General features: G+C 32.3%; 3 protein-coding genes and 1 long non-coding RNA gene across 4 annotated transcripts; 2 read left to right on the top strand and 2 right to left on the bottom strand.

Annotated features, from left to right (window-relative positions):
- Positions 1 to 4,702: 4,702 nt before the first annotated feature.
- LOC134232827 (uncharacterized) lies at positions 4,703 to 5,479 on the top strand. The gene is made up of 2 exons (XR_009984859.1): positions 4,703 to 4,978; positions 5,354 to 5,479. It is a non-coding gene; the product is annotated as an uncharacterized LOC134232827 (long non-coding RNA).
- A 40,074-nt stretch (positions 5,480 to 45,553) lies between these two features.
- Positions 45,554 to 62,273, top strand: LOC134232816 (uncharacterized). The gene is made up of 4 exons (XM_062714795.1): positions 45,554 to 45,613; positions 53,241 to 53,319; positions 53,435 to 53,569; positions 61,636 to 62,273. The coding sequence occupies exons 1-4, from the start codon at positions 45,554 to 45,556 to the stop codon at positions 62,256 to 62,258; spliced, it is 897 nt and encodes a 298-aa protein (XP_062570779.1). The 3' UTR covers positions 62,259 to 62,273.
- Positions 62,274 to 66,920: 4,647 nt separating this feature from the next.
- Positions 66,921 to 84,156, bottom strand: LOC134232826 (uncharacterized). The gene is made up of 7 exons (XM_062714803.1): positions 84,034 to 84,156; positions 83,017 to 83,088; positions 82,268 to 82,499; positions 81,584 to 81,688; positions 79,687 to 79,783; positions 70,895 to 71,004; positions 66,921 to 67,645 (listed from the first exon to the last, which is right to left on the bottom strand). Exons 2-7 carry the CDS (start codon positions 83,083 to 83,085, stop codon positions 67,608 to 67,610), a joined length of 651 nt encoding a protein of 216 aa, XP_062570787.1. The 5' UTR covers positions 83,086 to 83,088; positions 84,034 to 84,156; the 3' UTR covers positions 66,921 to 67,607.
- An 18,843-nt stretch (positions 84,157 to 102,999) lies between these two features.
- Positions 103,000 to 107,812, bottom strand: LOC134232815 (uncharacterized). The gene is made up of 8 exons (XM_062714794.1): positions 107,774 to 107,812; positions 106,356 to 106,433; positions 105,632 to 105,863; positions 105,426 to 105,542; positions 104,705 to 104,849; positions 104,551 to 104,624; positions 104,373 to 104,417; positions 103,000 to 103,049 (listed from the first exon to the last, which is right to left on the bottom strand). Exons 1-8 carry the CDS (start codon positions 107,774 to 107,776, stop codon positions 103,000 to 103,002), a joined length of 744 nt encoding a protein of 247 aa, XP_062570778.1. The 5' UTR covers positions 107,777 to 107,812.
- Positions 107,813 to 108,243: the final 431 nt, after the last annotated feature.

Below are 108,243 nucleotides of genomic sequence, written 5' to 3'. Positions count from 1 at the left end.
TATGGGATATTTTTGTGCAAATTTTAATAGGGTTTGAAGATAATATGTCTCTTATTTTACTTTATGCTTTACATTAGGGGTGTTTGGAAAGAAATCTGGTACTGACAGTGTCAATAGTAAGAACGTGTATCTATAGGCTTATGTCGCCTCTGTATTATGGTCTGTAGAGCGAGACATCTACCCCATCCCTTATCATCAGAATCATTTCATAATTGTGCACCATAAAATCGACAAGATCTCTCTCTCTTCTCCATTTAAATTCGTAGTGTATAATCTGATTGCAAAAAAATCATATGTGCTAATGTTTACATTCCACATCCTCCGCCTATTTGCGGATACCTTAGATTCGAAAGTGGTCCCGTTCAAATTTCCGGAATTTAAGGCTTTTACATGTTCTTTTCAATTACATTTTCTGTAATTATAGAAATATGTATGACAAAAAATTCTAGAAATAAATATCACAAGCATGTGCTTGCACATTAATCATAGATTAATTTATTGATATATTGTAATGTTAAGCTTAAAATGGGTAGACAAAAAGGTTCCAACTCTCATAGCTTAAGTGCAGTCATTCTTTGTGTCATTGTTACGATTGCTTGATCTTTTATAAACCTTTTGTGTGAGAGTTTTACTGATTTTACTAGATATTTAGTTGATACGCTGATGATTTATTGTTCATCTTTAAGTTGTTAAACGTCAAATTTCGGTCAAGTCACACTTTTTGTAACAAGAGGCCCACGGGCCTTATAGGTCACCTGAGCATTATGCAACAACTTTCCAGTTACAGTGTATTGAATTTGATTCAATAACATGTTTTAAGCCAGATGCTATATGGCATTCACAATTTTGAAAGAGTACCATTGATCATCATAACAATAAACTTAGTAGTCGCTTAGCTTGGTTACTGAATACCCATATGCAGAGTAGGGGAACAAAAATGCACTCCAACTAATCAGTAATATTCATCAATAATCAGTAGTGCCCCTAAAACTCTGACATAAACCCCTGACCCTAGGTTGCACAAATTTTTAAAAGGCACCCTTAAAATTGCTTACCAAAAAGTAAATAAATGTTTTATAAATACAAAGTACCAGATTTCAAACAATTAATTCATTTCCAGTAAATAAATAGAGCCCCCCCCCCCCACCCCTGACCCAGGGGCCTTGAAATTCACAATTCTGCAAGATTAGGGTCCTTGCTCATCATAACTATATAGGTAGTTCATCTGCTTCATACCCAGAGACAGAGAAGAAAATTTTCAAAGATTTAATGTATTTTCACTATATAATCAATAGAGCCCCACCCGAACACCTGAACCTCTGACCCTGGGGCCATAAAATTCACAATTTTTGTAGAGGCACTCTTGCTCATCATAACTATGCACTTAGTTTATTTAATACCTAGGAGCAGAGAAGAAGATTTTAAAAGAATTCAATGCATTTTCACTATATAATCAATAGAGTCCCCCCCCCCCCAACACCAGAACCATTGATGCTTGGGCCATAAAATTCACAATTTTTGTAGAGGCACTCTTGCGCATCATAACTATGCACTTAGTTAGTTTATTTAATACCTAGGAGCAGAGAAGAAGATTTTCAAAGAATTCATGTAATTTCACTATATAATCAATAGAGCCCCCTCCCACTAGAACCCTTGACCCTGGGGCCATAAAATTCACAATTTTGGTAGAGACTCTCTTGCTCATCATAAATATGCACTTAGTTAGTTTATTTTATACCTAGGAGCAGAGAAGAAGATTTTCAAAGAATTCATGTAATTTTACTATATAATCAATAGAGCCCCCCCCCCAACACCAGAACACTTGACCCTGGGGTCATAAAATTCACAATTTTGGTAGAGGCACTCTTACTCATCAAAACTATTTACTTACGTGGTTTATATAATACCCAGGGGCAGAGAAGAAGATTTTTAAAGAAATAATGTATTTTTACTATATAATCAATAGAGCCCCCCCCCCCCCCCCAACACCAGAACACTTGACCCTGGGGTCATAAAATTCACAATTTTGGTAGAGGCACTTTTGCTTATCATAACTATGTACTTAGTTTGTTTATTTAATACCCAGAAGCAGAGAAGAAGATTTTCAAAGAAATAATGCATTTTCACTATATACTCATTTAGCCCCGCCCTAGCACTAGAACCCCTGACCCCAGGGCCATGAATTTCACAATTTTAGTAGAGGACTCAATGCTGATTACAATCATGCAAATAGTTTGACTGCTTGATGTCCAGGAGTAAAGAAGAAGATTTTTAAAGATTGCATTAATTTTAGTGGTTTTGGCCCCACCCCTCAGGCCCCAGGGGGGCAGGGATCATGAAATTCACAAGTTTTGTTTCCCTTCACCCATAGATGCTTTGTGCCAAATTTGGTTGAAATTGGTTCAGTGGTTGCAGAGAAGAAGTCGAAAATGTTCAAATGTTAACACACGACACACGACGGACGACGGACGATGGACGACGACGGACGAAAACGGATAGCAATAGGTCACCTGAGTTTACTCAGGTGACCTAAAAATCCCAGGATCACTCTATTTCAAACGCGTATATTATAAAAATAGACTTGGGAAAAATGCATTTAGTTACTGGTTTTCTAGTGGCATAAGAAATATAAGGAAATTAAAACTTTCATGAACGTTGATAAAAGGTATGACCGCCTTTTTGGGAACTCTGTTTTAAGTGTTTACCCCCCCCCCCCCCCCCCCCCCCCCCCCCCCCCAAGACAAATTAAAAGCGTTAATGGACCTTGTCGGCTGCTGTACTGTTCTTGACATTGCTACTGAATTTAGTGGGTAGTATTTTGAAATATGAGTAAAAAATGAAGATATTAAGTTAATTGATACAATTTAAGAGGAATATCAGGCTTTTCTTGAGAAAAAAAAATGGAGAAAAAGGCAGAATTTTGTAAAATTACGTATTCAAATTGGACACTAGGGTTAGATGCTTCTAAAACATGACGTGAAATATCTAACTTGACGTTACGTCGAAGTCTCCCCCGGGTTTCCCAACTACCCTTTTTCAGAGAACTTGTGTGACCTTATTGGTAATTGGAAGGTGGTGAAATTTTCGAATATTGTTGAATTATGACTCTTTATTATGAATATGCCTGTTGATTGAATTCGTCAAATCACGATAAAATTTTAGAAAGAAATTCACCGAACTTTGGATCAACCCTCGTATATTATGGACTAACAATCAGTGTGAAAAAAGTCAGCCAGCACCTGACTCAATGATAATTTGTATTTGCTGACAAGGTCACTGTCTCGACCACAGAACGTACGAAATTACGACTTTAATCGAGACTCTTGATATTTTTTTTCATCAACTTGTTCGTCAAAAATTACCATTGCTTTAGATTAATTTTTATACTTAAAGCATGTTCTTGCGTATCGAATCAACTGAGATATATTCACTCCGTATGCAGATGATGAAGGTAAATTGCTGCATAAGTAAGGGAAGTTGACGATAGAAAAGTTAAAGTCATCACGTTTATCACAGACTCCGGTTGTAAGATTACCATTAAAGTCTTTTTAAAGTAATATTTCCAAATATGCAACAGATTGTCACATTAAAATCCCCATATCATACGAGGGTTGTCCGTAAAGTTCGTGGACAGCCTAAGAATTAAATAAATGTTGCGTCATTTATATTTATTATTAGCATATTTCTAATTCTTTACTAAATGTGAACTGAGAAATGTAAAATCGGATTCAATTTCAAATGTTTAATTACAATTATGACTTCATAATCATCAGACTTGGTATTAAGACCCGGAGCACCGCAAAATTTCGATAAAAAAATATTTATCACGTTATAAATTTCATTTCCATTTCATAAAATTCTGCAGAAATCTGGATGACTTTTACATTATGAGGTTGACAGAAGTTATCACTTCAAACTTGCAAAATTTGAAAATTCAAAGTTGTAAAATGGCTGAACATTCAAAGTTAGAACAAATTAAGACGGATCGGAATCGTTAAAAAAGGGACGTTTTCGGAAAAGGTGGAGCAGTAAGCAGTGACAAAAATTTTGCGTAGACATCGGATAAAACAACTACAAAGACCAATGCATTTTATAAACAATCGGGGAAACATCGTAAAAAGGCCATACATAATTATATAAGTGGCATATAATATTTTCGGATGAAAAGAACAGTTTACAGGATGATATGCGTGAAGAAAAACCATCATTCCGAGATTCCAGCGCTGTAAAAAATGAACTTCGTAACGTGACTTTACTGTAGTTCAGTAAATAAAATAGTTTTTTACGAGGACAGAGGTCGAATGCTTGCAGGATATGAGACAGGGATTGTTAAATATTATTTTACGTATGTAACTTGAACATTTTGTGCACATATTTATGACTGATTAAAGCAACATAAGAAATTTATTGAGTTAAACGATGACTATATTAAGAAAAGTTACATGTACTCGTATTGTGCTTTTGACATCGGGTGACGTCACGAATTTTCATGTAAGTGCTCCGGGTATGAGTGTGTGTCAATTTTAATTTGATAAAAATATAACTATTTGTGCTCTGTTTTTGTTGAAAACTTGCATGTTAATAAAATGAAACATGAATTTAATGAAAATAATAGTTTCATATATTTTATCAATGTTTGTAAGTAATTATCACGAACTTTCCGGACAACCCTCGTAATCCGGTTACAGTATTTACATTTTATGTAAATATCCCGTGTGGAACCCCTTTATTTTTAGACATGTTTTCACTGTAAATTTCCTGTAGGGAACCTCAATTCACTGGACCTTTGAACCCGCCAGTCCGTGCAAGTTAGTTTGGACACGGCAGTCCAGAGAGGAGGACGTCTTTACCCCTCTCACGTATAACCTTGTTCTGAATATCCAGCATTTATATTTTGTATATACTGAGTAAAACTTGCAGGGCTTGCTCTGGCATTCCATTCTTCTTAAAAAGAAGGCTATGGTCCAGCTTTTCTGAGGTAAGGTCGTTTACATTTTGATTTTAGTTATTTACAGTGTAAAGTATCATTCATTTGTCCTTAAACATCCAGTAACCGTATTTCTCATCATTTTAGCATGTTTAAAAGTTTCGTTTAATTTGTTTTTTATATATTTAGTAACACGTATTTGACTATTTAAGAGTACGGTCTACAATTGCTGTCATAATAGTTTGTCCGTATTGTAGCAATTCGTAATATTGCATCTGTGTAGAAGTTGTACGTATAATTTTAACTTCTCAAGAGTGTATGTTATTGATTCTTATCTAAGACGTGTTCATTATGATCGTATAATGAGTGTAAAGTATATTTGTGTAAAGCCCCTAGAGCTTGTAAGTAAAAGTATAAGTTGGACAGGTTCCAGCCATACGTCAAAGTTGGTGTACGACAGTGAGGTTGCCCAGTGTGCCCTTGGAGTGTTGTATATAGGACGCCACCCTTGGAACCTATAGTCCATCCTCCAGCCCTTGAGGGGAAAAGTAAGAGGTGCAACTGGTCACCAGGACAACAGCAGCAATAACTCACAATGACTTTGTACATTTGTATCATGAATTATTAAATATGTAACTAGTATGGCAGAAACAATAGTTTGAGTTATATTTAAAATTTGTGAAAAGGTGAATCCGATCGACTATCTGTGACACAGATTTGTCAGACTCTGTAGTATCTTTTATCTCAAGCTCACCAGGATAAATCGTATCGACATAAGAAGAAAAATTACAATCTGAGTATTTTTTGAATTACAATAGTTTAGGTAGTGGACCAACATGTAAATGTGTGTAGAAACTTTGGGTCTGGTCATTATTTAACGTCAAGGTCAATTTCGTTGCGCCTCAATCGGAATAGAATATATTTTTTAGTTCTGTCCTTTTTTAATAAATTATATGATTATGTATTCTTTTGATGGCAAATATGGTTTGCTATTCATCATTGAAAGAATCCATATAATGTTATTTTATATAGTCAGGAGTTGAATGAAATTTATATTTTCCGGCTCAGATATACAACTAACTCCGACCGTTGCAACTATTGTTTTCAACGTTATTTGAGGTATTGATTGTGTGCTCATAATATCGCTGTATGTGGACTGACCCTCTGGTTAATCTAGCAAATATGTAGTATTATAAATCGTCTGCGTTTATGTATATTATATAGGGACTCGTTCGATGGTGACTATGGATTGTTATTCTCCATAAAAAAATATTATATTGACCAAGGCGAAGCCGTGATCAGCTGTATGGACTTTATATTCCAGACCTTTATTGACCTCCTCTGACATGAAATTAAAATGTAAAAGAAAACTTAAAAGCAAAGTTATTTTAAACATTTTATTTAAAAGTGCCCATTTAAAAAGTTTATTCTAATTGAGATAAACTGGGGACCGAAACTAATACATGTTTCCGCTGAAGCAGAATAACAACAACAGCAACATAAATTCTTACGATTATTTTACAATAGAAAAGACATCTATTTATCAGATATTGTTAGTCTTGGAAATGAGTATGTAAGAAATTACACGTTTAAAATAGCTTTTTAAAAGGTAATTTTTCATAATGAAAATAAATGTAAATGGTACATGCACATGTACGTATATGCTGTTTTGATAACGTCGGTAACTCATGGGCGGGGCGATTCTCATCGGTTCTCTCCATCATCACAAAATTTCTTATTCCAATGACAACATTATTAGAAAAACGACGTCACTGTCTTTTGAAAATACTGCATTTACTGAATTTAAGTATTGTTATAACTAATAAAAGTATCAGATATGAGGTACAGTGTATAAAGAAGGAAGGATTCTTCTCATGTTTCTTGTAAATGTCAACGAAGTTATCACAGATTCAACAATATCACCTGCCTAAGGGTTTTATATTTTTCTGTTGATTCGATATGCATATTCTACGTATGAACAAATACTAAAACGAGGTAAATTATTGACAAACAAGTTGATGAAACAAGAGTACCAGCGGTCTCGTTAAAGGTCATCATTCAATAAGTCATATGGTGGATAAAATTACGTTGTCAGTAAATACACTTTATCATTAAGTCAATAATTACTGATGATTTTCATACTTATTGTTAGTCCATTTTGTATACAATGAATTGTCCACCGATTTTTCGATTATTTCCCGACCATGACAACGAGCACAAGTGGGGCGTGGCCGGATGATGGAACCTGATCCCATCTCTAACCCTTCGAATGTCCTTGTTTGCTCTACTCCTTATTTGTATTTTGGACCTAAATTATGTTCTTTATTTCCTTATATTTCATAAAAGTATACCAATATAATAATATGATGTGACTGTAGATCCTAGAAAAAAATCTCGATTCCTTTTCTTCACATACTCTTTAAAAAGCTGCAGTAGTGTCTTTAGAACTTAATGATTTGTTTACACTATTGTTAATTTTATATTTATGGAAGGGAAAAGACATTATAACAATAAAAATTCAATTTCTGATATTTCTTACTGTGAAAAATTGAGCTTTCATAAATATCATGATTATTCGATAAAAAAAAGAATTCCCTAGTGAAAATGTACTCAGTACAGTGTAATGCAGTTGATATTAGTTATGATCGGGCTATTGTCTGTACATGCAATTCTATCAATTTGAAATATTATCATTATCAAAGTTGTCCATTGATTTTTCTTTTTCCAAACTATATCAAACATGTGTTATCACAATTATAAACAACATTTTTATTGAGGAACTATATATCTAGAAATAGGAAGTTGTTATAAACAAGGTCAAAGCAATCGTAAATATTTACACAAGAGGAAATCAATCATTGTTCATTTTTTATATTTACTAAAGCATAAAATTTTTCTCATATTTTTTGTTTTACTACATCTTCTCAGGTGTCTTATCTGTGCAAGGTGCAACGGGTCATGCCTTTTTGAAATTAATTTTTCCCTTTTTAAATGAGTAAAAAATTATGTTTATCCTCTTGTTTTCTTTAATAGAAAAGACAGTCGGCAGATATGCTGTGCAGGATTTTTTTCTTTAATAGAGACACTGATCAGTGGGTTGGCGAGTCTTACTATTTTTTAGCTCACCTGAGCCGAAGACTCACGTGAGCTATTCTGATCACAGTTTGTCCGTCGTCCGTCTTTCTGTCTGTCCGTCTGCCGTCCGTCCGTCTGTAAACTTTTCACATTTTTAACTTTTTCTCAAAAACAAATGGGCCAATTTTAACCAAACTTAGTACAAAGCATCCTTGGGTGAAGGGGAGTTTAAATTGTTAAAATGAAGGGCCAAATCCTCTTACAAGGGGAGATAATCAAAAAAAGACAAAAATAGGGTGGGGTCACTAAAAAATCTTTTTCTCAAGAACCACTGGGCCAGGAAAACTGAAACTTATGTGGAACCATCCTTGGGTAGTGTAGTTTTAAAATTGTTAAAGTCATGACCCCCGGGGGTAGGGCGGGGTAACAATAGGGAATCCAATTTTTACATAGAAATATATAGAACAAATCTTTAAAAATCTTCTTCTCAAGAACCACTGTGCCAGGAAAGCTGAAACTTTAGTGGAAGCATCCTTTAGTAGTGTAAATATTAAATTGTCAAAATCGTGACCCCCAGGGGTAGGGCGGGGCCACAATAGGGAATCCAAGTTTAACATAGAAATATATAGAACAAATCTTTAAAAATCTTCTTCTAAAGAACCACTGGGCCAGGAAAGCTGAAACTTATGTGGAAGCATCCTTGGGTAGTGTCAATATTAAATTGTTAAAATCATGACCCCCGGGGGTAGGGCGGGGCAACAATAGGGAATCCAAGTTTTACATAGAAATATATAGAACAAATCTTTAAAAATCTTCTTCTCAAAAACCAATTGGCCAGAAAAGCTGAAACTTATGTGGAAGCATCCTTGGGTAGTGTAGATTCTAAAGTTTTTAAATAAAAAAGGGAAGGGGATTGTTGGGCATGATTGGTATAGCAAGAGGGGGAATCTGGTAAAGATCTGCATCACCTAAGTTACTCAGGTGAGCGATGTGGCCCATGGGCCTCTTGTTTTTAATATCACAATGTTTAATTTTCAAAGAAGACTGACCATATTTATGCTGAATTAAAAAAACTAGAGGTACTGTGAGCGATGAGCTCACTAAATGATACCCCCGCCTCCATATAGTTATAATTGCAAAGTCCATGTTTTCCTGTGGCCGGGAAACCAAAAATATGTGTCGAATCAAAAATAAAATAGAAGGTGCACAATGGCAATATATAATAAAGATTCTGTGAAAGTTTTCTTGAAATTTCATTCAGTGGTATGAGAGGAGTTGCGGATAACAGATGGGCACCTTGAAGCGTAACAGACGGACGGAATTAACGATTACTATATACCCTCCCCTCTTTCAAGCGGGGGTATAAATTTACTTGGGTATTTATTTCAACGTTTACTAAATAGAATGTCAAGTTGGTTATTTTGGAGTAGACTGTTTGAGGAAATATTCTTTTCCGACATATGGAATGAGTGTCAAATAGACTGTCAATGTACAGAAAAACTTTGTGACTTCTCAAGATTGATTGATTGTATACTGTTTAACGTCCCTCTCGAAGTCTCCAGAATATTTCACTGATATGGAGACTGCAAATTATGGAGACTGGGCCGTTGCTCGGCACTTACGGCCTTTGATCAGGGAGGGATCTTTATCGTGCCACACCTGCTGTGACACGGGGCCTTGGTTTATACGGTTTCATCCGAAGGACCGCCCCATTTAGTCGCCTTTTACGACAAGCATTTAAGGGGGTACTGAGGACCTATTATAATCCGGATATCCACGGGGCGACTTCTCAAGAGGATGTCTACAATCTTTGGGTGTCTACAATCTTTGGTTAAATTAATATTTATCTTTTTACATGGGAGAAAAGAAAAACTAAGGGGCTTATGATAATAAATATTCTTCTTTTAATCTTGCTTGAAAATAATTTAGCAAGTCCTTAGAATATATATTCACTTAAGGACTGATTACACAAACAATTTTTTTTTGTCTGATGCAAAGGTTTTGAGTCACACCTGGTTAAAAGGGTGTTAAATTGTCCCGAAATAATTTAAGAAACATGAAAGCAAACAATTTCAATTGTATGAAAATGATAAGAAATCGATGCTTGTGGCAGTCTTATATAATCTCATACAGTTTTAATCATCCTGAAAATGGTGCACTTACGTGCTTAACGCCAATGGGTATCGACCAAAAGGCATCTGTGTGATGATGCAGTGCAAAATCCTCGGTTCTGAATACCATTGAACACCTGAACATTTGAGATTTTTATAAGGAATGTCAAAGCCCCCCCCCCCACCACACACACAATATCAAGGTTTGGGTGGGTCAATCTCCTATTAAGAAATACATGGTATTCAACAGTAAAGAAAATCCTGCAGTAATTAGGGCGAATAGATTATTTTCTATAAATTTTCATCTTGAGGGTGCAGCATTTCCTTGACACTTTCCTTAAAATTATCACAAGATACTTACATGAAATTAATGCTACATCGACCTGAAATATGCATCATTAACCAAGAATTAAAGAAATTATTTATGATATGCGTTTGTTCTTTAGAACCTAAAAAATGTTAGATGAACACTTAGAAGTTTGGTTCAGTATTTAACAAACAGACTTACATAATATAAAGAAAAAAAAACATGGAAAGTCATAGTTTGTTTTTAAAAGATCTTTGACTCAAAAGGCATTTTCATTGCCTGACGTCACGGCGTCAGGCTGTATAAGGATTGATAATTGCTTGATCCGAAACTTATAGATCATACCCAGAGAGCTAGATTTTGTGCAATCTGATTTACGTTGGAAATATTTCACCTGCATTTTAAAAGGAATATTTTTCACGGAAACAATGATTTTACTGATGCAAAATAATGCAGTATTTACTTCAAGTTTGTTTACTCTGTTTGCATGAAACAGATTAATCCATGTGATTTACCGTTTCAACGTGTCCGTGTATCTTTTTTTCTGCATTTCTTTACTACTGGATCAGTCTATTTGCATTGTACAAAAGGGTTGAATCGCTTTTTTCGCGCCAAATGTCACGAGTAAGCGATCTTCGCGCCTTTTCTTGGATTGTTCTATTGTATGAATGGGGTGCTAACTTCCATGGAATAATTGTAATTGCAACTTCCATCATTTTTTGATTCAGAAATTCTGTCTACAAATTTTATCTTATTACTTAAAACAACATTTGAGAATCGTATGTATCAGAATATGGACATGCAAAACATAAGAAATGATTTCTTTAATTTTTTTCCCCTCTGTTGGTTTATTCCATATTTTAATGGACTAGTCCAATCACCACAAACGATCGACGCAGTTCAACCAGATTCCAGACGATTTGACGAAAGAAATTACCTGTCCGAAATCTCTGATTTTTTTTCCACAAAGGCCTAAATGTTGGTTTTACCTACTAGTACAGTATTTCGTTCTCAAAAAATTATAGTACCTACCTTTCAAAAAAAAGATAAATGAATACAAACTACTACTGTTTACTTCATTGGAGAAAATGCTTTCCTAGAACATATGAATGTAGTTATATCAATTCTTTAAAATGTTCACAATGAATTATTTGATAACAGATTTCAGAATAAGTGTAGCTTTAATATAGATCCAGGGGTACTTGCAGAAAAGTCAATCGCATCATCTCGGGTCTTTCGTCAGAGGTCGAAAAACAAACTCGAATGTATCGACATCATCGGATGTTAATTAAGTTACAGTTACTGAACATTTATTTTGGGTATCACGAGATATTCTGATGGGTGGTGACGAGTTCGCGCTAGCGAACGAGTTCACACCCATCAGAATATCACGTGATACCCAAAATAATTGTTCAATAAGGAACTTGTATCATGTCAATCTTTGGTCACTTGACCTTTTGTCTACGCTCCGCCCAGATTGTCAAACTTGCTTTCGCGCCACCATCATTTGCGCGCAGTCTTGCAGAGCGTCAAGATGGAGGTTGACGAGTGTCCCGCATCAGAATATTTATTTAATGAATTTCCAGACCCATTTGACATTTTTCAGTCGGATATAAATGACGTGACACTGTCCCAGGTCTGTGAACAGTTAGAAAAAGAAAATGACGTATTTGAAAGTTTTCCGAAGTTGTCTATGTCTCAGACAATGCATGAATATATATATGGACTAACCAAGCCGAACAACATATCCAACGACATGGATATTATGTCCACAGGTGCTTGTTTCATACAGTAAGCTTGGATTTCTACTATATAATAACACAAGGTATCCATCTTTCTCGAAACAAAAAATGTAGGTCACCAATTCAACCTCCTGTTATATTTATTATCCGCAGTTGGAGACAGAAACCCCACATGTAATGGCTAGCGGAATCCCCCTTCTTGGACCTCATGTATATTTCCTTACCTCACCCCCTCGCGAACTTTGACGCTGGCCATAAAATTACACGCTTCGTCAACCGAAAGAAAAAGTACATCATAAGGGAAGAAAAAATTATATAGAGAGCAGAGAATTCATTTCATAAGCATATTCACTTCCGCAATTAGTGAATCGCCAATACATGTTGAACTCTTGATTCTTGACAAACGGAATATTGTCTACCATCAGGGACCTATATACTAAAGGGATAGGCAAATCCTTCATCGCCATGTTTATTACCCAAAACATCACGCACAACACTACAAGTTTTTCAAACTCCGTTTATTCCCAGTAAATAGGGTATTGTCTGATTAATATCCTTTATTCCTTTTATATAGAGGAATTGATTTTTGAAAAATTTGTAAGCATGATAATAAAATAATTAAAATATAAAGAAAACAATCACCGAAATCGGCGATTTCTCGGAAATATGGCCGATCGGGGCATGTGCTAATTTTGTATAAAACAAAATTATTACGAAGATAAGGAGTATAATACGTTCAAAAAACAAATCTTGAATGATTTTTTGACAGATAATTTAAGGATTTTATCTCAAATATGCAATAGCTTTAGAGATATGATTAATCAAAATTGGCCTACGAAATCCTGCGACTTGCGAGATATCGCGAGACTTGCGGTAGTTTCCTATCCCGTTAATATATAGGTCCCTGCTACCATGCAGGTGAACACTTTCTCCATAGCACAGTCAGAAATATATGAATAAGTATATTTATATATTAAGCACATTTTACAAGAACCGTTGAAAAAACTGTGCAGATAAAAGGCTTCCTAGAGAATATCACACTGTACTTTACTTCACTTCTCTGAATTCGAAGTACAAATGCATGAACTCATTACTGAAAATAATGTCACATCAGTGTAAACACAAGCTGCTATGACTGGGAGTGTGTCATAAACGTTACAACTTATTTGAAACTGCGTATAAAGAAAGCCAATGTAAAATCTTTTTTTATCTTATATATCATAATATTATAGATAATTTTGCAATGTTATTGTGGTTTAAAGGTCAGCATAGTCAAAGAACATACGACATTATACATTTCACATTCACTCTTTTTCAAACCCATTGAAAAAGTAGAATTTATATTTATCGTATATATAATAGCTTGGCGCTGGTGATCGATGGACCTGTGTAATATAAGGCCCAATTACAAACCTTTTAAAAGTTATGTTCAATGTGTAAGTTTCCTAATGGGTCAAATTCCAAGGTAAAAAATATCTATATTTATTGAAAGGTCCTATCACAGTTAATACATTTGTGAAATATAAAAGCCCTGCACTAATTCTATATACATGTAAGTATACTGAAAAATATTAAACTTTAATTTTGGTCATAACTTACCACCGGTATATAATGCCTCTATTGAAGTGGCATAATAATCAGGTGTAAAGACGAATAATGACCCCAGCGAAAAATGACCCCCGGTCATTATTCGACGGCGAAAAATGACCCCAGGTCATTATTCGACGTCGAAAAATGACCTTTTTGCCCGTAAAAATAGTGTCACCACCCTTAAAAAATTTGCAGAACCCACGTGAGGAAAAATGACCCCCGTAAAAAAATGACACCTTATGAATTAGAGCTGAAAAAAGCATATTGGCCAAAATGCTCACCTGAGCTAATTAGGAATAAATTTATGAAATGTTGATCTCATAACATTATACAATTATAGCTATATTTTAAGGTCAATGCGATTATTCCGAATCTAAAGGAGTAAAAGATTTAACTAGCCTAAAGGGTTAGATAAATATTGTTTTTCGATGGTGGAAATCATCGTCTTGACAGAAAAAATCAGCAGAATTATATATTATTATATCCTCCGCTTGAGAAAAACGGGATAGTACATAGAGATCGGGATGTCTGTCTGTTACGCTTTGGGGTATCCATCTCTTATCCGCAACTCCTCTTATATATAAAAATATATGTTTGTGAAACAGCTATGCCATTGTATGGCAACATAGCGACGTCTAAACTGTTCTTAAATGCAATTTAAATATATTGGTAACCAAAGTAGGGTCTTCTTACAAGAAATACAGTTGCAAAATAGGAAAGACCTACACAGCGCCACTTGTTCAAAAGTTATGACTAAAGATAAGTTTTTGAAAGCTAGGTCAAACTCAAAGATCAAAGGGTCAAAGTTAATGGTTTCTCAAGAAAGGTATAATGTCACAAGGACTACATATGTGAAGTATAAAAACCCTACCCCTTACCGTTCAAAAGTTATGACCAATGTTAACAAAGTTTTTTATTAGTTCGGAAATCCCCAAGGTCAAGGTCAAAAAAGGTAAAAATTTTTTGGTTTCCAATGAAAGGTCATGCCAAAAAAATACATATGTGAAGTATGAGAGTACTACAGTAGTATATACCGTTTAAAAGTTCTGTCCAAAGTAAAAAATTGACATTTTTGTATAAAATGGGACAAACTCCAAGGTAAAGGTCAAAAGGTAAAATTTGGTGGTACCCAAAGTAGGTCTTGTCACAAGGAATACACATATAGAATATGAAAGTCATATCTCCAATAAATGAAACGTTATGGTTAAGGTTAAAGTTTTTGCGGACAATAGACCGCCAGATAGATAGACAGACAGACATACAGACGGACATGATAAAATTATATACCCCCCAAATCTTCGATTACGTGTATGGGAACATAAAAAGAAATAATCTTCAATTCACTTTTCATATTATGATACAGTATAAAGAAGACGTTTCAAAAATGAAAATATTTGTTCTGATTTTCATATTAAATTCTCTGAAAACTATACTCAGAACTGAATAAAAGGGTGGAGTAAAACAAGAATAAAAAATGTAATGAAAACTGTATGCTATATCAAAAGGTTATATCTACATGTATATTTTTTGGATTGGAATGTGTAATTTACACTAGTCCATAGTTTTACAGAGTATATATTTAGGAGGAAGTCGATTATCAACACAAGCAACAACAAAAGCAAGATGTTTTTGTGAAACACAGATGCCCCCGTATGGCAACATTGTAAAGATTTAACTTCTCCTAAATGCAAATTTAATTAGTTGGTAACAAAAGTAGGGTATTCTCACTGGAAAACTATTGTGAAATTTGAAAATAAGCCATTGTTAGAGTTTTATCATTAAGTACACGATGACAAGGTTAAGCTCAAAAGGTTAGTGTAATTGGTATCAAATGAAAGCTCTTGCAACATTTAATACATATGGAAAGTATGGAAGGCCTAGCCCTTACCGTTCAGACGTTATGGCCAAGGTTTTTTTTTTTAAAGTAGGTCAAACTCCAAGATCAAGGTCATAGGGTCAAAGTTCTTGTTATCAAATGAAAGGTCTTGTCACAAGAGTTAAATATGTAAAGTATGAAAGTAATAGCCCTAACTATTTGAAAGTTATGGTCAATGTTTGCATTTTTTTAAGCAGGCCAGTCTCAAAGGTCAAGGTCAAAGGGTCAAAATTCTTGATATCCAATAAAAAGTCTTCTCACAAGGATTACACATATGAAATATGAATGCCCTATTCCTTACCGTTCAAAAGTTATGGCCAAGGTTAAAGTTTTTCACAAGTAAGGAAATCTACATGTACAAGGTCAAGGTCAAAGGGTCAAGGTTGTTGGTATCCAATGAAAGGTCTTTCAACAAAGATTACATATGTGAAGTATAAATGTCCTGGTATCCACTGTTCAAAAAATATGGCCTAAGTAAAAGTTTAACATTTTCATGTAAAAGTGGACCAAATTCCAAGGACAAAAGGTCAAATTTGGTGATACCAAAAGAAAGGTCTTGTCACAAGAAATACACATGTGAAATATGAAAGCCTTATCCCATACCGTTCAAAAGTTATGGCCAAGGTTTATGTTTTATCACAAGTAAGGAAATCCACAAGGTCAAGGTCAAAGGGTCAAGGTTGTTGGTATCCAATGAAAGGTCTTTCAATAAAAAATACATATGGGAAGTATAAATGTCGTGGTATCCACTGTTCAAACAATATGGCAAAAGTAAAAGTTTAACATTTTCATGTAAAAGTGGGTCCAACTCCAAGGTCAAGGTCAAAGGGTCAAATTTGGTGGTACCCAAAGAAAGGTCTTGTCACAAGAAATACACATGTGAAATATGGAATTCATAGCTCCACTAAATCAAAAGTTATGGGCAAGGTTAAAGTTTTTGCGGACAAACAGACAGAGAGACAGACAGACAGACGGACACGGCAAAAACTATATACCCCCGAAACTTCGTTTACGGGGGCTTAAAAATAACCTACCTTTATTTTTCTATAAGGAGGGACTTAAAATAAGTTTAAAATAATCTACTATTCTATTAATTTTCAACTGTTACTTTGCCACAATACGTTCAAGTATACCCCGGCTTACACACATTTAAAGTATATGCTTTTAACATGTCGAAGAATGATACGGAAAAAACGAACAGTATTCAATCTCAACGTCCATTAAACAAATATACAAAATAAGAACAGAGCAAACACGGACCTCCGAAACATCAGAGGTGGGATCAGGTGCCATGGAGGAGTGAGCATCCCCTGCCGACCGGTCACACCCGCCGTGTATTCGTCGTCATAATCAGGAAATAACGGAAAAAAACCGTGGTCAATTCAGTGTATAAATAATGGACTAGCAAGTGGTATGAAAAACGTCAGTCAGCATCTCATTCAATGATAAATTGTATTTGCTGACATGGTCATTGTATCGACCATAGAATTTACGAAATGATGACTTTAAACGAGACTGTTGATATTCTTGTTTCATCAACTTGCTTGTCAATAATTTACCTTGTTTAAGAAATTGTTCATTGAGCATGCTCTTGCATATCGAATCAACTGAGATATAAATACTCAATATGCAGGTGATGAAGGTATATTGCTGCATAAGTAAGGGAAGTTGACGATAGAAAAGTTAAAGTCATCCCGTTTAATATATAGCTTGGTTGTTAGATTACCATTAGTGTCTTTTTCAAGTAAAATATACAAGTATGAAGCAGAAGATCCGGACTCTGTGGTATGTCGAAGTAAATTATGATATAATAGTACTTGTGTTCAATATTTTATTTAGAGCCTCTTTCAGTAGTATTGAAAAGTAAAGATTTTTATTTATATTTTTGCATTTCTTTTTTTTTTTTTTGATTCAACGTTATTCTTTTAAGGGGGGCTTTAAAAATTTCCTCCTTTTTCATTGTCAAATGGGATTTGCCAAACTTATACAAGCTAAAAGTTGAAATGAAGGAAAAATGGTTTTCATTCAATAACTGTAAAGCAATCAGGATTTTGTTATACAATACTGAAACAAAAATGTTAATATTTTAATTTTTAGGTTGAATATTACATAATTAGGGGCCACAAGGGGCCAGAATGGTAAATCTTAGACGCTTTGACATATCTCGAAAGTGAGAAATATTTTGATAAGTATTATTGAATAAAAATTGTTCGAAATAATGTGTAAATTTCACACTTTAATCTGTAAATTTTTCCACTTTGATCTGTAAATATTACACTTTAAAGTGTAAATTTTACACTTGAATCTGTAAATTTTACACTTTAATCTGTAAAATTTACACTTTTATGTGTCAATTTTGCACTTTAATATGTAAATTTTACACTTTAAAGTGTAAATTTTTCACATTAATCTGTAAATTTTACACTTTAATCTGTTAATTTTACACATAAAAGTATAAATTTTACACTTTAATCTGTAAAATTTACACTTTATTTTGAACAACCTGAATTGCAATAGGTTATGATTGTACAGTCGATTTGTGATGTTTTACCTCTGGCACTTGAGAAAAAGTATTAAACTGAAATGTTTACAATTACATGTATTTGTAAATTTTTATTTTACATGAATTCGTACTTGCTTATTAGTATATGAAAAACAAGGATGAACTATTTCCTCATGGGTCTTGTAATTTTCTCCAGCATAAGAAATCAGGGATCTGCTTTTGTTTCAGTATATATACATGTGTTTCTTTAATTTTATTATAGTGTAAGGAAAAGTAATAATATATATCTCGAATATTTTTTTATTTGCAGTTCAGATTGATATTACGCTTCCTGCATGACTAACGGTCTGTTGGCTTTAAAATGCGTTACTGGGAATGTGTGAAGTTGCTAAATTGACTATGTGAATAAACAAATAAAGTGTGAAATTTACACATTAAAGTGTAAAATTTACAGATAAATGTGTGAAATTTACACTTTAAAGTATAAAATGTACACTTTAAAGTAAAAAAATTACAGATTAAAGTGTAAAATTTACAGATTAATGAGTAAAATTTACACTTTAAAGTGTGAATTTACACATTAAATTGTAAAATTTACACATTAAAGCGTAAATTTTACAGATTAAGTGTAGAAATTAAAAAAAGTGAAGTGTCAAAGTGGCACTAATACGCTTCCGTACTGCATGTATAGGATGGAACATATGAAAAAATATACAGTATCGAGGCGTACTGTCATCCATTTCTATTTTTACTCACTCGTCCGAATGAAAATTTATTAATTCGAACAAATTACTTATTTGTATCCATCGATATTAATTCGCCTGCTACAAATTTCTACTTTTTCCCAACAATTTTTTTTCCCGAAACAACGTATCAATGGAGTCAGTAAAGAAAAAAATATATTTTCATAAATTTGCGTTTGATCCATTTACATATACCTTCTTTGATTTTCTAGGTTTGCTCCTTTATCAGAGAAATGATTAATTGATTGATTGCAAATTGCTTAAAACTGAATTGTCAATGCTCAGTAACCAGTTGTTGTCCTTTTCTTTACTTGGGTAATTCGAAAACTCGACTCTAATGAACCTCGGAAAACTGTAATAAGATTGCAAGGAATTTAAATCGTCTGTAAATTCTGAAAAACAATTTGTATACCTCTGGTGCATCAAATGGCACAACCGGATTTGTTGAAAGACTCGCCGTCATCAATTTGCACGTATTTTGGGCTTTTTGGCGTATTCCTTATATGCATGACGTCATACATTTTACTGTTGAGTAATTCTGAACACTGATTTTGGTGTATATTAACTAACATTCTCATCTGACTAATTTTCATAATTATCGATCATGCGGTCAAAACGATTTCGATTATTATGCTACCCTGCGTTTCTTTTTCCTTTCAGCATAATTTAAAGACATGTACATGTACAAGTATGTGCCCAAATCACAGGTGAAACTTAAACTTGCTTGGACTCTTTGTGTTGTTTTTAGCATCATGTGTTTGTCTTTATAAACTGGATATTAAAACCATATATGGCGTATCTGAGTCAAAAAATAAAAATACAAGAATAATTGTAGATTTACAGTGTACTAGATATTTGTAACTTACCTCCGAATTAAAATTTACACCCGATTTTGAACTTAAATATCACCACAAGTCTATAGTTTAATTGACTTTAAACTGTGTCTTATATTTTTATCCGAGTCGGAAAGAAATCGGTTACTGTTTTAAATCTATGATATCTATGAAACGCGATTGATTTAAAGTTATTTACAGGAAAGTGCTATCTTTATATACAGTAACAAAACAAATAAAGATCTTTTAAATATATGTCTTTAAATGAACAAATAGTGGGGGGATCCCCTCTTTCAGAGGTGATGGGTGGCAACATATTTATCCCCACCTTTGCGAATCTATGTCATTTATTCAATCATATCATATGATGTATTTTTGTATATGCCTATTATATAATATTCAATAGTATGAGATATGTACTTTTTGTGAATAAATGACCTTTTCACACAATATGGGTATTGTGTCTAATTTTCGCAAATCAAGCTCGGACTCTGGCTGGATATAATTCATTAATACTTGGTTGGCATAAAATTAATTTTATGGGAAAATAAAATAGTTTATGACAACAAGTTTAGATATAAGTATTTTATTTTGTATTTGTCATATTGTTATTCAACTCAAGCATCTAGAGTTTACGCGTAATCTATTACCGGAATGAAACATGACTCAGTGCGAGTAAATCTTCGCTGTTAGCCGCAGTTAACTCGGCATCATTTTGCATACCTCGGAATGCGCGCTTTTAATTGGTCTTTGAATATGTGTCGCCCCGGGATTTTCCAGGGGTCTGAATCGTTTGCGGCATTCCTTGATTGGGCTGCGCACTGCAAGGACGATTTAAATCCCGCCCACTTACCTCCCACATTTTCTGTCAGAATCTCTAGATGCTTTTGTTTTTAGGTGGCAACATATTTATCCCCACCTTTGCGAATCTATGTCATTTATTCAATCATATCATATGATGTATTTTTGTATATGCCTATTATATAATATTCAATAGTATGAGATATGTACTTTTTGTGAATAAATGACCTTTTCACACAATATGAGTATTGTGTCTAATTTTCGCAAATCAAGCTCGGACTCTGGCTGGATATAATTCATTAATACTTGGTTGGCATAAAGATCTTTTAAATATATGTCTTTAAATGAACAAATATACAAAGAATATCATGGTTTTTTTAAGTATTCAAAAAGTCTTGTATTTTTGAGCTATTAGGAATTGAGACTTGCAAGAATAAGAAACCACTAAAATTTAAATTTATTTTTTGGATTTTCCAAGTGAAAATGGGGGACTCGGGAGATCATTCTGCTTTTGTTTATTACCAGGTATTTTCTTAATCATGTTAAGGAGTAGTCGTAAAGATTTGAAGCATTATTCAAACACCGAAAAGAAATTTCCTCCCTGAAACGAAAATGCAGATTTTGTAAAGGGGACAAATTACATTTTTTAATTTACTTTGGGGACAAATTATACTTTTAAATTTACTTTATACAAAAAAATAATAATAAAGGGATATGTCCATAGGACATGAATGATCCGTCGAGGTTATACATGTATAGTAATGCAACATGAAAATTTGTATTAGTGTTTAGAATTTTATCCGAAAATCTTGAATAGTGATGCAGTTGAATTGCTTACATCAGTATGTAATTAACAGCATATAATTAAAGTTTGACAATGATTTAAGAAAAAAGAAGTCAAGGTAAAAGGCCAAGGTCAAAAAATGTTAATGCGGTTGTAAAGCTCTCATTAGTTTGTATCGGTATATGAAGTTGAAAACATATTATGAATGGTTTCTTTAACACTGATTTAAACACAATTTAATAAAAGTGAGGACAAGGTCAAAAATGTTGATGCAGTTAAATTGCGTACATATGTATATATCAGTATATGAAGTTTGATAAAAATATCTTGGATGTTTTTTTTGAAACTGAGCTTTGAACTGAGCTAAACGTAAAGTGTGACAAATGGTAGGACGAAAGAAAATGTCAAACACTTTATGCCCCGTCCATATTCATGGCAGGGCATAAATTAAAAACAAACAAGGGGTTGTAGCCTGAATTCTCGGCATGTTTTTACACAATGTTGTCAAATTAATTTTTGTTAAGTCATTTTTATTCTAAGTAAACACTAACTGTAGTTCGGTCTGGCATGAATGATATAAGAAAAACTATGGGGAAAATAAAATAGATTTTTCATTGCATTTCTCCTGTAAATGCTTTCAGTAATAGTTTGTTGATGGAGAAACTTTTAATTTAAAGGGAATTAATCATAGCTGTACTTAATTGGTTTTTCTGTTTTAATAAAACTTCGTTGTTGTTTTCATCATCTTAAACACTTCTGCATTTTCATCCTAAAATTGAAATTACCATTAAACCATGCTTGACACTGAATATCCTTCAGTAAAGGGATATGTTTCAATTAAGCTCCTTTCAAAAGGGAGATAATTTGGGTAAGCCAAAAATAGGGTGGGGCCATTTACATTTGTATACATCATCTAAAAAATGTAAAAAGTTCTTTACAAAAAGGCCACTGGATTAAGGATGAAACTGCAGCAGGGAATCAAAGTATGTAGGCAAAAAATTAAAACAGAAGAGCCATGTCATATTTTGTAAGAAATTCTCAGGTACTGCAGATTTCATTGTGGACTAATCGTGGTTCCTGGAGCTTAATGGAGATTAAATGTATATGAGAATACATGTATAAATTTTCAGATATTCTTAAAAAAAATCAATACCAAATGAAACCAGGTCATGATCATAATGAATTTACAAAGAATCCCAAGTTATTTGGATTTCAGTTGTTAACCTCAGATTGTCAGTCTCTAGGAATAGATGGGACTAAAATGATGGACTAAATTTTATATACTGCGGGGTAGGAAATCTTAGGAAATATCAAGGAAATTTTGATCATTATTGATGTTGAAGCATCAATATTCAATACTGACTAAGGGTTGATCATGATACATAACTTTGCACATGTTTAAAAAAAACATGTATTTCAACAACAGGCTTTAGCACTTAAAATTAGTGTTAATTGTAACGGGGACCGTTACAGATGTTCCCCAAACGCTCCCCAAATCCTTTTTTGTGCCTTATTCCTGTAAGACTTTTTTTATTTGCTTAGTATCGAAGAATTTCATTTAAGAATAAAAAAGTTATAATGATATCAATTATAAATGTCATTTAACGTTTTGCATGCGCGCGCACGTCATACATATACAAGATTATCATGGCATGTTGGCTACACGATGAACATATGTTCATATACTTAAAATCAAGGAAAAAAATTATACAAATATAAATCCTACCATGTTTTAAGTATAATCTTTTTGCGCATGTGGTTGCATGTCCTTGCATCTAGTTTTGATAGCAGCATAATGTTGGAATTCATAATACCTATTCATATTCTAAATTTTCGGCCAGTCAGATTGCAGCGCAGGTGCATGCACATGCTTTCATGATACTTTTTATATGTCATGCTGTAGATCTTCATAGTGTATGACTATGTTGAAAATTCCCAAGGATTTTGTCGAAAAACAAGAAAGATATTGAACTTTAGTTTAAGCCAATCAGAGCGAAGCGCACGTGCATGCGCGTGAGATCTTGTTATTTTGATCATGTCATCATGTGTATACATGTAATACTATTATATATTTATATAATGAGTTTCAAAGCATACAATCAAAAAATAGAAATGGCCATATCTATTACATGTACAGTCCCTGAAACGTTCTACTTTCCCACCTGAACGGTGAACGAACGGTGAGCGAACGCTGAACGAACGGTGAACGAACGCTGAACGAACGCTGAGCGAACGGTGAGTGAACGATGTGCGAACAGTGAACGCAACTTGGTGAACGAAGTGTGAACGGTGAACGGTGAGTGAACGCAGAACGCAAACGGAGCGCGAACGCGAGCGCAAAGTGAACGGTGAACGAACGGTTAACGCAAGATGAACGATTTATCCGGAATGCCTTTGGTCTTTTCCTTGCATTGAAATCATTCTTTTATTCTATAATTTAAATGTCATTAATGAATATAAATAAACAATAGATATACAAAAGAGAAATAAATAAATAGATAAATAAATAATAAAAATAAAATTCTCCACATACGTATGTTTAAATCGATATCTTAATAACATAATCTTAATTGCCGTCACACATGTTTTGTAACCGCGTGTAGTTGAAAAATAAATTAATTTTCTATAGTAAATAATGATTATTCTTTTAACTAATGAAAAAAATGTGGACTTTCGAAGATGAAACTACTACTGAGACAAACAATAAATAAATTAATTAATCAATTAATCAATAAATAAATAAATTAAAATATTTTTTCTGCACATACCTATGTTTAAATCGATATTTTAATAACATGATTTTAATCGCTGTCAAACGTGTATTTGTTACCGCGTGTGGTTAAAAAATAAATGAATCTACTTGTATAGTAAATAATTATGCTCATTCTTTTCACTAATAAAATAATGTGGACTTCTGAAGATAAAACCGCTACTTATAGAATGAATTAATTACATTTTGCGGGGTTAAAACAACCGTACATATACATGTATTTCCGTGCCAAAGCGATTCTGAGTAAAATAACGGATTTTTTTTTAATTCACAATTATCTGTTGACATTGACTGTTGTCGTACTGCATAAAAATTCTCAATTTATTTTAATTCTACTGCAAAATACATGCATTCTATATTTATGTGCCTTTTTAGCTCACCTGAGCCGAAGGCTCAAGTGAGCTTTTCTGATCACATTTTGTCCGTCGTCCGTCCGTCCGTCTGTCTGTCCGTCTATCTGTCTGTCTGTCTGTCCGTCTGTAAACTTTTCACATTTTCGACTTCTTCTCAAGAACCACTGAGCCAATTTTGACGAAACTTGGTACAAAGCATCCTTGGGTGAAGGGAAATTTAAATTGTTAAAATGAAGGGACATATCCCCTCGCAAGGGGAGATACTGTAAACGTATTACATTTGGCTGTGTATTCTTTTTAGCGCCTTTCGCGGAAAGCAACCTCCGCTAAATCAAGTACATCGCTAAATGCTTTGTGTATAAACGTTTCTGTAACGCACATTAAAAAAGCGCTAAATCAAATCTACGCCAACTTGTCGAAAATTCAATTTCCGCCAAATATCGTACACGCCAAATATAATACATTTACAGTAATCAAGGAAAGACAAAAATAGGGTGGGGTCATTAAAAAATCTTCTTCTCAAGAACCACTGTGCCAGAAAAGCTGAAACTAATGTGGAAGCATCCTGGTATAGTGTAAATTCTAAATTGTTCTCATCATGACCCCTGGGGGAAGGGCGGGGCCACAATAGGGTATCAAAGTTTTATATAGAGATATATTGGAAAAATCTTTGAAAATCTTCTTCTCAAGAACCACTGTGCCAGAAAAGCTGAAACTTATGTGGAAGCATCCTGGTATAGTGTAGATTCTAAATTGTTCACATCATGACCCCTGGGGGAAGGGCGGGGCCACAATGGGGAATCAAAGTTTTATATAGAAATATATTGGAAAAATCTTTGAAAATCTTCTTCTCAAGAACCCCTGTGCCAGAAAAGCTGACACTTATGTGGAAGCATCCTGGTATAGTGTAGATTCTAAATTGTTCACATCATGACCCCCGGGGAAGGGCGGGGCCACAATGGGGTATCAAAGTTTTATATAGAAATATATAGGAAAAATCTTTGAAAATCTTCTTCTCAATAACCACTGTGCCAGAAAAGCTGAAACTTTTATGGAAGCATCCTGGTATAGTGTAGATTTTAAATTTTTCAAGTCATGACCCCCGTGGGAAGGGCGGGGCCACTATGGGGAATCAAAGTTTTACATAGAAATATATAGGAAAAATCTTTGAAAATTTTCTTCTCAAGAACCACTGGGCCAGAAAAGCTTAAACTTATGTGGAAGCATCCTGGTATAGTGTAGATTCTAAATTGTTCAAATAATGACCCCCGGGGGAAGGGCGGGGCCACAATGGGGAATTGAGTTTTATATAGAAAAAAATCTTTGAAAATCTTCTTCTCAAGAACCCCTGAAGCTTATGTGGAAGCATTGTGGGGTAGTGTAAATTCTAAATTGTAGGAATCATGACCCCCGGGGGAAGGGCGGGGCCATTATAGGGAATCAAAGTTTTACATAGAAATATATAGGAAAAATCTTTGAAAATTTTCTTCTCGGGAACCACTTGGCAAAAAAAGCTGAAAAATATGTGCCCATGGAAGGATCATGGTGTAGTATAGATTTCAAAATGTCTAAATTATGATCAGTGGGGTAGGGTGGGGATGCATTATGTATAACAAAGGGGAAATCTGGTAAAGAACAGAATGGTAAAAGCTTCTCAGGTGAGCGATGTGGCCCATGGGCCTCTTGTTTTATTCTTTTATGACGATTATTTTAGAGAACTTCTTCATGTATCTGTAAACAAGTAAACAATTCCCGGCCGTGATTATACTCGGTCAAGATGTTGGAAATTATTTGTAATACATGCGTAGATTAATCTTTTAAAACTAAATAAGCAATGTGTTGTCATAATTTTTATTGAACAGAGAAATGTACGAGAGAGAGAGAGAGAGAGAGAGAGAGATAACCCCCTTGATTCTCAGATATATATTACATCAAATAAAAATTCTTATTATTTTTCCTAAATATTCCAAGCAACAAAGGTAATCTTTTTTTTAGATTAACAAACCAATTTGAAAGTAATCATTGGTATGGAACGCCGTAACTGCCTTATGTGGAGAACTTTCATTATATGATGGTATTTTGTCATAATATGATGGTATTTTATCTTTATATGATGGTATTTTATCTTTATATGATGGTATTTTATCTTTATATGATGGTATTTTATCTTTATATGATGGTATTTTGTCATTATATAATGGTATTTTATCATTATATGATGGCATTTTGTCATTATATGATGGTATTTTATCTTTATATGATGGTATTTTATCATTATATGATGGTATTTTGTCATTATATGATGGTATTTTATCTTTATATGATGGTATTTTATCATTATATGATGGTATTTTATCATTATATGATGGTATTTTGTCATTATATGCTACTACTTTTCTTCTTTATACTACTTTTCTTCTTTATACTACTTTTCATAATATGATGACCGTCAAGCGAAAACCACCCTTAAGTCAAAATTTTGACATTTTGAGTTGTTTAGTGATCCTGAAAGACAATTTTCTCCTTTTTCAAATGATATATATATAACATGTTTTTGTTCATAGACTAAATATTAGTGAAATTTTTCAAATAAAAAATACAAATTCTCCCTCATGACGGTAGCTGTGATTAATCGGATAACGTCGATTACTTTGTTCTCACATTTCCATGTTTGTGTTATAAAACATGCACAAGAAAAATCTCCTTGGACAACAAATGACATTAAATAAGTGATTTTTATTGAATAATTTTGTAATTGTTCCTTTTCATAAGGTATATTTTAGGATTTTAGAAGAAAATCAGGTTTTTATTACCCCCACCCCCTAAAATAGAAACACGAGATCACAAAATGTTTTGTTTCTTTTTACAACCATTGGTGTCAGTTTATTTTTCTTTTTAGGGGAGGAGGTCTATTGTGCATTCAATGCACTTTATCTGTTAATATGGTCTATGCTTGTAAAATCTGGACGGAAAACTCGGATTCACTTTTAATCCCCCGCCCCCCAATACACATTTCAGATCAGATAGATGGTTTGAATGCTTTTTTGTTTCAGAAGTTTTTTTCGTCTTTGTGATTGAACAATTTGAACAATTTCATGATCATGATATGTCGAGTCGACATATGAATGAAAGTTACTGTTGCTAATTGATAATACGTAGATGTATGTTGTCGATATCTAAATTTAAAAGACCACAGAAAAACTTTCCTGTTTTCCTGAAAATATGTCTGCTAATAAGGGGCATTCTGATAACAAACGGCCCTATCATTTTCCTGAAGAGATTGATTGTATACCGTTTCATAATCCTTTTGAGAATTTTTTTTACTCATATGGAGACGCCAATGCTTTCCAGTGGAGAAAAATTTTGTCCTATACTCGGCACTCAGGGCCATTGAGCAGGTAGGGATCTTTTTTTGTGCCAGCGCCTACTGCGGCTTGGGAACTCAAGGGCCGGTCTCCATGTCCTGCGGTGGGATTCGAACCCGCGACGAGAGTGAGAGAGCATATTATTTCACACATGAATTAAATCAAGGCGTTCGTCAAAAATACTTTCTGTTCTTGTTTTCTTTTCAAATGAATTTATTCTTTTTTGGAGCAGTTTGAGGAACAGATTCGATTGCATCTTTCTATTAATCTCGAAAAAATGGCCTATGTAAGAGCTTTATCAAGGTAATTGTCCTCTCTGACCCTACATAAAATGCATATAATACACATTGCTGCAATATAATTTATATCCAGTGAAACTTTAAATTTGGCACCGAACTTCCAGTAATTGGAAGGACCCCCCCCCCTTTCTTATGTTCCAAAAATGTGCATTTGTCGCTCCTCGTGGTGGAAAGCAAGTTCACAAATCTATTAACTTCTCTCCGTCTCTACATATTTTACTTATTATTACCAGCACCCACCAACTTTTATCAATGTACAGGACTTGCATAGGAAGTAAAATTTTTAACTGCCGGATAGCAAGTCTTCATGATGATTATATTAAATATCTCTTTTAGGAAAAGAGTGATTTGAAAATAATTGACAATGTATTTTACCTGCTTGATTGTAGCCAAGAATTTTACTAAAATTAAGACAATTACATGCATAACCTTATAATTACCTACATGTGTATTTGTTAAAGCTTCGTTATTTGCAGGGTGGCTAAGTCCATATATTTTTTTATGAAAAAATGACCAGGATGAAAATTTCCTCGCAGGATAAAATTTTTAAAACGTTAAATTTAGAGGCAGGAGTAATGCTCCCTTCTCTTTTAAGCATGCGTTTCGTGCACCTGGCGTGGCATTCGATCATTTTTATATACATGTACATGTATATAGATACATGTATGAAATATGAAGCATTGTCACATGTACACTTTAAAATAATAACCCTGATTTCGCCTATAGAATCTAAGGGAAGAACACGTTCGCGATCGGGAACAATGACCAAAATATACGATCCTCGCACATTAATTCTCGACAGATGCAGATCTCTAATTGACATGAGACAATTCGTGCAAAAATCATTGAAACAATTCCTTTTGAGAGATAGAGAGAAAGAGAGAGAAAGAAGGAGAGAGTTTTATATGTACATGTACTCAGTATACCATACATGGTCAAATATGTACTCAAAAAACAATGAATATTGGTCAAAGCGTCCCCTGATTTTAGTCAAAGCGCCCGGTGATTTTGGTCAAAGGGTCGGTCAAAGCACCCCCTAACATATTTTTATAGAAAAAATCCCGCCCCCAAATATTGGTCAAAGCGTCCCCTGATTTTAGTCAGAGTGCCCCCTGATTTTGGTCAAAGCGCCCCCTAACATATTTTTATAGAAAAAAGTATCTGGGGGCAGTATTTTTTCTATAGAATTATGTTTGAGGGCGATTTGACCAAAATCATGGGGCGTTTTGGCTAATATCAGGGGACGCGTTGACTAGAATTAGGGAACGCTTTGACCAGGACGTTTTTATTACGGGGCACATTGACTAACATCAGGGGACGCTTTGACTAATATTTGGGGGCAGTATTTTTTCAATAAAATTATTTTTATTAGGGGGCGCTTTGACTGGCTCCCCTAGACGCTTACACTGCGAATCGCGGAACAGCGAATTAGTGCAATCGCAACTTCTCTGGCCTTTCCGGCTAGCGGAAAAACGACCTCGAATGTATATGGTAGACTCCATGACAACCCTCCTTTTTTACGATCTTTGAAATAAATGCATGGAGACATTTTATCTGCGGTATATGGAGTTTAACTTTATTCAATGTAATGATATTACTTAGAATATACTATAGAAGGGGCTTCTAAATTAGTCTATCCTATATTTGAATAAACAGGAATATGTATAAAATTTCAACATCCGGTGATGTTAATACATTCGAGTTTGTTTTTCCAACCTCTAACGGAAAGACCCGCGATGATGCGATTGCGAATTAGTGCTATAGAGACAAGCGTCTGGATGATCGAGACTACAAATAATGACGAAAAAGTAGTAGCATATAATGAAAAGTAGTATAAAGAAGAAAAGTAGTATAAAGAAGAAAAGTAGTATAAAGAAGAAAAGTAATAGCATATAATGACAAAATACCATAATATAATGATAAAATACCATCATATAATGATAAAATACCATCATATAAAGATAAAATACCATCATATAATGACAAAATACCTTCATATAAAGATAAAATACCATCATATAATGACAAAATACCATCATATAAAGACAAAATACCATCATATAATGACAAAATACCATCATATAAAGACAAAATACCATCATATAATGACAAAATACCATCATATAAAGATAAAATACCATCATATAATGACAAAATACCATCATATAAATATAAAATACCATCATATAATTACAAAATACCATCATATAATGATAAAATACCGTCATATAAAGATAAAATACAATCATATAATGACAAAATACCATCATATAAAGATAAAATACCATAATATAAAGATAAAATACCATAATATAATGATAAAATACCATCATATAATGACAAAATACCATCATATAATGATAAAATACCATCATATAAAGATAAAATACCATCATATAATGACAAAATACCATCATATAATGAAAGTTCTCCACATAAGGCAGTTACGGCGTTCCATACATTGGCTTTTAGTTTCCATCATCAAGTTCACACAGTTCACAGGAAGTCCGTGCTACATTTGTAGTAGCGTGCTTGTGCTGTCAATCAAAATAATTCGACACAGTGGAGATGTGGAAATCGCGTTTCAACAAATATGCCGAAGGCAAAGAGTCACTAAGTATTCCAAGAAATTTTAATATTTTTTCCTATCATTTCTAGATTTAATTTTTGCATTCCTGCAGAAAAAAATAATTCGAATATATACTTGGAAGGATTAAGTTTTAAATTGAATGTGAAACACATTCCCTGCCAATTTAAAATACTACTGTCGGCACAAGTTTATACTAAAATTCTATTGTTTAATGACTGTTTGATGTTGGTTTTAAGACTGGTTTTCTTGTGTTACAATAAAAATTAAATATGAATTGAAATTTACTGTAAAAATTAAATAAGAATTTTATTTCGGGAGAAAGGGCAGCGGGGGGGGGGGTCTTAATTATACTGAATGGCAAAAAACATATTTTTAAACATATGTGTAGGTACGGTGAAGGAAGGAATTTTCCTTCTCTAAAAATAGACTATTTCAAACAGTTTCTAAAAATTAAACCACACCATTAATTTAATTATCTCTAAAGATATTTAGTTACATGTCGTTTAAATACGTGATACTCGAGAACTAGTTTTTTATTTATTTTTTTTTTATTTATTCTTGTTCTGTAAAAGACTTATTTCTCATTATACATTCATAAATAACTTAACCTCTTTAAAATTACATCACATTGATGCTGTGCGTGAAACATTTGTACATTGCCCTTTTTAAAGTTATTTTTTAGCATCGTTCTACATACATGTGGGTACTTAATGTTTTAATTATTTTCCAGAGAATATTCATGAAATAAGTAACAACTGAATTATAATAATAGAAATATTAATATATATATAATTTTTGCAATGAAATAATTATTCTTCTAACACGATATCTAAGTTATATCTAAGTTATTTAATTAAAAAACATGTAAATCCTCACCATCAAAAAGATAAGTCCTTTCACTTCGGAGTTCCGAATGACAATGAAGACTGAACGGTAAGTGAACGGTGAACGCAAAGTAAACGGAACGAAGAGCGAACGGTGAACGTTTTGTGAACGGTGAACGCGAGCGCACGGTGAACGGTGAACGCAATACTGTGAACGAAGAGCGAACGGTGAACGCACGCTGAACGCACGCTGAACGAACGGTGAACGAACGGTGAGCGAACAGAAAAATGGGAAAGTAGAACGTTTCAGGGACTGTATATTGGTCATTTTACATGTTGCACGTGCGCGCTTTTGCAAGCAAGTGCGTGCAAAATGACCTTGAATCCGCAAATCTAAAAAACATGTCTACTAACCCTAAAAAGGTTTTTCCTACTTCGGATGAACAGTTTACAAGATCACTCGCGGAGAAAAAAGTACCCAGGAAGAAGAAGAAAAAACTAGTGCTTAATGTAACGGGGACCGTTACAGATGTTTCTTAATCCCTCCCCAGCTCCCTTTTGTTGCCATATCCCCTGTAAGCTTCATCAAATCAGACAAACTCTATTTGAGACTTTAACGACGTTTACCCAGAAGTGTACCAAGTTCATTCAAATCTTAGCATTGCATGCCTGCGCATGTGAATGCATGTGCGTAATGACCATATCATCTTGTCTACACAATCTTTATACTTTTATTTACTAAATATGAAAGTATTTAATCTAAAAGTATTAAAAAATATGGTTATTCAAGTGTATTTTTTTTATTTTACTCATTTCATGTGCTTGCACGCGCATGCATGAGCACGATACAATATCTTCTTGTAGATGTCCTTTATATTTATCTACATGTATATTCTTAATTCCAGCCCGTTTGTTTGAAAACCAAGGGAATTATAGCTTTTTAAAGTTTAAGCCAATCAGATTGGAGCGCACGTACACGCACTTACGTATGCATCTGCATGGTGACCAGACTCTCTTGTAGAAGTCCATGCACGTGTTTTTATGATAATTGCTATATATCATGTTGTAGGATATCCTAATGCATGACTTTGTCAAAAAACGAGAATGATATTGATACTTTTTTTCAGCCAATCAGAGCGAAGCGCACGTGCATGCGCGTGAAATCTTGCTTTTTGACCATGTCATAATGCCTATGCTACTAATATATGCTTATATTATAGGTTTCATCAAAAATGTAAAAAGTTAAGCCGATATCAATTAAATCATGCAAGCACATGCGTGCAAAATGAATTTCTTTCAGCGAATCTACGTTACAATGCCTGCTGACCCTAAAAAGGTTTTACCTAAGTCGGATGTGTAGTTTACAAGATCACTCCGGGACAAAAAAGTAACCCAAGAAGAAGAAGAAGAAGAAGAAGAAGAAGAAGAAGAACTAGATACGATCTCGTTGCGAGCAACGAGTGGGTATTCCGTCCGATTCTTGTTGAGATGAGATAAGATTTTGATTGAGATTTTCATTCTAAAATAATGATTTTCCATAATCTGTTAAAAGACATTGAACATTAAAGACCTAAAACATTGACTTTTGGATCAGCCCTTTTTTCTCCATAGCATCTTAAAGTTCTCAGGATTTTGATCACTTTTTGCTCAACAACTATTCAGAGATTAATTTTCGTTTTCAAGTTATTTGCAAAAGAAATTTTTAGGGGCTTAGCCTTCGACTCCTTCATGGGGACGTTTAGCGAAAAATGGAAAGTTGAATATTGTTCAGAACATTATTTCGAACAATTTTTATTCAATAATACTTATCAAAATATTTCTCACTTTCGAGATATACTAAAGCGTCTAAGATTTACCATTCTGGCCCCTTGTGGCCCCTAATTATGTAATATTCAACCTAAAAATTAAAATATAAACATTTTTGCTTCAGTATTGTATAACAAAAACCTGATTGCTTAACAGTTATTGAATGAAAAATTTTGGCCCCTTTTTGTCCTTAATGTGATGAGTCAGCACTTTTTTGTGTCCTATTAAAGATCTTAGCATTCCACACAAGTGTTGTTCAGTATGTCTTAACAAAATAATTATACTTTAAAAGATATGGCACAAAATTTCTCGAAAATTCACTCATGATTTGTGTCCTAGATTTCGACCCCTACCGAGCTTCCATATTAGACCTGTCTGAAAAATTTTAAAGCCAATGTGCAATTCAGCAATGTGTCGTCTATAATCGCTGAAAATTTCAGCTCTCTTGCTAATGTCGTTTTCTATCTTACTCACGGACAAGGAGACCCTCTAAAAATCAATGAAATGGCGATAACTTCCGACCGGAAGTGATTTTTTTTTTCAAAATTGAGCCGGGAGTACAAACTTCGGAAAGAAGCACATGATCTCTGAAAATTGGAGCAAAATCGATCCAGCCATCTCCGAGAAATCTTCTGCACAAAAATTGTAAAGAAAAACTAGAGCAAAGCTCGTTGCAAAACAAAGAGAAGGTCTTCCGTCCTGTATTGACCGGAAGCAATGTCAGCAAAAAGAAACCATTTAGCTTAGTCGACTCCAGTCACTTTTTAATTTCAATTTTGCACCAAAACCGTAAATAATAAGCTATTTTTGGCTACTTCCGGTTTGACTGGAAGTGATGTCGATGGACAGAAAATTAAGTCTTGTGCTTCTTGTGATATATGTTACCCAAAATCTTGTCTAGAACAGCAAAAATATGCATTTTCTGACTACTTCCGGTTTGACCGGAGGTGAAGTCGCCGGACACATTTTGACGACTTCATTAGATTAAGCTTGACATTTTGAACAACATTACTTCTAGGATGTATTACAAATTTTCAATACTTTTTGAGACATCTGGAAAAAACTTTAGATCCTCTAGATCCCTTTATTTGGGTGTCAGCCCTTTGTATAAGATATCATTCAAAAGATCTTGTAATTCTGCACAAATTATGTTCTATATGTTTTAACAAAATATTTTTAGTTTAGAAGATAAAAAGCAAAATATGTGTAAATTTTCGCTCTTTTAGGCGTTCTAATTTTTGACCCCTATATTGCACCATTTTGAATAGAGAAATAGAAAAACAAAAACCACTATGCACAACTTCAATCCTTCTATTATCTAAAATCAGTAGAATTTTTGCTCCAGCTTTAGCCATCTCTGAACTTTTGTCTGGAAACGACAGCCTATAAATTTTCGTTTAAAGGGAAATAACTCAAAATCGGAAGTAATTTTTTGAAATTTTAGATAAAATTCTAATAGAGTTAAGTAACATCTATCAACTCTGAAATTTTGAGCAAAATACATCGAGAAATGAGTGAAATATGAGGCCTCAAAGTTGGTGTATAGGAATAGGAAAAAAAAAGAATAATAAGAATAATCTTAATCATCAGAATCAGTAGAAGGTCTTCTGTTGGAAACGGAAGACCTTAAAAAAGAATAATTAAAGTGAAGTAGAAACAATAGAATAATAGAAGGGTCTTCCGTTTGAGATGGAAGACCCTATTACTAGTATCAAGATGCGTTCTTCTTGCTATAGCAACAAGTGGTCTTCCGACCGACTTTTCGTTAAAGTTCTATGCTGCGCCATCCCATGAAATAGATTTCAGAATGTATTTTTTGGTTTTCTGTAAATCACATTTTATTCAAGAGAAATTTATTTTCGCGCAATTACGCAAGACTGCATGCTCGCTAAAATATTCTCGCGTTTTATATAATTCCTTAAGATTATATTGAACAATGACCACTATCCGTGAAAATTTTGTCACGCTTATAAATAGTCAATGACCATCTCGCGAAAATGAGGTGTCGCGAAAATTAAGTGATCTACAGTACATATATGCACTATTCACAACAGTCTCTCAAGATACATCATGATAATAACAGGTATTCCTCAAAATATCTCAAAAATAGCTTTTAAATATCGGCAAAATATTCAATACATGTTATTAATGAGATAAAAGTTCTAAAGAACTTTTGGACAATTTGAAATCACAAGACTTTCCAAAAATCAACAGCATAAAAACTTACGACTTTTCAACTTTATACACAACAATTCCGCACGACAAATTAAAATCCAGGCTTTTTGATATCATTGACAGCTGCTTCTTCAACAAAAATGGAACTCGTAAGTTTACTTACCTCGTCATTGGTCATTTGAAAAATTATTTTGTTAAAACAGTTTCTGATTGTACACATAAGTACTCTGAAGTTGACATCAAGAAGATGCTTGAGTTTCTGATTGACAATATCTATGTGGTTTTTGGAGACCAGGTATTCCAACAATCTATTGGAATTCCCATGGGTACAAATTGCGCTCCGTTATTAGCAGACTTATTTTTATATTCATATGAAGCAGAATTTATGCAAAATCTTTTGCGTGAAAAGAAAAAAACACTTGCTGTGGCCTTCAACTCGACATTTAGATATATCGACGACGTATTGTCAATTAATAATGATAATTTCAATTCCTACGTCGACACGATATATCCTGGTGAGCTTGAGATAAAAGATACCACAGAGTCCAACACATCTGCTTCATACTTGGATATTTTACTTGAAAAAGACACAAATGGTAATCTAACAACCAAGCTATATGATAAACGTAATGACTTTAACTTTTCTTTCGTCAATATCCCTTACTTATGCAGCAATATACCTTCATCACCTGCATACGGAGTATTTATATCTCAGTTGATTCGATACGCAAGAGCATGCTCTACGTATGAACAATTTCTTAAACGAGGTAAATTATTGACAAGCAAGTTGATGAAACAAGAATATCAACAGTCTCGTTTAAAGTCATCATTTCGTAAATTCTATGGTCGATACAATGACCTTGTCAGCAAATACAGTTTATCATTGAATGAAATGCTGACTGACGTTTTTCATACCAATTGTTAGTCCATTATTTATACACTGAATTGACTACGGATTTTTTCCGTTATTTCCTGATTATGACAATGAGCACACGGCGGGTGTGACCGGTCAGCAGGGGATGCTCACTCCTCCATGGCACCTGATCCCACCTCTGATGTTTCGGAGGTCCGTGTTTGCTCTGCTCTTGTTTTGTATATTTGTTTAATGGACGTTGAGATTGAATACTGTTCGTTATTTCCATATCCTTATTTTAACCACCGAACATGTATCTCTGCTGGTGGACAATTTGTCCCCGAGGATACTTGTCTTTCGGTACTTATTCATACATGAGTACAAATAATAACGAAATGATACTGGCAGGCGCGTCGCCCAGTATAAAAAGGCGTCACTCTTTTGAGTCTATAAGGGACACAGATTCAAGGAGTTCATTTGGTGTCCCTCGGATTATCCTCAGGGATATTAAACATATGTCATATGTGCAGTCTTCAGATTCCCAGTTTTGGTATAAAACCAATACATCATATACCAAATTGAAAGAGTGTAAAGTTTCTATTACAAATATATTGGATGATTCCTTTTGCGATCCAATGTCTTCGGTTTCAAAATGTTCTGTACGAAACTGTAAAACCTGTGACATTTTGATAACTGACACTTCTTTCACCAGTAATCTTACTGGACAGAGCTTCTATACCAAAACTTGGGAAAATCTGAACTGCAAATCTTCTAATGTTGTCTATGGAATAGAATGTAATCTGTGTGGACTTATTTATGTCGGTGAAACCAAGGGATCGCTTAACAAAAGAATATCAGGTCATCGATTTCAAATAAATCATGGTGGTCAGCAGCTTTTATATAAACATTTTAATTCACCTGATCATTCTATTTTATCAATGAAAGTTAGAATTCTGGAAAAGATTTATCACCACACAAATAGTCCATCTTTGAGTACACCTTTCCGTAGACAACGTGAAGAAGTTTGGATTAGGAAACTAGGGACAGCCTTTCCCTATGGATGTAATGACAATGTCGATAGTGTAGGAAATCTAACAAGCCCACAGTGTAATAATGTAAATGTGATGGGACTTTTTAACTATACTCAGAGACGTAAGCGTAGTCATGGACATCGTTCGTACAATAAACCTGCAATACACGACGTCTCTTTTGATTCATTACTACCTTATGTAAATCAACAGTTAGGTCTACATCATATTCGAACCAAACTTTACTCTGTCCCTTTGAAACTTTTAAATAGTCTTCTTGAAAAGACCAAGGAACATCCAAATTTAGATTCCTCGACACCTGAATATAGGCTCGGTTCTGTGATTATGGATATTGCACATCATAGGCTTTTTAAACCCGCACGTTTCACGGAAGAAAATGCAGCTAAAACAATCCGTCTTTTCCTTAAACTTCAATATGCCAATAAAGGAATTGACGCGGTAAATATTAGTAATATTCTTAATCACAAAAGGGTCCAGTCTTATATTCCACCATATTTCAAGTTAAAGACTACGCCTTGTATTTCCTACAAATATACATCGACCATTGCTTCCAAACTTTTCAATTACAAAAATACTTTACATGGCCTGGATATCGACTATCTGAAAAATAATCCCCTTTCGTGTTCATGTTCTTCTTCGCCCTATAACTATAGTCCTGCTGGACACGTTATTACAGGTGACGTAAATATAGTTCGTAATGAGGACCTTAGATCACTTATTTTAAAAGGTCCTAAATATAGGGAACCTCGATCCTTCAACTGGCGTCAGAATTTCATAAATATTATGGATTCTGTTGAAAATTACGCCAGACGATGGGCTAGATATGAAAAAGAAGACATTGACACCTTGTCAGAATGGATTAAATGTATCAGATCCATGTTAAAGTCACGTATTAAAAGATTGAGGGGCAAAATGAAAACCATCTATCCTTCTGTGTTCAATAAACCAGAAGTGAAAAAAGAATTAGATAGATTACACGATCAGTACGTACTGGTTCCTGCCGACAAAGCAGGTAACAACATTGTCTTCGTTTGTAAGGCTCATTATATTAATTGCATTTTAGAAGAACTTGGATTTAATTCTACGAGTGGTAATCCTACTTATACATATACTACTCTTTCTAAGGAAGAAATCCTTCAAAATCACCTGTCAGTTTTGAATACTTTTAATATTCCACAGAGCCAAAATGAATTTGAACTACCTTATATATATTGGATTCCGAAACTTCATAAGAATCCTTACAAACAAAGATACATTGCAGGTTCCAGTAAATGTTCAACCAAGCCTCTTTCGTTACTTCTCACTAAAATATTGACAGTAGTGAAGGAAAAACTTCAAGAGTACTGTACAACTATATATTCAAGAAGTGGTGTAAATCAGATGTGGATACTTAAAAATTCTAAAGAACTTTTGGACAATTTGAAATCACAAGACTTTCCAAAAATCAACAGCATAAAAACTTACGACTTTTCAACTTTATACACAACAATTCCGCACGACAAATTAAAATCCAGGCTTTTTGATATCATTGACAGCTGCTTCTTCAACAAAAATGGAACTCGTAAGTTTACTTACCTCGTCATTGGTCATTTGAAAAATTATTTTGTTAAAACAGATTCTGATTGTACACATAAGTACTCTGAAGTTGACATCAAGAAGATGCTTGAGTTTCTGATTGACAATATCTATGTGGTTTTTGGAGACTAAGTATTCCAACAATCTATTGGAATTCCCATGGGTACAAATTGCGCTCCGTTATTAGCAGACTTATTTTTATATTCATATGAAGCAGAATTTATGCAAAATCTTTTGCGTGAAAAGAAAAAAACACTTGCTGTGGCCTTCAACTCGACATTTAGATATATCGACGACGTATTGTCAATTAACAATGGTAATTTCAATTCCTACGTCGACACAATATATCCGAAAGAGCTTGAGATAAAAGATACCACAGAGTCTGACACATCTGTTTCATACATGGATATTTTACTTGAAAAAGACACAAATGGTAATCTAACAACCAAGCTATATGATAAACGTAATGACTTTAACTTTTCTATCGTCAACTTCCCTTACTTATGCAGCAATATACCTTCATCACCTGCATACGGAGTATTTATATCTCAGTTGATTCGATACGCAAGAGCATGCTCTACGTATGAACAATTTCTTAAACGAGGTAAATTATTGACAAGCAAGTTGATGAAACAAGAATATCAACAGTCTCGTTTAAAGTCATCATTTCGTAAATTCTATGGTCGATACAATGACCTTGTCAGCAAATACAATTTATCATTGAATGAAATGCTGACTGACGTTTTTCATACCAATTGTTAGTCCATTATTTATACACTGAATTGACTACGGATTTTTTCCGTTATTTCCTGATTATGACAATGAGCACACGGCGGGTGTGACCGGTCAGCAGGGGATGCTCACTCCTCCATGGCACCTGATCCCACCTCTGATGTTTCGGAGGTCCGTGTTTGCTCTGCTCTTGTTTTGTATATTTGTTTAATGGACGTTGAGATTGAATACTGTTCGTTATTTCCATATCCTTATTGCAACTGGAAAAAAAAACACATAAAAAAAGAAAAAAATTTGAAACGCCCCCAGCGGGATTTGAACACCCGACAGTGGGAAAAAGTTTGTTAGGGTCATATGTTATCAATATATGCACGCATCAAGATACTAAACACATATTTAGAATTAATTCTCATAAAACACCCTATAAACCCTGTAAATCCTAACGAAAAGTATTGAAAAACAAAAAAAATTAAGAAATTGGACTTTTTCAATTCACCGGAGGTGCCGACGACGAAAAAAAAGGTCGTTCCCCATAATGAAGTTCGATGGTCTATCACTTCAGTGAGTTTCTTTTTCATGATTTTAGCCGTTCTCGAGAAAATGCTGGACAAAATGCCTTTTAAAAAAATACAAAAATCTCCAAAAATCGCAAATCAAAGTAAATTTTGAAAAAATGAAAAACATGAGATATTCTCATGATGCATCATCCCTGTGAAAATCTTTGAAATCCGTCTTCGCACAGCTGAGATATCGCCCTAACTGTGACAAAAAGAAAAATGATAATTTAAAAAAAAACCCAGACGAATAACAGTAAAGTCTTCCGAAGGAATTCGGAATACCTTAATAAGAAACAGAGTAAAAACAATATGTTCCCCAACTTCGTTTGAGGAACATAATTATTAATTTGGACCTCAATTAAGTGACCTTGCCACTTGGGTCAAGGTCAATAGTAGAACATGACTTTCTTTCCTTGATTTGTCAAACAGTATACACTATGTATCAATGTATGAAATATTTGGATCAACGTTTAGAATATCAAGATCCATGGAGATATAGTTAAGAGATTATTAGACATAAAATGTATAATGAAGAATAATTTGACATTTAGGTCAAAGGTCAAGGTGAGGAGAAGGTCAACGTAGTGCACGACTCATTACCTGTTACAGCTGAACCCATGTGGAATAAGAAGATATTGTTCCTTACAGGGCAAATTACTTCTTATAATCTGAATAGTTAACAGGAAATCGTCAAGAAATACCCAAATTTGCTTAAATTTTAATCTCCATGGCAACAATGTTTTTGAAAGTCTATCCAATTTTTTTTTTATTATTATTAACCTATCACTAATTTATTTTCTTGAATTGTCTAACAGTATGCATACACCTGTGATATACTATTTTAAAATGAACCAAGGATAATTATACAACTTCAAGGACAATGCAGTTTAAAACTACGAAGCAGAAGATAAATTTATAATTTGACCTTGAAGTCAAAGTTCGAGATGAAAAAGAGATCATGGTACAATATGACTCATTTTTATTCCAGATGCACCAATGTGTTATATCGGACATTGTTTCTTATAGGATAAATATACTAATACTACAATGTATAATTAGTATAATACTACTACTACTAATTGTTCATAAGAATTCATCTTAAAATGCTTACATTTAAATATCTTTGAATCTCCATGGCAACATTGTTTTTGATGGTCTACCCAATTATTTTATTTAATTCCTTAATTAACCATACACTAATAAAGTCTTACTAAATAGTTTATGAGTAGTTACGCAGCATTTTTTAAAAAAAGCCTTTTTTTTAAAATGGTGCAAATTCAACTATTTTTGGTTCTAATAATATCTCTTTTTCCAATCACCAAATCAACGTATAGAAAACTGTAAACATACTAAGTTGGTCACTTAAGAACTAAGAATTATAGTCCTCTATAAGAAATAAGTAATTGCAAACAATCTTTCGGCAACATCATGTGCATATAAACTTTTTTATGGCAATATTTGCTTGTTTTGAAAGTAAAAAATGTTTAACTTGAAATGACCCGTTATTTTCGTTGAATTAAATATTTATATTGTAAAAGAGCTACATTCAGCGCTCCTCGTAAAAGTACAATACTGATACTTTTGTAGATGGTCAAGCTACCGATGTACCACCCGGTAGATCAACCATCGTATGAAAGTATGGCGAGTACACATTAAACCAGATTAATCCTGTAGTCTACTTTGTGTGAGTAAAATTTCATTGTACAAGGGAGAATGTCACATAAGATATCCTTTATTTTGGTTATATGACGTTTCTTTTGGTTATTGGAATTTGTTTATCTTTGTGTTTCATTGAAAACTAATCGCTCGTATTCATCACCATTACTTCTTTTCATCAATGATTAATGTCTTTAAGTTTAAGGCTAGGTATAGGTGTTTCTACGCAAATGAAGTAATAAAAATGTAAATGAAGAGTATTCATTATGCAGAGAAAACTTTAATTTGATGTTCTTATACATATAATGATAATACTTAATTCCCAAGGCATGTTCTACTGCACATAATGACGTCAAATTATGACGCAATTATCATTTAATACCCACAGTAATAAAATACATCAACAAACAGGTTTTGAGTAAGAATATAATCGTTTTAATTTTAAGTAAATAATGTATGATTCTAGGAAGAATAAAGGTGTTGCACAAACTCTGTGCACAATCTCGTTAAACTATTTAAGCTTTAGGAAACTTACTCTGTACAGTGAAGTTTTACTCCGTTTCAATTCAAAACTATACAAATGGTAACTAAGCAATTCATCTATCGACATTTGTGCAAAAATATCACAAATCCTTGGAATATTCAGCATTTATATACTTCTGTTAAAATGTTTCTTATATAAATTTCAGAAGATAAAATAACTATTTTTTAAAGCTCTTGCATAGCACAGCTATACCCCGTGGTACATGTATAATTTGTGCTATCGACCCTCGGAAAGTTTTCATGCAATGATTGCCGCCAATTTTGATTTCCGGCCATAAATTAAATCTATTGAATGATGATGTCATAATGACTTCATAATGAATTCAGATTATTCTTGCAGTATTTTCTTACTCCAAAAAATTTAAACCTCAAAAATTATATTACACATCACTGACATCAGTATAATAAATCGCTTATCCACTGGTTGTGAGTGGATAGCTCTTTATCAAACCCTTGACAGGGACTATTCGCCTCGGGCAAGCCCTCGGGAAATAGTTCCCTGTCGCGGGATTGGTAAAAGAGCTGTCATCTTGTTTAGTAGTTTAGTAGTAGTGCTAGTTGTTTTTATTTCTCCTTTTCCTTTGTTTTTATGACTTTTTAACTTTTTTTCCTTGTCCTGAGGAAGGGACAGGGCGTCCTGAAAATTTGACAATTTTTATTGTTCGTGACGTTCGTCATTTTAGTATATATATATATATATATATATATATATATATATATATATATAAAAAGCCCTTGTGGAGAACCCTGTATATATATATATATATATATATATATATATATATATATATATATATATATATATATATATATATATATATATATATATATATATATATAAAGTAAAAAGTGAATTTCTCTGTGCTTTCTATATTAATATTCCTTCACTTGGGGCAGTTATATTAGTTTAAGAGTTGTTGTAATTTGTGCTTTATAAATAAAATTCATTTCATCACAACATGTATTGGTAACAATCCTCTAAAAAATTAATGTCCAAATAACTGTATCTCACTTCCATTCTCAATGACCGTGTAGTGTAGGGCCGCGTTGTGAGAATTCCATCGGCATCGAAAGCAAGTTTTTTAACTTGCCTAGATAGCCGAGCGGTCTAACGCGCTGTTCCTGTACTGCTAGGAGACAGATTCCGTAGGTCGAGAGTTCAACCCCGGGCTGGGGCGGAAGTGAGTATCCTTGTAAAAAGTGAATTTCTCTGTGCTTTCTATATTAATATTCCTTCACTTGGGGCAGTTATATTAGTTTAAGAGTTGTTGTAATTTGTGCTTTATAAATAAAATTCATTTCATCACAACATGTATTGGTAACAATCCTCTAAAAAACTAATGTCCAAATAACTGTATCTCACTTCCATTCTCAATGACCGTGTAGTGTAGGGCCGCGTTGTGAGAATTCCATCGGCATCGAAAGCAAGTTTTTTTAACTTGCCTAGATAGCCGAGCGGTCTAACGCGCTGTTCCTGTACTGCTAGGAGACAGATTCCGTAGGTCGAGAGTTCAACCCCGGGCTGGGGCGGAAGTGAGTATCCTTGTAAAAAGTGAATTTCTCTGTGCTTTCTATATTAATATTCCTTCACTTGGGGCAGTTATATTAGTTTAAGAGTTGTTGTAATTTGTGCTTTATAAATAAAATTCATTTCATCACAACATGTATTGGTAACAATCCTCTAAAAAACTAATGTCCAAATAACTGTATCTCACTTCCATTCTCAATGACCGTGTAGTGTAGGGCCGCGTTGTGAGAATTCCATCGGCATCGAAAGCAAGTTTTTTAACTTGCCTAGATAGCCGAGCGGTCTAACGCGCTGTTCCTGTACTGCTAGGAGACAGATTCCGTAGGTCGAGAGTTCAACCCCGGGCTGGGGCGGAAGTGAGTATCCTTGTAAAAAGTGAATTTCTCTGTGCTTTCTATCTATATATATATATATATATATATATACAGGGTTCTCCACAAGGGCTTTTACCATGGAGGTGCGCCATGGTTAAATTTGTGTGCGCTATGGTTAAATTTGCTGCGCCATGGTTAAAATCCGCGCCCGCCATGGTTAAATTTTAGAGTTTAAAACTTGCATTTTCAGAGATGACACCTGCAATATACTATCTGAGTAGTAAATTGTGTTTATACAACGTGGTGTGAAGCCCCCCAAGCGCACGGGGACAGGTAATAGTGCAAATTACCCACGGTCGATCAGCTGCGAATGTGCTGTGAAGCTTGAGAATTCATGAATTGAAGGCCGACCGGGCCAGCTGTTTTAACAGTATGAGCAGTTATCTACTATACAAACTACTGTTTACGGGGCTCTGTATTTTTGTATTACACGTTATTTTGTTGATTTCTAACTGTGTTCAGTTCACTACATAATAATTAAAAGATTCACAAGAATTCAAAGTCATAGTAACGATGTCTCGTAGTAGACACGCATCCGAGCCAGGGTAGTCGAAACTAAAAAGTTTTTTTTAACATCGGCAATCTTGATGATATTAGCCCAAAAATACTCTGTAAAAAATTATATTCCTCTGTATTTAATCAATTTCCCATGCTATATTTTTGAGCCTTAACTTTATAATCGTTTTCGATAAAATGTGCACAGGACCTAAGACTGGGTAAGTGTCAATTGCCGTCTTAGTTTAAGAGTTACATCAAGTTGTTATGAAACGTGGGGTGGCGCTATTTTTAGCACTGGGGCACGTGGAGAAGTAAACAAAACTTGGTGAAAAACGCATTATCTAGAAAAATAGAATATAAGAAAAAAGGAAACTTATCCAATTGTTCCTTTGTGTGTTTACTTAAAAAAATTGCCCTGGTTAATGTATCAACATTTTTTTTTAATTCCTTCGGAAAATTACTACAGTTTGGGGCAAATGCTGGTACATTTGTGAGGTAAAATACAGCTAGGATAAATCCTTTTCAATTTAAATTCATTTTTTTTTAATTTTAAACAGAGTAAGTTATTCCATTGTTTTGTGTTAATAATTGCAGTTGTTAAGTTTGAAAATTGTAAAACCAATCATTGATTAATGAAGATTAGGAAGTCTAACGCGCATTCGTTTCAAGTCACATTTTGTCTTCACGCAGCTTCCTCCATGGTTAAATTTTCAAATGTGGAGAACCCTGTATATATATATATATATATATATATATATATATATATATATATATATATATATATATATATATATATATATATATATATATATATATATATATATATATATATATATATATATATATATATATATATATATAGATTTATCACATATTTCCCCCTTTATCCCGTTGATATAGCTCATGTATATATATATATATATATATATATATATATATATATATATATATATATATATATATATATATATATATATATATATATATATATATATATATATATATATATATATATATATATATATATATATATATATATATATATATATATATATATATATGTGTATATATATATATATATATATATATACATGAGCTATATATATATATATATATATATATATATATATATATATATTATACAATTATTGCTGGTTTTTGAGGTCAATACAATGATTTAGCCATCTGAGGAGTACAATATTCACCGAGCCCGAAGGGCGAGGTGAATACTGTACTTCGAAGATGGCTAAATCATTGTATTGACCGAAAAAACCAGCAATAATTGTTTTATTGTAGGATTTTCTGATAAAATGATACAGCTCATTACTTGTTTGCATTTTATTAAGTCCTAGCCAAATACAAGAGAGTAGCAGAATTAAAATGTTAATAAACCTTACCAGTCGTATCAATTTGAAAATTTTTTTAAAAAATCAATTTTAGTAGTCATGAAAGAAATATGTAATGTTAGTCTTTTTATAGGATAGATTTTGAAAGAAAGGAGTATTATCAGGGAAAACTGACTGCCAGAAAGTAAAAAAAAAAATGTTAATCAGTAAAAGTGTTGGAAAGGGGGGGGGGGGGGGTCCCTGCATCCCCTCTTACCACCCTCACCTAAAATATATATTCGCTTATGTTTTGTTCACATGAAAATAAAAACCATAGTCATTTAAATGTCTTTCTAAAACAATTTGTATCAATTTGGAATTCCCCAATCTATTTTTAGATCAATGTAGAGGAAATAAATCCTTGTATTGACCTGGAACGTCACGTGCAGGTCAATACAACGTAATATTTTTCTAACATAGTTGGATCTCAGCCAATCAGAGTGATGGAAATTATTCAGTCATATAATATATATACATATGATTGCACCCATGTGAAAAGGGTCCTTATGGCAATTTTTATGCATTTTGAGTTTTTCACGGATTCTGATAGAGTAAGGTTACAAGTTGTCAAATATGAATTTTTATGGTCCTACGTCTACTCTAAGTAGGTTTTTTCTTCATTTTTATCAAATATACTTTAACAGGTTAATAATGACGTCATGTTTTTCAACAACGTCAAACGTTTTCAGAGTGAACGTTAAATGATTTTCTTCTCCAAGTTTACTACGGTGATTAATAGTTGTATAATATTTAATATTTTTCCATGCACATTATTTTTATCTCGTTGTCTCTTTTAATTATAAATAATTATTTAATAGTTATATATATAATGGATTCATCAGTGGTGTATAGTATTATGAGTGAGTGTTTGTTTTACATTTCACTTTTCTATGACACCAAGGGGAAACCTGAACAGCGGGCAACATCCATTCATTTTTTTTAAACAATTATTTTCTCAAACAAAATATTTACTGGTAATTCATGCAAGAGTCATTGGATAAGCCTGTAGAATTCATTTGAAATTATTTTAATTTAAACATTGCTCTCGATAGGTCAAGATTTCAGCATAAACGATATATCTTTAGTTACCATATATGTGAAAATTATTTTTTTTTTATTTAATTACAACATTACGCTACCTAAATGCTACTGCGAAGTGAAAATTTATTTGATTGTTCTTTCTTTCTAAATTTTAAATAAAGACAGAAAAATTGTGAAGTGTGGTACATGTAACATGTAATTACGATACACAATAGACAGCAAATAAAAAGGAAATTCGGTTGATTCACTGCATCTATAAGGTTGTCTGTCTGCATTGGGTCAATCATGACACTGTTTTTTTTTTTTTTTAAATATAAAGGATACACGAAATATTTTTTCAGTCTAGCAGTAAATATATTTTATTGTTATACCCTTATAAATATCCTTCTATATATTTCTTACTAATAAAAAGTCCAACAAAAGAAATGTTTATTACGTCGGTCTAACAATTTCGCTATTGACCGGTCTTACATAAGAATTGTTAGACCGCAACGTCACCTGTCTGTTACGTCACAACTAATAATCATCGTTCAATATCGGTGACGCGAAAATAGCCGAAGTTAAGAGCTATTAAGAGTTGTTGCTAACAGCAAGGTAAGGTAGAAGGGAAGAGTATGTTTTGTGATAAATAATTTTTGTGATATAATAGACTTATAATTGATTTTGTTCTTTCTCAGCTTGATGTTTATATTTACTGAAGAAGCCATAATTTTCCATATAAATTAATTGATAGTTTAGCGTGTATTGATAAAATTGATCAATCTTAAGTGAGCAGTGAAGGGTATAACAAAACAGTTATAGACTAGGATTCGGGCAACATATGATTTGTTGGACCTGAAGATGAAAATGTTGCCCTTGGCCTGCGGCCTCGGGCAACATTTTCACCTTCAGGTCCAACAAATCATATGTTGCCCTCATACCCAGTCAATAACTGTATAATATTAACCAATCAAAAGGTGGAAAGTTTACAAACAAATGAATGAGTTATAATCCGCAATCATTTACACAATAGATAAACCCAGGATTAATATTTGTAGGATTATGTGTATGTTGGTGAAGGGGGGGGGGTTAAAAAATCTAAATAGCAGAAACTTACAATTCTTGTGAACACGAGTTAAAATAGATAATTTTTTTCTTACTTCAAAAGTTTTAGGTGCACCCAGTACCATTAACCTTACAACTTGCAGACTTGAAATAATGCCGCCTATTATTCTTCATTTTATATTTGTACCTTTAATTCTGGGCATTGCCATTTTCAAACTCGCACAGCGATCATAAACACTATGAGCCTGGAACTAAATTGCAATGAATTCAGTATTGTTGATCATGTATATAATGATACTCTAAAATTAAAAAAATCTTGTTTTATTTTATGAAATGGGTAGTTTTAGAAGCACATCCATAGAATTAAATTAAAGATGCCATTTACGGTTTATATGTATAGCTTTTGTTGGGGTAGGGGTTGGTTAAAGATTAATAACATGTAATTGTTTATGCCTAAATATACAGTCAGTTAAATATGACTGTTTTGTATAATATATTTCCTGACAATTGTCTGTGAACTGGCTGAGCTTTGAAATGTCAGATTTTTGTAGGGATGTAAACATCTTAAAAATCATCATATTATTTATGACCTTATCAAAAAAAAAAAATCCTCTTCATTCTAATGTTGTTTTCTAATTTTATTCTATAAAGTGAGTTTTGAAGAGTATGAATTCCATTCTGGTCCCGTGCCCAGGGACGTAGCAACGGGGGAGGGAGGGGGGCAGGGGGGCCTGGCCCTTCACTTTTCCCCAAACCTAACTTATACTACAGGAATTGATAATTGAAAGTCTGGTTGCCCCCCCACTATTAGTGATGTACGGAAAACGTAGTATAAAAATTGGTACTAAAAAAAAGTTGGCCTCTACCCCCCCCCCCTCCCTCCCCACGAAATAGGATTTTTGACTTTGTACAACATTAACCTTTTTTTGCTTGTCAGCTTTTTCAGGTAACTAAAAAAAAAATTCTCTGGCTCCCCCCCCCCCACTTTCAAAAACGATGCTACGTGCCTGGTGCGGGAAGCTTGTAAAGCCTACATGTTAGAGAAATATATAAGGACACCCCCACCCCCACTGCACTGCAGCCAAAATAAATCAAAATGCAAGCATATTGTTGCGGTTTTATGTCATGTATTTTCAGCATTGAATTTTATTTTCTGTTAGCATTTACATGTAGAAATAAAACCCGACCCTGAACTTATAAAGATTTTTTTATCAACCAAAACAAATAAATAATTTTTGAGCATATTTAATAATATTTACCCATAATTTGATGGCAGGTTAAACAATATATTATTCCACACTGATAACTGCAATGAGATTATAAGTTCAGTGATGATTGAGTTTTTAGCATGATAATTGATCTGTTAAGAGACATTCAATGTTGATCGAGCTTTTATGAAAGACAAAGTGCGGCATGGCTTAAAGAATTAATTTGCAGATAATGCTTAAAACATTTGAAGTCCGTATGAAAAAAACCCAACAACACGTAAGTATACCAAAGAGTTTCATGTATATTAAACTTGGAGATCTTGAAAATAAATAGCTATAAAAATTCATTCGGATGTTTTTTGCTTGTTTTAATTTCTCTAAATTGAAGTGTCTTTGTGCAACAAGAATATAAGACAAAACAACATTTTTAAATTTTAATTTATTTAATCATGATTATAAGGAATAAAAAATAAAATTCGTCATGAAATTATTTCATGCAAAAAAAAAAAAAAAAAAAAAAAAAACTTTAGATAAGAGATTTGAAAAAAAAAATTAAAGTCTGCTCTGGTTTGCAGTTTTCTCTTTTTTTTTTCTTTTTTTTTCCTTTTTCTTCATTAACCTTATTCCCAAAATACAACAATATCTTTTTATCTAAAAATTCATTATTATAATGACGATTAAGTTTTTTTTTATTTGGTCATAAAATATCTATATTATAATGCGGGAGAAAATTCATGCGAACATGCGGCTGAAATGTGAAAAAGTACGCAATTAATATAATGAATGTCCCTGTCTGGTACCCCTGTTACATCGATTGTTGACATCAGAGTTATCTCTCCTATTTTTATTTATAGAAAATACAAATAATCTTGACTATCGTTCTTACACATTCTTGCTAGATTTGTAAAAAACGTGGAAGATGTATGTTTAGTTTCAACATTTGTACAAACAATTTAACAACAGTTTAAGCAGTATGCACCGATGAATCAATGTTTACATGTGATCGACGCGATCGCGATGTATATTTGAGAGTGGTGGAGCGGATCTCAAAGAAGTAGGGAGACAATTTTCCTTTGCAATATTTTTTACGATATACCCTGTCTAAGATGTATTCTAAAAATGTTATAAATAAAATTTATCTAGAGTATAAAGGTTCAATATGCTATCAGAAAACACCTTGTCTACAGCTTCTATACATTTAATTACGCATGTAGAAAAAATATTGGTATTAGAGACGTACGTATGTACAATAGATGTTTGTTTTGAAACCAGTTGTAATTATTTTTATTTACATCTATTAAAATCAGTGGATTAGGAGATACATATATTGATTCAATTAATTTAACAATGAAAATAAATTCCACATGTTGCAAACAGCGACAAAAACTCGGGATGCGTCAAACGTCAAAACACGTGGTTAAAAAAATCTGCGTCGGAGTTCACCGTCAGTCTGCAACGTCATATCTTTATGACGTTATTTCTCTGTTTTAGCAAAATTGCCATAAGGACCCTTTTGTCATGGGCGCAATCATATATATATATATATTTAAGGAATCACTGTCTAGTTTTGAGGGTATGCAAGGGCATCAACAATAGTGGGAAACATGGGATAATTTGCATAACGGGGGAAGCCCGTTATGCTAAAATTATCCCATGTTTCCCACTATTGTTGATGTCTCTGGCATACCCTCAAAACTAGACAGTGATTCCTTATATTTCCATTTTTACTTGAAATAACCATCATAAAATAAATCGAAATACCGTCTTATTGAGTAGATTTGAAATGCACAAGGCCCCATGACGTCAAATTTTACTATAAAAAAATAGTCCCCCAAAAAACGAAACAAATTTATTGACTATTTATATTTACCGTAGTCAAATATCAACATTTATAAAATAAACAACAAAAGAATTTTAAATGATGACCAAAGTAATCTTGTTGACTTTAATTATATATGTGACCTAGATTTAGGTTGTCGGAAGCACGAACATAAATAGGCACTATGTCACTTCTCCGCCGCCATATTGAATGCAATGTTGCTGAAACGGGAGCTGGTCAGCATGGTCAGGAAACCGATTTGTATGGATGTTATAATAACAGAAGAAGTTGAGTTGCTTAAGAAGTCGGATGGTAATGACTAAGGGACGATGTCTGTATCAGATGATGGAGTACGTGCAGATCCATGTGGCAATGTCAATTTCTCCACGTGGCTGTTACGGAAGTGGTGTTCTCGGACTCGCGAGGCCTTGGTCATAGTGGACAGCGTTGCACAAGTGACTTGCTTTCGAGCCGAAGATAATTCATGATATATATCATATCAAATTACTTAGTAAACAATTAAAACATCTTTTTTTTTCTTGAGTATATTTATACGCCAGTGATATACATGCAGGTTGACACCTGACCTTTTAGTAATAGAGAAATATACATACCACAGGGTATTATCATGAAATAAACAAGAAACACTTTCGTAGTGTTTATCATAGAGAAAACAATTGGAAATGGAAATATATATATATATATATATATATATATATATATATATATATATATATATATATATATATATATATATATTATATTTGAGTATATAATTTGAGTATATATATATATATATATTTATCACATATTTCCCCCTTTATCCCGTTGATATAGCTCATGTGATATCGTTTTCGTATCAACACTATGTATTCCTACGCCGCGCGACTTGATGTAAATAAACAGATGCATGTGTATGATAGAGAGAATTACTTAATTTGTCAAATTTCACTTTATTTGATGTATTTTAACAAAATTTCATTCCTGAACTAAAATAATAAGCGCTAGAGGCGAGGGGATAGAAAACACACATCGAGTTGGATAAAAAAATCATATCAAATCACAAACCATGGGAGATCCTATATATATATGATATATATATTTATATATCATTTTTAAACATCTATCGGGATATCAGTATAAATACAGCTTAGTCACGAGATTAAATTCAATTTATGATGAATTTAATCTCGTACCTAGACGTATTTATAGCCCGATAGATGTTAGAAAATGATACCTTATTACTTATATTTACATTTCTAACTTATTCATATTTGCCTGATTGTGAATTTTAACGTGTGAAATGCATTATTGTTCAAACTTAACTACATGCATATAATCCACTGAACGCGTGTCAACCCTTTTTACGTCACTGAGAAATTACGTGAATCGTTTATCCTTATGCACTTCTATGACTTCTTGACCCCGTACTGGTATCTATACAGTTATAGATATGCATTGCTTTTAGCAATGTTATATAAAGGAAAACATTTGCAAATGTAAATATAATTTATAAAAGTTCAATTTACATCTTTTTCTAGGAATCTTGATGCCACCCATTCTTTCATAATTTGAGTAGCTACATAACTTAACAAATTGATTTGCCATTTCAACCAATGGGATCAATTCAGTATGAAAGCTTATGTCGTAGGTATTCTTCATATAATGCTCCAGGAAGTTATTGTGTAATAAATTGGAAAATTCGTATGAGGAAACAAAATCCGTTTGCTTTTCAAAGTGAAAGTCAGCCCAGAACTAAAATGGCTTTTCTGATTTTTCTGATCATACTGGCTTTTTTCGACTGTCTAAACTGTAAATATTGTAACGGGTAAGAGTAATTGTAAGAGTAATTATATACATGTACTTTGTATTTTGAATTTGGATTAATTAAATATGATATTTAGAATTATTTTTCTAGACAAAATGGTCTTCTAATATGCTGTGCAGGATTTTTTCGCAACCAAGAGACCGGTGAATGTGATGGTAATTTTTATTCATATCCCTCAGTCTGTGTGTAAATAAGATGTTACTTTAAAAATAGGATTAATAACACAAACGTTTGTATTTTAAATTAAAGAAAGTTTTGCTTATTTTCTAGAATGTCTGGTAGGATACTTTGGTCCAGACTGTATGCAGAAATGCTCTTATCCGACATACGGAAAAGATTGTCAGCAAGACTGTTCTTGCAAGGAATTTTTTTGCGATTTCGCCAAAGGATGCATTTTTCCATTGTGTAAGTTTAACCAACAAACAGCCCACTATTTTTATGTCCCGTTATCTAATATTTTGGGATATATACAGTGTACATAGTTTTTTCTGTCCATCCGCCTAGCTGTTTGTCTGTCTGTTTGACTGAAAAAAATAATAGATCATTATTCATAACTTTTCATATGGTTTCTTGGCTTTCATATTTCATTATTGTATTCCTTATGACAGGATCTTTCTAAGGGTACCAACAAAGAATCGGGAAGGGGGAGGGGTGTTAAAACGACAGGGATCGTTTTGCTCTTTTTAGGATATCTGAAATTTCATAGTTGAACAATTTACCTAACTTTTTAAACTTTGTACAGCACTGTTCAAATGAAAATATCTATATTTTTAAATATTCATTACAGTAACTTTCAACATGAAATGCTTTCCATACTGCGTGTTAGTTGTTCTATCAAATATGTTTTCAGGGGTTGACAGATGGTACGCCTTACCTTTCCTTTTAAACCTTTTTTGCATACAGATCAGCTAGCCATAATGTGCTGGTCTACACATGCCTGTTTACATTTCAATCACGTAATCGTGTAGTCTTGAAGTGAATGCATTCAAAATGTTATATATCTTGAAAACATGTTATTATAGGAAATATATAATTTTATGACAGTAAATAAATTCATTGTCTTATTCATTTTGCTTTTATTGAAAAAAAAAATTCATCTAAATTTCAATCTGAACTTAAAAATATGATCCGAACACTCGCGACAAATAACTGGCTGTTATAACCAATGAGCCACGAAGACGCATATACATTGCCCTTTAAATAACAGCAAATTAACACACATTGGACTTTTCTGAGAACATATTCCGAAATTTAAGTAGGTAAACTAACTTTTTTATATTCGTAGAGTTGGTCATCGTACAATATATTTTTTTAGATGGTGAGAGGTCAGTGGCGGATTTAAGAGGGGGGCGCACCCGGCGCGCGCCCCCCTAAAATTGTCAAACTTAGCGTAAATCAAATACTAGTATGTCTACTTGGTACACCTCATTTTCACTCTTCAAAATCTCTAGAATCCAGGAGCTTCCGCATGTTCCGGGGGCTTCGCCCCCTGGGAAACCACCATGGCTTTGGTAGACCTCATTTCAACCCTTCAAAATCTCTAGAATTCAGGGGCTTCCGGGGGCATCGCCACTTGGGGCCTCATGGCGGCCCCCAGACCCCCTGCCTAATTTTGGCGCCCCCCCCCAACTCTAAATCCTGGATCTGCGCCTGGAGGTGCATCCGTCCATACCCTTTCAATATTTGTTTACAAAACATTGGTACGAAGACCAACTCTATATAAAAAGACATAGTTTTAACATTCAATTTATGTATTTTTTACGGTTTTTAGAGCGTGTAACCATTTTGGTGGGTTACTAACAATAAATTTCTAAGTCATTTGACTCAGGTTTTATCTTTACTTTATGCATATGGTTATGAATAACTCCCAAGTGTAGCAACAAGTTGAATTTATAAGAATTTTTAATTGATATTTCACCAGCCCTTGCGTAGGCATGTGAAGCGCCTAATCCATACCAGATTAATTGACTTCTAGACATAAACCTTGGAGTTTGACTCATATTTGTCAAGAATACCACACTTTACATTTTGCAATGCCCATAACTTATGTACAGTTGATAAAAGAGTTTTCATATCTCAAATGTGTATTCAATGGTACAAGATATTTCCATAGGTATATATTTTTTTCTCAGGCATTTACTTCATAGTTTGACCAACGTTTGAGAAACTTAAACCCTTACTTTAATTTTTGAAGAGCTAATGTTTTGGCTTTTTTTTCACTTGTGTATTTCTTATAGCAAAGTCTTCCCCATGGGTACAATAAATTTTTACCCTTTGACCATGAAAATCGAGTTTGACGTTAAACCTTTTAGAGAGGTTCTACTTGCGAATTTAAACTAAATTTATTTACACAAGCCTTTTGATTGGATAACAGCATTTTTCATCTCTTGATCGTGAAGTTAGACCTGCATTTGAGAAATTTCATCCCTCGACATAAGCTGTCATAAGGTGACATAAGTGTTTCACTAACACATATTCATGATGTATCACATTCGAACCAGTGAAATACTGTAATCTATTCATTGAATAAAAGTGATATCCTGTCACAGTGTGAAAGGATATCAGAAGTGCGGTAAAACTCTCAACCTTCCTTCCAATAACAAGAATGTTGTAAAAAAATACCCCTTAGTCCATTAGAAAATAAATATACCATTCTGGCATAGAATAAAACAGCCAAAGATCCCAAAATATATTGATAAAATCCTCGTTTACGGCGTTTTCAATTTCACAACACTTAGCTATGAACCTCCAATCGCCTAAGTATGACGTCAGGTAGCCGGTGACTGCTTGAGATATAGACAGAGGAAAAGGGAAAGTCAAAGAAAAATGTAATAAATAGAAAATTCAATATTTTGTAGTTGAATATGAATTTATTTCACTCGTGGGACAGGATTTTTTAAAAATATTTTTACGAGTGCAAAGCATATCCCTATATAACCTGTGGAACTTGCAATTTTATACAAAGAGGACAATCATTCACAGTCAAAACGGGAATGAATTTTAGAGTTCAACATAATATGAACTGCAAAACCAAGAACGTCATATATTGTATGACTTGCCGTGGTTGCGGAGAAAATTACATTGGTCAAATAGGGAATAAAATATCCGACCGTACGCGTGTTAGAGTGCACAAACAGCAGATAAGGGACCCTTCCGTAAGAAATACTCCGTGTAGCGAACATTTTGAACAATGCGGTAAAGGACGTTTCAGTATCTTTCCGTTTTATAAAGTTACCGAGGAAAATGATCAGTTACGACGGGCCAAAGAACAATATTTCATTGATAAATTTAAGCCAAAACTAAACAGAAAAGTGTTCTGATTTCAACAATGACTGTTAATATTGTTTTTTTTTTAAATTTATTAATAATTGATTATTATTGTGTAAATATGTATCATTTACAGTGTCAAGTCTATTTACTCTGGCGCTTTCTACAGACATTTTTTGTGCCAAATTTTAACGTTGTCCTTTAACTATGACGTCATGATAACGACGTTATCATGTCATGTTAAATCCACTGAAGAGCCAAATGGCGAAAGCGCTTTGGAGTAAAATGTGATCATCTTTTCAAAACTCTGGATTGTATATATATATATATATATATATATATATATATATATATATATATATATATATATATATATATATATATATATATATATATATATATATATATCCTCTATATACTCATATTTTATACGTTCTCTTGGTAAAACTTTTAATTTTTTTAAAATACATTTTCCCTGTAATTAAAACATGTTTTTTTTTCTTGGTATTAATAAACAAATGATACAAAATAATATCTGAAATGAATATCTGCTAAAACAATATCAAGCAATATAAGAACGCTTGTGGATTTCATTGAATTGAAATAAATATCAAACGTCAAACTTATAACATTACAGTGCATGGCATTACGTTTACGTTTCATATGAAACTTCTGAAACTCCTTTCGTAATCAGTGTTCCATATATCTTATTGATGTAAAATGTAATTTTAAAAAATAGATCTAGAGCAATTAATAAATAGGAAGGCTATGATTATCAGGAATTTTTTTTAGATATTTGTGAAACCGGAAAATATTTCCTGATCAGAATATTGGTATGAGAAAACAAATATTCTCTAAAATTGGAAAATAAATACATGTAAAATAAAGCAGGAAACATGTGATTAAAAAACATTTAAATTTTCCTGATCAGAAATACAGAAAAAATGTGTTTTAGATTATTCCATTTTAAAATTTTGTTATCGATTTGAAGGAAAATGTATGAAAGATTAAGAGTAAGTTCCAGTTTAAACAATATGTTTGTGAAACACTGATGGCATCATAGTGATGATTAAACTTTTCTTAAATGCAAATTTAATATATTGGTACCTGGAAATACAATTGTGATACATGAGAGCCCTATCACCATCTGTTCCCAATTATAGCAAATCTACATTTTTTTTCATAAGTAAAGATATCTTCAAGAACAGAAGGTCAATATTATTTGTATCCAATGAAAGGTATTTCCACAAAGAACACATGGGTGTAGTTTGGAAGCCCTAGCCCTAACCATTCAAAAGTTATGGCCTAGGTTAAAAGATTTTAAAAGTAGATTAAATTCCCCAAGATCAAGGTCAGGACGTCAAGGCTACTAGTACTGAATGACGCAGGTTGGTTAAGGTAACAACCAAATATTATACTTGCCTTAATGAGATGATGTCATAGTTAGCTATATGACGTGAGGTTTAGAGATAACAATTTCTTAAAATCGATATCTTAGATTGATTTGAGGTCGTAAAAATGTATCAAAATATGCATAGGCATAATATATATAAAATACATGATTACTGTCTTGAAATTTAAGCGATATTTGGGCGAGGGTACGAAAACGTGATAGAGGGCGAGGCTTGCCGAGCCCTCTTACGTTTTCGACCCGAGCCCAAATATCGCTATATTTCAAGACACTCATCATGTATTTTGTTTATCCTGCAACATATTCTGTTCATTTGAACGTCCAAACTAGCTATTTTCGACAGAATTAGGCTCATTTCTGCAGTTGAAACTATGACGCCATGGCGTAAACATTACAATATACATGACGTCACAATGCTTTTAGAACGTCGGAATACATGCACGAGGCTTATTTAGGGCAGTGACCGGATAAAGCTGTGCTTTATTAGGTTATCTTTTTTAGGTCAATGCAAGGGGTAGTTGCTGGATAAAAACGGGAATTTGTCGTTACTGGTCCTCTGTAGTTATCACAGAGATTAAATACCAAATCCGTGACGTCATAACTGTTGATCATGCAGTAGCAGAGTGAAAGTGAAACGTAACGAAAATTCATGTAAACAAACACTAGAAATCGGAGTTCAAAAGCATTTAGAAGGAATATCATGTGTGATTCATGTGGGAATAAAGCTTATGAATAAGGTATGGGAATATACTTCTTCAATTTCTTCGTAAAATTAAAGCAGGGAGGGTGTTAACTTGCCGATCAGCCTTTCCTCTGTCGTTTGTAACAAAAAAGATGCAAAAGTTCAACACTACGCCACATACCTTGAAACTTAATTTTTGTTTCTTTCTAAGGTTCTTATTCTATTGTTTTTGGAAAGTGCTGGTAGAATCGTATGGTTTACGGGAATGGATGCATTTTTTCGATGTTAATATCAAAATGTAAAAATTTTGGGAAGGTTTCGTCCGAAAGTGTTTAATAATTATTTCTGTGATAGGACAGTACGATTCTAGCAGCACTTTTCATGGTACAGAGATGTTTTTACATAGATATTATTACAAATTAAATCTTAATATCCCCGGGGTAGTGTTAAACTTTTTTTTAATAAGGCATATTTTCTAATTATAGATATCACGTGGTGACGTCATGGTGAAGTGCTTACTGTAGTATAAGTTCCATTGAAGTCTATAGAATGCGTATTTATAGCAAAAGTTTTATCCTTGGCTTTTCCGATTTATTATTGTTACATAATAATAAAAAAAAAGTGTTAAATCGCCGAATTCTGATCCATGTGCTGCCTTAACATACCCGCGGAGTTATTGGCAAGGTTAATATTTTTGAAAAAGTCCGGAAATCTGTAAGGTCAATGTCAAAAGTTTAAGATTATTGGTATTCTATAAAAGGACTTGCCACAAAGAATACATTTATGAAGTCTGGAAGCCCTGACTTAACCGTTAAAAAATTATTGTCAAGTTAATGTTTTTTTATGTCCGGAAATCTCCAAGATCAAAGTCAGAAGGTCAAGGTTATTGGTATCCAATAGAAGGTCTTCCCAAAAAGAATACATATGTGAAGTATGGAAGCTTTAGCCCTTACTGTTCAAAATTTATGGCCAAGATTTAAAAAAAATTAAAAGTAGGTCAAACTCTAACTCAAGGTAAAAGGATCAAAGGTTTTGATATCAAATAAAGGTCTTGTCACAAAAATTAAATATGTAAAGTATGAAAGCACTAGCTCTAACGCTTTAAAAGATATTGTCAAGGTTTGTTTTTTTAAAGAAAGTCAAACAAGGTCAAGGGCAAAGGGTCATATCTCTTAGTATCCAATGAAGCGTCTTCTTACATGAATAACATATGAAAAGAATGAAAGCTCTATACATTATCCTTCAAAAGTTATTGACAAGGTTAAAGTTTTTTAATAAATACGTAAATCTCCAAGGTCAAGGTCAAAAAGTCAAAGTTGGTAGTATCTAATTGCCAAAAAATATATACATGAAGTATAACAGTCCTAGTATCTACTGTGCTGCACAGTTAAGGTACCAAAAAGGATGCGGAGCCTAATTTGTACGGGAAAACTTGACTATGACATCATACACATTATACGTAATACAGCATTTCTTAAAAATACCACAAAATGAGTTGATTTCCTAATTTAACCAGTAAGAAGTTATCCAACTACATAAAAACTCACCACAGCGTGCTGTTTTGTCGTTAGTTAAATCCCACATAGCGAGTGACATTTGATGCGTCTAGACTCTGACGTCACATGACGTCATATGTAAGTTACATTTCCCCCAAAGAACCCTGAACAGTGCTGAAAATAAATGAAGAACGTTTCGTTTGCTATTTATCTTCAATATTTATCCATTAAATCAGGGTATCTTTACTTTTAGTAGAACTTTTGCTACTATTCTCACGAGAACGTAGCTTTAACGTAGCTTTAACAAGTGATGCATTGTGGGTCCAAATTACGGCATCAAAAATTCTATCGAATATGAATGTGCAGTACTCCGAATTTTCTCTTCGCACAGGCGTTGCTTTAAGAGCTCGCAGTGACGAGCGTCGCTTCGCGACGCTCGCTGCGCTCGCTATAATCAAGTCACTGATCGCAATACACCTGTCAATATGACGTCATTTCTTACAACGTGACGTAGTTTGTATGGAGTGATAGACAGATAAATTAATATTTTCTCAACACAATGTGTACTTTCTAATTAAATAAAATATTATTTACAGATATTCTATGGACCAATAACTTGTATTTAATGTCTTCTTCACTATTTTATAAATATATATTTTCTGTACATTACGTATTTAATTGACACTATCGCATATTTGTATGCAAGTACATCGGAGGGTAATATGGGGGGTCTTAATAAATCGATCTAGTGCAATGGCATACACTCTATGGATCAAAGTAAGCTTTTTCATTTCAACTCTAGAACTATTAAGGTATCTGAAAAGTGCTGCAGTCCTGATGAAATCTTAAAAAACAATTAAATTATATCAATATTTCATGCCGCTGACAAGCAAAAAATACAGCATTTGATCATGCAAATATAATTTTAACAATGAAATTGCAGAATTTAGACAGGATCGCAGCACTTTTTAGAAATTAGAATGCGTGTCGAAAATATTTATATACTAAACTTGGAAATTTAACTTGGTTATGCCCTTGCACTAGTGATATTTATAAGTAACATCAATACTGCAGGTCAATGTGCTAAAATCGCGTGAATGCCACATCACGTGACTAGACTAAATACTAGATAAAATCGTCCTCGATATGTAGTTATTATTAATAATAACAATTATCCAATATAAATAATGTACTTAAAATAATCACCATCCCGATTACGAATACATTTTTAAATACAAAATTTAGTCGATATTTCCATTGCGCACCTTAACTGTACTGCGTGTTATAAAGTTATGGCCAAAGTTAAAAAAAAATGTGTAAAAGTGGGTCAAAATCCAAGTTCAAGCTCAAAAGGTCAAATTTGTAGGTATCCAAAGAAAGGTCAAGGTCTTGTCACAAGGAATACACATGTACACGGACAAACAGACAAACAGAGAGTCAAAGAGACAAACGGACACGACAAAAATTATATACCCCCGAAACTTCGTTTTCCGGGGGATAAAAATGTTTGATGAAATAATGAATTATATCTTTATATCTTTAGTCATTTATTTAAAACAGTGCGGTCTCTCGTTATCTTAATTATGAAGCTAAATACTCTCTTTCAATTTTTCAGATTCGAAAGTATTGCTGGAAATAACGACGAAAACAGGTCATTATAAAGTTAGTCATGAAATTAAATCTGGTAACAAAAATGTGAATGTTTCCAATAAAGTACAAAAAGGAACAAAAATATTTCACACAACGCTTATATTTCCTAGAAATACGGAAGAGGAGAAGTTTAACGAAACCAAATTTATCATTTTAACAGGAGTGGTTGTTACATTATTTGGATCTTGTGTTTCATTTTATGTTTTAAAAAAACTTTTAGACAGATCAAAACAAAAAAGAGATGAGATCGAAGGAGATTCTAAGTATGCAAATTTACATATGGAGTCGAAAGATATTCAGACCAAGATACGTCATGAAGAGAGGGAAGCAATTAACGAAGATGCAGTTTATTTATATCCTGTACTTGAAAATAGCCCAAATTATGAGGAAATTGATGAAATAGATTCCTTTAAAGAAACCAAAACATCGGATAAATTTGCTGTATCTAATGTATCATCCTGTTCGGAAAATGAATTAGAACTACAATTAAAATATGATGACAATCTTTATTTAACCCCTACAGAGAAACCCTGTCACGTTTATGTTTATTTGACCGATGAAGTCGGAGAAAATGTGGCTTTTGAATAACTTATTTGCAATATGATGAATTTGAATATTTCAACGAATTATTTAATTATGTTATGCTAAAAAAGAATTTTACAGAACTATATAAAACTGAAGAAAAAGATTTAGCTGTGTACTTGTATTTTTACTCCATATAAATTTTTTTCTTCACCTTGTTTGCATACTTTGTCTTCAACTTCTGGAATGTCTTGCTCAAAACATTTTTCTGTGCATGTATACACTTTTCTATATTATGTTCTTGCTACCATCTCTTTTACATTAGCTACATGTCAAATGATAAAACAATGACGTTATATGATTTATATTCTCGTAATTATTCAAGTATACAAGAAATCTATTTCTTAAACCAGTACAAGAAATGTAAACTTGTTCATGGTGTTCTTTGGTTTCCATTTTGAGGAGGAATATATATCGTCTTCTCACCTTGGATAATGTTCTACATGTTGGACGTCTAACTCGCGGCTCAACCTGGAGTATTGCAAATATCAACTGTGTAGAATATCAACGTTTAATTGGTTGTCCCACCTTTGTCAAAAATAGCGACATGTCAATAAAAACCAGTGAACATTACATTAAAATTTTGAATTACTGTTGACAATCAGGGATATTATATCCTGATTTACATGTTCATCTGCAGCACAGGAGGAGTTAAAAAGGAGGTGGACCCAAATTATACGAGAAATACTCACTATGTCGTCATAAAAAACTATCGTTCTTCAAAGTACACACAAACTAAGAGTATAACTGTAAAATAACACTAGACTACATGTACATCAGAAATTACTAACATGCTTTTTTGTCTTTAGATAGATCCTTCACTACAAGATATTTACAATTGCCAATGTTTTTCCTTATATGACAATATAAATTATATTGACATGCAATTTTCAAATCATGCAGTTGGGGAAACCGCACGAGACAATTGGAAGGTTTTGACTATGACGTCATATGATGACGTATATGTGTGTTATGTTGCATTTCAATAACAAGTCCAAATTTTTACAGCGCTTATTTTTCATTGTAACAGGAATTAAATTAAAATGTAAATATATGAAATAAAATATCATTTTCTAGAGTTTTATTGGGATATGAAATGAAATCGTACGTGATCAAATCTACTATAATGCCCGATATTGAATTTGAACACGCGACCGACTTCATGTCATATTCAAATGAAACTCTAGTTTCATATCTTATTTCTTAAATGTAAACAATTTATTGATCGCAATGTACAATGTGACGTCATATCGTAAACTTGATGCAGTATTTACGAAGAGAGAGGCTGATCAAGTGACATTTTGTTCAATGCAAATTAAGTTTCTAATCAAATACAACATCATTTGCAGATTTATAAAAGGACACTTAGGTTCGTTAACCTGTTAACTCAGATTTCTGTTGACCAATACGATTATAATCAAATATATACAAATACAATGGGTTGCTTCTTGATTGGACAACCACTAACTATGGTCGACGGGTGTCTCCCGCAAGTAAATTTCACTAGTTCTGCCACTCCACTAGTACTGCTGCATCTTGGCACTTCCCCCACTGCTAATTGTGGTATGCCACCTCTCTCGCTTCAACCAAGTGACTGCCTTATTCAGGTCTTTAGTGCATTGGTGTACTGTGAAACACTTAGCCGTTCATCCCCTGCATCTGTCTGCCCTATTCAGGTCTTACGACCGAATGCAAGAGAAGAAACAAACTAATGTTTATCCACTCCGTCACCAGAGAGGTCCCCTGAGTTCCCGTTACACAACATGTATTACCTCAGTGCAGCCCAGTACATAGGCAGTTTCATTCTACTTGTATGATCTGAGAATTAATATTTTTAGTGTTTAAGAATTTATATAAAAACGTAGGTCTTACGTTAAAACGAAACTAAATCACAAAACCAATTTCCGTTTCAATATCATCGTCGTCGATAATTAAAATGTACTATGCTTTACATATACTGTCAATATAATTCTCTAAACAAGTGACACTGTTGTATATTTGTATGCATATGCAAATTTATTGAAAGTAATAGAAGGGTCCTATAAAATTGTATATTTATTGCAAGATTATACCCTCAATGCATTATGCCAAGTTTTTAAACATAAATTTAAGAAGGAAAAAGGTATTTTAAACAAGAGGCCCATAGGCCACATCGCTCACCTCAGTAATTTGAGTGATGAAGTTCTGAACCAGATTTCCCCTCTTGCAATGCCTATCATGCCCCCTACCCCCCAAACTTTCGTGATTCTAAAACTTTAGAAACTACACTACCCCAGGATGCTTTCCGTAAGTTTCAGCTTTCCTGGCCCAGTGGTTTTTTGAGAAGAAGATTCTTTATAGATTTTTTCTAAATATATCTACGTTAAACTTAGATTCCATATTGAAGCGCCGCTCTACCCCAGGGATCATGATTTTAACAGTTTAATAACTACACTACCCAAGGATGCTTCCACATAAGTTTCAATTTTCCTGGCCCAGTGGATTTTGAGAAAAAAATCTTCATAGATTTTCCCTTGATATATCTATGTTAAATTTGGATTCCCTATTGTGGTTCTGCCTTTCCCCTGGGAGTCATAATTTTAAGAATTAAATATCTACTCTACCCTAGGATGCTTCCATATAAGTTTCAGCTTTCCTGGCCAAGTAGTTCTTGAAAGGAATTTTTTTTAAGATTTGTTTTATATATTTCTATGTTAAACTTATGTTCCCTATTTTGGCCCCGCCCTACCCTTGGGGGTCATGATTTCAACAATTTCATATCTACACAATCCACGGATGCTTCCATATAAGTTTCAGCTTTCCTGTCCCAGTAGTTTTTGAGAAGAAGATTCCTAATAGATTTTTCCTAAATATATCTACGTAAAACTTGGATTCCCTATTGAAGCCCCGTCCTACCTCTGGGGGTCATGATTTAAACAGTTTAATAACTACACTACCCAAGGATGCTTCCACATAAATTTTAATTTTCCTGGCCCAGTGGTTTTTGAGAAAAAATTCTTTATAGATTTTCCCTAAATATATCTACGTTAAACTTGGATTCCCTATTGTGGATCTGCCTTTCCCCTGGGAGTCATAATTTTAAGAATTAAATATCTACTCTACGCTAGGATGCTTCAAAAAAGGGTCAGCTTTCCTGGCCAAGTGGTTCTTGAAAGGAAGTTTTTTAAAAAAGATTTGTTCTATATATTTCTATGTTAAATCTATATTCCCAATTATGGCCCCGCCCTACCCCTGGGGTCATGATTTTAACAATTTAATATCTACACAATCCACGGATGCTTCCATGTAAGTTTCAGCTTTCCTGGCCCAGTAGTTTTTGAGAAGAGGATTCTTTAAGATTTGTTCTATAATTTTTTTATGTAAAACTTAAATTCCCTTTTGTGGCCCCGCCCTACCCCCCGGGGGTCATGATTTTAATAATTTAATATCTACTCTACCCCAGGATGCTTCCACATAAGTTTCAGCTTTCCTGGCCTAGTGGTTTTTGGGAAGAAGATTTTCTAAAGATTTGTTCTACGTAAAACTTGGATTTCCTATTGTGGTCCTGCTCTACTCCTGGGGGTCATGATTTTTACAATTTAATATCTTCACTACCCAAGGATGTTTCCATACAAGTTTCAGATTTCCTGACCCAGTGATTCTTGAGGAGAAGATTTTTTAATAGCCCTACCCTATTTTTGTCTTTTCTTGATTATCTCCCCTTGTTAGGAAACTTGGCCCTTCATTTTAACAATTTCAACTTCCCTTCACCAAAGGATGCTTTGTACCAAGTTTAATTAAAATTGGCCCATTGGTTCTTGAGAAGAAGTCGAAATGTGAAAAGTTTACGGACGGACGGATGGAAAGACCGACAAACGGACAAAATGTGATCAGAAAAGCTCACTTGAGCCTAAAAAGTGCTGCAAACCTGATAAAATCTTGATGAAAATTTATACTATTCAAATAAAATTCTCTCAAAATATAAAAAATAGAATTTCTACGAAACATAAATAAAATAATAAAATAAAAAATAATTGAAAATTCAAACAATATTTAAAAAAAAATACAACACAAATGGAAAAGACCAATCAAATCGAATATTGTAACATTTTACATGTTTTAGAGAAACACAGTACAGTTAAGGTGCACAATGGAAATAGCGACAATATTTTGAACCCATCTCTTGTTTGCAACTATTCTTGAATGAAATTTAAAGATACTTGAAATCACAGATTTTTTTTACATGATGCAATTGTACACTATTCACTTTTCGATATGACACTCATTTCGGGTCTCACAAAGAAAAAACATTGTGATTTTTTTCTCCTGGTACCTGGTACCAAAATTTTTAATTCTATTTTTTTAGAAAAATTGTTGATTTTGTATATAGAGGGCTTAAGGTCATACGCAACGTACCTTATCTACTGATAACTTATCAAGGTATTTTTAATTTAAGTTTGAAGTGCCATCAGATGTTCGTAGACAAAAAACAGGGACTTTTGTACAAGTCGGAAAAAAATATACAAACATTATTAAACATATATTCTAGATGTTTTGTTAATCATAATTTGTTTTAGAATTAGTGCATAATAGCATGTTTAGACATTAGGGAGTAGCACGCAATACCTTAGCATTGGAACTCTTCAACTCCTGGGAAAGTCTAAAAATACCTTGCGTATGACCTTAAAAAGGCTTTGTCGGTAGCCTTATCTCATTTACTGTTATTTATATATACAAATTTTTATAATTAAATAATTTATCAATTAATTTATTGAGATTGACATGAGGAAACTTGTCAGGAAATGGAGATGAATAAAAAGTATAAAAACGGAGGCGTTAAAACAAAATCATTGTGTCATATATTGCAAAGGGAAATTATTTTATTTATGTCCTTTACAAGAGCATGTCATAATCCAATACTGAGAGCTCAAAGGAATATTTTTGTTTCCAATTCATATAAAAGAGTAGATAATAAAATCGTATTTTGGGTATTATATTGGATCCCTTTGATTTCTAAAAATAAGTTGTGATCTTCACTTAATTAACATTTGACACATTGAGGTAACAATAATGAGTCAATAGCTTACATATGATATGCAAATTATAATAAGCACATATACAGGTACAAAGTAGCTCAACGATAGATAGGAATCTTCTGAAAATAGGGTCATTAAATACATTGTTTAGAATTATATGATATTAAAACAAATTCATATAAATTCAAATTGATTCAAAATAGTTTTCTGCCATTATTGTTAATAGTCCGCAGCACTGGTTATACGTACAACCAATCTTGATCACTACATCTTTCAAACATGACTCACATCTTTTTTACGGTGCATTATTTTTTCCTTTAACTATCATATATGTATATTGTTAAGACCGCAGAGGAATGTCTGCATCCGATCTTTGAGCTGAAAAAAAATATTTCAAATATATCAGTATTTTGCTTTCAAGCATAACTATTTAGCGTATTTTTCAAGATATATCTTCCTAACATTTTTATAAGGTATCGACCTACATATTTTGTTAATAATTCGATAAGATAATGAAGTAGGAGAGATAAGTCATTACAAGAGGCTCAGGGGCCACATCGCTCACCCAAGCAATTGGCTAGGAAAAAGGAGATCTTAACTGAAAGTTTACTGAGTTTGGGGGAGGGAGTGAATTTTAACCCTTTCAGGGAGTCATGATTTGAACAAACTAAAATCTACATTACCTGAGGATGATTCCAAACAAATATCACAAAGCATGGATTTGAAGTACTTGAAAAGAGGATTTTCCTATATATTCCTATGTAAAAGTTTGATTGGTCATTTTTGCACCACCCTACCCTCGGGGGTCATGAATTGAACAAAATAAAATCTACACTAGAATGAGAATGATTCCACATCAGTTTCATCTTTCCTGGCTCAGTGGTTCTTGAGAAGAAGATTTTTAAAGGATTTTTCCTCTATATTCCTATGTAAAACTTTGATAGGCTATTATGGCCCCACCCTACCCCCGGTAGTCATGATTTGAACAAAACTGAATCTACAATACCCGAGGATAATTCCACATGAGTTTCAACTTTCCTGGCTCAATGGTTCTTGAGACGACGATTTTTTTTAAAATGCCATTAATTTTTCTCTAATTCATAATTGTCTCTCTTTGGAAAAGAGCATGACCCTTTTTTGAATAAATTTGAATTCCCCTTACCCAAAGAAACTTTGTATTAAGTTTGGTTGAAATTGGCCCAGTGGTTCTTGAGAAAAGATGAAATTGTGAAAAGTTTGCAACAACGACGATGACGACAACGACGACGACAACGACGACGTGGGACAACGGACAAAGAGCGATATATAGTAAGTGTCTCAATTGGCCCCTTAAAATGGATATCTTAATTTTACTGTATATATAGCTTTAATTTGTACAGCTATATATGCGACCTTTATTGGTCATTTTCATTTTGATCAAAATGCCGTTATTTTAGAAACATGACATCATAAAGTTAACGTTTTCCCGCCATTTTAGCATATTTTGTATAAAACTGCTTATTTTCAAGCAGTTTTTCTTACAGAAAATATAGAGCGCAGCCTAGAACAAGATTTATATTTCAACCAAAGATGTATCTATCCAATACTAATTAGTGACAGAAAAATTGTGTATGTTCTACACTGCGCTCGATGTTTCCCATAAGAAAAAACATCACGAAAAAGGCATATTTATGCCTTTTTTTGTTAGATAGCAAAAATAGCATTATTTCTCATGTCATTATAGCTAGTGAGTGCATATGAATGTGAAAAATATATTGGAAATATTTCTAATATTATCTCTTCTACAAAATAAATATCAATTTAACATATCTGAATGTCATTCTAAAATATTGATTTTTAGGGGGCCAAAATTGGCTCTTATCATATATACTCCTTTGATCAGAAAAGCTCACTTGAGCCTTCGGCTCAGGTGAGCTAAAAAGGATTCCTTAAAAAGTAAACTTTAAAATAACATAAAGAAATTTTTCATCATTTAACAGCATTTCTCAAATCATGTAACATGTGAAGTGTTTACGAGGTAAAGTAGGAATATTTTTAATAATTTTTTTTCACGTTAAAAATATGTGCAAAATCTTGTATAGAAGGATAATAAATACCAGACAGTCTCATTTATAAAAACCACAGAAAAACTTAAGGATTAATTATCTTAAGGATTTATTATCTACCGCTATGTCTTTTCGATTCAAAATCAGTTAAAAATTTAATCTATGAATCTTTGTTTTTTTGTTTGCATTATGTGTCCTTTAAGCAAAGGCTTGATATGAAAGATATAACAAAATCAGACAAACGAATGATTTCCCATGGAATGTAGTTGGATATGATTTTTATAAGTTTTTTTCTATTTATCCTCCTGCCTTAAATTGACCGGGGGGGGGGGGGGGGTGTTAAAAGCACAACGAGTTTGATAAAATTCTTACCAATTCACAAGTCATGTGGTATTTTTTTATTCCTATGTTTAAATGTTTTTCACAGTTCTTTTTTTTCATAGGACTCCGCTTTATTTTACTTCGTCACTCTAACTTCATTAATTGCTGACAAGGTCATTGTATCGACACCGAAACTTACTAAATGATGACTTTAAGCAAGACTACTGATATTCATGTTTCATCAGCCTGTTTGTCAATAATTTACTTCGTTTCAGAAATTGTTCATACGTAGAGCATGCTCTTGCATATCGAATCAAATGAGATATACAGCTTATTAATTTTGTATGTGGGTGATGAATACGTCGTCGATATATCTTAATGTCAAGTTGAAGGCCACAGCAAGTGTCTTCTTCTTTTCACGCATAAGATTTTTAACAAATTCTACAGTACATGAATACAAAAATTGGTCTGCTTATAATGGGGCGCAATTCTAATAGATTAATGAAAGACTGGGTCTTCAAAAGTCACATATAAATCAACCAGAAACTCAAGCATCTTTTGAATGTCAACTTCGGAGTACCTGTGTGTACAATCAGAGTGATTTTTAACAAAATAATTTTGCAAATGTCCATTGGATAGGTAACTAAATTTGCGAGTTCCGTTTCTATTGGAAAAGCAGATGTCACTGATTTCAAAAAGCACAATCATTTATCCTTGAGAATGGTTGTGTATAAAGTTGAAAAGTCGTATTTTTTAAGCTGTTGATTTTGGTAATACCTTGTGTTTTCAAACTATCCAAAGATTCCTTGGAATTTATAAGGATTTAAGTCTGATTTGCACCACGTTTTGAATATATTGTTGATAAAATTGAAAAAGCAATATAAGCTGCAACTAAAGTGTAAAAAATTTTTGTTGCAAAATTGTAGTGAACTATACCAGTGAGAGGGAAAACTAACATTTATAAACTTCTAATGTTCATATTTTCGATGGAAGAACTTTTTATAAGCTATGATTTTAGCATAATTATTTTTTTCATCCTGTACAATATTGATTTCGTATATAATACTACATATTCGATTGTACAGAATTATTTTTTTTCTGAAACCATATCACACATTATTGTAGTCTAGTTCATCAAAGGTTTAATTTGCAAACAAATTTATCATAATAACGCAATTTAACGGCAAAATAAAATTCTGAAAAATGTAGCTCATATTGCTTTAAAAATATTCAAAACTGACATGACTATGAAAAATCTCACCTTTTTTACTTTTGCAACACAGAAGAAAAATAGCTGGAACACTCAAGACTAGCAGTAGAAAACTCAAAATAACAAATACTGCTATGCAAATGAGAAGGTCCTTTAAATGTCTGAAAAACAAAACATATTTTAGCATATGTTAAGATAGGATTCTTCTCATATTTCTAATATTTGAAAATTAATGAAATTTTCATAGAAGACAATATCACTAAGTGATAGTATCAGTGAAATTAAATTTGACTGTTTTATATTAGAGGCAAGGTCAGGTCAAATTCATTATCTTTTTTTTGACATTAAGAATAAAAAATAACTGTTGCCAATCATATGATACCTACTTTTATTTCAAAAGTTAAATGATTTTTCTTTTTGCATAAAAACATATAACTATATCGGGTCTATAGCATGATATTACCAAATTTACATAATTATTTTAACTTAACTGGATATTGTCTTATCCGAATTTTCTCTGTTTTTCTTAATTTTTCATGATATATTACATATTATTAGTAATTTTTTATATGCTTCCTATATTTAACTTTTTCTTATTTTCACATATAATAAAGAAGTCTTATACATGTACAAAATGATTCAAAAAAATATTTGTTCTTTTATTTAGAGAGAAAAATATTTTTTATGGATTTTTGACGCAAATCTGCACTTTGAATGGAAGCGTTTAAAAGCTTATATAGTTTGTTTGAAAAATCATATTTTTTTTTTATATATTTTGAAAGTTTAGTCCCTCTTTATTTATCTAACTTACATTTGAAAAATTCTCCAAGACTTTTGTTGTGTAAAAATTATAACTAAATTTGTTGTTCTATTATAATCTTGAGAAGCAGAAAAGAAGATATTTTCATATGCCAACATTCCGCCCAAAAATATAGTCCCTGCTTGTTTTTAAACACAGTTTTACCATTTCTATTTAAAGTTGTACAATTGTGAAGAGGAAAGAAAAATATGGTCTTTTAAATTCCTTACACCTCAATATATGAGACATATAAGCAAATATACTTTGATTATTTGATCTAGTCAGAAACCAGAGAAGAATCCTACCTAAATAGATGTTACTTTTAAATAGATTTCGTACAGACGAATTCATTTTGATTTTGAAAAGTCTATCTAATTAAGATATTCCTATATACACTTTAAATAAAACTTTGAAATTAGAAAAGAGAAGGGTTGAATGTGTGTGTTGAAAGTTATGTTAATACTGCTGTAAAATCACATATTTCTTTACATATTTTCGTGGGGGCAAATGCTCGAGGTTTGAGAAAGAAACATTGTTATCTGGGGATTTGATTTCGTGAATGGAGAAGTGTTGAGTAATAATTATATTAGATTTTACATTTCGTGGTGATTGTGAATTCGTGGGTCTCTCCACATCTCAAAACAACAAAAATTAGGGATTTCATCTAAGCATTGAATTCATATTTTCGATTTCTTCGGTCCTTTAACACACCTGGCCGTGCCTACAAATTATTATACCCGGCTAACACATTCTCTTATTTTCCTTTTTCATAATTGCTTATTTCGTTAAACTTTTTAAATGTGAATTTAGAGCCTTTCAAATCTGCCGTGGATAATAGATGTAAGAGCTAGCCGTTTGTGACGTCAAATGATATTAAATTACGTTGCAAAAATAAATAACGCAAACAAACATTGCAAGGAAAAAAAGTGAAAAATTAATTCTTAACGCACTTATACGTTAAGTACGGGTCTCTGTAAGAATCGGCCAATATGTGTATAAAAGTGAATCATGAAGGTTCTCAGAATTCGATGATTTTACACACATAGGTTTCTCTTACCCTATAAACCACGTATGTAAATTGAAAATTATTTTTGGTCCAGGTTACTATGGAAACATGGCCAAATAAATTTTCCCTAGCAACCGGTCAATTTTCCATGTGGATGGACAAATATATCACTTAACTCAGAGGCTTAAAATTGAATGTGAATATTACCTGAGGGGTTCTTAAATAATGTTATCATAAAGATAAACATTTCAAGTGATAAAACCATGTAATACATATAATTTTTATTTTAGGATATTTCTTTTACAGACAACGGAAGATATGCATATTTTGCATTTTTTGCTGATTCAGCATATTTGATACTTCGGGCACTTTTAAGACCATATCTCAAACTTCTGGCTCAATACAAGATTATGGTATATTTTACATAAAGGCAGAGGAATATCCTTTTTGGAATTTAAATTCAAAAACGTGTGTTTTTTACAATCGGTTACCTAGCAACAAAAATAGATGTTTTGATTAAGAGAAATAGATAAATTGTCAAATATGCAAGTTAGTTATGGAATTAAACTTTATTGGTGGATTATTCTAGTAAGTCCCTAGCCCTTGAAATTCAAAACTTATGGAAAAGGTTAAAGTTTTTTTCATTAGTACGTAAATCTCACAGGTCAAGGTCAAAAGGTTACTGGTATCCTTTGAAAAGTCTTGCTACAAAAAATACACATTTGAAATTTGAAAGTCCTGGTATCTACCGTTCAAGAGTTTGATCAAGGTTAAAGCTATTTAAAAAGTAGTTAAAACTACAAGGTCAGGGTGAAAGGGTCTAAATTCTTGGTATGCAGTGAAAGGTCATCTCACAATATTAACATATGTGAAGTATGAAAACCCTAGCTCTTACCGTTCAAAAATTATGGTCAAGATTTAAGTTTTTATATAGGTACGAAAATTTCAAGGGTCAAGATCAAAAAGTCAACGTTTTTGCTATATAATGAAAGGTCTTATCACATAAAACACATGTGTGAAATATGAAAGTCCTAGTATGTACCGTTCAAAAGTTGTGAACAAGATTAATGTTTTTAAAAAGTAGTTAATACTCCAAGATCAAGGTAAAAAGGTCAAAGTTCTTGGTATCATATGAAAGGTCTTCTCACAGAAATTAAATATGTGAAGTCTAAAAGTCCTAGCCCTTACCATTCAAAAATTATGGTCATGGTTAAAGTTTTTTAAGTAAGTAAATCTCCAATGTCAAAAGGTTAAAGTTTTTCGTATCCAATGAAAGGTCTTGTAACAAAAATATATATTTGAAATATGAAATTCCTTGTATCTACTATTCAAAAGATATGGCCAATGTAAAAGTTTCAAATTTTTGAGTAAAAGTGGGTCAACTCCAAGGTCAAGGTCAAAAGGTCAATTTGATGGTACCCAAAGAAAGGTTTTGTTACCAGGAATACGCATTTGAAATATGAAAATCATAGTTCCACTTAATCAAAAGTTATAAGCAAGGTTAAAGTTTTTGTGACGGACTGACAGACCGACAAACAGCCTGACGGACGGACTGAGTGACTTACGAATGATTTAAATGTCCCTTCGCTTTCGCAAAAGCGGGGGCCAATAATGTACAAAACATGAATAAAAAAAGGGTTTCGGCTAAGTACAGGCTGTTAACTAATACAAGAGGCCCATGGGCCACATCGGTCACCTGAGGAATGTGGCCAAGAAAAAAGCATAAATCAGTTTATTATTGAGAATTTGAAACCCAGTAGTTGTCCTTAACAATCCTTCAAAAGGAGAGGGTACGTTTTGAACAAACTTGAATCCACACCAGCTAAAAATGCTTGCATATTTCTTTGACTACCTGAGAATACTTCCATCTGAATAGGACTAATCATAGCTTTGCTATTTTTTAAAAGATTTTCAAAGATTTTTCTAGATGTTTCTATGTAAAAATTGGATTTCATGTTGTGGATCCGCCCTATCTCAAGGGGTCATAATTTGAACAAACTTGAATGTCCACTACCAGAGGATGCTTCCATAAAAATATGATCATTCATGCCTTTGCTATTCCAGAGAAGAAGATTGTAAATAATTTTCCTATATATTTCTATGTGAAACTTTGATCGGCCATTGTGGCCCCGCCCTACTCCTGGGGGTCATGATTTGAATAAAATTGAATCTACACTACCTGAAGATGCTTCCATAAAAATATTATCATTCCAGTCAAAGAGTTTTTTTTGGAATGTTTTTGTAATTTTCCTTTATATTTCTTTGTAAAACTTTGTTCGGCCGTTGTGGACCCACCCTACCCCTAGGGGTCATGATTGGAACAAACTTGAATCTGAACTACAAGTGTACTTGAGAATGCTTCCCTATAAGTGGTTCTTGAAAAGAAGATTTTTAAAGAATTATCTATATATATTTTTTTGTGAAATTTTATCGGCCATTGTGGCCCCGCCCTACCCCCGGCACAAGACGAAAGACAACCTTTAAGCAATCGCTTAATGGTAGCTTAATGGTGACTTAATGGTGGCTTAAAGAAGTTAATTCCTTTAAGCCACCATTAAGTCACCATTAAGCTAGACTTACAGGTGCTTATAGTCCAAACTTCATTAAGCTACCATTAAGCCACCATTAAGCTGAGCTTAATGGTGACTTAATGGTCAACCCTCATTTAACTTTTACGCATCTAATATAGAATCTTTGAATTAGCTTTTAGTTATTTTAATATCATTTACGCAAAATCTATTCCATCTCATAATTCTGTCTCGATAATAATTTCTACGAGTTTTTTGGCAACATGCATAAACTTGATCACAGGGAACGAAGTAAGCTAATAGCTACAGCTAGGGGCTTGCTCGAGCTGTCTAATGTTTTCTTAAAATCATTTACAGTGATAATAAAACAAGACATCATGTATCAGAACTTTATATTATTTTTATTTTTTAAATTAACCATTATTACATGCGTTGTTTTTATTTTTAGTGTATATGATTTTTAAAAATTAATAATTATTACACACCGTGAGCAATTCTTGTGAAATATCTTAAATGTACAATACCAAAAATCAATTTGTTTTTAGAATTATATGATCTATATTCCGAACACAAAATTTATATTACTTTATTAAAATGGTCATTTTATTTCATATGTCAAAAGAAACATTCCGCTACAGAATTCACAGGAATTTAACTATATGATCTCATGAAAAAAACCTTTGTCCTTTTTTTTTTGGGGGGGGGGGGGGCTACTGGTATACAAATGTTTAGTTTTCAAAAATTGACTTTTACCATGAAAAACTTTTTAATGGCTTTTACATCATGAATAATTTTAATTAATTCATTATTTTTTTTAAAAATGCAGCGGTAAGTATCTGTCAAAATCTAGTCGGTCTTCAATAATTGTTATTTCAAAATCGATTTTCAGAGGAACGGCTGATCAGTCTGAGATTAAACATGACATCCGCCCAGATGTATACACATTAAGAAACAGGGGTAGGATTAACAGATAATCCGTGTACAGTAAACCGGCTGGTCAGACAATAGACCTTAATTAGGTGTCCCCCGTCCCCGGTTAACTAACAGGAAACTATACATACACAACGTACACTGACAGATTTTAATGATCAATTATTTGAAAAAAAAAATTATATTTAACGCAAGCATATAACAAATCAAAAATTCTGATTCATCGTAAAAAGTCAATTATTTTGATACCCATTGTGATACAAAAAGAATTGAAACTGAATGTGATATTCTAAAAAAAGTTTTTGTAAACGTAATTAACCAGGTAACTCCTACGCGAGGATTGTCACTAAATTGTTGACACAGAAACCGTTAATATCCGCAGTATATTAAAAATAATAGTAGAATCTGTTTTTTCCTCTTTCTTTTTCGATGATAGACTTTTGTGTTTTATCTATGAATTAATTTATCTTCAATCATGATTTAATGCTTACATTTCGACAATTTTCGAATAACACTAACAGAGCGAAGAACTCAATCACACTACATCAAACTAAAATCCAAACTCTGTGTAGAAATATATATATATTAATGTGTTAAGATCCAAAAATAAAATTGTTTATATTTTGATTAATAAACCAATTCAAGACGTTTGGAAATGTTCAACAAAATTCTAGTAAAAACCTTAACAAATCCAAACAAATTTTGAAAAAAAATAAAGGTTAAATATTTAATATTTTCCATAATTAATAAGGAGCGGCGATAGCGTAATGGATTAGGCGTTTGGCTTCGAAACCTACGGTCATGGGTTCGCGCCCCCACTGCGGTGGATTTTTTTTGGATTTTGAATTTCGTTTTTTTTTCATTATTTTTACCAAATCAAGATAAAACGAACTCTACATTTATAATAATGATAACAAATCACTATAAAAATAATTTTTCACCCATATAAACAATATAATCGACTGCGTACTGTGACTTAATGGTGGCTTAATGGTAGCTTAATGGAGTTTGGACATTAAGCACCTGTAAGTCTACCTTAATGGTGGCTTAATGGTGACTTAATGGTGGTCTAAAAGTAACCATTAAGAACCTTTAAGCCACCATTAAGTAACCATTAAGCCACCATTAAGCTACCATTAAGTTAGAAATTTGGCTTAATGGAGGCTTAATGGTTACTTAATGGAAGCTCACTGGTGGCTTATAGGTGCTTAATGGTGGCTTAATGGTTGTTTAAAGGCGGCCTTTAAGCCACCATTAAGCACCTATAAGCTGCCATTAAGTCAAGCTTAATGGGAGAATTTCATCTTGTGCGGGGGTCATGATTTGAATATACTTAAATCTACACTACCTGAGGATGCTTCCGTATAAGTTTAATTTTTCCTGACACAGTGGTTCTTGAGAAGATTTTAAAAGAACTTTCCCATATATTTCTACGTAAAACGTCGATCGGGCATTGTGGCCCCACCCTACCACTGGGGGTCATGATATTCCTCTTATTTTGAAAATCAATACCACATGTCATCAAAATTTCCTTTTAAATTTAGTATAAAACAGTCTGAAATCACTTTTAAATGATTTTTTTGTCATTAAAAAAAACTCACTAGGAAAATAGAAATAAAAGCTTATTTACGTATTTGAATTTTTTTTAAATATTAGAAAAATTAAATATGACGGTCCTTTGGGAGTTTATCTTAATAATGTTGTATTCTTTTGAAATGAACGTCTGATTTAAAATGTAATCAAATACAAAATGTTTTTCTCCAAATACAGAATTGATAGAAGATATTTTATGTGTTCGTAAAAGTTCAAAGTCATAAAAGATCAAAGGTGAAAAGTATGGAATCTATAGATTATTTTTTTATTAGAAAGAAGATGTGTTTATGAAACACTGATGCAGCTGTATGGCAACGTAGCAAAGATTTAATTTTTCCTTCCTTCACCCTCCTAAATGCAAATTAAAAAAATTTGTTGGTTCACAAAGAAAGATTTTTTCAACAGAAATAAAATTTGAAATATAAAAGCCCTACATGTAGCACCACCTGTTCAAAAGTTATGTCCAATGGAAATCAAAATCCAGGGTCAAGGACAAAATGGTCAAAATTTTTGGTTTCTAATGAAAGTTCTTATCACAAGGATTACATGTGTAAAATGAAAGCCCTAGGCTCTAACTGTTTAGAAGTTATTGACAATCTTAAAGGTCAAACATCAAGGTCAAAGTTTTTTTTTATCTAATCAAAAAAAATTTCACATGGATTGAAAATGTTAAGTAATAAAGTCCTATCCCTAAGCTTTAAAGAGTTATGGTCTCAGTTTTTTTTTAATTCGGTCAAACTCCAAGGTCAAAGTCAAATGATCAAAGTTCTTGGCATCAAATGAAAGACCTTCTCACAAGGATAACATATGTGAAATATGAAAGCTCTAGTCCTTTTCAAAGGCCAAGGTTGAAGGTTTCTTTAAAGTACGTAAATCTCCAAGAACAAAATGTAACATCTGTTGCGTCCAATGAAAGGTCTTGTCGCAAAAACACATATGTATAGTTTGAAAGCTCTGGTGCAAAATGTAACAGTTCAAAAGATATGACTAAAGTAAATTTTTTTGGATAAAAGAATGCCAAACCCCAAGGTAAAGGTCAAAAGGTCAAATTTGGTGGTAGCCAAAGCAAAGGTCTTGTCACAATGAATACACATGTGAAAAATAAAAATCATAGCTCCACGTAATCAAAAGTTACAGGCAAGATTTAAGTTTTTGCGGACAAACATACAAACAGACAGACATAATTATTATAGACAAACAGACAGACGGACGGACACGACAAAAACTATATGCCACCGAATCTTCGATAACGGGGCATAGTTCAATTTTCTTCCTTTTGACAAATATTGAACTTTTTTCTATTACTATATTTATTACCATTACACTATTTTTATAACAAATAATTATGAACTTTTTCGATTTTTTAAAGAGATTTTAGAAGTAGCATAAGTACAATTTGATTTGCAATCCAAAACTATGTGTGGTTAATTTTACATTACAGATTACTGATTTGGTAATCAATATCTTGTACTAAATGTTAGTTACAAAAGAGTAATTTTATAAGTAGCATCATGTATTTATAATACATGTATATTGACAGAAATTGTTTATTAATAACTAATGAACATTCTTGGTTGAATTCAGATTTTACAATACCGTATAAGTAGAATTTTTAGCGAGGATTTAATTTTGGCATTATTAGCGAGGTTGTCGAGATCGCTAAAATTAAATCTCGCTAAAAATTATTTCTAATAGCTACTTTAATGTGCATTTTGAAATCGCTAAATTAAAATCTCGCTAAAAATAAATTACCAGATTTTAAAGACAAATCGCTAAATTTGCGTCTCGCTAAAATTTCCACTTATACGGTATTCTGATAGGGGCTGATAAGGGTGTGTTTTAAACCAAGTTGGAAAAAAGTGTGCTGTTGAATTTCTTTTACCTCATAGATTTTAAACTTGAGAACAAAATATTATATTTTTTTAAGTGAATTTGAGAAAGGATTATGTCTTTTCATTGTGTAATAACTGCATTGTTATTTACTTACACTGAATCGCTATTTGCTTCTGTTCTGAAATAAGTATTCGACGATACAGTTGATGTTTTCTCTAAGTTGGAGGAAATATTATGAAAGCAATCGGTATCTAAAACAATAACGGGAAAGGAATAAATATAAAATAATAGATAATAAACATTGCTTTGTGCTGGTGCACTAGAAATTCATAATTCAATCGAATTTTTCTAGATGAACCCTCGATCCAACATCTGTATTTTATATTTTCAGAGCAATCAACCATACAAAATATTCTTTTCACCAACTTATCTTCAATTAGAGAAAAATACATATTTGAGGTTAGATAGCTTGCTGTTCTTGAGAAGAAAATTTTAAAAGTTTTTTATTATTCTATTGTAAAAATTTGATCAACCCTTGTGGCCCTACCTTCTGTCCCTGGGAATAATGATTTGAACAACCTTGAAATATACCAACTGAGGATGCTTCATTATAAAAAAAAATTTAGCTTTGCTGATCTTGAGAAAACGATTTTTGAAGATTTTTTCTATATATTCCTATAAAAAAAAATTGAACGGTCCTTCTTGTCCTACCCTTCCCTCGGTGATAATGATTTGAACAATCTTGAATCAACACCATCTGAGGATATTAGCATATAAAGAAAGATTTGCTGTTCTTGAGAAAAAGATTTTTTGAAGATTTTTCCTATGGATTTCTTTGTAAAATATTTTGACCGACCCTTCTGGCCCTACCCTGCCCCGGGGGTTATGCTTTGAAAAACATGAATTTACATCACCTGAGAATTTTTATATATAATCATCACCAATCATAGCTTTGATGTTCTTGAGAAGAAGATTTTTAAAAGATTTTCCCATATATATACTCATGTAAAAATTTGACTGTTTATTGCAGTTCCACTCTACTCCCGTGTGTCATGATTTGAATAAATGTGAATCATAAAATTATGTGTGATGAAGGAAGAAAAAATCTGCAAATGTGACGCTATTAAATCGGTAATTTTTTTTTAGGTAAGTTTGGAATAAATGTGTTGATATCAAACATATCCTTACATATCGTACATAAGGATATCATTTTCTTTTCTGTTTTGAAAGGTACCTGGACACAGATTTGAAGTTATTATTTTCTCTATAATATTACGACTTATATCTTTTGAAAGCTTTTCACACAAAAATTAATTAAAAATCTTATTTCATATAAAAGATATTAAAATTTAATTTTTTGGCGGGTTTGAATGACACATCTTTACACTTTCACAAATTAATTTTATTCTTATTCCTTAGGAAAAGTGGTAATTTCTTTGTGTATAAATTAAAAATATCAATACTATAATCCAGAAAATTCAGAGTATACATGTTCGAAAGCAAAATAAACACACAATATATTGTCAGTCCGCGCAGTTGTGGTAAGCAGAAGGTGACGATTGAAAGCACCCGGTGAATTCTAAATAAAAACAATAACAGAACTCGAGCCCTGTTTACAAAAACTGTATACATAACACGAGTGTGCTCGATTTGCTAAACTCTGCAAGCAACCCTTAGTTAGGAATGACGATACTCATGAGCGAGTTTTGCTTTCTAACATTTGTACTCGGAATAAAACTATTTTCTGGATAATAGGTTTTAATCTTTCTCATTAATACACCACAAGATTACCACTTTTTCTAAGGATTAAGAATAAGGTTAAAATTTGTGAAAGCGCAAGGATGTGTCAATCAAATCCGCCAAAATAATTTCAAGTATTAATAACTTCCTTATAAAATAAGATTTTTAGTAATTTGTGTGTAAAATGATATTAAAATATAAGTCGTAACATTATAGAAAAAAAATTGACTTCAAATCTGTGCCCAAGTACCTTAAAGGGGCATAAAATTAGATATATCAAAGTTATGAAAGAAATAAAATATCATACGTACATTTGTAGGCCTCTGTAGATTGATAATGTTGTGGACACGATGTACATTGTGTCGTATAATGGCCTTGGATTCTAGCCCCCAGTACATTAAATTCTGTACAAAATCCTGCAAAATTCAATTTCTTGCAGTAATTTTAGACGTACTAGGGCATCCTGTTTTTCAAAGAAATTTGAACATTTTTTTAAGAATTCTTTTTTACTCTTCACGTTGACATTCCAATATTTGAAGTAATAATTACCGTACATTACATACTTTTGCATGGTAGCACACAATACTTAGGATTTTAAACATCATGTTTTGAAGGAATTTTTAATTTTTTGTGTTAACATTTCGAATGATGAAGTACAAATTACCTTGCATGTACATTACATACTTTTACATGGAAGTACTTGATTTTTTAGGATATAAAACAAGATCAAAGTTTAAGTTCACGTACACGTCTTAAAATTTCATTTTCCGATCTTTAAAAAAAATTAAGTTGACTTTTCATGAAATGTATCTGTACAAAGTGTACTATTTTAAAACATTGTAAGGAATTTAAATAATATTGTGAAAAATGAATGTTCAAATGCCAACATTATCTTGTTTATTTCTTTCCTAGGCAAAAATACTTCATTTCATATTTAAGGAAAGTTCACTTTGTCTCAAATTTGAGATTGTGCTTTTTTGGATTTGTCTTCTTACCATTTATTCTTCTTTCTGGTGCGCATACCTCAACCAAAGCAGTTCTTTCTCCATTTGTGACACAATGATATTTGAATTTACTTGGATGGGAACAGTTTTGACGTGTTGCAAGCAAATCACATTTTTTTCTCAAATTTGCTTGTTCCATCTCGGTTTTGTTTGAAGGACAAACATTAACAACTTCCAGGGTTTGCAGAGATACAGAGCAATATCGATCGTCGACTGCATCAATCTTAAAAAAATTCATTATTTTTCATTTTCATTATTGAAAAAGATTTTAAATTCATATTCCATTCATGCATTTTTAAAAATATATATGAATTTAAGGTATATCATAATTTAACAATTGTAAAAGGTATCCTTATACATTCTTTATTCATACAATATTTGGTCCTACCATTGAGCACAATCAATTATAATTCATAAGAATCTTTTTTTATTGTATCTCACACAAACTGAAATGCAAATTGACAATTAATTGTTTTTAAAATCATTTTGAACTCTTTAAAGCTAGAATTAAAAATGGTTATTCAGTTTAAAGCAGATTTTATTCCATTCAGGAACTGAAGATTTATGATCAGTTACATTTAATTCAAGATATTACATATATGTGAATAAACACTTACCAAATTATTGATTTTCATCACATTTATACTTTGAGAAAGTCGAAATTCCTCATTTTCTATTTCCGGGTGGATTTATTTAAAACAAAATCTTTAATCATTATTGAATGTGGCATGATTACAAACCTTTCTGAGTAAAAGGAACTTTACATTGATAGAAAGATATGCACATATCAATTCCTTTGCTCTCACCATTCCCTGTGCATGATAAAAATAATTAATGTTATATAAGTAAAAGACTTAATAAGTAAATATTTTACAGTCTTTTGTCTAATAAAATTCATACAATCTCCTCTGCACAAATAATTGTAAACCATGGTTTGGAGCATGTATAAGCAATAATAATACGCGTTTGTGTTACATTAATATAAAAACAATTTCTGATTAATATTTTTATTGCACGCATTATTGTAGATAAAGAATTTTAAACAAAGGAGAAAAAAATCGAGAGAGGAATAAAAAATATGCAATTAAGAATTTTCTCTACACTGCACACTAAAGAGTTCTGATTTTAATGTAATTTTCTTCAGTTAGAATGAGAGTGATCTGCCCCTAAATCTAAATTCTAAAAAAAATAGAAATTTACAATATATTACTCAATTTGTAATAACACGTTTCAAACCAAGTCGTATTTTTGTATTTCATAGATAAAGTTTCTAGACATCAGAATTTTTAATTGACATTTATAAATCATACCTGGGAAAAAAATTAAAATTGCATCAGTAGAGTAATAAAGATTTTGTAGAAAAAACACTAGAATATTTTAAAGACATAATGTTTTATTATGTGCTTCTTGCAACATCTAAGTATAGTAGAGTCAAACATTTTATTATTTAAAACACAGTAGAAAATTAAACAAGCGAGTAAGCAATTAAATTGAATAGATTGAGAGTAGTAGACAGAATTAAAGTTTTAAATATTCTTGTCAAATAATGCATTATCTATATCGTTTAAATTTTGTAGTAGGATATTCCCTGATTAAGTTTATTTCATACACAATAAACTGTATTATATCTATAAAAGGTTTATAAGTAATATTCTTCAAGCAATGACAAAAAGAGGGAAAATAAGATATTAAACCGAAAGTAGAAATGTATATTAAATATTTTTATCTCTTTTTGGTATATTTCAGAACATACTTACCTGAACATTTCAATGAAATTTTACGAAATGCTAAGTTTTCTACACACAAATGCGCTGCTCATATAAAGTCATTGCTTTTAAACTTTAAATCAAGACTTCTTTAATGGCTTCCGTAGTGCTATGTTTTCACATGCGCACTAACAGTATTTGTACGATGCATGATTTTGACATTTTGATAAAATATTTAAAAAATGTTTTTTCACTGATTTGTTTTTATATATCTATGTCCCATTTTTTTCTTCTTTTTTTTTTTAATATAAATTACGCTTTCTTTTTTATTATCATAATTAAAAAGGTACATGTATGTTTATATAACGGCATTGACCTAGTTTAGTTAAAAGGTTAAATATTTTTGTTGAAGTTTAAAAACAACCATTTTTGTTGTGGTTCAAAATAATAGAGCAGTATAACATAAGTTTTTTTTTTAAATAAATGAAGGTAGTAGAAGATAGAGACATTCTGCAACATTATATTATTAAGAATTATTATTGATTTGAATAAAGATTATTTTAAGTCTGCTATGTTAGCTTGAAAAGATTTTGGGTTTGTTGACAACAAAAACGAAAAAAAAACATTGACAAAATCATTCTTAGTAGGGTCACTTTTTTATCTATGGAATTTAATTTTTATACCTTACATAGTTAAAATTTTAAGGTATGAGGAATTTAATTATTTACAGAGAACATATACGCATATATACTGGTCTTTCTAAAATAAATGTAAAAAAACCATTCACCTATGTCTTAACTCATCCCTTTATCAACAAATAATGTAATGTATAAACATATAAAGGTTTCTGAATCAATACGATATTGTTGGGACATGATCTATGACGTATAATTTGTTTGATAATGAATATAACCAAAGCTTATATTATCAATATACATGTAATATGTATATATTTTCTAATAGGAGATAAGAGAAAAAAAATCAATATCAGAGAAAAGTGATCTCTTGCCTTGACAAGCCTAGCTAAGGTGCACTGAAGTAGAACGTTGGTGTTAAAAATTACAATTGAACAACTGAATAAGAAATCAAATATTAATTTGAAAAAATGAAAAGTTAAAGCTGGTGGGAAAAACGGACAAAAGGTCATCAAAAAAGCTCACCCGAGCTTTCAGCTCAAGTGATCTTAAACGTGCAAGTACATGTAAGCTATTGGTTTGGTGATAGAGTGCAGGTTTAAATCCACTGCGGATCGTGGTGACTGGTCCTTCAGATGAGACATATAAATCAAAGCCCCATTCCTCAGTTCATGCTGGAAGGAAACAGATCCCTCGCTGCTATTAGACCTGGGTGCTGTGGAGTAAAAATATAAAATTGCAGCCCTGCAAAAGGCAAGAGATGTCATTTCCACCTGATTGAAAAATTTTCGAGAGGGACCTAATTAATAAACAAACTAGTAATTAAAATATAATATTAAATCTTTCCGTTTCTAAATAATTTGAAAAAATATATATCGCCATTGGGATACTTTTCATTTGCGTTTGATATTCAATTTAATATTTCTTTTTCAATTTAAATCATTTCCATATATATCGCAGACTCATCAAATTTTTCCTATGTATAGTAATGATCTAGCCGTATTGCATGTTTTTTCTCGCAAACGGACCCTTAATATACCTAAAGATTGGATATTTCGAGTCGTTATCAATGTAAAGGCCCTGTTTAGGAACTGGTCTTCACTCAGTAATGAACTTTGTACAGAAACAAATTATTAAATAAATACTCACTTTCTCTTTTATAAAATCAAGTTTTTATCGTTTTAGAATTCAGATCTTATTACTTTCAATTGGAATCGATATCTATAGTATGGTTTATTGGTGAAAATTTAAAGATATTTTAAAATAATACATTATTTCAATGTTAGGAAAATTGCAATTAAATGCTACCAAAGGCTTACTTAAAAACGAAGTACTTAACCATTCAAATGAATATGGTTTCCGTATGATGATACTGATATTTTAAAACTAAAATTCATAACATTTCATTTTGAAAGTGAAAAATAAACTATTGTTTAATTTTTACATAAGCGTCTTTCAAATGAGTGTTCTGTAGAATTTCTATGACAATTAGTACGTGAGTGTGAGATTGAAAAGCCACAAGCTTTTAGATGAACCCTTGTATTCTCATGAATATAAAGGAATATCATATTATTTGTCAAGGACACGCCTTTCTCAACTTACATAAATTTTTTTTTATTCAAAGTAGTTACAACTTGATATTGCTAAAATATTCTGTTAGCTTTCTTCTCATAAAGTAAACAACTTATTGCCTGACGTCACGGCGTCAGGCTGTATAAGGATTGATAATTGCTTGATCCGAAACTAATAGATCATTCCCAGAGAGCTAGATTTTGTACAAGCTGATCTTACATTGGAAATCTTTAACCTGCATTTTAAAAGTACATTTTTCAGGGAAACAATGATTTTACTGATGCAAAATAATGCAGTATTTACTTTGTTTACTCTGTTTGCATGAAACATATTATTCCATCTGATTATCCGTTTCAACGTGTCAGTGTATCTTTTTTTTCTGCATTTCTATATTACTGGATCAGTCCATTTATATTCTACGAAAGGGGTGAATCGCTCTTTTGCGCCAAATGTCACGAGTAAGCGATCTTCACGCCTTTTCTTGGATTTTTCTATTGTATGAATGGGGGTGCTAACTTCCATGGAATTAAATACAGTTTGTTATTGTAACCTCTATCTTCTTACGATTCAGAAATTCGGTCTACAAATTTTATCTTATTCCTTAAAACAACATATGAATCGAATATATCAGAATATGGACATGCAAAACAAAAGAAATAATTTCTCTAATTTGTTTCCCCTCTGTTGCAATTGGTTTATTCCAAATTTTAATGGACTAGTCCAATCATCACAAACGATCGACGTAGTTCAACCAGATTCCAGACAATTTGACGAAAGAAATTACTGGTGCGAAATCTTTGATATCTTTTCCACAAAGGCCTAGATGTTGGTTTTACCTATTTCGTTCTCAAAAATATTATTGTACCCCTTTCAGAAAAAAAGATCAATTAACACAAACTACTACTGTTTACTTCATTGGAGAAAACATTTTCCTACAACATATATATTTAGTTATATCCATTCTCTAAAATGTTCACAATGGATGATTTGACAACAGATTTCAGGTGTAGCTTTAAATTTAGATCCAGGGGTAGATCAATCTACTTGTCAATCGCATCATCTCGGATGTTTTCGTCAGAGGTCGAAAAACAAACTTGAATGTATCGACATCATCGGATGTTAAAAATTTCTACATTTCCTGTTCATAGTAAAAACGGGGTAAGAAGTCCCTTCTATAGTACATTTTAGATAATATCATTACAATGAATAAAGATGAATCTATATTCCATATTCCATATAGATGAGTCTATATACATCATCCATGCTTTTTTAAAGTTTGTGAAAAGGGGGGGGGGTCGGGTCATGGCGTATAGATTAACAATACATTTGTGGACTTCTTCCCTAGATAAGGCCCGAGGAGTGGGACCGAGGAGTTGCGATTGGCAGAAAACCCATATACATTAACCATTCTGTTAACAGCTCTTCAGAATGCAGCAATGGCATCGTTCTTCTATACAAATTAAATAATTAAATATTTTTACAAGGTTCTCCAATAAAAAGACATATTTCAAACTCAAAAAAATATCCTCAAAAGGTGTATCACTTCTCTTACAGATAATGATTGTTAGTCAGGCAAGCTTTTTGAAAAGCTGTTACTTGTGATATAATAAAAAGTTATCAATTGTTTTCATCATGTGTGAAAAAAGTGCACACTTGATGAACGCTAAAAGTGCGATTTTTAAAGAAAATATCATTTTTTATCATACCAAAAGCTTTTTTATTGACAAAAAGTATTGAATAAACACATTCTCTTTTCTTAAAGGCAATTATATGAAATACAAAATGAACAAATGCAATATGCATGGAACCATGCATCGCAAATCACATTTTATGCTGATATCTGTCATGATTACTCATTCAATTGATAAAATAAGATAATAAACGTCGCTAACTGATCAAATATTTAACAAACTAATTTTATTCAATCATTGTTCTAAATATTGATCAACATATGTCTAAGTTTATTTCATATAATATTAAGCAAAACAATTGTATTGAAATCGTTGGTTTGTTTCTTCGTAGAGTTTTCTAGTATAGTTATGTTAACGACTTCTTTATAGTTAAGGCTTTTGGAGATCACAAATCAACAACATTTTTTAGAACTATTTTGAACAATGCATACTGATCAAATAAAAGAAAAGAAAACATGACGACTTTAGAAGATACCTAGCCATTCTTTTATCAGTAGTGAAAAATAAAACATGTAATTGAAAACGAAATATATAAACAATAACACAATTTTGCACATTACATTTTTTTACAAATTATTTTTCATTTAAAAATGATAATGTACAATATTTTATCAAATTTGATACTTTCAGATTGCCAGATGATAAATGAAAGAAAAAAAGGTACATGTACCTAAGTTCTCAAAGGGCATTCAATAAACAAGCTAAATACAGATATCTCTGAAACTTTTATCTCCAAGCAATTGTACACATTTACTTATGGTGTTTACCATTTCTGGTGACATTGAGTCCATTGGGTTTGGAATGGTTATATTTTCTTCGCTCCTCTCCAGTGTGAATGTGTCTAAGATTTGAGCAACCGTTGAAGATATTTCACTCTGGCATTTTGTAACATTCTCAATCGATAGTAACTTTACGACATGATCGTATTTCAAGCTTTTGCACATCTGTACTGTTCTTTCACGATAATCCGTTGACTCACAATTGCAGTAAAGTAAAAAAATGAATACTCGAAGCAAAAGTTCAATCTCCAAGTAACAATGATACTTACTGGACGAAAATGCAGATACCATATTGTATATCAGTAAATATCCTGCAATGTTTGAAGCATTACGACTTTTAAATAATTTTAGAATTGTCAAAATTCTACTGTTTTCATGTTGCTGTGAGACAGTTGTAAGCAGCGATTCTTCAATGTCATTGATGTCTTGGACAGTTGATGAAGTATATTTTTCAGTGTCCCGAAGAAGTTGATGAATAATGGTAAAAACTTCAATGTCAGGTAATTCTAGTACTAAAATAATGTGAATTATTGTTTTTCCTTCTCCATTTCTGTAGTCCAATACTGCATTCCTTGCTTCTTCTAACTTTACTATTGAAGCCGTGTCCGTTTTCTTAAGCAAGTTTTCATTATCAGCGCAGCATTCCCCAAAGCGTGCGAGATAAAAATGAAATTCTGCATCTTTCTTTGCATGTCTCTCTATAATATTTTGAATCAATTTTGATAAATGAAATAAATGGTTTTTTCTTAGCCAGAATGTTATTGGCAGCGAATGGTCGCCTGGAATTAATAAAAATCTTCTCGTGTTTTCTGTTTTTTCTATTATCTTACAGAAGTGCTCCAAAAAGGCACAGTTTTGGAACAATCTACAGGAAAATACTTTTGAATGATTTCCTTTCTCTACTTCCTTATAAAGACGAGATGCCATTTCATCGTAGTCATCTTCTTTCCAACCCACAAATTCTTCATGTACAAATGTTTCTACAGGAAAATATTTCACAACGACATCAAAATGTTCTGTAAAAAAATAATGCCCTACAGCATGACATATTGTTTGGTGTTTAAATATATACATCTCTTCACCATCAGGTGCAATCAGATTGAGTTTCATCATTTCCTTTGCTACGTCTAACAGTTTAGTGAATGCATTATACTCTAAATGCATATCGTCAACTAGTCCAGAATAGTGGTCTTTTAAAAACTTCACGCAGTCGTTGGCGCCTTTCAAACTTATTGAGTCATAGACTTCTTGATCAGCATTGTTCCTATGTGTTTCAAGAAGAAAAATAACAAGGAATAACGTTTTAACTTTGCCCGTACGATCGACATCAATTTCATATTTGATTTGCCTTCTTATGTATTGCACTGGTTCTTTGAAGAAATGAATTCCACAGTCTCTGCAATCTTTCAGGCAAGCATATAAATGTGCACAAAGCGGAAACCCTATAATACCGTTTAAAGTCTTCAATTCCTTTATAAATTGAGGATCTATGTTGGGGGGGTTGATGCTTTTTTTCAACTTTTGCGTATTCAATTTGTTTATTTAAAATAGCTTCCTTTTCTTCACTAGATAGTTCAAATTTTTCTGCGCGAATGATAAACTTCTCCTGGAACACCGATGTTCTTCTTCTCATGTATTCACACGCTTTATCTATAATGTTTTCCTTTGCGGTAATTAATAGTTGTACTTTTCCTTTTGATCTCTTTTGAGATTCATTAACGACATTACTGAAAGTATCCCACCACTTGTCAAGTTCATGACTATACATATTCCCATCATAGATATTGTCGATGAAAACTAGTGTATGTGTCTTGTCATTTATTAATCTAAATTCGGACCACGACGTAAATTTTTGCTTAACCCACTTCTTGTAATAAGGACTCAACATAATATGCACAGCAGTGCTTGTTTTTCCGTCTCCTGACTTCCCAGTGAGAACAGCAACACCTTTTTCCCGTAAGGTTTTTGTAGCTTCCTGACAGAAATGTGTTTCAACAAAATATTTATCGATGGATTGAAGACTTTCTAGATACTTCTTTGTAAGTTCTAAAACAGAGATAAATAAATTATTATACAGCTAATAAAATATTAACAATTTTTGTTTTAGGTGACATTGATTCGATTGGAAAAGTAAAATCTTAAATGTATTTTTCAACGGTTTGAAATGAACGAAATTCCAAGATGAATAAAACAACATATAAATCAAAATAGATAAAAATTAGCGTTTATTCCTAAGTTCATCTGCCAATTGACAGAGATTGTTTTTGTTAAAAGCGGGCAACCAGCCAAAAGCAAATAACTAAAACAAAATAAGGGTCAAAAAGGGGGACTCAAAGATAGAGTATTACTATCATTCTCTCTTCATTATCAGTATATGAAACAACATAATTATGAGGATCCTTTGCCTTTTTAGCAAATGAATGGTCACGTAAATTTCTGGAACGTTGAACTGATGTAGAGGTGTGTAATTCTGTCATCTTTGCATACAATTTGCGACTTTAGATACATGAATAACATAATGTAAACAAACTATTTGTCGCGACGAGATTTATTTGGAACGTAAATTTTGGCAACTTGGGATATATTCTGTATGAATTGATGCAAGGGAAAATTAAAGTAGTGGTCGGAAATATACCCACGTAACTCATCAAAGAGTCGCAGACATTACGAAATAAAAAATTATAACGGTATTTTTAACAAGTGCAACAAAAAACTGTAGCTAATTCAATTTTCCACTAAATGTATAGCATTGAAACTAGAGTGGAAAAGCAACGTAACACTTATATATAGGTACTAAGTAAGTAAACATACGTTCATTGTCTTCCGATGAATGTTGAATGTCTTCAACTGAAATAAAATACATACATCGTTTTATTTCAAAACTTACGACTTTTCAACTTTATACACAACAATTCCCCACGACAAATTAAAATCCAGGCTTTTTGATATCATTGGCAGCTGCTTCTTCAACAAAAATGGAACTCGTAAGTTAACTTACCTCGTCATTGGTCATTTGAAAAATTATTTTGTTAAAACACATTCTGATTGCACACATAAGTACTCTGAAGTTGACGTCAGGAAGATGCTTGAGTTTCTGATTGACAATATCTATGAGGTTTTTGGAGACCAGGTATTCCAACAATCTATTGGAATTTCTATCGGTACAAATTGCGCTCCGTTATTAGCAGACTTATTTTTATATTCATATGAAGCAGAATTTATACAAAATATTTTACGTGAAAAGAAGAAAACACTTGCCGTGGCCTTCAACTCGACATTTAGATATCGACGACGTATTGTCAATTAATAATGATAATTTCCATTCCTACGTCGACACGATATATCCTGGTGAGCTTGAGATAAAAGATACCACAGAGTCCGACACTTCTGCTTCAAACTTGGATATTTTACTTGAAAAAGACACTAATGGTTATCTAACAACCAAACTATATGATAAACGTGATGACTTTAACTTTTCTATCGTCAACTTCCCTTACTTATGTAGCAATATACCTTCATCACCTGCATACGGAGTATTTATATCTCAGTTGATTTGATACGCAACAGCACGCTCTACGTATGAACAATTTCTTAAACGAGGTAAATTATTGACAAGCAAGTTGATGAAACTAGAATATCAACAGTCTCGTTTAAAGTCATCATTTCGTAAATTCTATGGTCGATACAATGACCTTGTCAGCAAATACAATTTATCATTTAATGAAATGCTGACTGACGTTTTTCATACCAATTGTTAGTCCATTATTTATACACTGAATTGACCACGGATTTTTTACGTTATTTCCTGATTATGACAACGAGCATACGGCGTGTGTGACCGGTCGGCAGGGGATGCGCACTCCTCCATGGCACCTGATCCCACCTCTGATGTTTCGGAGGTCCGTGTTTGTTCTGCTCTTGTTTTGTATATTTGTTTAATGGACGTTGAGATTGAATACTGTTCGTTATTTTCATATCCTTCTTCAAAGCATTTTAACTAAAAAAAATAAATGTATGGTTGATTGATTATTGTTTAATGTCCATCTCGAAAATTGGAGACGCCATCAATTGCTTACAGAGAGCAACAAATTTTATCCTTCATTTGGCACTCATGGTTATTGAGCGGCGAGGGTTCGGTTTGCGCCAGCAAATACTGCGACAAGGGACTGGGTATGATTGATAAAGCAAACAAATTAGAATCGTCGCATCAGCCTCAATTAATTGATTTAAATAAGATTTTATAATGGCAAATTAAAAACGTCATATTATTATTAATTACGGGAAAAAAGTCAAATTAATACACGATTTTGATTATGGGTCTTTTTGTGTTAAAAAATATTTTATTATTATGGGCTATTATTAGCTAGGTTCTTTATGTTAATTCGTTATATGAAAAAACACATTGTAACAAGTTAATTAGTGGCCCATGTGAATGGTGGTTTCCTTGTGTTTCAGTTGTGAATGATGTATATTATAAAATGAATTTTATGCATAACAATTGTGAATAATATCGTTCAAACACAAAAAGAAAGAAATATACGGAAGCCCATTAGTGCAAACCAAAAATATATAAAGAAAAACGGAATTAATATATAAAGGAAAACCAAAAATATATAAAGGAAAACCAAAAATATATAAAGGAAAACCAAAAATATATAAAGAAAAACCAAAAACATATAAAGAACAAAACAAAAATATATAAAGAAAAACCAAAAATATATGAAGAAAAACTGAATTAATATATAAAGAAAACGAAATTATTACATAATGAAAAATGAAATTGTTAAAAGTATAAAAACTTCAACTAAAATACGGAATTTATTGAGGTGCACGGTAAGGGTCTGAACCCATAAATCATTAGTGCACCGCGTCTGATAGACCTGATTTTGTTTCAACAATAAACAAGCGTGGTGTTTGCCTTTACATTCACCTTTTCTTATATCAAAAACACATCCATTACAATACATGAATGGGGAGAATTTAGTCTTTGATATCAAATTGCACAACTATTTAAGAAAACATGAACTTTAAGATTCTTTTGTTTACAACATTTAACATTCATTAAAACATTGCTGTGATGTCATTCCTTTGTTCTTGCAGTCTAAAAAGTTACCTATGGCAGTCCGATATTAGTGAACAGTCTGATATTAATCTTAATATCAGACTGTCTCAGTACTGATATCTTTCAAAATCGGACTGCTACTGAACAAAACAAATAAAAAGTGTGATAATTTAACAAACAGCAATTTAAATTTCTTACACACAAAATGATGATTTAGAAAACAATGATCTTACATATTTGCAAAATAAAAAAAAACTTTTAATTACGCTGAATATACTGTAACAGGAAGAAGAATGTGTGGTAGACCTAAATAAAAAATTAACAACCCCCCACACACTAAAACGGATAAACTTCTAATAAACTTATTAAATTTGGACAAGTGTCTCAACCCCTTTCTCTGTTTTTTGAATAAGAGGGGGCACATTGGGAGTCAACAGAGAAGCACAAAAACTTTCAAAACTTTAGACCTTATAAAGAACAACATTCAAACAATTTGAATTCATTTTTCTCATAGAAAGAAAATTGCCTCTGCAAAATCAAATCAAGGTAACTAGACCTAGCATATGATAATAAATACTTAATTTGACATATTTGCAACAAATTTTGAAAAAAAAATTGAAGATTTTCAACGTTTCCCTCAAAACTCTTGGATTATTGATTAATTATGTTTTTTTATAATGGAACATCAAAAACAAAGGTATAAGTAGATGCTTAGCATGAAAAAATGAAATGGACTAATTAAATGTACCTTCAGCATCTGCTTAATTTACTGTTATATAATTCTTCATTTCTGCATTTTCCATTCCACTTAAAAATCAATGAATATTTTGCCCCACTCTCCTTATCAAATTTTTTCAAATACCTTCTTCAGTGTAGCCAAATTCCTAAATTCTTAGTACTTTTCATTTAAGCCTAAAGTCTTGAAAGAATTTTTCAGTGTTCATTTACACCTTTGTCTTTTGTTCTAATATCGGACTGTCTCAGGTAAATCAAAAGCAATGTTTTAAGTACGATATATGCCTCATACAAATCTGTATTAAAAAGTATCAGACAGTTTTCGGCCCTAAAGGACCTCAAACTGTCTGATATTTTTTAATACAGAACTGTATGAGGCATATATCCAATACGGAATCCCTTATCCATTATTCAACTATCGCACAATATATACATTAAAAATGTTGTAAAATAATACGTTATCGATGGGACTTGGGTTTGTTTGACATTGAAAAAAATGTTTAAAGAGAATTTGCAAAAAGTAAAATAGTAATTAAAGGTGATGTACTGGCTACTAAGTACTTGCTCTCACATATTATAAATGTCCAACTCTCAATATGTACTATTAATGAGTCAGTGGTACTATAGTTCCTGCTCTCATATATTTTAAATGACAAACTCTCAATTTGTGCATTCATAAGTCGGTGACAATGCACACACTTGTAAATAAGAAATCCCACAAAGTAATGAAATCATTTTTCTTATAGTTTCAACAATCTAGGATTTATGGGTACACAGATTCGGACGCTAGGTTTAGTTCGTGGGAATCCAGTAATACGATACGCAAGGTCGTGACCTTCTAGCAGAGCTCTAATGGGCTTCTACAAAGCCCAATAGTGCAAATCAGAAATAAATGAAGTAAAAACGAAATTATTAAATAAAGAAAAAAACGAAATTATTAAATAAAGGAAAAACGAATTTATTAAATGAAAAATAAAACGAAATTATTAAATGAAGGAAAAAGAAATTATCAAATGAAGAAAAACGCAATTATTAAAGAAAGAAAAACAAAATCATTAAATAAAGAACAAGAGGCCCATGGGCCCAATCGCTCACCTGAGCACTGTGGCTAGGAATAAGTATAGAAATTGGTTTATTATTAATAAGTTTAAATCCAAAAGCAATCCAATGACCAATCATGGCTTTGGTATTATTTAGAACATAAATTTTAAAAGAATGTTCCTATATATGTCTATTGGTTATTGTGGCTCCCCCCTCCCAGGGTCATGATTTGTACAAACCTGAGACTGCACAAGCTGAGGATGCTTTCATATAAAAATTACCAATTATGGCTTTGCAATTCATAAATTTTAAAAAAAAAAAAATTCCGAAATATTTCTATGTAAAACTTTGGTCGGCCATTGTGGCCCCGCCCTACCCCATGATTTGAACAAACTTAAATCTACACTACCTGAAGATGCTTCCATATAAATATGATCAATTATAACTTGCAATTCTTGAGAAGAAGATTTTTAAAGAACTTTCCCATTTCTATGTAAAACTTTGGTCGACCATTTTGGCCCCGCCCTACCCCCGGAGGTCATGATTTGAACAAACTTAAATCTACACTACCTGAGGATGTTTCCACATAAGTTTCATCTTTCCTGACACAGTGGTTCTTGAGAAGATTTTTAAAACATACCATTAAATTTTCATTAATTCCCAATTATCTCCCCTTGAATGAGGCCGTGGCCCTTCATTTGAAGAAACTTGAATCCCCATTACCTAAGGATGCTTTGTGGCAAGTTTGGTTGAAATTGGCCCAGCAGTTCATGAGATGAAGTCGAAAATGTGAAAAGTTTACAGACTGACAGACAGACGACGGACAAAAAGTGATCAGAAAAGCTTACTTGAGCTCTCAGCTCAGGTGAGCTAAAAACAAAATTATTGAGTTAAGATAGCATCGTTGATAAGTTTAACAAAACAAAACGCGAGGATAAGGGTTCCAGTCACGCGTGGTTCATTCCACAGTGAGTGTGTCTTCAGCGCCAGACTTGCGACGTCCTTATGAAATGAGGGGAATGTAGAAGTAAAATTAGTCACGAAGTTATCAAATCATCCTCGTTTTTGTTTCAACAACCCGTGATTTATGAATATACAGATGGGGCGGTAGGCTTATTCCGGAGGGTATTTTTTAATACGATAAGCAAGGTCTTGACCTTTCAGCGATTCAAGCGCTCTTTTGAATTGGATGTCATTGATTTCAATCAAGCAGAAACATCCATCCTCATGATCCTCTATGCATAATGCAACACATCAACAAATTACGTATACCGCTGAACAATTATTGACAATATACTTCAAACATTAGATTGAAGTATTTGTTTCAGTTGATGTTTTTTCTTTCTCCCTCACTCTTCTTTTTATTTAATAATTTCGTTTATCCTTATTAAATAATTTCGTTTTTATTTATATATCAGTTCTGTTTTCTTTATATATTAATTCCGTTTTCTTAATATATTAATTCCGTTTTTTTTTTATATATTAATTCCGTTTTTCTTTTTATATTAATTCCGTTTTTCTTTATATATTAATTGGTTTTTCCGTATATTTTTTTGGTTTTTCTTTATATATTAATTCCGTTTTTCTTTATATATTAATTCCGTTTTTCTTTATATTAATTCCGTTTTTCTTTATTTATTATTTCCGGTTTTCTTTATATAGTTTTGGTTTTTCTTAATATAGTTTTGGTTTTCCTTTATATATTTTTGGTTTTCCTTTATATTTTTTTTTGTTTTCCTTCATATATTTTTTCCGTTTTTCTTCATATAGTTTTGGTTTGCACTATTGGGCTTCCGTAGAAAGATTCCATAACACAAAAGAAGTTTTTGAGCGTGAGTTTTTTTTTTTTTATAAAGAAGTTACCTTGAAAGGCTACGAAACAGGAAAATCCTATGAATTAGGGGAAAAACCTTGTTTTTTACAATACGAATTGTTAGCCCTTCATTTACAAAATGAACTTTCGCATTTTCTTCTTTCATGACAAGGTACACACGGCGTGTGTGACCGGTCGGCGGGGATACCTACTCTTCCATGGCACCTGATCTCAATTTGTTTACTAGGTCTGTATTTGCCCTGTTCCTGATTTGTATGGAATAAATAAACTTTTGATTTTGAATTTTGTTGGTTACATACATGTATATTTTATAAGAATATATCAACGCGCTTGTCACAGATGAAAACAAGCTGAGTGAGGTGCAAGCTTTTGACGTGGACTTAGATGTAAAAACTAGTGTTTTAAAAAAACATAAAGAAGTTTTTAAATCTTGTACATCAGAAGAACTGATCTCAAAACAAATTCTATATTACAAAGAAGAAGTTACGGTATTAGCTTTTGTGTACCCTAAAATGCAATGTCATCGAAATGTTTTGAAACTGGCTAAAATATAAGTTAAGTATACATATATGTCTTTGATAAATCAGAAAAGAATATGACACCAAAAAAAATAACATTCGTCTATTCAATATGGCGTCAGAAATGTGTTGCATTTCTGTATTTTTAATAGAAAATAATTCAAATCAACCAATTTCAAGGACATTTTTTTTTCTTTAGAAAATAGTGTTCAGAGCCGTCGCCCACTTAAATTTTTTGATATGTTGTGCTAAAATAAATAATAATAAAAAAATAATAATACAAAATCACAAGTCCAAAAGTCTTAGTGGGCGAGTTATGTAAAAACATTAAATATTTTGATACAGACCTTGAGTATCCTACTACATGTACATTGTAGTACCAGTTTTACAATCATCATTTTTCGATTGAACATACCCCGTGGGGATCCGGGTTAGAATAGGCCCTCAGTATCCCTTGCTTGTCGTAAAAAGCGACTTAATGGGGCGGTTCTTCGGACGAGACCGTATAAACCGAGGCCCCTTGTCACAGCAGGTGTGGCACGATAAAGATCCCTCCCTGCTCAATGACCCTGAGTGCCGAGCATAGGCCAAAATGTGCAGCCCTTCACTGGCAATGGTGACGTCTCCATATCAGTGAAATATTCTGGAGAGGGACGTTAAAAACTATACAATCAATCAATCAATCGATTGAATATTGTCTACACATCATTGTCTACATCATTATATCTGTTGGAGTTACTTCACTTGTCAATTTTTTAAAATAAATAAACTGATAATTGGATCATATTTAATGAAGTTGGCAGTACATTTGACAGGTGGAAAGTCCAAGGTATAGAATGGGGTAAAAGAATGTAAAATGAAAGTGGTTAGGCTATGTACCTGTATTATAATTGGCCTAAGAGAGGACTACTAGCATCTAAATTTTTGGAACTTGTGTCGAATCCATTTGACATATTGTCAATAAAATATTTTTAAAACAGAAGGCCAAAGATCACGTTATTGGATGCTGCATGCAAGTCATACATTGATAAACGTCCCTAGGGGTCCTTCCCTGCCCCCTGTTTATGGTAACATTTAAACTTCTTTGAATTAAATCTAAAGACCCAATGCTGTTTTGGTATTTTGACAGAAAAATTATAAGTTCTTTACTTAAATACTTTACAATTTCCATTTGACCCCCGGTTAAAAATGAAAATTCCGTTACATTATTATATATAAACAGGACACTATCAAACATATAACGAAAGGTGGTTTGGCTACTTTAGAAATTATTGGGGAAACAAGGTTTTATTTGTATAAAAAAAATAATACTTCTAATATATTATTGCTAATCTATACAAAGCAACACCAATTATCTTCCAAAAGATGCTTAGACTATTGTATAAAATGTAAGAGGAGTTCTTGGAAGTAGGGTGCATTGTATATAAATTGCCATATTTCGATCCCTATTTGAAAAGACCCTAAAAGTTAAATTCCGAAACCTGTTTGCACATCTGTAGGACGTCACCAATCATTTTCCAATATATGATTAAGCTGCTGCGTTAACTTATTTTCATTAAAAATAATAACTTTTTGGCTCCTGTTTTGCCCATTCAGGATCATCTTGTAAATTCCAAAAATAGCACACATATATGACACGAGTTTAAGGACGAAAAAAGTGTCACAGACGTAAAAGCTTCCAAATTCAGTATTTCACAGAATCCAGTGAACGACAGGATGCAAAGTGGTAATCAAAACATTGATTCTTTCATAAATGACCCATTTGCTATTAAGTCTATTGAAGGCAACCAACAGTCGGAGATTATTTCATAATTGTTTTATTTCGAGTTTTTAAAATCACTGAATAGAGAAATTCACTTTAGCAGTTTGTCTTTGAACTTTTTTTTACAACTTATTTGCTGAATGTTATGATACAATGACCCAGTCAGCAAATACAATTCATCATTAAGTCAAGTGCTGACTATTGTTTCTCGTACTTATTGATGGATCATTATATGCAAACTGAATTTTCGACGGATTATTCACTTATTCATTATTTCCACATCATGACAAGGAAATACAGCGGATGTGACCGCTTGGCAGGGGATGCTCACTTCTCCATTGAACCTGATTTCACCTCTGATATTTAAGAAGTCTGACAAGTGTTTTTTTTTCTTTTTCAATGTAAATTTGTATTACTTGGATACTTCATAAGTAAAGAAATGTACTTTTTTTCATTTTTTAAAATATTTTTTTTTATCTATTCATTCAAACATAAAAATTATCTTATCTAAATTTAATGGCTGTATGAATTAATAAGAAATATTTTCTTTTTATAATTTCAACATAGAAAAAATACTTGAAGCTTTACTCATACCTAGTTTGAAACCTACCTGATTCATTTCCTCTGGATATCTTCTTCAGAAGATCACCCCTGATTGATGCTAAAATGATTCAAAAATTAACCCTATTCTAGAACTCATATTAACGTTAAACAAAGAGTGTTTCATAAAAATGAAACTTAGGAATATACTTAGATTGTAATATTAGTACTTTAATTTCGATGATTTATGATATAAGTTTTCATCTTACCAATATATAAATCTGTAGCTGAGTCGGTGGAAATGGTACCTGGAATCAAACCAAATAGTTTGTTTTAACGTTGTTTGACTTTACTGCATGTTTATTTCTTTACGCCCCTTTCGAGAATGTTTCATTATATCAAACGGACTTCCTGGGAACGGCTCTCACGCTCTTATCAATTTGTCAAGACGGCAGCCACGTTAGTTTTATAATATAAATGATATTATTGTATATTTTGCAGGTATTTTTATTATCATGGTAAAACTAACAAAATATGACATCGTAGCAAAACATCCTTTTTCTTTGCATATATACAAAGGTGGCAAAAAGAAACTTTTTAACGAAAACGTTTTCTTTTCGTGTTTTAATGAAATATGTGTATATGAGAATATACATCAGACTTACTAGACGAATCAAGTGTTTCAGGTAGCACCTCTACAAAGAAAATAGCCAGGATTAATAAAAGAATATCTCTAATCTCAGAAGGAATCAGGACGAATGAACAATATATGGTAATAAATACCAAAATATGTATGAAAAGATGACTTCGATTTAGCTTTTACAATAATGTTTTGATTATATTCATATTTGTCACAAAGCGTTTGCAAATCATCTTTCTGACAAATTTGCATCGATACCTTAATCTTATCAATGCTAAAATTTCGCAACAGTTAAGGTGAAACATCCCTCTTCTCCAAAATGCACCAATCTTTTTTAAATTCCAAGGATTGATTTTCTTTAGTTTGGAGTGTGAACCGTTGCTTATTTATTCCAGAAATGAATATTTGTCAATCATAATGTGAAAAAGATCAAATAGGTAAATAAAAGAACAATAATTTTTTTATTTCACACTAAAATAAAAAGTATGAGGTATATATGAAAATGATATTTACTCTCACACCTATCTAATTCTCATTAGAATACATATCTAACCGTTGCTTTTTCAATCAGAAGATCAAATTGTTTTGTGCTCGTAAAATAATAGGAATTCATACCAGAGTTATGTTAATATATTGGCCCTTGAAAATATTTTAGTGAAACAAATTATTAATTAAATGTTCATAAACATTTTTGCATCTATTTTTGCATGAAATTACTGTAAAAATAAAATTTCTTATACATTAAGAGACAGAAATATGTCAATTTACGCCATTAAAGGAACTGAATATAAACGTTTGAGGTAAACTACTATAAATAATTACCGAAATTTGACAATAGAGATTAGAAATAAACATCTGCACGATCGCACAAATCTATTTATTTTTTATTATAAAATGGTCCTTGGTAAGGTAAAATATGAAATGACAATTGACAATTCTTTGAATTCCATGGGAAAATATCTTCTCTTATTGGAGGGATATTGCACCTTAAATCGTAGATGATAATATATTTCTCTTCACCTAATGCAGTTTTTCAATTTGTAAAAAAAGTAGGAAATCATTGCAAATTTTATATCTGCACATAGTAAATTAATAAAATAATCCTCGTTTTAAGAAATAGATCACGTTGATGACATATATCATTTTTAGAGGTTTTTTTGGGAGGATTATACCATGAAGTCGGTCACGTGAAAATATTCTAGAAGATTTGATCACACGTTCTAACTTAATGTTTTATTCCAATGAAACTCTAAATAATAATATCATATTGATTCTCTTATATTCATATTCTACTCGTATTTGTGCTATTCAAAAAGGGACTTTTTATATTTTGCTATCGAAATGCAAATGAAAAAAGGTATCTACGACGTTATGTGACAGCACAATCAGGGCTATCCATATTTAATGTACAGTTTGCTTTCCATACACAGAGAGTCTTATATTGTGACCAACTTCATTTCATTGAAAATTGAATTTCAGTTTAAATAGAATTGTCATATAAGAAAAGACAACAGCAAATGTAAGTAGTATACTAGGGGAAATCAAAACGTTCTTGAACTGAGGCAATATAATTTATAAAATATAGTCTGTGCTTGATTATATCCGAATAGCGTTTGTGTTTAATATGGTCAACGTCTTTGACGTGAATGACATCAAATCGATATAAACTGTGCATCTCTCATTTCTCTAAATCTCTTTTGGCAAAGAAAAAGTAATACAAGTATTATGGTTGCATGTAATTTCTCTGTAGCCAGTTCAAACAATTTCGAGGTCTATACCAATTTTTTTTTTTCAGGAGCAGAACTTTATAGAATAATGGGAAAATAAAATCGCGCCCCCTTTTTGGTCCTTCATTGTTTGGACACTCAATAAATTTACAATAAAATTTTATGGAACTCAGAGACTGAGGTAAAATTGCACATCACGTAACCGAATTAAGGGGATTTTGGGGGTGTCTAATGCTAATCACAAAAGAATTTTTCTTGGTTACACTCAGGTGAAAAATAAAGTCATATTCGAGGTCATGTCGCCTTGACATACTTGTACCATGGTACAAAAACATTAATATTTTCAAAGATAAAACATTATTTGTAGTCTTTTGTATAGATATAGTTAAGTTATCTGATAGTTACAATTTTACAAGATCTTAATTAGTCGCATGAATCAGAGGAATGTGTATACATCCCATGTCATCAAACAATCTATTTCTTAATACTTACTAATATTTGTAGGATCCATTAGGTGTGTTTCCTCTTCAGCTATCAAAATATAGTTTTATTAATTATATCCATGGAAGTCAAAAAGGCGATTACATTCAAATTCATTGTCAATACTAAAATTCAGCAACCAGTTATTTGTAGAAAGATCTTAAACATAATATATTTTACCCTAGTACTCCACTACCCAATACAACTTCTCTCAAGAATTTCCAATTATATAAATAATTCAGAAGGCACATTAAACTCTTATTATATTGCATGACCTAGTGAATATGAAAAATAACTTTCTTTGAATAAAAGGAAATTGGATTATTGCATTTATATTGAAATGTATTAAAGCGAAAAACTACTGAATTGAAAACATTTATCCGAAAGCAAAAAACTACTGAATTGAAAACATTTATCCGAATAAAAGGAAATTGGATTATTGCATTTATATTGAAATGTATTAAAGCGAAAAACTGCTGAATTGAAAACATTTATCCGAAATAGTGTAATCAGGAAAATTTTCGCCCCGTTTTAGTTTCGCCCCTTTCACCCTTCCCTCATTTGGGATAATATAAAATGGGCGAATTCTAAGGATACATTATAACTTCTTAAGTACAACGATGACAGGGTCAATTTAAAACGGGGCAAAATATGTCTGCAAGTGTGAAAGGGCGAAAATAACCCTATATACAGTATGTTGCTTTAAAGAAGCTTTAATTTTTTCAGGTCACTGAATGATTCTAATGTTTGTTTAAAACTCTTTAAAAAAAACATGATCCATAATTTTTTCAACGTCGATAGATTCAAGAGATTGTCTTTTCTTTTTTGTGAAATTTATGATTAAATATTAGTTTGTCTGATTATTTCACGTTTTTAAATAAATTCCCACCATTTAGGGATGTTTAAAGTATTTTGATAAAAAAAAACCTTTCGGAGACATTGAGACTTCTAGTTATATCTATGATTGAAAAAAAAGAAAGTAAGAAAACATTCGCATTGGCGGCAGATAAAGAACATCTTGCATTCTCAAAATTGAAAACATTTTTCAATGTGACACAACAGTCTTTCAGAAAAAATAACAATTGTCTTGTGCATGTAATGATCTTTGATTATGTAGGTTTATATCATCGTATATTATTACTTTCACCTTAGAAAAATACAGAGTATCTATTTAATAGTCAAAATGTCGCATCTTCAATACACTACATGTATAAAAACTATTCATAGTTTCCAACATATTTACATCTTCATGGGTGTGAAAAAATGGTGCAATCATTTTTTTAAGTTTGTTATATATATCTCCATTAGTTGACTCTTTTGGTATATATTACATTAACTACATTTGAAAATTAAACACAGTGGTGGAATACGTACGTTCATGTTTTGATGTGGTATTTTTTGCCATCCTTTTCTTTGCTGCTGTAATAAAAAAACATAACCGCTTTGACGTTTTATCCCAACTTGGACGAAATAAAGGGTTTACTAAATTTAGTATCACTTGAATTTTTAATACTTCCTTTATTAAAAAGAAACTATTCATAAATGTACTCACAATGTTTGTAGAGGTAAAATATAATTGCGCCAAGAAAAATTAGAATTACTATGACAATAGGTATAACCAATGCCCTGAAATAGAAAATAGAATTTTTGTCTGATAAAGTAATCTTAAGTAAATAAGAAAGTTATTCACAATATATTTTACAAACATTGGAGTAATATCTTTGTCTTTTGGCATTTCATTTTCTATTGGCATTTCATTTGACGAATTGGATGATTTGACAGTTGTTTGGATAAATGTTGAGATGGATGTGAAGCTGTTCGTATGCGAGACCAGTGAATAGCAATTTGAATCTAAAAATAAAAAATAATAGAACATAAAAAACCTTCTTTAACGCGACAATTGAATAGCAATTAGTAAATGGCTTGCAACTTTGTATGAGACATGCATATGTAAAAAAAAAAATAGGAACAGCAATTTAACACAAGATGTTTGAAACAGTACAGCAGCTTTGACTATAACACGATGATACTCTGATTATTTTGTAGTATGAGACATGTTGCTTAACAAAAAAAATACAACCTGACCTAGTGGTCACTGGAAGTCTCATCAAAATAAGTATTTAAGGATTTTTTTAACCAATATGATAATGTTATCATAACATTGCTATGACTGCATGCATGGCTGTGCTGTAATGAATGAATTTCTTGTTTGAAAATGTATCCTTGATATAATTAGATCACAATTTAGCAAGAAATGCTTTATATAATTGTGATTTTTAGCAATACTAATAAACTTACATTTATCCGTTTTACCTTATGCATACAGCATCTAATAATTTTTATCTCTTTAATTTTTTTCAAATCTATTTGAGAAGAGTAACTTTTTAATATCAGAAGATTAGTGACTGAGTGGTCGGTCTGCCTTACATTTATAAGCATCAGTTGATATATAGCGACTCGTGAAGGGAACTGCTATACTTCCATTTCTCAAATAAAGATGATCTTGGATTCTGGCACCATTTATATTATATTCTGTACAGTATCCTTATATTGAAAAAATAATTACTTTAGTGTAAATGAAAAAAAAATTATTGTTTTAACAATCAATACATCGTAAATGTAATTGTGTATACCTTGGATATAAAATTCAGGAGCGCATACTTCCACCATCACTTCCTCTAATTCATTTATGAGGCAGTGATATTTGAATTTAGATTTTTCCGTGCAGTTTTGTTTTTCGGCCATTGACTCGCAGTTTTTAGTTTTTGATGCTGTTTGGAAGTCGGCCTTATTTGTTGGGCAACTGTTTGCTATCGTCATTGATTTCTTGGACCATTCGCAGTAGCGATCACATATGATAGCATGCTGTAAAGAAATGTTGCATTTGAAAGTATAACATACATTTCAATTTTTTCAAAAGAGATTTAGGAAAATTTCAAAATTCAATTTTGAAAATGTAATGAAATGTAACGCTTTCTTGGGAAATTTGCAAATTTTTCTAGCAATTATTGTATGCAAATCTTAAAAAAAAAATAAAAATAAAATACATTAATTTTGTGTATTCCTAACCATAATGCGGTAAGCTTGTTATCCATCAGTATTTTGAAAGACATATCTCACTAGCTAGGATCCAAAAGTAACATTAATTGTCTGTGGTCAATAATTTTTGTTTTTAAAATTTTGTTAATATGTAATCTTGTTGTAAAAACATAGTAAAAATGTAAAATATGAATTTAAAAAGCAATTTGAATTTATTTATAGGGAAATGTTATTTTAAAGAATATTTATCTCTCTTTTGATTTTTGGAAAGATTTGGTATTGAAATATTACTTTATGTTAAGTAAAACAAATACTTACAGGAAGTATATTAAAAACAATAAAAAGTGAAATGGACTTCAATGCTTTTCGCTCCATTTTCAGTGTAGATTGTCTAAGCTAGAAAGAATACAAAAATGAATACACTAAAAACCATTAACACCATCACAATGACAATAATTAAATTCTACTGCTATTTTGTTAGTTATTTGAGTTTCATGCATATTTTCAAAGATTTTTTATTCTTATTTCAATTCCGATTTGAATTTATATTTCTTACTTTATTCCAGTTACTCATGAAAAAAGATATATTTCAGGTGAACATTGAATACCCTACGTGAGCCCCTTCAATCCCTAAAAACATCCACAAATAAAATGGCTAAATTGAAATTACAGTTAATTTTCAAATATAAAGATAATCACAATGATCTATGTGTACTACAGTGTTGTATCTCAAAAATTACAAACTATGCATATTTATAAACTGGGCATAATAAACAAACTCCGATAATCCCAGAGGTGAAATCAAGGGCCTAGGAGGAACATTGCGTATGCATAATAATGTAACAATTTTTTACAATTGTAATGAAACTTAAACCTTGTCCAAAACTTTTGAGTGGATGGGGCTATGGATTTCATTTTACATCATGTTTTCTTAAGGTACCAGTTTGTTCCACTATTACGTTTTACAACAAATTTCCAAACTTCAACTTTGGCCATTGATAACTTTTGAAAAGTTTTGCTAGGGTCATTATATTTTACCTGTGTATTCCATGTAAAAAAAATTCAATGGGGTATAAATTATTTTTGACCTTGACCTTAGAGTTTTATCACATTAAAATAACTTTAACCTTGGCTATAACTTTTGAGCAGTTATTATCACTATATATAGCTTATTATATTTGTGTCCTAGTGTCAATACCAATAATTTTGACCTTTTGATTTTGACCTTGGAGTTTGACCTGCAATTGAGAAACTTCGACCCTCTTTATAATATAAGATGCCATACGTTGTTTTTATCAAATTACCATATTCCCAGTGCTCAAACCACCCTTCTTGTTTCGTTCAAATGGAAAAGTCAACATTGATTTATATTCGTTCTTCTTCTTAAATTACAGTTGACACAGACCCAAGATCATATTTTGAGGAGTGATTTCACAAACTGCTGATATTTTCACAAATATATCATCAATGTCATGAATGTCAATTTCCAGGATATGGATATGGGTCCTTCTTTATTTTAAAATATCAATTAATTTAAAGATTTCTTTTTTGATTGACGTTTTATGGCTTAAATATGATTCAATGTCAGACGAAAACGAAAGTAGATAAACTTTTTTGTAAATACACCTTCATTTAAATCAATGACCAGCAAATCCAAGAATCATCTTTTAAAAATCTTATCTCGCTAAAAAAATGTCTTATTGATTATATATTAATAAATAATGAATAATGCAAACCATACGAGTCCTCCATTAAGCATAAGAATGCGTAGGCAGGTAGTTTACATTTTAAAGATCACGTAAGTGTACGGAAGCCCAATAGTGCAAACCAAAAATATATAAAGAAAAACGAAATTAATATATAAATGCAAACGAAATTATTCAATAATAAAGAAAAACAAAATTAAGAAATGAATGCAAGCGAAATTATTAAATAAAGAAAAATGAAATTGATTATAAAGCCAAACGAAATTATTAAATAAAGAAATACGAAATTAATATATAAAGCCAAAAGAAATTATTAAATAAAGAAAACCGAAATAAAAAGAACGAAATTATTGAATATAGAAAAACAAAATTATTAAAAAAAAGAAAAACGAAATTATTAAACAAAAAGGAGAGTGAGGGAGAAAGAGAAAATATCAACTGAAACAAATACTTCAATCTAATGTTTGAAGTAAATGTCGATGATTGTTTAACGGTATACA

This window comes from Saccostrea cucullata, unplaced genomic scaffold (genome assembly GCF_032062105.1).
Source record: "Saccostrea cucullata isolate Sc308-1 unplaced genomic scaffold, CSIRO_AGI_Scuc_v1 ctg190, whole genome shotgun sequence".
Lineage (NCBI taxonomy): Eukaryota > Metazoa > Mollusca > Bivalvia > Ostreida > Ostreidae > Saccostrea > Saccostrea cuccullata.
This window is presented reverse-complemented; position numbering and strand designations above follow the sequence as displayed.

Coding starts and splice junctions, on each gene's coding strand:
- LOC134232816 (XM_062714795.1), top strand. CDS start 45,554: ATGTGGAGAACCCTGTATATATATATATATATATATATATATATATAT. Junction 45,614..53,240: donor ATATATATATATATATATAT/ATATATATATAT, acceptor TATGATATTTAG/AATTATTTTTCTAGACAAAA. Junction 53,570..61,635: donor AGGATGCATTTTTCCATTGT/GTAAGTTTAACC, acceptor TCAATTTTTCAG/ATTCGAAAGTATTGCTGGAA.
- LOC134232826 (XM_062714803.1), bottom strand. CDS start 83,085: ATGGTGAGAGCAAAGGAATTGATATGTGCATATCTTTCTATCAATGTA. Junction 81,689..82,267: donor ACCAGAAAGAAGAATAAATG/GTAAGAAGACAA, acceptor TGAATTTTGCAG/GATTTTGTACAGAATTTAAT. Junction 71,005..79,686: donor GAAGCAAATAGCGATTCAGT/GTAAGTAAATAA, acceptor TTTGTTTTTCAG/ACATTTAAAGGACCTTCTCA.
- LOC134232815 (XM_062714794.1), bottom strand. Junction 104,625..104,704: donor GACAAAGATATTACTCCAAT/GTTTGTAAAATA, acceptor TTTCTATTTCAG/GGCATTGGTTATACCTATTG. Junction 104,418..104,550: donor ATTTTACCTCTACAAACATT/GTGAGTACATTT, acceptor TTTTTATTACAG/CAGCAAAGAAAAGGATGGCA.